The sequence below is a fragment of the Urocitellus parryii genome, chromosome 10, assembly GCF_045843805.1.
Source record: "Urocitellus parryii isolate mUroPar1 chromosome 10, mUroPar1.hap1, whole genome shotgun sequence".
NCBI lineage: Eukaryota > Metazoa > Chordata > Mammalia > Rodentia > Sciuridae > Urocitellus > Urocitellus parryii.
In genome coordinates, this window is record NC_135540.1 from 115264478 (window position 1) to 115408656 (window position 144179).

Consider the following 144179-nt stretch of genomic DNA (forward strand, 5'->3'; position numbering starts at 1 on the left):
GCAAATCTATTTTAAGCTGCTGTAATTGGTTCTGTTAGTCCTAAAAGGCTACTAGCTATCTTGGGCTTGCAGAGAAGTGCCAATATATGTATGTGATGAAAAGGTCAGAATGATGTAGAAAGATATTGAAGTTCTGCATTCCTATGGCAGTAAGAGGTCATTAAGACTGGAAGGTTTTTTTAAAAGCTAAATTAGAGAACTGTATAACAATCACCAACTGTCTGAAATGTTCCACAGCTGTCTTGACTAAAGTAATCAATGAGGATAAACCAGCATTTCTTTATTTTTGGAGAAGCACTTTTGAGGAAAGCAAGTGCTCTGTGGATAGCAGATGAGATGTTAATTGCCACTGCCTCTTGGAAGAATCAGAATGGCTAAGTCTCCCAAACTACACAGGGAGGAGGGAAGAACTGAGAGCCTCATTTCCAGGGTCTGCTACCCAGAGCTCTCACCTGCTGAGCCCCTGAGTGGATCCTAGTGGATTCTGAGCAGAACCATGGGGAGGGCTTAAACAAATGTGGGGAATAACATTGCTTGGCACTGGTAGTGCTTTGTGGATTTTCAAAGTGCAATCAAATGTATCACCTCATTTTATCCTCACCTTCATTTTCTTTTAGCCTCAAAGTAGCCACCCTAGCTTTTCCAAAGTCACAGGGAAGTGATCTCCACAGGGCAGGTGTCAACACCACTGCCAAATGGAAGGTGTGGGGCAAGGCCAGGGCCACTCCAGCACTGACCTCTGCCACCTGTAAGGCCACACAGGTGCCTCGTACTTGGAGTATACTTGGTCCAGTGCTTTTCTTCTGGGTTTAGTCTTCTGAGATAACAGTGCATTAATAAGGATCCATTGAAATAATCCAGCTCATACCAATAGGATAACAAAACCTGAAGGCCAGTGTATTCATTCACAAAGAGTGGTACAATTGAGAGACTCTGTGACAGCAAACTTGTGTGCTGTCTCTCTGGCAGAACCATGTGGGAAATCAAATCATAGCCACGGGTTGTTTGCTAGGTCTTAAAATGTATCCCCAGGCCAGGTAGCTCTAGACCTTCTTCCCTACTTTAAGGTAGCCTGATTGCTTCATTTAACAAAGCACTTTGGATACTGAGCAGGTTTTGGCTTGGGAATAGTATTTTGAAGATGACTTTGTAAGCTTGAGATCTGATCATAGATTGATTTTTATAGACAACTCTTGGAAGACAATCTTATTTTTCTTACTCCCAAATTCCTGGGTGCTAACTCAGGGTCGACTCCTTGCTCTGCTTGAACCTATGCTCTTTGATTGAGAAAAACAAGGCACAGAGAAGTTAAAGGACATTCTTTCAGTCATTTGACACGACACCTCTTATTGAGTATGTATTGCGTGTCATGATCTAAGGTAGGTTCTGAGAACTCAAATAATGAAGTACACATAATTTTTGTCCTCAGAGAGGGAGACAAATGAGCAATTACAACAAAATCTGCTAAGTCCTCTATTGGAGAAGTCCACTACTAGGGAAGTGGGCACAGGGGACATAGCGTGTATGGTCACCTAACACTGTTTACACCTCCTTGTTTTGTTTTGAGCTGTTTGGGGCTTTCCAACTTAATAATCAAGTAAGACATAGCTGAGCAAGTAGTTTTGGAGATAAGAATGTTAAAAAATGATGGGCAAATTTCTCCAGCAGCCAAGAGAGACTGGCTAGGCTGAGAGAGAGGTTTAGACGTGCCCCCAGGGTGGGAGATGTGCCTCGTCTTTGAGGCGAAGATCATTAGGAACAAAATGACGAAAGCATGTAGTAAGTTTCCGTTAAGCAGTGGGAATCAGTAGCTTTGGAAAGTTGAATTGAAGTTAGATGGTAGATGTCATAGGTATAGAGTACCTTTGAAAAATGACAGGAATACTGAAAAAAATAAAAAGAAGAAGAAAAGAAGCCTCGCAGGGCAACCTGGACATTGCCATAGACAGCGAGAAGGTTTTATTCAAGAACATAAGACATAGAGTTTTATCTTTTATCAAAGTTTCTACTGATGGAAATCCATTTTGTTTGCTGAATTCAGCCAGGTCAAAATTCACACTGAGGTTCTTTTTAATCTCTTAGAGTTTTCTGAGGTTCTTTAAAAAAACATTTAAAAAATGTTTGGTTCAGAGATTCAGAGATTTGACAAATTCATGAAAAGACATCTGTGAATTTAAAAATATTTTTGATGACTTCTGTTGCCTTAACTCGTGTTGGTAAATTAATGATATTTGAAAGAAATTCTATTTCCCCAATGTAGTACAAGAAAAAGATCTCATCCATTTTAGCTATTCTGAAGAAAGTTTTAAAATGACATGTATCCTACTTTTTGATCAATTTTTTAGAAGTTTGCTATTAGCATGTAAGTTACATGACTTTGGATACCAGGAGAAACTGAAGACAATGCACCACTGGAGAATTACTCCAGACTAACCATCATTTTGACAGGTAATAGCTTTCTACAATAAATTATGGTTATATGGTGCTATAAAACATAGCCAACTGAATGAATAAGCAAACGATGAGCACTTTCCAACTGAAAGAGCTCTATTAATTTTCCTTGATAATTATTTAGTTTTATGAGTAGACTCTTTTGCTATTATAAACTTTTAAAAGAACAATCGCCAAATCTCGAATTCTGGAAGTTATAAAATGCTTGGTTAAAGAATGTCTGAGCAATTATTTGCACAGTAAGTTCATTCTGACACTGCCACATGCATCAGAATCAACCTGGAGGTCTATAAAATTCAGGATCCCAGGCTTTTACAAAGGGAGATTCTAATTCAAAAGATCTGGGATAGAACCCAAGACCCTGTATCTTCTATTGTGTAACCAATTAACCGTACATTTATGAGTTTAAAACAATACTCATTTATTATATGAATCTCTATTGGTTGGAAGTCTGGGCGTGGCTTACCTGGGCGTGGCTTAGTTCAAGGTCTCTAAGTGCTGAAGTTAATATGTATCTGCAGAGCTGCGTTCTCATTTGGAGGAACTGCTTCCAAGGTCATTCAGGTGACTGGCAGTATTCATTTCCTTGCTCATGTATGCTGGGTGCCTTGGGTTTCTACTGGGCATCCTCTGGAGACTGCCCTCAGGTCATGGGGTCACCTAGAAGTTCTCCTGCCCAGGAGGCAGCTCAGAACAGGGCAGTTTACATCCTTAAGCCAGCAGGAGAGTCCTTGATCTCAGGGAGAGCTAAGTCTTTCTTTTAAAGACTTTTGCTTTATTAAATCAGGCCCACTCAAAATGGTCTCCCATTTTATTAACTCAAAATCAATTGATTTGAGAAGTTAACTGTAAAAATCCCTTCATCTTTGCCATATAATATAACCTAATCACAGGAGCAGAAACCCCATTCTTTTTCACAGTGCTGTCCACACTCAAGGAGAGAAGATTACAGGAAGCATGAAAGGCAGGTGGTAGGAATTTGGGGGCCCTTAGAATTCTGCCTACCAGGATCACTCTTCCTGAAGCTCAGGTATAGAAAGAGAAATCACACTTGAAGGAACCTTCAGGGTGAGACTGGGCTCATAGAGCTAGACTCATAGATCTTATTGGTACTTACAGTAAAATAAAAATGAAGCATGCTAAGGGACTTATGTGCAAAGGGTCTGTGAGGAAACAAGAACAGGAAATGGGAGATCTGGGTCCATGTGAAGACTGAGCCTTTTCCACCTTTTTGCTAATTAGGGAACTTTTGTCATTTTTCCTTTGAAAATTAAATGCTCTGTAAGAAAAAATTCTAACTTTAGTTGTGACTTTATCATTTTCATGGACTATCTGCTGGAAATGGCCTCAGAAATGTTCTATTAATTCCTGCCCCTTCTAAAAAGTAGTTACTATCTTGATTTTTATTCATTTTTCATTAAAAACCATAACTTTCTAGGGAAATTTATAAAATCTGACACCAGAAGAAATAGAAAATCTGATCAAATCAATTGTCATAGAATAGAAAGAGTGAGCTGAGGGTGGTAGCACATGCCTGTAGTCCTAGCTACTTGGAAGGCAGATGCAGGAGGATCACAAATTTGAAGCCAACCTGAGGAACTTAATGATCCCTGTTTCCAAATAAAATCAAAAGGGCTGGGGATGTAGCCCAATGGTAGAGCACTTGCCTAGCATGTGTGATGCTCTGGGTTTAATCCCCCAGTATTGAGAAAAAGAAAGAAAGGAAATAGAAAATGTGTGAATTACTCCTTAAAAAGTAATAGGAAGATCATTTTGCAGGAGCATTTATCAACTCAAAGAAATAGATGTTTCCAGCAGTGTTTATATCAGCCTGTTTTCTGTTACTATAACAAATATCTGAGGCCAGGTACATTATAAAGAAAAGACATTTATTGAACTCACAGTTCTTGAAGTTCAAGTGCATGGTTCCAGCTTCTGCATGGCTCTGGTGAAGACCTCATGACTAATGGTACCACAGTGGCAAGAGCACGTATGAGATGAATAGATCACATCATCACACAGGAAGTCAAAGAGAACAGGGAGGGGTCAAGCTCCCTCTTTCATAACAACCCTCTTGAGAGAAATAACCAGGGTCCCCTGAGAACTATTTAATCCCTTCTGAGGGTCCCAATGACCTCCCACTAGACCCCACCTCTTAAAAGTTCTACCACCTCTTAACATCACCACACTGGGGACAAGCTTTTGACATATGAATCCTTGGGGACAAACCTTATCCAAAGCACAGATCAAAGGAAAAAAGGATGCTTCCTAATATTAATAGTATTGTTCAAAGCCAAAAAAGACTGACTCTAAAATGAAATGTTGAACAATCTAATTTATGCAAAAATCCTAAACAAAATAGAAACAAAACATCCACAGAATAATATATATAATATTATATATATATATATATATATATATATATATATATATATATATGCCATCCTCCTGCCTCAGCCTCCAGAGTCTCTGGGATTACAGGTGTGCACCATCACATCTGGCTCTTTCAAGATATATTATTAAGTGTTTGTATGTATACCTACATATATATATATGTATGTATATATATATACATACATACACATACACACACACACACACACACATATATATATATATATATATAGTAGGTATATTCTATATACTATATATATACTACTATACAAGTACATGCACACACATACTAGCAAACTTGCTTGCCTGTGGCAGATGAAGGGAAGACAAGAAGAACTATGTGGTGGGATAGAAATGATTGTCTAGGAGACTAGAGATGAGGGAGACAGTTTACTGAATATCTCTTCATAGTTTTTAGATTTTGAATCATGGGAATGTGTTCCTTATTTAGAAAATTAATGCCCCCAATAAAGTTTTTATTATTAAAAGAAATTTTCTAGTTAAAAGAAAAATTTCTGGGAGAAGATTCTGCAGTATTTCTGTTTGGGTGACCAGTGCCAGTGTTTAATCATCTCCGTGGACAAGAGGCATCATGCTCTTGAATGCTCAAAAATTCTCTTTTGATTTCTCCTCAGAAATCAAAGAAGCAACTACACTAACTTTTCTTGAACCATTGTTACCTCATTTCCACCCAAGTTCAGGGTTTTGCATCAAAAGTAGAGATGTCAGCTGGGTGTGGTAGACCTGCCTGTAATCCCAGGTAACAACGATGCTGAAGCAGGAGGATCTCAAGTTTGAGGCCAGACTGGGCAATTTAGGGAGACCGTGTATCAAAGTAAAATAAAAATTAAAGAGGGCCCCTTATTTTGATTCCTAGTCTCTCTCTCTCACACATAAAAGGTAGATATGTCGATCAAGCAAAACCCACATGTATTCTATAGAACTCAAGTTTGAATATAGAAACTAGAATCAGGACCCCAGATCCTAGGAAAATGAAAGAGATGCCGCAATGTAGGACATGGATGTTCATTTCCTAACTTGAAGTCAACTGAAGATAATATTAGAAGAATAAAGAATTTTATAGAGTCACGTAGTCATAAAGCATGAAGACAGATTAGAATTCATTTAATTTGTAACTGTGCTTCTTAAAATTGTCCCTAAAATTGAAGACATTATTCATATTCTCCATAGGAGCATATTTCAACAATGTGATAGGACAAACTAATATGGTTTTTCTTGCTACTTAACATTGTGTTCTGAAAGCTTTTTCTGCACTACTTATCCTTAACTAGGCTTTACATCTTGTGCCAAAGAAGTGAGAAGGTGAGGGAAAGAATGAAGGACCGAAACAGAGTTGAGACAAACGGTTGAAGGTGTTAGAGTTATAGGCAGGAAATTTAGTGGGTGGTGGAAATTACCAAATCCTCTTTAGATATTGGGTAGGATTCTCTTCCTGCATTTCCTACATTAGAGCATATCTAATATAGGTATCTTCTCTGCATTAGTCACATGTGTCTCTTTTTGCATTGCTGTTGACTAAATATAGACTAATAAGCTCTCCTTAAATAATAGAGTCCACACCGGGGCTGCCCTTGGCTCAGATAAAGGAAGTGCTCCCCCCAATACCAGAACTGGAAGCAACTTCTGCAGTTCATCATCGAGATCAATACACATGGTGAGTGATGATTCGGCTTCATTGACTGTTTAGCTTGTTCATTATAAACACGAACAGATTTAAGGAGGTGCAGTTTAACCTAAAGTATGTTTCGATCTGGTTGTAGGACGTAGAAAGTGATGATCTTGCAAAGTCAGTCTGTATGAATTAGATGATATGCACTCAAATCACTATTTTCTCCAAGATCTAGGAAGGATCAGTAAACTAATCTTGCAGTCTATTAAACTAATCTCTTAGTCTGCCCCTGAGATGTCAGCTCATCCCTTGGCACTGTTTTTCCTGGAGTTAAGCCAGTCTCAGCATGAGAAAAAAAGAAAAGGAGATTTGCAAAGCAGAATCCCCACCCTCCGATTACTGAGATAAGAAACTTCTTTAAATGTAACATTGGATAATATAGATGACTGCGCATAGATTTCCATGTTTATAATCTAAAACTGTGATCAGAAGTGCCTTAGAAACTTTTTTCATTCATTCAACAAATATATACAATATATATATATATATATAATTCATAATATATACAATACATAATATATAATATATACATAATATATGTACACATTTTAGATACATATGTATTATTTTGGGTACTGGGGATTTAACCTAGGAGCACTTTACAACTGAGCTACATTCCCAGCCCTTTTATTTGTTTTAAATTTTGAGAAAAGGTCTCATTAAGTTGTTAGGGCCTCCCTGAGTTGCTGAAGCTGAGCTTGAACTTGCAATCCTCCTGTCTCAGCCTCAGGATCCACTAGGATTACAGACATATGTCACCATACCTGGCCTCATTCAACAAATATTTATAAAGTAAAAATATTTATTAAGTAGTTACTATGTTAAAGGCATTCTATAACCAATGTAGTAGAAAAAAAATATAACAAGGAACAGGGAGTGTATTAGTCAGCTTTTCATTGCTGTGATGAAATACTGGAGAAAATAACTTAAAAAAGGAAAGCTTTATTTTGGCTCATGGTTTTGGAGGTTTCAGTTGGTCATTTGGCTTCATTGCTTTGGGTCTGTGGTGAGGCAGAACTTAATATCGTGGTGGGGAGCATGTGGCAGAGCAAAGCTCTTCATCTCATGGTGGCCAGGAAGCAGAGAGAGAGGGAGAAAGGGAGAGGAGGGAGGGAAAGAGAGAGAGAAGGAGGGAGGGAAGGAGAGGGGGAGAGAGAGAGAGAGAGAGAGAGAAGAAGAAGAAGAAGAGGAGGAGGAGGAGGAGGAGGAGGAGGAGGAACAAGTGGGGTCCTAATATCTTCTTCAAAGGCCCACCCCCAATGACCTAACTTCCTTCCACTAGGCCCCACCTCCTAAAGCCCCCCTCCCACCCAACCCAGTAGCATCACAGGCTGGTAACCAAGCCTTCAACACACAGTCTTTGGGAGACATTTAAGATCCAAACCGTAACAGGAGGGAAACTAGAATTTATGAGTTCCTTCTTACTGTGTTATATACTCTTCATAATACTTGAGTTGTTGTCAGTAAAGGTCCTAAAAGGAAACTGGTATTATATCCAAATTGAGTTTGATCCTGTTAATCAGAATATGAGAAGGCCAAGTTGGGGGTCAGCACCTTGGCTCTAGTGACAGTGAGGTGCTACTACTGTCCTTAAGGCCAAAGGGGCAAGGAGCTCAGAGAGACAGAGACACACAATCACACACAGAACGTGGGGAGAGCAGTCTGAATGAGTGTGATCTGGCAGAGGATGCTATAGCCTGTGGTTGCCCAGGAGAGAGAATTAAATACTCCTGCTCTGCTGGACTGGGTTCCTACTCTCCACTGGCCACACTCAACTGCGGCCATTTGGCACTGGACCTGGTTCAGACAGTTCATGGAGGTTGGCCTCAGGGGCACCAGGCAGAGTGGATGTAAGTAGAGAGCAGATTTGTAGAGACAACCAAAGGACCCTGCACAGTCAGCTCCACAGTCTAACCAGCCACCAAGTACCCAGGATGCACTCCTGTTCAGGACAAAAGAGAGGCAGGGCTTAGTGCTTGGGTCTTGATGCAGTCAGGGTCTGCTGTTGGCTCAGAAATTCCCAGATAGAATCTAGAATAGCCATAAGACCTGTCAAGGAAGTATTGTGGGACATGATGCTTGATGCCTCTTGCTCTGGGCTGCTCAGTCTTGCAGATGAGAGCTCCTTTTTGGCCGTTCACCAAGTGCCTCTTTATTACCTGCTGTGTCAAAAATTCTTCTACTCATTGGCAAAAGTAACAAGGCTGTGAGTGGAGAAATCAGAGTAGGGAACCTCTAATTCCAACAAACAGTGTCAAGCTATATGATAGGCTGTTCTCAGGGGCAGAGGAGAGCATAATAGAGACCCCACACTCAGGGGACACGATGCCTCACATTTATTAAACTTTCCATAAAAATCTGTTGGGTGAAAGAATTAATCTCAACTTCTGTCTCTACTAGAATCATGGAATGTTGTTATTTAAAGAAACTTGCACCAACATTTATATTTTCATTTAATAGATTCAGAGGGAAAGACCAAGGTACTATGGTAGCAGAAGCTCGGGAGACCCTAGGTTTCTTCTGTCCCAGGGGCAGAAGTTTTAGTTCTACCCACACAGTCTTCTTGGGGATAGAACGGGGGCTCCATTGCATAAGGGGAGTGGAAATTGTCTTGAGGAAGTTTTCTGGTGTTCTTATAAATGATTTAAAATAGTTTCCTACCGATTCTAATTTAGGGAATACTTAACAAACTTTTTGTGTGAATAACATTTTTTTTCCTTTTTTTTTTAATCTTCAGATAATCCCTGAGCAAATTGGACTGAACCCTGTTGAAGAATGCTTATAATTTTATTTTGGGAATGAGTAGGTTGGTAAATGTTTGGGTCCAGCTGAGGCTCACACTAGGAAAGCCGTGGGAATCAGACTGCTTGATGGGAAGTAGCTCAGAGCTTTCATCTGACCCAAGAGATCAAGGGAATGAGCCTGTTTTCAAGGAAGCAGCGTGAGTCAAGGAAAACCCATTTCTGGTGAAACCCACGGAAAGAACAGGAGAACACTCAACTCTTATTTTCATCCATCACTACAATGGATCCAAGGTTTTAATTTTGACCAAGAATGGTCAAGGATGAAAGTCCTTTCTCTCATTGCAGATTCTGACTGGGTGACTTTTTTCCTATACCAAAGATTGTTTAGTATTTGGCAAATTGCTTAGGAGGGCCTGGGCTGTTTGCTTATACATTTGTTTGCATTTATTAATCTTGCCTCCTTTTGGCACTAGAATGTTCTAAAAACATTTCACGGATACCAAAATAAAATGACTTAAATGAAATGCTTGGGTATTTAAGTTTAACAGCAAAGTGTTTTTCGTGTCATTCTGTGGCTTTCGTATTTGTGACGGCCTTCCTGGATGTCAAGAATAATGGTAGTTATTAATTATAATAGAAAGCACATATAGGCAAGGGGACAGCTCTTCATGTTGAAAAACAACCAAAATATTTTCCTAGAGTTTACATGTCATCTTCCGAAAATCATCATATGATTAAGATTGCTTATCTGAGTAGACGGGCAGAGTTTAATTGCAGGGTCAGACTTAATATTAAGTGATGGGTAATAATAATTACCATTATGTAATTATTGATATTATGTCCTTAGTATTGATATTAAGGACATGCTGCCTTAAAATATGGCACTGGAATATTTTAAATAGAATGACTTTGAACAAACAGCAGAAGGAGGAAGGTCACTCTGCTCTTCCCCTACCACCTTTCTTCCCCGAAGCAGACGATAAAATATTTTCTGACCTTCCTCTGAAACAGATCACAAGATCCCTGTGTGAGAGGCGCCCTCCCTCTGTGGAAGCAAGGAGCATTCTTGTTTCCAAAGACTCGGGCCACAGAAGAGTGTGAACAGACAGGCCTGGCAGAGTTCCCCAGTGTATCGTCATTCGAGCATTCGACTTCTGCTCTATCATATTTTACTCTCCATTCTTCATCAAAACTAGAAAAAAAAACACCCTTGGGTTTAACTTATTCCGTAGGTCCTCATTTCCTTTTGATGTCTCTCATACTATATAAATAAAACAAATTAGTATTTTTTTCTCTTATTAATCTTTTGTTTTAGGGGCCTCATCTATGATCTTACCAGGGTAGATGAAAAGATATTTTTTCTTCCCTTAGACAAGCAGCCTCAATAGGAATGAATGTGCCAGCACAGAGGGGTTTTTCTGTTTTTTTTTTTTTTTTTTCTGTCTCTCTCCCTCCCTCCCTGCCTCTCTCTCTCTTTTTTTCTTTTATTTATTGCTAGGTCCCAAGCTGAAATTTTAATTGTAAAATTTCGAAATTGAAAATTTGGCCAATGGAATGCTGCTAGTCTTACTTTTTCTTGTCTTCACATCCCTAATTAATAGGTGAGTCAGCTCGGGTCTGGGATTTTTTCGGCAGGAGCTAGGAGTGTCGCACTCTATGAGGTATGGATATTATACCATTTCTGAAAAGCCAAATTATTGTTTCCCGGGCACATCACCTATTATGTTCTGACAAATGACTTGGAAATCAGTGGGAACTTGGCTTACAAAAGGCATAAATTAAGTTCAAATTCTGTTAAGTTGTGGCAGCTTTCAGGAAGCTAATTTCACTTATTTATTAAAATGGAAGACTTTAATAGACGCTGGGAACCTCACAAAGGCCTAGATGGCCAGCTCTCTGTCCACCAAGGGCTTAGGAGCTGGCAGAGGGGACAGGACAGGCACACCACCTGCTAAAATACAAGACACACAGAGTGAGGTAAGTGTCATTTACAAGGTGCTGGCCTCCTGCTGAGGATTTCATCCCAATCGCTCTTCTCATACCTGTTTTTTCAATCATGCTGTGGTCACTAATCCATGCCGTCTCCCTCTGTGGACTTGAAGTTGCACGAGTGGTCCTCCCCCCTGTGGCATCCTTGGCAGCTGGGATGCTGTTTGGCTCACAGTCGGTTCTTTTCCAACACTGGCTAGATGAAGAGCCCATCGAGGGAGCCCCCACTACATACCAGGTGTGCACCAGGTATGCTCTTGTTTCTTCCTCACAGTGACAACTCGAGACAGGTGTCACTCTCCCTGAGAAAGCTGAGGCCGAAGGAAGTTCACCAATTTGCTTACTGTCTCAAGGCTACTGCATGATGGCATCCCAGGTCTGTCTGGCTGCCCTGCTCCCTCTTGGGGCTCTGTGGCGTGGAGGCGGGCATTGGAATAGGAGGTGGTGAGGTGCCCGAGGAAGGGCTGCAGTCAGAGCAATGTCAGGGCTTTCTCCTGGGAGTGCAGGGAGGCTGGGCTGAAGGCACCTTGAAGACTTCTCCCTGGGATTGGTGCTTGGACACTGGTCCTGGGTGTCCTTTTGTCTGGTAGTTCTGATCCCATCTCCCCCGGATTGGTCCCAGTTAAAAAAGAACCTATGGTCCTTGGTGCCTGGCATGATTCATGATTTCCTATCTACACTGCTGACCCTGACTTTTAAAATGTCTTGCTGTTCAACTGGTTCAAGTCGGACTTTACCCACCCCAGGTCCCCTCCCTATGACTTATTGACCCATGTCAGCTATGACCTATACTCGTCTCCTTGGGCGCTGGCTCTGCTAGCAGCCAGGACCTCAGCCCTCTATTGAAAGAATTCAGGCGCAGGTTGGAGAGTGGAGAGAAGAAACAAGACACCGTGCCAGGAGGCTGTCACAGTCACTGAATTGTTGAGCGGTCACAGTGGAATCAGAGTAGCGGAAAAAGGGATGGATGGAGGAGAGGCTGTGGAGGCAGGGTTGGCGGTGTGTGGCAAATGGTGCATGCAGGGGCGACAGTCAGGTGGGCGGGGAAAGGAGGGGGAAGAGACCTACATGGCAAACTTCCAGACTTCTGCCTGCAGAAAATAACATCATCCAAACGTTAAGCTGCAAGTTTTGGTTTCTAGAAGGATTTTCACTTTCCTGAGGATTTCCTCCAACCTCTGTCCTCCTAGCTTTAAGTTCAACTTTCTCCTCTTCTGTACTTAGAAACCCTTGAATGGAGCCTGCAAACCACCTTCTCTTCCTTGCCTTTCCTCTGCTTGTTACCTGTGCCCTTTCCTTCCAGCTTTCAAAATCCTCTGTACTGTTCCACCTAGTGTCTTTTAAATAATGTCTCTTGTTGTGCGTGTGTTTCCCTAGAGTGTAGTCCTCCTATAGTGTTTCTTATGTCCTGCTTGTACCACAGCTAATTGTCTTCATGTCTGTCTCCTCCCAACCCCAGACTGTGAGTGACAGAGGGACAGCGTCTCCAATCTGTGAGTCCCCAGTGACAGGCATTCACCTCTTCCCAACCTGCTCCTCCCTTGCGATATTCTTCTTGGTTAATGACAGATGTTGCTTGTAAATTCAGCAGGTGGTTACTTACAAGGGGATGGAATTGGCAACCCATACACTAGGGCCTTCTAGCACAATGATAATTTTTGTTTTTTATAAAATTGGTGGTGGGTACTGTACATGTTAGTTCATTGTATAACGATTCTGTATAGTTTGCATATATTTTAAACTATTCTTTTGTACCTACTTGTATCAGTCCATTATAACAAAATACCTAGACTCAGTACTTTATTAGAAAAGAGGTTTTATGTAGCTCACATTCGAGGTCTGAGGGTATGGCACCAACTTGGCTCAGCTCTGGTGAAGTCTTTGGGTGCTGCACAGCATCGTGGTGGGAATGTGAGAGGGAAAGATCACAAGGTGAGATGGGAAGGCAGAGCAGACAAGGGCCCAGTCTTGCTCTTTTTTTAAAATTTACTTTTTAGCTGTAGTTGGACACAGTACCTTTATTTTATTTATTTATTTTTATGTGGTGCTGAAGATGGAACCCAGAGCCTTGCACGTGATAGGCGAGCGCTCTACCACTGAGCCACGACTCCAGCCCCCCAGTCTTACTCTTTTAATAATTACTTTCTTTCAACAACTAACTCAGGGACCCATGGGAACTACTTTATTTCCTTTTGAGGGCACTGGCTCTGTGACCTAATGATCTCCTCTTGGCCCCACCTCTTAAAGGACCTTAGCATTGCTACACTGGGGACCACGTCTTCAACATGTGAACGCTTGGGAGAAGACCACATAAAAACCACCACACTACTCAGTATTTAATAAAACTGAGATGGACTTATTTATTTTTGAGTACCAGGGACTGAACACGCTTTACAACTAAGCCACAGTCCCAGCCCTTAATTTTTTTTTTTTTTTTAATTTTGAGAAAGGGATATGTTAAGTTGCTTAGGGCCTCTCTAAGTTGCTGAGGCTGGCTTTGAACAGTGTCTTGGGGGTAATTTGCAACCTGCAAATCCAGACCCACCAGCTGAGGGATGGTATGCGACCTGAGCTAAATCAATTTGACCCTCTCTATTGGGACTGGGTGCGACGATATGAAGGTGGAATAAAGACCAGAGCTTATTGGCTCTGGCAGCAGAGTTGAGCTGTCCCTGTTCTCTAACCCACACACCTGGCACCCTGCCATGCTGCCTGGGTTCTGAGCCTGAGTCCCTAGCCTTCCCCTTGACTCTGAGATGCCAGTCATGTCCTCACAAAAAAAAAAAAAAAACATCCTTTTCCTGCTGGAGTTCCCAGAGTTGTTTTCTATTGCCTGTTGGATCCAACATCTATTTTATTTTATAAAGTCTTAGGATGTCTGAGCTGTAAGAAATCTGAGAGTTCATCTAGTTCAACTCCTCACTTTATAGCTGAGGACATGGGAGCCCCAGAGGTTGAGGGTTTCACCCAAGGTCCCCTCACAGAGCTCATCCTTGAAAGAGCTTGAGATAAAGATAAGGTCTCCTTCCCTCAGGGAAGTGCAGGCTGCTTTTTCTTTTCTTTTTTTCAAGTCCCTTTTTAGTGCCGAGCGCCATCTCGCTCTATTGAATCTCGCAGTATTTAATAGAGGACAGTGACTTCAAAATTCGGATCCCTCTCCCCGAAACAATTTTCTTTGTGTCATTTAAAGACTAGTTTTCAGAGCTAGTCCTTCCAGGGATTTGGCCTCTGGTAAAGACGGGCACCCGTTTCTCTCCTTATATGGAGCCTTGCTTCTTCCCAGCTACCTAACTGCATTCTAGGGCATGAAGTGGGTATTTGGAGAGGAAGTGGTTTGCTCTAGGAAAACATATGGGCTGGGGATCCGAGAGGGATTATTTTTCATTTCTAAGTCTGCTGTGTGCACTGGGGAGCACTTTTTTCTACTCATACCAAATGGTGCCTCTCTGCTCTGTATTTTCAGTGGCTTTAGGGCAGTCATAGCTCTTGTAACCACTGCCACCATAGCCTAAGGTCAGGCTGGGGCCAGGAAAGGAATTGACAGTACTGATAATGTGGCAGGCCCTGTTGGAAGCATTTAGTATATATTAGTTCATTCATTTTGTCCCCACAAGGCTATCATTTAAGTAGATAAGCGTTGTTATCATTACCCCCTTTTGTAGGTGTCCAGAGTGCCTTCCTTATTGGAATGATAATTTGAAGGCGGATTTTCTTTCCATTAAATGCATATATTAAGATCACACTAATATTACACAGCAATAATTCCAATACAATCACACAGATGCTGCATACGGTGAACACTTCAACCAATAATTAGAGTAACCCTAGGGATAACCACAAGTCCTAGAGTACCTCCGAAAGGCTCACCTCATCCGGCGGTTTCTTCTAGCTGATTCGAATGAGAGAATGGTGTGTCAGTGTCCTATAGGGTAATTGGTCTCCTCAGGGTGTCCTCAAATGCTGCTGTGGCTGGTCTCGTGCTTTCAGTTTAAATTGGTGCTCAACATTCCTTGGTTATACCCATAGGTGTGTTGGATTACTCCCATGGGTGTTTCCGGTTACCCCCAGGTGGTATATTCCAATGGTTAGCATGGTCCCTAATGATAGCTGTGGGAACACATTGGAATAGCCGTTCAGATATGTTCCTTATAGTGGGTGAAAAAATTAACAAGAGAGGTTAAGTAACTTGCTCAAGGTCACGTTGCTTTTAAGTGGAAGAGTTGAGATTAGAACACAAGCCAGAGTTTCTTTTCTTTCTTTTTTTTTCTTTTTACCAGTATTAGGGATCAAAACTGGGGCCTCACTCCTGCTAGACAAGCACTCTGAGATACACCCCAACCCTCAAAATCCATGCTCTTAACCCTCTGTTCTCTTGCATCTTAACCACAACAATTCTGCATGTGGAGGTTAAATGAATCTGTTTTCTTAAGAACAAAAGATTGTTCAATTAGGCATATGGCTTTCCATAAATGCGTCCAGTAGGGAGTTCTGTATTGTGAAACTCTTATTCCAACAATGCTTGGAAGATCTACTTACCAACCATCCCACAAATCTTTTATACAGGAAAGGCTCTGGCCTCTACCCATGAAAGAGAGAACCTCAAAAAACTCATCTATGTGTAGTTAGGAGAAGAATTAAAGGGAATATAGATTTTTTCTTTTTTTGCTCTGGATGTTTCATAAAATAGGGTCAATAATTAATGTGTCAATTGACTTTTTAAAAAACATTCCTTTAATCCATCTCAAATTCCTGTATGGTGAAAATATTAATTACAATGCAAAACCACCCAAGCAATGACGAGAAAAGATGGTGAATGGGGGTGCCTGAAAAATCCCTTTTCTCTTTAGTGGTTTCAAAACACACTTTTCTACTTGAAATTTGCTACCGTACATTACAGAGAAATAGAAAATTATTTCTATTCCATTCTTATTTTGGCAAACAGACAATGTAGGATTCTTTCTTTCCTTTTTTTTTTTTTTTTTTTTGTGATGTTGGGGATTAACCCCAGGGCTTTGCACATGCTAGGCACAGGTTCCACTAAGCCATACCCCTACCTGTAGGCTTTTTGTTTTTGTTTTTAAGCAATTTTTTGACACAAAATTCCATTATGTCAAAACAAACAACAACCAAGTGCGATAATGAATACCTGTAATCCCAGCTACTCAGGAGGCCAAGGCAGGAGGATCACAAGTGGGAGGCCAGTCTGAGCAACTTAATAAGATCCTGTCTCAAATAAAAATTAAACAAGGACTGGAGATATAGCCCCGTGATAGAACGTTCCTGGGGTCAATCCTCAGTACTGCAACAAAACAAAACAAGTCCAAAACAACAGGGCTTTAATAATTACACCACACTGAGAGTTTTTTTCTTGTATTAATCTTTTTTCCAAAGTGAAAATTTGAGTAGGAATAAAAAAACCTGTGTGCTTCTTTTCAGCTATCTAAATAACAAACTAACACTGGAATAAAAATTCTCCAGGGTTCAATATATGCTTTTTTATAGAATAATTAAATCAATGTGAGCAAAAGGACTTTTTTGAATTTAATATTTTAGTGCCAGAAATTTCAGCCAAGAAGGCAGCCCCACAGGCTGTGTTCTGGAGACTGTGCTGGTTGGGAGGGGATGGAGGTAGGGGGAGGAGCAGAAGGGCAGTGAGAGAAGAAGAGGGGTGCCCAGTTACCCTGGGGAACCAGTTATATGAGCTTTGGGGACACTTTCCAGGTGGCTGTTCTCCGGGGACCAGGTTGGCCCAGATGAGCCCCAAGGGGCCTGTGTGAGTCTCCACCTTTCCTTCCTGCTCACCTGGTGCAACCACAGTAGGCGAGATGTGTAGACCCTCCGCCCCCAGCTCAGCGGCAGGCCCAGGGTCTTCCAGTTTCTCCAGTGAAATGTAAGTGAAACTCGTGGCATAGGAAAGCCCCGATGGGCTCCCTTGGGATTACCAACCCAGGGGAGGTCTTTTATTTCTCCATCCATTTGTTAATACAAGACTTACCTATGCCAGGCACAGTCTGACCAGGCACGGTAGCCCTAACTGCTACAATGTCCCCTGGAAAGGGGTAGGCTGGGTCTTAACTCCTGGAGGCACTAGTGTGATCTGTCTCTGACTTCCCAGTACCAGGCCAGGTACCAGACGTGGAAATTACCCAATCAGTATTTACTAAATGAATGGAGCACGTTGGGAGCCCAGGCAAGGGCATAAGTCAAGGGTAAAAGATAGAAGTGACAGAAGAATTCCTGAAGAAGGGACTCTCTCCGCCAAGTTAAAGGGTCCTTAAAGGATAAGGCTAGGATGAAAGGAACACAGAGAAAGGCACTAGTGCAGTGGTAGGCAGGAAAGGGCCATTCTTCAAGGTCTATGTGTCCCCAACACACGCGCATACACACACACAGACACACACACACACAGACACACACACACACACACACACACTGTGTGCACAGGCAAATGTGGGCACCTTACATTCAGGAGACGGAAGTTGCCAATAATAATCACTATGCTATTCTCTCTTCCAAGGACATTGCAGTAATTAATGTGTGAGAGAGGTGGGCTTGTCACGCTTGAGAATGTCAGAGTTCTGCTGGGAAATTTGACAGTATTGTGATTTATTGCAATATTTTTTATGTGGCATAATTTGGGCTTGTAACTGCTTAACCAATTAAAGATTAAGCAGGCAAGCCTTGAATGCTACTGCACAGCTGAGAGAATGATTTATTACACCAAAGGTTACTGGAATAACAGGAAGCCAGTTGCATCGAGAGGAACACCATCACTGCTAGCTGTTCAGCCTGCTCCAAAACCAGGATGTCCTGTTCAGCCCAGAGAAAAGCTGTCCCCTAAACCCCCCTCTTAGAGAGTGCCATGCACAATAACAAATGAAAGGGCTTGAGCAGTCCCTGTAGTTAAAGCAAAATAAGTTTATGGCGAAGCAAACACATATCCCAGAAAATCCTTTTTGTTTTCTTTCCTGTATTCCCTGAATACCAGGTCTTTGCTCATCATAGTAGGAATGTCAAGATGCTGAAGGACTTATGGAATTTCATCTTCTCTGCTGGGCTTATTTTATAGCCAGATTAAAAAAAATAATCTCAGATAAATTCCACTTAAGCCCGATTACATTTGTGCCCATGATATTGTCCTGATTTGGGGAACGCATTGGTCTCTGGCATCGATATGACTGAATATTTCAATTCATGATGGATCCTCCACAGGCTCCAGTCACTGCCTGGTGGCAGCTGCGTGCGTTTAATTGCCACATGTAGAGGTGAGAGGGAACCTGGGGCAAGAGATGATCTGCAAGGATTTCTGTGGGTTTCACACCTGAGTCTTGCCTGGAAAGAAAGCCAGGCTCAGATTATAAAGGGCCTTGTGTGGACATTTTCCCGACTGCTGGGGTGAGCCAGGGAAGGGTTAATTAGGGGAGTAACCAGATTGCAGACAGTTTGCACACACACTACTGTCGTGGGCAGATTAGAAGAGACCTGGGGTCTGTGCTGAGACCAGGCAGGTGTCTGTCACACCAGTTCACAGGGAGGATGGGAAGAAGGAGGGAAGCAACTGAGGCAGTAATCAAAGAGGTCTGGTGGGAAGGTAACTCCTAGGTGACATCCGGGCTCCAGGTAGGAATACCATCTATCAGCACATAGATGGTGTTGCAGAAACCTTGGATAAGTCCAGTGCATTTCTTTGTTCAAAATGGTAGATAATTTTGGATGAAATAAGTGCAAAGAGAATTTCTTTTCTTTTGTGGTGCTGGGGATGGAACCCCCAGTCTTGTGCATGAGGCAAGTGCTCTGCCACCGAGCCATACCCCAAGCTGCCAATCGCAAATTGAACCCTGCTTTACTTGGGAGAGTGTACAACAGTTGCAATAAATGTGGTGTCCTGATGAGCTGGATATGTAAATGGAGAGATGATTAAATACATGAAAAATCTAGGTTCTTGAAAGTTAATAGATGTTCTCTCTTATCTTGCAATTTGCTTCAGTTTCAGATCTGGCGTGAAAAAAATGTGATGACCTTAAATAAGCAAAAAGACAAAATTTGAATGCAATAGTGGGAGATTTTATTCCTGCTTTTAAAAATCAACGAGGCTTTCATTCTTTAAGCCCACACATTTCAGCCCATCTGATGTATATTCCCATTTGGTATTGATGCTCTAGCAGTGACTGACCCACGCCTGCAAACCCAGCTGGAGATGCCCAGCCGCAGACTGGGTACTGTTCAGCAAACAAACATGTTATTTTGCGCATGGCTTCCCTTGAGTAAATGTGAGTCTTCAGTCTATATTCTTGGCCAGAGATCAAGTGGCTTTAAAAGAAAGAGATAGTGTGGGATTCAGGCATGGATTCATAACACCAATGTCTCATCTAAATGGTCCCACTACTTTCTCAGGGGATGCAGAATAGACCAAGACTCCTTGGTTATCAATCACACTACTGAGCCAAGAAATAGGGCAGGTTGGAAGCATGTCTTCCATCGTCATAGATGCTAATCTTACCTTGAGAATGAAATGGAAAGGTAGTTCTGATCCTTTGGGACTCATCGAGAAAATACTAAGATGCACGCAATGGTCAAAATATTTTAACACCTCACTACATTCACCAAGAGGTTTGGACATTGTCAGGGGAATTGCTAACCCATGTTGTGGTTTAGGAAGGTCAACAGGACTCAGATTGGTTATCTGCTGAGGCTTTCCTCTGCTCTCCATTTATTTCTCTCCTTTGAGTGAAATGGAGCTTGGAGAGTGGAGCAGAGGCCTCGATGCACTCAACCCTGACACTGTTTGTGTGTACAATTTCACCATAAATCTGGAGAGAGGGAGGCAGAAATTGCAGATGCAGGAATTTAAATCCCCTTATGCTACATTTGTTGAGATGAGCAGATTGTAAACTGCCTTTTGCAAATATGATATGCATGTGGGCATCAGGCTAATAACTCCAAACCACAGACTCTTTCATTTGTGTGGTGTTCCCTCCAGAAGTTTCTGAGATTGCTTCTGTAGCAGTTATGGATCCCAGAGCTATTCAGGTTGAGTAGGAAGATTAGAGAGACTATTTGGCTGAGGAAGTTGAAGGCCTTTACCAATGAGATGGAAATGACAAATTTTTCTATTTACATCATCACACACGCTCTTTACAAATTGTGCATTTGGAATGTTCAGTTGGAGCTTTCCTCCGGAAAGCCAGGAGCCATTTGTACAGTCACCAACATTGTCTTAGAAACTTAGAACTCAAATCATTCAGATGCTCTCACTTACACTCTGGCTTTTCTTTTGAAAAATGATCTGTGTATTTTACATTTTTCATCTCTGGCAAGGCCCTATCTTCTGACCTCCCTGATCAGAGGCAATTTATTTTGCTACTTGTTTTTTTTTTTAATTTAGTTACATAAGTAATAGCACTGAAGCCTTTTGATTACTGTGTCAAAGTATGACATTCTTCCTCACCTATCAGACTTCCTTCTACCTCTGTTAATAATTTTTGCTATATATAGTGGTAGAATGTTTTGGTGTACATGCACATATTATCTTAGATAAATGTCACCCTTTTTTTCACTAAGCAATACATCTTAGATAACTGTCAGTTCAGAGAGGTATTCCACTTTTTCATTCTTTTTTTTTACTGTTGCATATTATTCCATTAGTTTATTTTGGTGGTTCTGATTTTTCACTAGCATATCTTACCTTGAAGAGTTTTGACAGATCCCTCATAAAGTGAATTCTTTAAAGTAAAAATTGTCAATTCCATTCATGTAATTAATGGAAAAGAATTTATGCATTTCTAAGCCCCTAACTCATGCCCATTTGTGCCACACCAAATATCATTAAAACGATCCCAACTACTTCCATAGTTTCTTCATAGTATAACTCAACCAGATGTTTTTCCACCATTAATTACTCTATAATATGGTGGATCTTTCAATCAGCATTTACAGAGTGTGCATTTAAGGTTTGACATATTTGTTCATTTGACAAATAGTTGTGGAGAGCCTACTATGTGTCAAGCTCTTCCTTGGGTGCTGGGGAAATGGTAATGAACAAAATCGATAGGAATCCCAGTGACAGCAACTTAGTGAGACCATCTCAAAATAAAAAATCAAAAGGGCTGGAGATGTGGCTCAGTGGTTGAGTGCCCCTGGGTTTAATTCCAGTACAAAACAAACAAATCAATAAAGTCCTAGCTCTCATGGAAATTACATCCTAGTGTAAGACAGAAAGTAGACAAAAAAGTAAGATATAAAGGATGTCAGTGACATGTCCTAAAGAGAAAAAAATGAAGCAGATCTTTGAAGATAGACCTGAAAGGACTGGGGATACAACTCAGTTGGTAGAGTGCTTGCCTTGCACGCACAAGGCCTTGGATTTAATCTCTAGCACCACAAAAAAACAAAACAACCCCCCCCCCCAAACAAACAAACAAAAAAACCTGAAAAATGTAAGAAGGGAGCTGTCAGCGGGGGTGGGGGGTGGAAGGAAAGCTTCCCTATCTATGATGAGCTCTAGGACAAATAACTTTTTCTGCTGGAGAAATGGCCAGTCTTTCTGCCCTGAAGTTCATCATTTGATCCTCCCTCCCTCCCTCCCTCTCTTCCTCCCTCTTTTGGTACTAGAGATTGAACCAGAGGCACTTTACAACTTTATAACTGAGATACATCCCAACCCTTTTAAAGGTTTTTTTTTTTTTTTTTTTAATACAGGGCCTCACTAAGTTGACGAGGCTAGCCTTGTTTGAACTTTTGAACTTGTGATCCTCCTGCCTCAGCCTCCCAAGTAGCTAGGATGGATTACAGGTGTGCGCCACTGCACCTGATGGCTCGTTTGGTCTCTTGTCCTTTGCCACTTCTTGGCAATGCCATTCTCCCTCACAGATGTTAAGAGTTTGCTGTAGTAGTTACCCCATAGAAGAAGCAAAAGGCAGAGTTTTCAGTGAGTAATGAACCACTGAACATATAAGGTTTATAAACACGAGGAGAATAGAGCTTGTAAGCTACCAGCTATATCCTGGGATCAAAGGCACTGTCAGGAAAAAGTGTTAGCCCTCTGACAGGGAGATTTGTGGAGCAATTTGTCTGTGCTTGAGGCCACAGGGTAGAGAGTGGGAAGCCCAGGGATTAGCTGGGAGAGAAGCCTGATCAAGGGAAAATGAGCACATTTTCTCTTTTATGACCAAGCATCTGCTTGTTCATGGACTCTGTCTAGCATTTTAGATGCTGCCTGAAAATAGATCCCAGCTCTTCTCTTTGTTAGGTGGATAATTTTAGGCAGATTACTTTAGCTCTCTGAGCTGCCCTTTTCATCTATAAAATGGGCATAATAGGGTCAGTGCCATGGCACATGCTTGTAATCCCAGCTATTTAGGAGGCTGGGTCAGAAGATCACAAAACCAAGGCCAGCCTCTGTAAATTAGGAGACTATCTCAAAATTAGACATAAATATATAAAAAGGGCTGAGGATGTAGCTCATTGGTACTGGGCTCAATCCCTAGTGCCACATGCACATGCACGTGTATGATAATAATAGTAGATATTTTGTAAGGTTGACATGGGGGATCAAAGAAGGTCAGGTGTGACCAGAGGAGGTCCGAGGAGTTCCCAGAGAAGGGGACCTCAACTCAGGAAAAGTGGAGTTCTTGCAAATGTCACAGAGATGAATTTAAGGACATCAGTTTAAGACTTAGGCAGAGATTTATTTAGGAAAGTCAGAGACAGTCAAAGAAGAATGTGGGCTTTATCGAGAGTAAGATGTGCTTTGGGGATCCCTGGCTCTCCTTTTAAAGAAAACTTGATAGGGGAGGGTGTGGGAAGGTAGGTGAGGATGACCTCAGTCTGTGATCACAAGGAAGTTCCCAGTGGCCTGTCAAGTCTCAGGATCCTTAGGTGGACGTTTTCTCTGTTATCTGATCAATAGACAACACTGGAAAGTAACTTAGATTATAGGCTTCTTAAAATATTACATATATTTGATTAATTATTTTTATTATGTGGCCTAGTTAACTGTGCACAAAGTAATCTTCATAAGCTAGTGAATTTATGGTAATTCTAAGATTTACAGATTTCCCAGAATTTTGGAGTGACAGACCTGGGAAGAACTGTGGAACTGTAGATTAACATTATATTTTATTATTCTTTTTTTGGTCTTCAATATTTTTATTTCTTCTACTTCACAGAGAGGTAAAGTGCTTATACTAGGTGTCTGAAACACAGTAAGTACTCAATAAATAGGGAACAACCACCACCATCACCACCATCAGCATCATCACCACCATCACCACCATCATGACATCACCACCACCATCACCACCACCATCACCATCATCACCACCATCATGACATCACCACCACCATCACCATCACCACCATCACCAGCATCATCACCATCATGACATCACCATCACCATTATCACCACCATCACCATCACCACCACCATCACCATCACCATCACCATCACCACCATCACCACCATCATGACATCACCACCACCATCACCATCACCACCATCACCACCATCACCACCATCATGACATCACCATCACCATTATCACCACCATCACCATCACCACCACCATCACCATCACCACCACCATCATGACATCACCACCACCATCACCATCACCACCATCACCACCATCACCACCATCATGACATCACCATCACCATTATCACCACCATCACCATCACTACCACCATCACCATCACCACCACCATCACCATCATCACCCCTGATACCACCACCAGGCCACTACCACCACCACAATTGATAGTAGATAGTTTAGTCATGAGCATGTGAGTGGAGGAAGACAACGAAGGGCAGAAACTTATAGGGAGGACAGAGAGAATCCATAAGTCACAAAGAGAATCCATAAGTCACAGGGTGGGAATAACAGAAAACTTTATGAAAGAAGACCGGCATCAGTTTGACATCAATATTGATTGTCTGCTGGGGATGTGGCTCAAGTGGTAGCGCGCTCGCCTGGCATGCGTGCGGCCTGGGTTCGATCCTCAGCATCACATACAAACAAAGATGTTGAGTCTGCCGAAAACTAAAAAATAAATATTAAAAAATTCTCTCTCTCTCAATCTCTCTTTTAAAAAAAAATATTGATTGTCAAACCTCCCACAGCCATAGTTAATTATAACCCCTTGAGGAACTATTGTTTCAGGGCCTTAGCTGTCAGCCTGGGGATGTGGCTGAGTAGAGTGCTTCCCTAGAATGTGTTCCATCCTCAGTGCTGCAAAAATGAAACTAAGGAAAATGCGCGTGTACACACACACACACACACACACACACACACACACACCCCTTATCTCTTATTACCAGGTCATTATGATCCTCCCATTGTGACCAGGTCATTACTGAGACCATGTCACTCCCTCCTGTGATAAATAAACTTGCTGAGGGGGCTCTAGAAAGGGTAGTAATAAGCCACTTAAGGGTGTGAGAAACTGAGGCTCTAAGAACAAAGAGACCCAAATCTCAGACTCTTAGTTACACCATTCTCTCCGGAGATGGTCCCCCCCAGTGCCTAGACTATGCGTCCTTATCTCACTTTCTCTAATAAACTCCTGCCTGTTGCTCTGAGCCACTCCGTTGAAATCCTTCCTGCAGGACTGCAAGAACTGGTTGCTTTGGATCCTGTGGTTGCTTCAGTTCTGTGGGTCTCTTCTATAACCATCGTCACCATCACCACTGTCATTTCTGGGGCTCAATAGGAAGCAACACCAAGATCAGGGATGAGAAGGCATTATTAAGTACTTCTTTAAAACATTTATCAGCATTTTGCAGAACTTGGCATTGGAGATTCAACTTAAAGGCTGTCTAGACAGATCTGTAATCTTCAAGGCAGGAAAAGCATCTTAAAAACCCCATGCTCCAGGAAGCAGGTAGAGGGGTCAGGATTTTCAGGAATGGTCTTGATTTGCAAATGGGCTTCCCTGGCACCAGAGAAGGGAAAGGGGGAGGAGGAAATGGGGTCCTTATAGTGCGATCAAAGGCACCTGCGAGACAGGATGCTGCGCTGCCCTGACCAAGAAGCTGCTTGATGTAAATGTCTGTGAAATGATCAAGAAGCCCGTGGCGTGAACCACCCAGGGGACAAATCACCTCACGTGGCTTCCTTCTGTGTCTCTTTAGTCCTAGTTGTTCTCAGTTGCATGGAAACAACCAAAGCTGACAACCAAAGCTTTCAGCTGCAAATCTAACTCACAGCTTCCAGAGAGTGAAACGGATAAATCTAGTGTTCAGATGTCTCTAAAAATAACATGTAACATCTCTCTTCTGTTGAGATACTCTGTACAGCAGTTAAAAGTGCTAGCTAGGTCAGGTCAAACTGATCTGCGTTTGATGGTGGCTCTGTTGCACTAGTTATAACTCCAGACCAGTTACATAGCTTCTAAGGGTCTCAGTGTTCTCACTGGTGTGGTAGAGATTATAATGTCTCAACAGGGTGACTTTGAAGATTAAATGGAATAATGCATATAAAACACAGGACACAGTCTTCAGTACAAAGTATAGCTTAATTATATGATATATATAACCATTTAGTATGGGAGAACACACACACACACACATATATATGTGAGTGTATGTATGTATGTGTGTATATACACACACACACACACATACACGCACAGGCACACACACACGAGGTAGGGAGAGTATAAATGATGTAGCCAAAGAGAAGGGGAACAAGAGATAGGAAAGAGAGGGGCAGGTTACAAAATCTGATTCTGGAAGCCAGGTACTGACTAGTAAGAGAGAGAGAGAGAGAGAGAGAGAGAGAGAGAGAGAGAGAGGGAGGGAGAGAGAAAAGGATAAAAATGGCAAGGACTCAAAGCCAAAAGCTTAGTTTTACTTTTTGCCAAGGGTTCACCCATCTGGCCTTGGCTTCTACACTGACTTTTTCTTCCAAATAGCATCTGAGAAGCCTGGTGGTGAAACCCAGGCCAGGGAGATAGATCATTTCAATTTCCCCAAATTTCTGCCCTGAGTGAAGGCATTTAAGAAATACGCATATTTTTTCTTTTGCAGCACAGAATTCTTCTGAGACTAATAGAGGAAGCAGGCTGTCAGGTGAGTTGCAGTGACCACAGGCAGACATAATCCTATTGCTTTTTGGCTGTCAGCTCATGCGGAGAAAAATCTTCTCTGATCCAGATGAAGGTAAATTTAGTTTAAATCCCAACACAAAATTCTAGCCTTCCAAAATCAGCTTCTATTTCCAGTTGATGATAATCCTAGATATCTGAAATAGCAGAAATATCACTATTACTGTTTGGGTTGTAATAATTCAATCACTGCTAAAGGTAGAATGCTTAAAGGGTAGACTAGTTCATTTTGTGGGTCTAAGGAAAAAAAACGAAGAGATTGGTGTCTTTTCTTAAATCTGTTTAATAGCTGATATTCTAGTGAACAATTTCGTATGAGCGAGCATACCCAGGGTGGCCATAACCCTGCCTAAGGGGTGAGCGCTCTAGAAATATAGAACACAGGACTAACCACATCATTTGTTTTCTTTTATGTGAAGAATGGCTTGCTGGTCTGAATCCACTCCTATAGCATTATGAATTCTAATCAACTACAAAAGCAGAGCAAAATAGCAGTTCTAAGATGGATTTTCAGTATGATCTCTTCTGATGTGCCTTTACAAACATGGTAATTTAAGAAACCGAGTCCAAGCCTGGATCTGTACATTAGTGTGTTGAACATGCTTAAGGGGAAGATCAAAGGCCATTTTTTTACATTATATAAAAAACTAGCTTGACCCTGTAGAATAATTGCTTTTATAAAATTAAACATCATTTGAAGTTATGTATTATGATCAACCCCATCTGTTCAGTGCCTGCACACACACACACACACACACACACACACACACACACACACTATACATTTTTTTTTTTTTTTTTAAGAAAAGAAGAGATACAGTGCTTATTTCGCTTTGTAAATTGCTTCCCTGAGATGTTATAATCAGACCTCTGGGATGACTATGCCTGGGATCTGCCTGCCTTCATTTCTCTCGTAAGTGTAGCATGGCCAGCCGTGGAGAATGTGACTTTCCACATATACCAGCCCCTCAGGGTGCTGATTTCTACAAAGCACAAGGAAACACTCCCACTCCTGTATTTGGGCTTCTGCCCTGGATTCTGCATGTTTCTTCAGCCCCTCCACCCTTGGTTGGTCCTTCTCCATTCATGTGAGCTCTGCTGCTGTGGTGTCCCCAGGTACCCTGTCCCTGGTTCCCTGGTGGGTGTCGCTGAGGCCGTGGACACAACCCTGCTCACTCCCGCCACGGCCTGCACAGTCACACTACTCATTTAACTATGAGCTTCCTGTGCACGCAGAGGAGATCCACAGGGAATAGGAACTTCTGTTCTCAGAGGTGTGAGAAACAGAAAGTCCAGCGCTCCATTTTCAGAATACAGTATTCAGCTTTTATTGGATCCAATTGTAGCCATTATAATTATAGCCCCTCCCTTTGCCCGCCCCAATTTTAAAATTAGCCAATCACATAGATTGTAACCCCAAACTCCTCCAATCAGAGTGAAGGGCAACGCTGGGACAGGTTAAGTATATAAGCAGGTGGACCCCACCTCCTACCTGCCCCCAACCTAGGCACCCTGGCTAGCCAGGTTTCGGAGTACCCCACGCTGCAGAAGTAGTTTTGCCTTGCCCACCCACTTCTGAGCATCTCCATATTTGACTTTTTTTGTGGCACCTCGATATTTCTAACAGAGAGATAGAATATTTAAGTTTAGGCCCATGCCTTAAGATTTGAGACTCAATTTTGTCCTTTAGATCTGTACATATCAATATCCCAAAGCAAATTTTTCTGAAATGCATTTTACTTTGAATTTGAAATATGCTTTGGATGCTTTTTTATTTAATAAGGCACAAGCCCAGGACTACATTCATTATTTAGACCTTATTTTGCACTTGATGTAAGAGAAGAATCTGGCATGCTGTTGATAGTAATTGCGTAGAGTGCAATGAACCCAATTTATGTGAAGGATTATTGAAGGAATACAAAACTTCCAAGGTAAGCTGCTAAATCATTCATTCAGTGACTGACATTTGCCCAGATCTGGATCCTGTTCTTTGGCAGCTTTTAAAGCAAAGCAAAGAAGCAATTATTTAAAAGTGATGTTGAAAACTAGCACTGAAAGAGAGAAATCCTGGAGGACAGATATATGTTAAGCGATTATTTTCTCTTAATGTAATTCATAGACCATGGATCACAGAACCCTCTCTCCACCTGGCAACCTCTGACACGATACCATTAAAACATAAATGCAGTGTCAGTAACGCCAACCACTTCTTTTAAATAATTATCCTGCTTTTTCTTTTTAAAGTTTCTACTCTATTTTTATTTTTTTTTTTGTTTACTAAATGGGTGCAATTAAGCTTGAAGTCTAATTCTGGGAATCTAGTTCCTTTGGAAATATTTGTTTCTCTTTTATATTTCCAGTTATTGTCTAAATCTATCTGATGCTAAAAATAATCTGTTGTAAAAAATCATAAATCAAAATTATTTCCTCTGTTGTATACATGAAAATTCTGAATTTATGAAGATGTGCATGTAACATTTTCATCCATTAATCACCTTCAGACTTAAAAATCACAGAAACATTTCAGGCAATCAGAAAAGGTCAAAAAATTTCTTTAATTGATTCCTCAGAGAATTTTATTTTTCCAGGTTGCAAATTATGTTTTCTATTTGGCTGTTTCAGGAGATATACAAACGAAATACAGGACAGAGACAAATGAAATGCTAATGAGAAGTAGGATGACATTAAAAAATCTCTGTTTGATCTGTTGGGAACAAAGGCAGTTGACTATCTGGGGAATAAAAATAAACATGAATAAGGAATTTTTAACCCTTGCAAAGCCACAAGCTTCATTTGCCTTGGAGAGAGCCACTGGGCAGGACCTTCTTTTGCCACTGCTGGTAGGAGTGTCATTGGGGTTCTGAAATAGGTGCATCACACAGAATCCCCAGTGCGAAGTGCTCAGGAGAAGTGCCCATTGTTGATGCTCCTCCTAGTTGCAAGGTCTTCAGTCAAGTCCCCCAGGGATCAACAGAGCAATCAACCCACATATGGGCTTTCTCTGTCCTTTGCCACTGGTGAGTGTGATAAGTATGGTAGATTTTTAAAATGCAGTGATGGGATTCTACTGTGTTAAAATCCCTTTCATTTTTCTATTTGAACACTTGTAAGCTTTGCAATTATGCCACCAGGGGCTTATGATCATATGAAGTCAATTTTGAAGCACTCTTGCCAGGTGTGGTAGTGCTCACCTGTAATCCCCGATACTTGGGAAGCTGAGGAAGGAGGATCACAAGTTTGAGGCTAGCCTGGGCAACTTTAACTTGGTCTTAAATTAAAAAATAAAAAGGGCTGGGGCAGTAGCTCAGTGGTAGAGTACCCCTGGGTTCAATCCCTAGGGTCTCCCTTCTCTCTCTCTCTCTCTCTCTCTCTCACACACACACACACACACTTAAACTATTCTTTAATACTCCTTTTCATACATATTTCACCCCATATATAAAGTTGGGATAAAAATAAGTTTAAGGAAAGTAGGAAGATAAACTGACAGACTACTGAAAACACTATAAATTTACCTTGTTCTTCAAATGTTTTGAGGATTAGAAAAAGTTTTAGTGTTTTCAAATATTTTAAGAATTATTGTAAACCCTCTATCTGAATATTTGTCTCTATGGGGGTGAGTTCATGTTCTTTTATTCTGAACACAGTATGTGCTCAATAAATGATTGTTGCAAGAATGAATGGTGATAAAGAGATATTTAGGTTTCTTTTTTGTCATACTGGGTAAAATCTGTAAGTAGTGTTATTTTTGCCCATGACATTTATGGAATAAGGCAAAGTTCAGTACAAGAATTGATTTAAAGTAATGCTTATAAGAATGTGACATTTAAAGGTAGAAATTTGAACGATTAAAAGAAAGCCAGGGTCTGCTTCTGAATTTCTAACTAAATACACATGCTTGACTAGGAGGATGGACATGAATGAATACTAGTGAATGAATTTCATAAGGGAAAACTTCATTATGAGCTGGTGAAACTTTAAATTAACATAAAGAAAACACAATTATTTGTAAAAACGACCCTCTACATTAAGAGAAATGACAACTCTCTTTAAACTTGCATTCTCAATACTGTCTGTGCAAAATTGCTTTGTAGTGTCCTCAAAAATGGGTGTGTGTGGCCGGTTGTGTTGAAAACATCCCCTTGCATGGTGCTCAATGAAGCCGTGGGACCTGCCCTTTCCTTTAACTGGCTGGAGTCTGGCAATTGGTCTGGATGTGTGACACCTGCAGGACAGGCAGCAGCAGCTGGAAGGCGTCCTGAATGTAGGTTGTGCTGTTGCAGCCCTGAGAGGGAAAGAACACAGCCCAAGGTTACTCTTGCTGTCAGCCTTGACTTCGACAATCCTCCCAATTGGATGATGTTCCTTTCCGTTTGAGAAGAACATTATGAAATGTTTATAACATCGGTGCTTACAGCAAATGTAAACACATTCTTCTAGACGGAGTATTTTTGCTCTTGTTTATACTTACAGAGAAGAATTCACTCAAAATGAGGTGAATTGCTTAAAAGCCACAGGGGCTTTTAAAGCACATCGGTGTACATATATCAGTGAAATCCACCGCTTCCCCAGGTCAGCTTACTGCTCTGAAATCTCAGGAAGGCACAGTATGAAGGAGGTCCTGTGTTAACCCATCGCTGGATAAACCAAATGGTGTGCATTAAGCTAACTGGAAAATATCATGGTAGAATTATTCATGGCAAATCCTTGAACAGTGTCATCCACCCATGAGTGTTGGTGTTTTCTGCTTGGTTTGGATAGCTGATATGGCCTTTAAACTTTATGGTATAAACTTTAAATGGCTTCTCAGTTTAATACTCTAGTAGCATGCCGTTTATGCACTGTGGTAGGCTACCAAACAGTATTAAACAGAGAGGCCATTTCAAGTTTAGGGTGGGGCTGGAGAATATAGTCCAGTGCTAGTGTTGGTCTAATATGTGTGAGGCCCTGGGTTTGATCCCAGCCCCACTACAAAAATAGATAAATAAAATAAATAGATAAATTTAGTGTAACTAATGTATATGAAGACTTCTATACGGGGGGATGAGTAAACATGGGACCTCAATCTTGTGAACAATTAATCTAATGCTCTCTGGCAACCAGGGAGGGAGTTTCCTGTCCCATATTCTGCTTCTCGCTGCCAGTGCTTACTCTTAGCTGCGTCTGCCTGCTGGACGTCCCTTCCAGTTGACTTTATTCCACTGTGTGGCTGTGTCCTAAACATAGCACTCAGCGCCCCCACTTGTTATTTTTGTGCCTGGGCTGTTTTTTGAGGACACAAGTCTTCACAATGCTACTATAAATATTTAGGTAGTCCCTTCCCAAGTTTTGTAATTTCCAAAGTCTGCCATTGATGTCAACTTCAGAAAGGAAGACACCACGGTATATGCCTGGCTGGTGTTCAGCCTCTGGCTGCGAACATCTTGTGGCTTCAGGTGGGTGCACTGTGGCCAGAGATGGGCCCGTTTCTTACAGTATGGCCCCTGATGGAAGATTTCCTCCACCCTCCACAGGTAGAGCACAGAGCCCATACTCCACCACTGAGGTGGCTTCCTGAGCCTTTTTCCTTCTCCACACATCACTGTTTTTGGCAAAGCCAGAGCAGTGTTGGGACAGCTCTGTGTCAGTACAGCCCCTGGTGAGCAGGCAGATAGGGGATGGTGGCCTGGTCACTGCACAGAGGGGAAATAGCCTGGTTGTCATTTTTTTTTTTTTTTTAACCAGCCTGGAGCTCAGGCCCAGTTAAGCCAAAGGTCACTGTGAATGGAGGGAAGGGCCCATTTTAACAAAAATCACCACCGAGCAAGGAGCCCTCATCGCAGCCAATAATCATATTGTTGAATCTAGTGTCAACTTGAAACAGCAGAAATCCGCCTCTGCCAGAGGAAACAGTGATGGAAATAACATGCAAGCTTAGCATTTCTTTTTATAATCAGGGATTCTCGAAAATTGGGTATTGTTGCTTCACCAGAGGATTTACAGCTGGTTGAGCTACACCACCGTTCTCAAAAGAGACTGTTGGTGATAAGATTTTGAAATTGCAATACAACGTGGTGCCTGGGAGAAAGACAAAGAAGGAAAAAAACTGTAGCTTCCACCTTGGCTTTGATCAGAAGCGCCCCCTCTCCTGTGGCTACTTACCTCTAACAACACGCTATTGATCATGGGGTTAAGAACCTCAGCCTTCTTCTTGCTCTGTGGGATCAAAAGTATGAAATTGACAGATTAGGGGCTTGGGCTGCAAGGCTTGCCATGTAAAATAAAATGTAAGACACTGGCTCTGTTGGAGGATCTCTTAGAAGGGGAGGTGCGGAATGCTGGCTGTGTAGGCCAGGCTTCGTATTTGGTGCTTCCCCTACACCATCTCATTTAATTCTGACATTTGATTTCTCACTTAAACTCCTAGGAGGTAGGTAGGTACTGTAATAATCCCAATTTCAGCATGAGAAATAGGAGTCAGGAAGGTTGAGTAATTAGTGTAAGGCCACATAGCTAGAAATGTAAACTCAGACCTTTTTAAATATTGAAACTACTTATAGTAGGTCTGGGAGTTCGGTAAGGTGAACTGTACAAGTACATAGTTGGATACTAAAATTTTGATAATTTGTTCATCATTTTTGTACTTTTTATTGTAAAAATACTGCATTAAAATATCTATATAGCTTACTTTTTTCCCCCTAATTTTTCTCCTGGGCACTCTCAAATTTTGCAGGAGGGTTAAGTCCTTCATTTACCTCTCTTGGTCTCAGCCCTATTCTAGTCTCTCCCCCCGACCCTTTGCTTCTTTTAGATGCAAACAGAAGTACTTGGCTATAGTGCATCTTCCAGAAGAGCAGCAAAATTATAGCATCCTTAAATATATTTTGCAAACAGGTCTGCAGATCTGAGTTTGAAAAACATGAATATATGTAAAGTTCGGGCTGCAAAGCCTAGTTAAAAGCAGGTGTTCAAAAAGTGAGAGTGAGTGTTAAGTAGCCTTACCCTTAGTTATGTGATTGTTCTATCAAACAAGTCTCCGCTATCTAAAATGCTGGGGCTGGGGCTGTAGCTCAGTAGCAGAGCACTTATCTAACATGCGTGAGGCATTGGGTTCGATCCTCAGCACCACATAAATAAATTTTAAAAAAAAGGCATTCTGTCCATCTACAACCACAAAAAGAATTTTAAAAAATAAAATATTCAACCTACTTTTAGATGATAAATTATTAAAGGAACTGGAGAGACAGAATACGTTTAATATGTCGGTTTCCCTTACTGTAATGCAAGAGTTTATGGCAAACAAAAGCATATAAATTAAATATCTCTTCCCAGAGCAGACCACTTTCATTGACATATTGAAGGTAAAGTAATGCCCTACAGAGGAAACTGTAATGGAGTCTTGGGAAAAAACTCTTTAAAAACCCAGTCATTTTAGTAAGTAACCAGAGAATCTATTATGGTATTTGCTTTCATGTTTATTTGATTATCAATAAACCTCTAAAATATAATCAAAATGAGGGCAATAAAATGACATTGGTTTTCAGAATCAATGAGATGTGCAGGCAATTTAAATAGAGTCTGGAGAGCGATATATACTCATTATCTTCAAGTTATGAATAATGGCTGTTTTAGAGAACAGAAACAATGACTTGATGCAAATGATTCATCATAGCACAAGATTAGGGGCATTATTGTGGTGAGATGAAATTTCAGGATATTCTATTTTAGATTCAGGTTTTTCTTTCTCCTAAATGATACTGTGTGTGGTCCTGGTTTTGTGCATGCAAACGTTTGTACACAACCATACATATGCACACTTATACAAGTTCAAGTACACACCATCTGCTAGAGCCTTGCTACATAAAATGTGGACTGGGGGTCAGGAACATTCTAATCATCTGAGAGCTTATTAGCAATGAAGCCGCTCAGTGTTCATCCCAGGTGTATTGAATCAGAATGTGCATTTTAACAAGGTCTCCAGGTGATTTGTGTGCCCATTAAGGTTTGAGAAACACAGTGCTGGAATATAATATGTGAAAAGGAAGGGAAAACAATACTATGAAAATTTTTCACTAATGTAGATAAATTAACATAAGGCATATAAACATATATAAACATATACACACATACACACTCCCCTAGATGATCACAGAACACCAAACAATTGGCTCTCTGTCTGGTGCATCTGATGGGCAGCTGATTGAGAAATCAACTGAGAGGCCTGGGTGACCTGTGGATCACCCCTCTGGGCCTTGGTTTCCTCATCTAGTGAACTGTGTGAAGGAGCAAGGGTAGAGAACAAGAGAGCCCTGGGAACCTGAATTGCCAAGTCTATCCAGTTCCTGATTAAGCCCTCACACCTCTTTGTAAACCTAGCATTTCCACTGATGTCCGTGGGCACTGAGTAACTTGGACGACACTGAGCCCACTAATGCATCCTCTTCGTGAACTTCCATCTCCCCCCTCACTGCTTGCATACAGTGAAGGTCTATGGCTGAAGGTCTAAAATTAGACAAATGTAAAAGCTGCTATTTTGCAAAAGAGAAGGGTCAAACCAGGTTCCTTGAAAGCACAATGAATAGGCAGTGTGTAGCTCACCCCTTTGTTAACCGAGTCATCTATAGAAGCATGGGGTACACAATTATTTTTGGCTTCTTCAAAGAACTGTTCTTGGGTACTTCCCGTAAGGGGAAAGGGGTGCACTCCATAGCCAGGTGGGTCTTCATGATATGACCCTGTCCCTAGTCACTGCTGAGTGATATCAAGGTGAACCTTTGACCCATGCTGATCAGCCTCAGAAACCTTCTCACTCAGGAAATAGGAATCTGAATGGAGAGACACAGGGACTGGGAACTGCTGTTGTTGAGTCACATTCATAGCAACACTTTTAGAGCATGTGTATGAGCTCTGGAGGTTTTCCACTACCTTTCATAAAGCCCCATTTTAATCTAAAACATTTAGAATTTGCTTCTGTTGCTTCTTGCTTTGGGTTGAAATGTGCCCTCCTGAAAAGGAAATACACATTGAAGTTCTAAACCCAAGGACCTCAGACTATGATCTTATTTGGAGAAAGGGTTGTTGCAGCCATATCGATCACACTCTAATCCAACATGAATGATGTCCTTACAAGAAGAGGAAAATCTGGACACAGACATTCATGGAGCAAAACAATGTGAAGACCCACAAGGAGAAAATGATCATAGGAAGACAGAGATACTGGAGGTTTTTAGTCACAAACCCACGAAAGCTTTGGGCTCCCAGAAGCTGGAAGAAGCTGAGAAGGATCCTCCCCTAGAGTCTTCAGAGAGAGCATTGCCCTGCTGATACCCAGGTTTCAGACTTCTAGTGTCCAGATCTGTGAGAGTAAATTTCAGTTTTTATGCTACCCAGTTTGTGGCACGTTGTTATAGTAGTCCTGGAAAACTAACATACTTAGAACCAAAAAAACACCATTACTAAAACAGGATTTAAACCCTGTTGTTAATGTTTTTTTGGTTAAAGCTGAAGTGTGGCAATACTTCCAAAATAAACTGTGTAGATTATAAGATAGACTGAGGGTACAGTGAATAATAAAACCCAAGATTAATTATTTTAATATATCACAGATATTAAGTAATGAAAGGGATTTTCATTTGACACTTTATTTCACAGTGCTGGGGACTGAACCCAGGGAAAGTGCTCTAACACTGAGCTATACCTCTTGCCCCTGACACTATTTATTTATTAACAAACTATGAAAACCAGGCCCACAGAGATCTGAAAACTCACTCAATAGTCTCAGATGTCTGAGACATGGGACTAGAACCTGGTGGGAGGAGAGCGCTAGGCTGCCTAATGTTAGACAAGGTGCTCTTGGCCTAATTTTAGCAAACATCCTGGCATGGCTTCTGTCTGTGGAGGTCCCCAAAAAAGTACTGCACACAATGGAATATTACTCAGCAATAAAGAAGAATGAAATTATGGCATTTTCTGGTAAATGGATGGAACTGGAGATTATCATGCTAAGCGAGACAAGCCAGTCCCCAAAAAACAAAGGCTAAATGTTCTTTCTGATATGTGGACGCTAATCCACAATAAGGGAGGGGAAGAACAGAAGTTCATTGGAACAGACAAAGGGGAATGAAGGGAAGAAAGAGGGATGGGAAGAGGAACGCCAGTAGAATGAATTGGACACAACTTTCCTATGTTCATATATGAATACACAGCCAGTGTAACTCCACATCATGTACAACCACAAGAACGGGATCCTAGCTGGAACAAGTTATACTTATTTTATATATATATTTATAAAAATGTGTCAAAATATGCTCTACTGTCATTTATATCTAGGAAGAACAACAACAATAATGAAAAGGTGCTGCATATTCCACTCTTTCTTTCAGACCTACTTCCCTTAAAAAGGTAAAGTTTTTGAAAAAAAAAAAAAGATCAATATTATAATCTCACCCCAACAGTTGTTAAAAACTTGGTAAACTTCTTGGATAAGGAAGCCACTTCATTGCACATTGCTGTAGTTAACCTGAAATAAGAAAAAAGAGGTTTGAGGATTTTTAATAAAGTAAAATAGTTTAATTGCCATGACAATGATTGATATGAATGCGTGTTATATCAAGTTTGAAGCTGCTCAACAGAAATGGCAGCTGAGTTTTCCTCAACAATCTTCCCTGATTTATAATCACAGTTTAATCAAATTCTGGTTTTTCTCTCCATGCTTAATTAAAGAATCATCATCTAGTTCCTTTGACCTCTTTTTAGAATCAAAACTGTGTGCAGGAAAATATCAAGTGTGAGCTCCACATCTATAGGGGCATAAACTCTGGCCAGCTGGCTTTTCTCCCACTTTTTGGTCATTTAAAAAAAATAATGAACATTCACTGAGGCACTCTGTTAAGTACTTACATTCCTAATCATATTTAACCCTCATAGTGCCCTCTTAGATTATAGCATTATTCCCATTTTATATAGATGAAGAAACTGACTGTTAGGAAGAGTGAATGACCTATCTAGGCATATGGTAGTACTTGGTAGAGGGGGGAGATTCAAACTCAGGTGTCTCTATGTTTTGATTATGTTTTTTACCAGATGCCTCAAAATAAAGATCCTATAGAATGTTTTTAAGACTTATATTCCAAATTCCTTTGGCCATTCTGCTTCCACACCAGAAAATGAAGTAAGGTAGAAATATTTAATGAAAACCACATTTATCCTGACATTACAGATGATGACAAAACTGGAAACAATCTAATTGCCTAATCTATGAATTCTGTCTAATTTTCTCCTAACAATCAGTGTATGACTTTTGTGAATAGTGATTAAAATGCTATTGGGAAAAACAACCCCAAGTTAAGAACCTTATATGTTACAAGATCTAGTGAAGTCATTAGGTGTTTCTGACAAACAGAAGTCCCATCTAACCTACACATTCAGGCTTGATGAGCTATATCCCTCCATCCATCCATCCGCTCAAAACTTATCTGCAAAAAATATCAAGAATAAGGCCAGCAGGCAGCCCCAATTCTATGTTCCTGGGCAGGGGGGTGTAGAAACAGTCATCGTATGGAAAAGTCAGAGGCTTAGAAGGGTTGGGACAATCAGGGATGGGAATCAGAGAGGAGCTAAGAGCAAGGTCCTGCTGTCCACACGCAGGGGCTTGTGAACTTCAGCTCTTCTCTTTCAAATCAGCACTACAAAAATAAAATAGTACCTATATATTGTCCTTGATAGTTGAAGCCTTTCCTGTTTTGTCCTTTCCTATTTCCTCTATATTGTCGAAGTCAATACATAATCTTTCTAGGAATATTACATGGGTGGATTATGTGGTTCTTCTAACATCCTTGATTTTATATGCTTAGATATGAAAGTCTAGACTAGATGACAAATCTTACAAGTGAGAAAAAATGGCATCAGGACAATGACACTAATAGTGACTTTTTGGAAAGTCCTTCAATTAAAACTGACTTCCTAACTTACTCTGTCAAATGCTCTAAGCCATAAGCAAAGATCAGTTAGCTGGCGAAGGGAATGAGAGTACTGGGACATGTATGTATGTGTGCATCCCCCCATATATTTTCAGGAGGCTCCTATTCTGTTCCTGTTCTTAATAATAATGAGAAAATATTTGGATAGATGCTAATTTTCTGTATCATAATAAATAGTCAAGTGCATAACACTTAATGATTTATTTTTCATCTCCATACCATCTATTTTCATGAACACTCCATACCCAAGTATTTTCATGTGTATGTGAATATACATATCTATGTCTCTTTCTCTCTATATATGTATATGTAGCTATATATATATTTAATTTTACCAAATAAACTAACAATAGTTACTATTTATTGAAGAAAAAAACTAGGAACACACACACACACACACACACGAGTGCACAATCCACAGTGAACTGGCTTGTTATATTAGTGCCCATCATCACCAGAGCTCAGGACATGTGGAGCTGGTCTGAGTCCCTGGGAAAGGTGAAGTGTGTCTCTTTATTTTTGTGAAACTAGCTGAGAAGTCACATAAGAGTGTCCTTCCTCTATTTGTATGGTATGTTGAAAATATAATTTTCCCAAGGTCTGTACTTCTAAGACTTCAATCTATCAAAATAAACACTTTCATAGCTCTGAATGATTTAGTGTGTCTTTCCTTAAAACTCTTCATCAATAATTCCTAGAGTGTTCATCATCTTCTTGCTAACACAATGCATTTCTTAAAATGACCCCAGAACAAGGAAATTAGTTGAGTTGAAACCCAAACCTTTAGTTGTTCAGAGTGTGTGTATACGAGTGGCACAGGTATGTATGTACACTTGAAAAAATGAGAATTAAAAGTTGCACTTACTTTATCAGCACTTTTGCTTGATCCTGAGCTGGTTTCTCCTCTTCTTGTCCGTGAAGAATTAATTCTGCCACTTTATGAAGCTGCTCGATACAGCGCGCAGTGACTTCTGCCAGACTTTCAATGGACAACATGTACACTTCCTGGTAGGAAAAAAGGCAAGAAAATTATCTGCTGAGCAGATGCTTTTTAAAAAGGCCTGTGACATTAAAACTTAATGGTTCTTTGCTTTTGGTCCTGGGGATTGAACCCAGGGCCTTGTACATGCCGAGCACATGTTCTGCCACTGAACTACACTTCTAGTCCCTAAACAGAATTCTTCATTAGCAAAACACCAAATAAAACATGAAAAAGTTGTACATCTAAAACTTTTCTAAGTGAAATGCTACCATAAAATGGAAATGCTCCCAGGTCCCCAGGGAATGTGGCGAGCCTATTCTCAATTGTGTCCCCAGCAGTATGAGCAATATTGGGACCCAGCAGACAGGTGCTAAAAAGGTGTGTGGAAGGGAGGCTAGATGGACAGACCTTGGCTGCCATTTTTCCTTAGAGAGATCTAGTTTGAAAAAGCTACTTTCTTTCAAATTAAAATTCAACATAAGGTGCAGTTATTGCAAACTGCTTTTCGAACAGGAGCAGGACAAGTATGCACACATAAATTTATTAAACGATGGAACAAAGGCTACGGCAATGAAAGTTTCTGAAAAACAGCTTCAGTTACCTCATTAGTTATGGAGCATAAAGACGTTTTATAGTAACAACTTTGCATAAGATGGAAATTTACTCTAAAGATAAATCAATTATGTTCTTAAAGGTCTTTTCCCCTTTAAATTATAATTGCAAAGCAATGGAGAAAAGCTACAAGTTCCACGCTGAGCTACAAACTGTCTTGGCAGAGAGGATTTTTTTTGTGTTTATTACATCCCTATACATATTTCTATAATGTCAGACAAGGTACAAATCATAAGGCAACGGCCCCTCCTCACTTAAAATTAGGCTGCTAAACCAGGCACAGTGGCAAACGCCTGTAATCCCAGCTGTGTGGGAGGTGGAGAGAGAAGAATCTCGCAAGTTTGAGGCCAGCCTCAGCCACTTAGTGAGACCCTGTCTCAAAATAAAAAAAAATTTAAAAGGCAAGGGGGGGCGGTGCAGCTTAATGGCAGAGAGTCCCTGGGTTCAATCCCCAGGAACCCCCCCCCCCGAAAAAAACTACCCCAAAGCACAGAAAACAAAAAGGCTCCTAATAAAAGTAACACACCCTGCAGGTGAACAATGGAGAATAAATTTACCTCTACAGTCTTAGTTCCTTTTTCTTCCTTTTTGCTTTCTTGAGGCTCTTCGGCTTTCTCTTCTTTTTCTTCCTGTTTAGTTTCCTCCTCTGACTCTTTGGCCACATCCACTGACACCGTGGTTTGGTCCTCTTCCACCCAGTCGTGAGCTTTCTTCATGGCCTGCAATGCGCCCAACCAAAGAATACGTATAGTGTGCGACAGTGAAAACTAAGCCATCCCAACCCCAATTTGCTCTAAACCTCAAGTGGGGAAACTTCAGATGTTTTAAAAGTGGTGGGTCCATTCCTTAGCCTCTTTAAAAGACACTACTGATATTGGTAAAAATATGAATTTTTTTTTGGAAAGGGGAACAGAATAGAAAATATGGAGAGAATATTGAAAGACCTTTAGATATTGTAATTATTAGCATTTTTTGGGGGTGAGGGAGCTGAATCCAGGGGCACTTAACTACTGAGCCATATTCCCAGCTATTTATTTATTTATTTACTTAGAGACAAGTTCACCCTAAGTTGCTTAGGGCCTTGCTAAGTTGCTGAGGCTAGCCTCGAACTTGCCATCCTCTTGTGTCAGCCTCCTGAGCTGGGATTAAAGGCATGTGCCACTGAGCCTGGCTATTAGCACATATTAATAGTACAAAATAAACAGGTTTCCTTGTGACATTTTCATACAAGCATCTAATGCACTTTGGTTGTATCTATCCAGCGTTTTAAAAGGAAGTTCAGATAAGAATAAAAGTGACAGTGACACTGACAAATCTATAGACTTTTTTCACTTTTCATGACCAACTATAAAAGATTATCAGTACTTTTTCATCTATAGGTTAGAAATTTAGCCAGAGTCAGGGCTAAAGTAAATGTCCTGATCTGATCTGTTTCATGAAATTCTTAATGTTTCATGAACCTAATAATGTGTCACGCAGGGCAGATGAAAGATGGCTCTGCTCCTCCTGATTCATAGCAGGCCTTCCCACCTCCAAGGGGGAAGCGGCACTGCTGGAAAGACCTGGTGCTTGTCTGTGACCAGCTTAATTTCCGTCACTATCTGTGGCTGTAAAAATCATGGCTAAATTGAAGGTGCAGACATCATCTCCCCTGTTATTCCTGAACTTAGGGCAGACTTGCCCAGATTTTATCATTGTGGAAGCTGTTTGCTTAAGCGAAGGTTGTTTCTCAGTTTATGCTAAAAAGACTGATTTTCAAGCTTGTATGTCAAAACTTAACAAAGTATTGAATGGCAAGTTAGCCATAACTGTCTTTGCTGTGTCCTCTTAGGGATCAACGCTGACTCTGTTATGTAAATAAACCAGAGCAACCTTGCAGCCACCACTGGTTCCCTCCAAGCAGCAGCAGGTGCTGTAGGGAGATGGATGAGGCAATTTCCCACTGTGTTCAAGTCACTGACCTGCCAGAAGCAGTGACCCCCATCGGAGATAAAGAAATAACTCATCTCACCACCACCTCACTACCTCATTCTGCCCTTTCCTCGCCTACCTTGATAAATGAGTGCCTATGCAAAGCAGTGCTCGCTAAGGAAAAAGAAGGAGAGAGAGAACATCACATAGCTTTTAGTAATTTCTTAAGAAATTCTACAGCAAAACCTTGTACTAACCTGCAAAGTAGTATTAGAGACACCCAGACTGTTGGAGCTGGACTATTCTTAGATGTGAGGTGGCAGTGTAAGAGGCCCCTTTAAAATTAGGAACTGTCAAGCCTCAGATTGTTTTTTTCTAGTCCCAGCCATTGTCCTGCTCACCTGTTCTTTAAGCTACTTTCTCCATCCCAGCTACCTACAGGTAACCATCTCAGGCTGAGAGTGGAAGGTGAGTTGCCTCCCCACAGCATCAGGAGAACCAGATTGCAACTGATTCCTCGGCTGCATCTAGTAGCCACGTTTCTTGGATTTTGCTCCCCATTTAGGAGGATCCTGCCCATGAACTGTAACGTTTGTGTAAGATGGGGGAAGCAGTCTTCCCAGTTCTGGCCAAAATGCAACTAAATTCATTTTCCCTTTGTATATCATTTTTCTCTTATTCTGGATGCAGGCAAGCGGGCCTGGGTCCCAGTACCAGTAGCAACATCCCAATAGGAGGAGACCTATTTACCTAGCTGAGGGCATCTCTCTGCCTAATTCTGGAAAGTCTCTTTAAGAGGCTGGGTGTGGGGGGGAGTGGAATTTGAAAAAGTCTCTGTGTGATTCTGTTTCCCTCTTCCTTTCTACATCCTAAAGATAAACACCGCTCTGATAGAACATTCTATTTCACCAGGAGAGGGTCAATGACTTGTTCAAGGTTGCAAGGTGATTACTAATAAAGCTGCAACTACAACACTGTCTCCTGATAGTCTGGAATGTTCTCTATCATTGCACTTCATTAGGTTGCTTCCCCAGTTCTTAATTATAGACCTTAAACTCCCTGCCCCCGACTGTGCCCTGTGGGGTTTGGGGTTTTTCCATTTCATGGAAAAATTCTCTGGAATTTTACAACTGAGAGCCACCCCCACACCCCTTTCGAAACCCCCCAAACTCAGAATCAGAAGGTTCTGACCTTATTGAGTTTGTCAGGAGTGGCAGCGACATGTAATTCAAAGAGAAGCTCTGTAAGCATGCTAGCAAATTCTTCTCCCTTTTCTTCTAAGCCTAGAAATAGAACGTGACAGAAGTTAAGAAGCGTGATTTATGTTTTTTCTTTCAGAATGTGGCAGCTCCCTCGACTTTCCAGGCTGCAGTCGGGGTAGGCCGAGTGGGGGCCGTGGCAGTGTGCCCTCCGGCTGCTGCAGACTCGGAAGGGGTCCCTTGGCAGCAGCAGCGAGTCAGCTGCAGAGGCCTTGCTGCTGGCGGTGCACTGGGACCCCGCCCCCCATGGCCTGAAGACAAGAGGGCAGGGAGGGGCCGTGTCTGTCTTGTTCACAGCTGTAAGTGATCAATAGCTATTTGTTGAACGAAAGACTGAATGAACAAATGATTGACCTCCGCCAGGCCTGGCAGACCTGGGGCAGCACTGTTGACGTGCAGACTGGTTATCCTTCGAATGGCAACCCTAGCGATCCCTAGAGTGCCCTTCCACGTCCACAGAGCCACCATGCTAGGAGGCTGAATTGAGTCTCCATGGGGCGCGTACTACCTGATGTAGCAACACCATCTCTCTGGAGAAAAATTCCCCAGGTTTCCTAGGACACCTGCCTGTCTTCCAATATTTCTTGAAGATCCGTTTTTCTCTTCAGACTGGAAACTATCAAAGGACAGAGCCAGGATTTATTTGGCTCACTCCTAAACCCACAGCATCTAACACTGTGCCTGGAACATAGTAGGTGCTAATATGAATATTTATTGACTCAATGATTTATTAATGAATTACATAATAGACAATATATTATCATATATCATAAAATAAAAATAAATGAGTGGGAAATAGAAAGCTTTAAAAGCTACAATCTCATTTCTCTCATTTGTATGTATAAGGCCATGCCATTTTTAACGTTTCTGGTAGGTGTGAATGAATTGATTACATAATGGATTTAGTCCCTATTGGGGGGGAAAAATAGCCTCATGAATGTGGTCTGACTACACAATCTGAAAACCCACTGAGAAGCCTCTCCACTGTTGCCAGTGGGTGAAGGCACTGCCTCCAGGGAGAACTCAGCCGTGTGACAGATACTGTACCCAGCACCTGTCTGGATGTGCTATTTTTAGTTTTATAGACAAATGGTTAGTCTGCAGCTCATGAAGATAGCCAGGATAGCTCGTGGGTCTTTGTCCAGAACATTTGGCTTAGCTCAGTTTTTACTACTTATAATTCATAGAGTCTCATGAGGGAGACAGGTTAATAAACAAAACATAAGTGAAACATATATATATATATGTCAAGTGAGACGTTTTATGGAGAAGTATAAACCAAAGGCAAGGAATAGGGGTAGCCGGGGATTGGAATTTTAAATAGGAGGTGCTGTGGTCTGAATGCTGTGTCCCTACAAATCCATAATGTTGATACCAAAGTGATGGTACTAAGGTGGGTCTTTGGGAAGGTAATCAGATCAGCAGCATGAAACACATGAATGAGATTAGTGCCCTTGGGAAAGAACCCCCAAGGTCAGGCCGGCCTCTTCCACCATGTGAAGAGGCCACTAGAGGGCGCTGTCTATGGCCCAGAGACTGGGTCCTCATAGACCTCCCCCCCCCCCCCCCATTTTGGACTTCCTAGTCTTCTGAACTTTGAGAAATGATTCCATGAGATTTGATTCCATCAAAAGCTGAGATTCTCTCCACCGGACAGAGGTCTTGGACTCATCCTCTGCAGGTAGACAAGAGGGTGGGTGGGGCAGGCACACCTGGGCAGCAAGGACATGGTGCCATCTCCAAGCTGCCTGGTCCTTTTGGTTCTGTGTAAGGCCGTGCTGCAGTGCAGAAAGAGCCCTGGACGGGGACTCACCAAGTGTGGGTTCCACCCAGCTCCTATACTTAGTGGCTATGTGGCCTGGGACTACACAACACTTCCTCTCCTTCCATTTCCCTCTGTGTAACCCAAAGATAGTAAAAACCACCTGTCTCCTTTTCAGACCCAATAGTACAATGACTGTGGAAGTGATTTGCAGACATGGAAACTCTGTGTAAATAAACCGTTAGGTGATACCTAGATATACACATGGGGAGATTGAGCATATTTGGGAAGAATTGGTACTAAATTAGAACACAAGTACTTTGGGTAGTTCCAGCTTTTGAAAGTGCATTAATTTTATAAAATACACACCAATATCTTAGCAAGCATTTTAGGGGAAAAAATCACAGAAAAAATGGAAGTAGATAAAAAGATATGATAATATATATTGCAAGAAAGACTATTATTGCAAACTCTTGGTCGCTACAAATGGCCCAGAGGATCTTCCCTAACACAATAAACATAGAAAACCGTCGTTTAAAATCTCCTCACAGCCAGGGTAAACTAAATTAGAGACCCATGGCAGTGTGATAAAATTACATCTGCTGGAAAGACAAACACGCAAATCATTAGCTAACGTTATTAAATGTGCAGGAGCCTGATATTAATCTAAAAACGATACTTTATTACACTTTCTGAGACTCCCAGATAAATGATTTAGTTGTTAAGAGGTTTTTAGGAATACGTATGTTTATAAGAAAAAAAATGAGGAAAATGTTTTGGTTGCTTCCAGAATTTTGCTCCCTGATTTTCTGCTCACCCCACTGATACAATTCCTCTCTGAGGCTTTTGGGGAACCCCACAGTCTTTCTTGGAGTTGTGACACTGTCATAATTGGGCTGATTTAATGACAAAGCCTCTGTTCTTTTCTCCCAGTGCTTCATTAAGTGTTTGAATGGCGTTTATTTATTAAATTAAGTTAATTAAAATTAATAGTGTTTTGATAATCTGGAGATGCCCTTTGGGAAAAATGAATATATTACAGGAGATAATAGGGTTTTATCCCTTTAGGAGAGATGAATCTACCATGTTTGAAAGCATGCTGTCTAGCACTTCTGTGTGTGTGTGTGTGTGTGTGTGTGTGTGTGTGTGTGTGACTAAAAAAATCTCAATTTACTGAAGCTATACATTAAAAAGGGAACACATCACCCATAGTAACATTTTCTTTTTCTTTGGTACTAGGGATTGAGCCCAGAGGCACTTAACCACTGAGCCACATCCCTTCTTTTTTCTTTTTAAAATTTTATTTTCTTTAAAGACAGGGTCTCACTGAGTTGCTTAGGGCCGTGCTAAGTTTCTGAGGCCGGCTTTGAACTTGTGATCCTCCTGCCTCAGCCTCCGAAGCCACTGGGATTTATAGGTATGTGCCACCGCACCCAACAACATTTTCTATTAAATACTATGCAATCATGTATCCTCTCCAAGGAGTGGCACCAGTTAGGGAGCAATATTGCCTTCATTTGTGTTGGCAACAATATCTCTTTGGTGTTGGGGGAACTTGGGTCCTTTTGGATCCTTTCTGAATGATACCTGAAGTAGGACCAAGGTTGTGAACTTGAAGAGGAACAGATTGATGGTTGTGGTGACTGATAATCTGGGAAGGGGCACCTATTAACTTATTTAGGGCCCACAGTTAGAGCTAGTGTTTTGGTTTCATCATCAGAAGAACAAAGACAAGCCTGCCATATTTGAAGACTTTTTTTTGTGTGTGTATGTACTGAGGATTGAAACTAGGGGCACTTTACAACTGAGCCACATCCCTTTTTATTTTTCATTTTTGAGACAGGGCCTCACTAAGTTGCTCAGGGCCTCACTAAGTTGCTGAGGCTGGCCTTAAATGGTGATCCTCCTGCCTTAGCCTCTTGAGTTGCTGGGATGACAGGTATGCACCACTGTGCCTAGCTTATTTGATGACTTTTGTAGAAATATACAGATGCTGAAAAACATTATTCCCAAACCATCTCATTTGAATATACAGTATCTAATTTGATCCTTATGTTCTGGGAAGAGACTGAGCTTCAGAAAGGTTCTATCTCTTGTCTAAGGCCACATGGCAAGAAAATTTTAAAGATGTTTCCAGTCGGGCCTTTCAGATATGTGGGGAGCCACTCAGTTCAGGAAGTTGAGAGTGTGTCTTCAGATGTAGGCGTGTCACCCATGGAGTTGAGCTACACTCACCTATTCCTTTGTAATCCTACCCCTTTGCCCTGTTTGGGATAGAATGTTCCATAGAAACTCCCTTTGGGTGTCCCCTTCTCTTGCTCTGCCTTTGGGCGTGGCCTTCCTAGATGTCAGTCAAACTGCTGACAGCAGACATCACGAGGCTAGACTGGACCCCCCGAAACTTGACCCTTGCCTCATTTAAATGGCTTCTCTTCAATAAAAGGGGTCAGCACTTGCTCTCTCTTTCTTTCTGTGGACCCTTAAGGTCAGAGGAGCCGTCACAGGACCCAAAGAAGAAGATATCTCTGTCTGTTAGGTGATTATTTTGTGCAGCCCAGTTCACCTGGAGCGACCCTGAGTGTTTCAGTCGGGAGGAACACGACACAGAGAGTCCCAGGAGAAGCCACCTGTGTCTGTGGCTGCTCTGCTTCCCAGCATAGGTGATGCCATGGAAAGGAGTCACTCTCAAGGTACAAAGCAAATGTTTTACTCTATTCTCCTCCCAAATGGACAATCCAAAGTATTCATTAGGCATGTCCAACTTTAAAAAAAAAAATGTTTTTTAAGCTACTGAGGATTGAACCCATTCTAGGCAAGCACTCAACCACTTAGCTACATCCCCAGCCCAAGCATGTCCAATGCAGAGAATATCTTTTCTCCTCTTAAGTAAGCCTTGCTTCTCATAATATAGGTTCTGGTCTCCTTAGGGGTAAAGTTACGATTTGGGCGGAAGATGATCAGGAAGTGCACACCTGGGTCACTCTAGTGATTGTCCGCCTGACGCGTCATGCCCTAGCACACTGTGGGGAAATAGTACAGCCTTGGACGGAAATCCTTCCCCCCCCCACCCCGCCCAGTGCTGGGATTGAACCCAGGGCCTCACACACACTAGGCAAGTGCTCTACCACTGAGCCACAACCCCAATCCAGAACTATAATTTTTAGGTGGAGTGTAGAAACTAAAAATGCGCCCTAACTCCTAAACATAGAAATTAAAAGGAATAAGAAAAAATGCAAAGAAATCCACAGCAAGACTTCCCACCACCAGCATTAATCACGTTCGACAACTTCCATGTGCACGTGGAATTAGAAGGGGGTACATGAACTCTGATCATCGGGGCCCAGCACACTGCACTCTGGTTCATTCAACCACATCCCTCACTGTGTGCCTGTGATGTGCCAGGATTGTGCAGGACACCTGGGAAAGAATAGGAGTTCCTATGACAAATCAGTGTGACCAGCTCCCATAGCCAGAGCAGATGCACAGTGAATTCCAGAAGCAGAGGAGGAGCACTTGGATGAAATCATTCACCCTGTTCAAAGGGCTGTGTGTATAAAGAGCAGTCTCCTAAGGATTATACCGTTAGTTTGTTTTGCTATTAACTTGTTTTCCTTTACCTTGTTCTTCTTGATTCTCTTCACTCTCTAATTCTTTGGCTGCAAAGATGTCTTTAATGGAAATTAGGTCATTTTTTAAGAGTTCCAGCTTCTCTCCATCCAGTGATACTAAAAATGACTGAACCTGAAAAAAAAGAAATAGGTCAATATAACTGTCATCTTTCCTTCTCATTAATAACATTTCCATACAGCTGTTCCCAGTTTCCCCAAGATGATCTGTGGTATGGGCGGTAACCCTGGGTAAATGTTGGCCTTACTGCCCATTACCTGCAACTTTGGGCATGTTACAAAAGCCCCCTGGATCCCATATTCCGTAAAACAAGATCTATGCTTCAATGTGATCTTTTTTTAAAAAAATATATTTTTAGTTGTAGATGGACACAATATCTTTATTTTTTTTTAATGTGGTGTTGAGAATCGATCCCAGTGCCTCATATATGCTAGGCAAGCGCTCTACCACTGAGCCACAACCCCAGCCCTCATTGTGATCCTTTGTGTGGAAAATAAGGTCATGAATATAAAGCATTTTGCACAAGTGCACATAGTAGGTGCTGAGTAAACGGTGGCACCAGCTCTTCTCTCATAATGGTTAAATACACACTTTGGCCTCAAGACGGAGTTCAGATATCAGCTGCTCACTTATAAATTATGTGACGTTGGGTCATTTATTTAGCCTTTCTAGGCTTTGGTTTCCTTATCTGTGAAATGAGGGCTAATTCTATCTACTTGAAGAGGTTGTTTGGAGGTTAAATGAAGAAATGTACTTAAAATACTTATAGTGGTGTTCAACAAATTATGTATACCTGCACATATGTACACATATGTAGACAAATAAGTGTCATACATATGCACACATACACCTCTAGACAGGAGCTATTATACTGAGTTTACCAAAAAAAAAAAATGCACCAAACCCAGTTTTCTCCCCTGGCAGTCTAGAGGACGGAGGCCCAGGTCCACCAGCAGTGGCCACGGCAGATGTGAGTGAAGGGCACAGTGGGGGCCAAGGAGGGAAGAGGTGGCACAGGGAGGACTGCACAGCCCACGTGATGCTGGAACTGTGGCCGTCCCTGCTCGCTGTCTTCAGAATCCCCTTCTGAAGTCATCCTCTGTATGTGCTTAAAAATCCTATGTGCAGAGAGTCAGCAGTCCACCAGTTGATTTCAATTTCCAAAAGGGTCAAAGGGCACAGACACTACATTAAAATTGAAGCCTGACTGTAAAGGAGTGAGGTTTTAATTTTTTCATTCTGCAGGTCAAATTCTTGTTCTGGAGGAAGCGCCGGCAGAGGAGCTATGGCCCTCTTTGGAAATGTTTCAATATTCATCCCGGAATTAGGTTAGCACATCAGGATAAGAGAGAGAATTAGGGCATCCAGGATGCAGGACTCCATTTTCCTAAAAGGTAATGTCCATCATTTGTTTGGTTGTTTGGTTTTGTTTTTGGTATTGGGGAATGAATACAAAGGCACTTAACCACTGAGCCACACACCCCCAGCCCTTTTTATGTTTTATTTTGAAACAGGGTCTCACTAAGTTGCTTAGGGCCTTGCTAAATTGCTGAGGCTGGTTTTGAACTGCTGGGATTTCAGGCGTGCACCACTGAACCTGGCTATTGCATATCTTTATGATCGATGCAACCTGCCCGAGGCTCTCACAGGAAGCGCCCACGAGAGTTCAGCAGGGAGAAGCAAATGCACCCTGCTTGACAATCCCTGGCCACTCTTTCTTGTCCTGACTTCCTCAGAGCCTTCATTTCTGTTCCTATATTCCTGCGTTTCCCTCCTGGGGCATTCCGTCATGCCATGGTGATATGCATTGAATCTCTGGGTCAGACCAACAATCAATCATAAAAACCCTGTGCTCCTTAATAGATACCCATGGACTGCTGACTGTGTGCTTGGCCCTGTGTTAAGTTCTGTCTGGGACCTGAGAGTAGAATGTGTGTCTCAGCTTTTTCTTGAGAACAAATGTGTAGCGCTATTTTGAAGATATATTTTTTTTACTATTTTTACAGTGAGCATAAAGGCACCAAAAATTATTTATTTTTAACATTCATCACACATCACATTGTCATGCCTGTGGCTGTCCAAGCTAGATGCTTGCTGTCCAGGTATCCCTATCCTGACTGACACTGGAGTGAAAAGTAACTTCTACTGCTTTTCACTCATATATTTTTCGGACCATTTACTATAGCATCCAATAACTATTATTACTAAGCAAGAGAATTAATAAGTAAAACCCAAAACTTCTGTATTCCTTACTATTAATACCACCCCCCCCCAAAAAAAAACAGACCAAAAAAACTCCAAGCTGGGGAAAGAGAGGCAGAGCTTGTGAAAGAAGTGTGCAAACAGAAGAAGTGTACACCTTTGCTACAGTTTGGATCTGAAATGCCCCCCAAAGCTCATGTGTTAAAGGACTGGTCCCCATCTTGGGCTGTTGGGAGGTGGTGAACCTTTAAGAGGCGGGGCCTCGTGGGAGCTCTTTAGGTCATTAGAAACTGCCCTTGAAGGGGACTGGGATTCTTTGTCTCTTTTGCCATGACGTGCTGCCTCACCACAGGTCTAAAAGCAACATGGCCAACCTCCAATTGTGAGCTGGAGCCTCCGAAACAATGAGCCAAAATAAGCCTTTCCCTGTAAGTTGGTTATCTCAGGAATTTGTTCTAGCGATGGAAAGCTGGCTCATGCCCTACATAGCCTGAGCCTCCTTTCCAGCAATGTAGGTCCTTTAGGGCTCTTTTTCCAGGGGACAGTGCTGTTCACAGCTGAGACCTGAGATGGAAGCAGCCAGAATGCAATCTCTCTATCAGTACAATAGCTTGTTTTTATAGTAGGGCTGTGCTCCCCCTGTAATATTTATTAATAATAATAACAATTATGTACAACGTAAGAATGCATATAAAATAACATATCATTAACATTATAAACCTATACATACACAGCTAGCATTTTTTCAAGTGTTTATTATGTACTAAGTGTGCTGCTACTAGCTTCATAGGATTATCTCATGAAATTCTTTTAATAATCCAATGAGGTAGGTTTTATTATTATTCCTATTTCATGGATAGGGAGATTGAGGCGAAGGGGATTCAAAATCATTCAGCTACAGAGTGATTTATAATAATATAAAGTCTGGCTCTAGACATTGCTTTTTCAGGGAAAATTTTTGCGCTTCCATGAAAAATTGCATTTTTTAGATCACACTTTACTAGACTATGAGATTCTGAATCTACAGGAGCAATTTTACAACTGTGTAAATCGTGGATAGCTGATGGCAATGCAAATCAACTCTTCTCTACAAACTCAGTTAATGAATTCTGTCAGTGGAGGGACAATGTCCCCTGCTGTGGAGAAACCAGGTTTGTGTCTATCTGCACATTCATTTCAACATTCCTTTACTCCATGTAAATTTGGGCTTCTCTGGCTTTCCCTTGAAGGGGTGATAATATCTGCCCGGTTTCCTCATTCAATTAATGAACTAAAAAATTTTTAATGTGTGTTTATTTTGTGTCAGCATGAGAGTCATGGTTTTGCCTTTTTTGGGAAAAATTATCCTTAAATAGATTTATCCTTGAACTTCCACTGAAGCTCATGGATAACAAAAAAAAAAAAAAAAAAAGGAAAAAAACACAGATAGTAACATGCAGCCCTATAATCTAGGGCAGGGAGGGTGTCCCATCCTGTTTGGTTCTTGGTTGTTCATCATGTGGCAGAAGTGGTCTTTCCCTGATGAGCCAGGCATCGAGAATGGCTCAAGGGCTGGGGATATAGCTCAGTGGCGGAGTGCTTGCCCAGCATGCATGAGGCCCTGGCTTCCATCCCCAGCACAGGGGTGGGTGGGGTGGGGGAACGGGCAAGAAAGTTCATTAAAAAATGTTTCAGACTTGTAAAATCTAAAGACAAGAGGACAAGGTCTAGAGAGTCAAAATTATTTTCCATTCTGAACCTCACTTCCAAGTTTAGCTTCTTATCTAAAGACCTGCTTCTCCCTGGTGAATGTCAGATGGTCCACAGCCCCTCCATCACAGGAGGGCCAGAGGGTACTGCCTTGTGGCCTCCACTGTTTTTATAGTAGGGCTGCAGTCAGGCTGATGTCTCCACAAAAGAGTCACGTGGACAAGTAAATGAACGGCTTTCTAGTATTTAGAATGGTGACTTTGTAAGTGCTATGTAAAAGCTTACTAAACACACACACACACACACACACACACACACACACACTACTTTAAGAAGAGCTACAAACCCCATTGATGACTGCTATTTGTGTTTTGTTTTCCTGGGCCATAATGGGGAAGTGAGCATGTGCAGGACCCTCAGGGAGGCTGTGTTTCCCAGGGTTTTGCATGTTTCCCAAATAGACCTTTAATTCTTGGTAGGATAACTCTGTCCTTTATGACCCAGATAGTCTAACAAAGTGGCTGAATCAATAAAAGGTAATGCATAAAACAAAATATACTAAAACCCTGAAATCTACAACAAACCTCAGCTGCTTTGTTGACACTGGGGAGGAATGGAAGTAGCAGGCTGAAGGGATCCTGGATCCGGGTATGACGTCACCAAAGGGAGGCACAGGCCAGGAGGCTGACAGCCAAGTTCTAGGACAGCCCTTCACACCACAAGGAGGGGTAGTGCTGACTTATTGTGTTCTGGCTCTCTTGGGGCTGGTGTGGGGCAATAGCTTGGCACAGGACAGAGAGGAAATTATATGGCATCTGTGGGGCTCATCAGGCTGGGTGGCATTTGTAACCTTAGTACTGTGATACTAAGGCTCTAATGAGATACTGGCATTTCCCAGTTTCTTCATGTTTAAGAAACACACTACAAAACATGTTATTTCAAATGACCGGTGGGGATGTACCTTGCTTTCACTTTCATTGGACAGAATTTCCAGGGCTTCCAGGTGTGACAGACCTTGATACTCATCAAAGAGCATCCCATAGTGTGCGGTTCTCTCCACCGTGAGCTGCTGCGCCAGTCTCTGCTTCTCCTTCTCCTTGGCTTCCCTTAACATCTGCAGAAACACACAACGCTTACACCCAGATGTATGCTTAAAAGCCCCACTTCCTGTAAAAGACACGTCGGGCGTGGGGTGGGGGAGGGCTGAATTTTGGTTCTGGGAAGGGTTGATTTTGATCACTTTGGAATTTTAAAAAAATTATTTTTTGATGGATGCTATTGATAATTTTTACATGATATTCTATTTTGGACTTTATATGTTCATTATGTGCAAAGCAAAGCAAAAATTCTATGCCTGGGAATGAGATGGGAAAGAAGCTCACCAAAGACTTCACAGTGGTGTCCCGAGGTGTTTCCCACATGTGTGGTTAACTTTTCTATTTTCTAAAATGCCCAAATTGTCTATATTGAGCAAGTTTTAAGCACACTGGGAAAGTCTAATCTCTTGTGACAAGATTAACTGTGAATTCCGCACCTAGGCAGACTTCAAAGCAGAAATAAGCTGATCTGATTTTCTCGCTTACATTACTTTGAATCTTTTGTGTATGAAGTTATTTGACATCTTCAATAAAAAGAATTGATAACTATAAACTCGTAATGTGTTCATCACCAGATACTAAATATAAATAGGCTTATAGATGCTTCGGCTAGCCTTTAGAAATAAGACTGTGAACTTGCATTTCTGTGCACGTCAATAACTTTTCTCCAGTTGTTTTTTTTTTTTTTTAAATAAGAAGACAGCAAAATGAACACAAGTCTATCAGTCACTTCCAATTTTCTGCACCTGCCTTCTTTGATTTTAAGCATCTTTGGATTTCTCATTAAGTTTACTGGGGCATTAAGTTTATGGGGCCCTTTAATATCTGTGGAGAGCACCATCAATATACTGGTCAACACCAGAAGGGCACAGGGGGCAGATCATCTAAGAACAGAGCCTGGTGTTTACTGTGTGTCAATAAAACAGTCGGCCTCATTCTCCTTTTGGGTTCCCTAGGCTGTTAGCCATGAAAGAATTCTCTCTCCTGTCTATCTTTAAGACTAAATTAGTACAGGTTCTGAATTTTAAAGTTTTAAAAACAACCCAATGAAACCATCACTGGAGAGTTTTAATATCTGCAATAAAACTCAACGACCCCCACTGATCTCAGGGCTTGATGGTGGTACCATAAAATAGCAGAGTGCGTCTGAGATTGCTTCCTTTCTTTACCAACTACCATCTCTAAATGGGTGCTTTGGGATAGAGGGAGGGAGGAAGAGACGAAATGGAAGGTAAAGGGAAAACATCACTGTGGAGTGGATCAGAATTCACTCACAAGTGGGGACTGTAATTAAAGCTGCCTAAAGGATAATTCCCTTAATGAGGGATGCTGGTTCTGCTTTTCCATTCTGGGGAAAAAAAATGGAGATGGGTCTAAAAGGGTAAAAGTGTTACCAGTGACCCAACTGAAGCAGTCATACAAATTGCAGGTGCAATGCTCAGGTGCGCTCCAGAATGTTCTGAACCAGACCTGCCACAATGGTGCAGCCGTATGTAAATACAACAAGCCCTGCAGATGGCTAATGTGGTTCTTGGGTGACACAGTTCTCTGAGCAGTGCTACTCTGTAATGGTAGGTTGCATGCAGATATGATCAGAATTGTGACAATGGTATGGAGAATTATGGTGACCTGGGAAACTAACCTCGTCTAGTTCTCATTTCACAACCAAAGAAGTCAGAGTTAGCCAGTTTCTGGACTCAGTCTCATTTCATCCTACATCATCATTATCTTAAGGAGAAAAAAAATTTATACATATAGCTGTATATACGCACATATACATACACGAAGGTTGATATCGGTTCTACTGTCACTCATTCAACCCTCACAAAAATGTCGTCAGTAAGTATGATGTTAACCCCAGAGTACAAATGAGTAAAATGAGCCACAGAGAGACTAAGGAATCCATTCAAGGTCATGCAACCAAGTGTATGTAGATCTGGGATACATACAGTGGCATATATGGGATAGGCTTCAAGAAATCATTGAGTGAATAAAATACAAAAGAGTGTGATTAGTATTTACCATTTGGTTGAGAAAGTATGTGTGTATGTATGTGCCTATGCCTATCTGTCCACATATGTATTTATATATCTATATGATTATGCACAGACTCATCTATATGTATCTGTACCTGTATAATTGGCAGCATGCCTAAAAACTGTCAACAGTGGTCATCCCCTGGAGAAATTTAGCAACAGGGAAATGGATATATCAGAGACTCCATTTTCATTCAACTCTTTTTGTGCCATTTGAATTTAAACATGTGTTTTCCATGATCTATTAAAAAAATTTAAAAGTGTATTTACTCTATTGACTGGAAGAAAAAAATGGTCAAAGAATACAGTCCAACCTGGGACAAGGAAACAGTTCTCTCCATGAGTGTCTTGGTCCGCTTGAATCCTGGGTCACTTTCTGCAAGGACATTCATGGTTTTCTTGCCAATGAATTCCAAAGCATCGAGACCTCCAGTTAAGACACTTTTGCCCTGCAGATGAGATAATTGCATGAGATTAGATTTTTTACATTTTGCTGTTCTGCAGCAGTCAGCAGCTCCTAGGTAACTGACACTATCTTCAAATATTAAAATCAATATAAAGCCACATTTTTTTCTCACCAGGAGATTTATCATCCATTTAATCCGATTTTCTTTTCCTCCAAAAACTATATGTTATATAATTCATAGGGCATGCAGTGTTATTAAAAAATGATGCTTAGGAAAAAACCAAAGCACACTGGGGATTAATTATATTTGCTCTGTGTATATGAATAGATACATATCTAAGATCTAAAATTAACAGGTGACCTAATTGCTGTTTTTGTTTGAAAAAAAATTAACCCAAGTAATAGAGGTTTTTTTTTTTTTCCCCCTTTTGGAGCAGTTTATTAAAATGTCAAATACTCCTGACTTTTTAGGGAATTCTTTAATTTAGGGCCCTGGAGTATAGGACCCTCGGGCTGTGTCAGATGGCTCTTGCATACTTTCAGGAACTAGCATGACCCACCTATAATTAATAGATTCATGAAATAAGACAGGTTGATTTGCGTGTGCTTCTGGTTTTAGAAACTGTTCCATCATACAGTTGTCACCCTGAAAATCCCTTCGTCAGCTATTGTTTTCTATTAAAACAATCAAGACTTACACAAACTGTTGCACATAACTGTATACATTTTTGACACATCTTCTGTACGTATGTTCCCACTGCATAACTGTAATTATAATGTGCACATCTGTATTTTTCCCAATTTACATGAAAATGATCTATTGTAATGTTATTATCAATGTACATTTTCCAACCTTCATAATTATTTAAATAGCATTGTTCAACTTCACTGAATTAATATACCTTATTAATCATTTCCATCTTGGATTGTCAGACTTTGTTTTCAGATGTGGGGGCTAATCAGTAACCATGCTGGAAAACAGATTTAAAAACGCACACACTTTGGAGGATGGTAGGATGTTGGCAATTCATAGGGACATTGAGTAAATGCAAGCTGGGGGTGTCTGGAGCTTGGGGAAAGGGGTCAAGAAAGTTAGAGAATGGGAGCTGGGGATGCTGGAGGCACACTCAGAGCGCCCTGTAGGGTGGCTCAGAGAGGCCATGAATTCCTTTCTGATACTAGATGCTGAAAGAGCTCCACCATCCCCAGTCCCATAACGTCTCCCATGACTACTTGACTTGCATTGCTATGTGACTCCCAAAACATACTTGCTGTTCCTCTCTCACCATGCCCAGTCTAGAGGTCAAGGAGCAAGGAGAGGGGGAGTGATTTTCTGTATTTCTGGGGTGCCCTGACCCCAAAGTCTGGGTAAGATACCCTCCTATGTTCGTCTCTAGCCCCCTCTTCTTCCCACAGTCCACTGTATTTGACTGTTGAGCTGCATTCTGAAAGAGATGGCACCTTCTTGTTTGTCAGCTCATTCCCAGTGTCCAGTGGAGGGGGCTCTGGGTGCACAGTGAAGGGCATACATCCCTTTTTCAAAATGAATGAGCGAATGAATGAACGAATGGGACATGATCCATATTTCTAGAAAAACTAGCTAGTTGGTTCTAGATTGTTGAAAATATCTTTCTCCCTCACCCTCAGGACAGCTAGCAGCCTCTAGTCAGGTGGGGGGTCCCCCCTTTTCACCATGCATTAGTGCTTTGGTACCAATGATAAGCTTCCTTTAGTAGGAGGGACACAGATTTGTCTGGAAAAAAATATTCAGAAATATATCTGGGCTATTACTGTTAAAACACAAGGCAGCGTAATGTTAATAAGTGGTCCTTTTTTAAAAAAAAATTGAATGGCTTTATGATTTTTAAAAATTGAGGGTCAAGAGCAAGAGACCACCCAGGAAAAACATCTGTCCCAGCTCTCAAAGCATCTTTCTCCTCCAACCAGAGGCTGTCCTTGCAGCAGTAGGAAAGGACACTATTCATTCAGATTGAAAAAGGGACCTTCTAAACAGCTCCTTTCTTTCAAACATAAAACTGTATTTCATTTTGCCCTTATTATTGGGATCCAAGGTTACACCTACTCTGCAGCAGGAAGCATAACAAAATCATAATCCAAAGTCACGAGCGTGGCCATCTTTCCTCTGATGTATCTAGGTCACTGGAGAATGGAAATATCAAAAGAAGGGAGACACGGGGAGAAGAGGAAACTGCTGAGGACTCACAGTGCTTTGAACCGCGTTGGTGAGGGCTGACAGCATGCCCCGAGAACCCGACGCCGGGGAAGCTGGGGGGCTACCTGCAGGGTCCTGATCTGAGGCCACGTCTGCAACTAAAGAGAAAAAATAAAATCCTGCTAGAGTTCATCTTGCTGATCTGAATTTAGGGAGCTTCTAGTCATGCACACGATATAACAAAGTCCAAAGCCCCCCACCCCATGCCCGGAGTCACACGTCACGCACCTGCAGGGACTCCATTTTCGGTCTCAGGTTGGGCCCCTTCGGAAGATCCAGAATTGACACTGTGAATCCGAAGGGTGGCCCCTGCTTTTTCTTTGACTGCGGTCAAGCCGTGACCTGTCAGGAAATATAAATATGGTTTGTGCACACATTAGATGCCTGTGGTCTGAAAATTCTTTGGCTGATCTTACAGAGCCGTTTGAAGTTTTGTAGGTATCCATCGTGATTGCAACAAAGTGGCCCGCAGCAGAGACTTTGGAATCCCTCCAAAGTGGGTTCCAAGAGGAGCTCAGCTTCCCCACTGCCTGCGTGAGTGACCTTGGAGAAGCTCTCTGTGACTCAGGTTTACTCAGTGGGTTGCTGTGAGAAGCAAATGAGATAGTGTATGTGAAGTGCTCTCAGATGCCACATTACTGACTTTGCTTCTCACCCTGGGGTTCCAAACTCAAGACAATGCCAATGAATAGTGCGCTACTCTTATCCTCATGGTAGACACATGTCATTCATTTTTTGATTCCTTGCAGACCCAACACATTGAGGGTGTTAAATATTGGTTGAACTGAAATCAGCTGAGCCTGAATATGCTCCTTCCAAGTGTCACTGCAAAGGGTCTTGAGCTGACATCTCCAAATAGAAAAGCCACATAGGCCACCCAGTGGCTCTGAGAATTTGTCTTTGGTAGCAATGGTCCGAACCCAGGCTAAAAGGTATGGATTTTACTCTACCTGGGCAGGGACAATACTTATATTTCTGAGATCCCAGTGCAGCAAGGATTCAATAACTCACTGGTGAATACAGAGATACAGGATGGCTGTCCCATCCACACTGAACAAATTCCAACCCTTGACTTGATAGATGGTCTTATCCCCATTTTGCTCTGGAGTGATTTCCCCCCTTGAGGCCCCATGATGAGCTGTGGTGAGTTCCCAAGCCTGAGGAATGAATAACCCACTGATGGTCCTACTGGTTGCTTAAGTCCTTAAAAGACAAACAGCATGGCTGTCCCCATCCAGTGCTCACCATCCCCCTTGGCATGCAGGGAGAAAATAAAGGATTTCTCCAGAAACCTCAGCTTGTTAAAACACAAGGCAGCAGCAATGTTAATAAGTGGGAAAGGAGTCCCGAGTCACAGTAGGATTCGAGAGCAAAACAGAATGACTCAGAACTAGAAAGCACTTAAAATGACGATTTGTCCATTTCCTGGATAAGAGGATGACACAGATGAGTCCCAAACCCAACGAGTAGTTTTCATCAACTGTAATCTTAACACAAAGAAGGCACTGATATTTACCAAGCATATCCAGTGGAAATCACCTGTCATTATATACTATATAGGACCTCCCCCCCCCAAATTGAAGAAACTTTGTAACTTTAATTACAAAGAGAAAAAAAATGTGTCTATATTCACAGGCAGATCATTAGACAGAGTTCAAACTCATTATTGAGTTACTTGAAAAAATAAACTGCTAAACCTGACTTGAGTTAATTCTAAGCTTCCTATCTATGAATTCCAAGCATTTCAGTGGAAACTTTTTGAAGTTTCGGTAACATTCAAGTTATAGGATATTACTTAATCTAATTCATTTACATACCGAGTCCACGTTCCTTAACATTAAAAAAAAAAAAACACATATATTTTCCAAAAGGAGAATGTACATCCAAATCTCAACCCACGATTCTCATCTAGATTTCTGAGAATCACAATCAAGGAATAATCGAGTTGGAGGAGGTTGGCCATCTGCTCCCAATCTTCTCTGCTTAAGTCAAGCAAGAAAGGTAATGGCACATCCGTCCCTGAGACCATTTCAGGTTTAATTAACCTCATATCCCTCATCTTCTCTTTGCCCTTCCCTCCCCTTTGCAGGTTAGGGTCATATCTGGTTCTTTCTCCAGGGAAGGGTACCTTCTTCATCTCTGGACACACATGATCACAGATACGTGTGTATAGCTGCCTCTTGAAACAATCACTTTGTCTCTGGAAGGAAATACCGCTTACATGTGCATATAAGTGGAATGTGCCTAAAAACAGACATGGACATGGGCTGCTACTCTATTTTCTGATTCGACATTATTTTTTTAAAATTTTGTTAGTACAAGTACATCTTTACCGCATTCTACTAGAAATACAAAGTTGAGCTTTATTTTTATGGAAAAGCTGTAATTTTTTTCATAGCTAGGTTTAGACGTTTTGCCACACCCTACTTTGAAGAGTGACTTCTAAAACTTTACTTAGTGTGACATCTAGTGCCCAGAGCAAGGAAATAATCACATGGAGTTACTGTCACCTTTCGATGAGGAGTAATTAATTTCCAGAGATGTTCACTGGGTTCCCCCAGTAAAAACAATAACAACAGATCTCTGTGTTAATTTCTTCATGTCATCATGAACCCTCAATATTCTACAAGAAAAAAAGAAAAAGAAGTCCCTCTAAATTCCATGGCCTAAAGGGGGAATATCCTGAACCCCTTTTCTTATTGCAGTAAAAGGTGAGTACTGCAAAGAATGTTGTAGAAATCATTTCAAAATAAACGTTGCATGATGGGCTGATGTTTAGTTCACCACCTCTGACATGGTGGAAAATAACACAAGGAGTCAAAAGTCTGGTGGGGGAATTCCAGTTCTGAGGTTCACTAGCTATTTGATGCGGGTGAGCCAGTTAACCAGAGTGTTCTGCATCTTCTCTGATAGGAGACTTGTCCCACCTACTTCCCAGGGGACGAGATCATAGGGGAGAGGCGGGTGAAACCTCTGCAATGGACGTTTATTAAGCACACGCTACGTTCCAGGCACTGTGCTCAATATTTTCAGTACAGTAATTATCTCAACAACTTTATGAGGAGAGGGATATTATGAAGCCCATTCTACACCCAAGAAAACCGAGACCTGGTCAAGGTGGAATCATTTGCAAAAGGTCCCAGAGCCACTCAGTGACAGGTGCAGGGTTCCAACGTGGTCCTTCAGAGTCTAGACCCACATATGTACTCACTATGTCATACGGAGAAGATTTTAGATGTCATTTATGTTGATTAAATGTCATTTTCGCCTCATTTCCGTACCTCCTTGGAAATCAGATCCTTGGTCAGGAGCTTTCTCCTTTTAAAAAGGGTGTTTTATGCTAAAACGAGCTAGACTTACCATAGTTTGACCACAGAGCCAGGTGAAGGTCACCTCCATGGGTGTTAACCTGACTCTAACCCATCCCAACCACACGGTGGGGCGCACAGCTTGATGCTTGAGGGTCATTCCTGTGCTGTGCAGACTGAGTTCTTAGACACTGTGTGCCATCTTACATGTCAGTACAAAAATTTTCTTCTCCAAAAGCATTGTGATCTCTCCAGCCTTCTTCCTGTAAGTTCTACCAAGACCAAAACCCCTTGAAGGGAAAGATGAAAAGTTGATGTAATTGGCTTGTGGGGGAGGTCCTCTCTGACCACGTGGGTAACGTGGGGGAGCAAGAGCAGTTCTTCACAGCAGCCTCATGACTGGTGTCCAGTGGGTACTTCCATCGTCTCACCCGCCGGAGGACCTCAAGAAGGAATGGCTAACTCATTAGGAGGATTCTTCTCTTTCAGGTGTTTCTTAATACAAATTCTTTTTCTTTCCTTTTTTTTTTTTTTTTTTAAAAATGGACATTTTAAAAAGAAACCAAAAAAAAAAATCCCACGTAATTTCCTTGATATAACTGGTTGAATTTTGTCCCTAAATGTTTTTTGTGGTAAAGTATACATAACATAAAATGTATCTCTGTAACTGCTTCTAAGTGTATAGTATGGTGGTAACAAATATATTGGCAATGTTATACAACTCTCACTACCGTCCATCTCCAGAACTCGCCTTATCTTGTGAAACTGAAACTCTATACCTATCAGTGATGCCCATTTCCTCTCTACCATCCCTGGAAACCGGCATTCTATTTTGTGTTTCTGATTTTGACTCCTTTAAGTACCTCACACAAGTAGAATCACACAAGATTTGTCTTTTTGTGGCTGGCTTATTTTACCTAGCATACTCTCTGCAAGGTTTATCCATGTTGTAGCATTTGCCAGAATTTTCTTACTTTTTAAGGCTAAATAATATTCCAATTGTATGGATAGACCACGTTTTGCTTATATATTCACCTGTCAATGGACACTCGGGTTGCTTCCATTTTTTACCTACTGTGAATAATGTTGCTATGAACATAAGTGTACAAATGTCTCTTTGAGATACTGCTTTTGATTTTCTTGAGTATATAATTGGAAGTGGAACTGCTAGACTATATAGTAATTCTGCTTTTAATTTGTTGAGGAATGGCCATACTGTTTCCCACAGCAGCTATGCCATTTTACATTCTTATTAACAGAACATATGGGTTCCAATTATTCCACGTTCTCACCAATACTTATTTCCTTTTTTTTTTTTTGGTATGGAAATTCATAGTTGCTTTATCTTTTTGTTTGTTTTTTTTTATAGTAGTCACTGTAACAGGCATGAGGGTGTTTTTGATTTCCATTTCCCTGATAATTAGTGAAAATGGAGTATCTTTTCATGTGCTTATTTTTAAAATAAAAAATTCATAAATTTGCAAATGCAAAAATTATAGATACATGGACACGGAGGGCGGGCCCAATCTCTTTCTGTGTAGACAGCTTCCAGTGACATAAGAGGCGACAGGGTCTATGAGTTTATAGGAGACTATGGAAATAAATTAAGACCTGAAAAAAAATTGTTACTTTAAAACCATGAAAGAAAGTTGCAAGTTAGAAATGGATCAATATTTACTGAATGTCTTCAAAACACAACATTAGGTCAACTTATCTCAATTACTATTCAAATACATTTGACTCACAAAGTTATGTGCAGGTATAACATTGGTGAGGGGTGTGGGTGCACACTATTATATTTGCTATGATATAGGAGGGACTTCCAAAATGAGGAGTGACTGAAGCTTCTAAAAGACTTGAAGTCAAACTCTTCCTTCCAAAGATATCAATTCTCACTTATTTCTTGTGGCCTCTTTCAAGGAAAAAAAAAAAAATGGCTGTCCCGCCACAGGTGTTGGGACCTGGCAATAAGTCGTGGGAGTCGGCCTGTGCACAGAGCTGTGGCTGCTGTGTGCTGCCCGGGACCCCTGCTCCTCCTCCCCATGCGGGAGCCTGTCTACTGACAGCCCTCCATGGAACGCCTCCCAGGGGAATTGCCCTGGCCAGGGAGTTGGTTCTCCTAAAACTGTACTACAATGACCGGTCAGTGGGGCAGTTGGTGATACAAAGACCCAGCCCTGTGCTTCAACAGGGGATGTCTCTGAAGAGTCCTCCCAAACTCAAAGCTCCCCATGGGACAGGTTGCGGCTTCTGCTTCAAAACTGTGCTGCACTTCTGCTTCTCTCTCCATCCAGTTCTGCTTCCTAATCCTTTTGCTTCTGGAGCCTTGGCTCTGTCACAGTGAGTGGAGTGCATGAAATCTCTGCCTCAATCCCTCTCTTGGGTGTCCAAATTAGAATTATGATCTACCCTATTCTTTTTAATGGCTGCATAGTATTCCAATGAATGACTATATCACTTTTTAACTGTTCTTTATGGATGAACAAAGAAACAAAAAAAATCCCATGGTTCTTTCAAGTTTTTCATGGATGGTGAACTCCCTCACCCCTTACAAGTCTTTGTTGAAATACCACCAAACCAACATCTATCCTCGCCATTTGCACTCCTAACCTCTCTGATCCGATCCACTTATTATATATTTCTATAGACTTACCACCTTCTGGCATTCTGTGTAAACTTCCTATTCATTATGTGCATTGTTTATTGTTTATCTCCTTCCACTAGCATGGAAGCCCTACTAGGGGAAGGGGCCTTTGTCTCATTCGCTCACTACTTTATCTCAAGTGTCTCTGACAGTGTCTGGCACAGTTAATATTCACTGAGTAGATTCCATTTTGAACACCTTTGTATGTATATGTTAATGATCTTTGCAAAGGATCAACCGTGGGAACCGCTGAGCATTCAAAACTCTATAGGTAATGCTAAGAGTCCCTCTGAAAGTTGTACTCATTTACACTCCCTTTGGGTGAATTGTACAAATCAAGCAATTTTAAAACACTCACTGCATTTCAGACTCCTTTGGCAATGAATTCAAAGTATTTCAAAAAGCTGCGAAGAGCAGTTGTTTAGGAAAACAGAGTCAATGCTGCCGTGCTCAATTAAAGCTGTCAAAAGTGCAGCAAGAAGCCAATCCACCTTCTTTTGGAAAAGTCTTCGCTCTCCGTTATGATGGTGGGGGTTCACTCTGTGTAATCAGATGCTCAAATTTCTTTAGGCTCAAGGTTGACAAGAAGTGTAACTGGACTGATAATGCTTGCCTAGCACCCAACAGAAACTCATCCACCCCTTGCGTTTTATTTATAGATTGCAAACTCCAAGCATCAATCTGATTACCTTTTCTAGCAACGATCCTTGAGAATTTCCACATCCTCAGCAATGTCACCTTCAAAAATGAATCCATGTGCTATTGATAGTGATTTACACAGGGAAGTGTTCTCACTGCGGTACCATTCTGACAAGTTTGCCATTCTCTGTAATAAACACTGTCATTATTTTTGACAGGGCTGGTAGAAGGGTTTCATTAAAATGTGCAGCAGGAAAAAAATTGTGCATCTTGGGAGAGGATGGGAAAAGGGAATCATGGTGATTTTGAAAAAAGTAAATATACAGATCAGATATATTCCATATATACCGTCCTGCCAACCCCAGGTACTCTTGCATAAGGTGTTTAGACTCATAAAACCGTCAAAACTAGAATTTCAAATAAACATTTAGGCCTTTGGTTGCATCTGGATCTACATGGCTCTGCTGTGCGCGGAGGCTTTGCCTTAGCAGCCTGTCGACTTTCATTTTCATTATTGGTCTATTACTCTTAGCTTAGCGATAAATTTTAAGAATGAGTTGAGTCTATAAGGTGCTTATGGGAAATCATAGCTGGTGGTTGTCACATCATCATTTTAGAATTACCATCAAAATATATTCTTTTTACATTTTTCTATACTTTTGACCTTTCCTACTCTGGTTTCTGACTGGAATAATAAATATTTTTGTTGCATTTTACAAACTTGTCCAAAGGCACAGGAGACACATGATCAAGCCTTCTTAGAATGGGACGATAGCGTGGCTTCAGAGAAACCATATGCAAGAGTTAAGGCCTCTCTGAAAAGATCTGTTGGCTGAGAAATGTTTGATTTCATATACACATGGGAAGGTCACTTTTTATCATTTCCCCGTAATCTAGGGTCAAAGGGTGAAGTAAAAGATAAGATGAACAAATACAGAGTAGAAAGCTGGATGCTGTGGTACACTCCTGTGATCCCAATGACCGGAGAGGCTGAGGCAGGAGGATAAAAGTTTATGAGGCCAGCCTCAGCAACTTAGCAAGACTCTGTCTCACAAATAAAACATAAAAAGAGCTGGGGACATAGCTTAGTGGAGAGTGCTTCACTAGCATGTGAGAGTCTCTGGGTTCAATCCCCAGTTCCACAAAACAAAACAAAACAAAAACAAACAAACAAAAAACTAGAGAAGTAGGTGGCCAATTTTCTGTATTTTTCCACTTGATGAAGAAGTTACAGATGTCAGCTTCTTTCTATACACCCCTGCAGAATATGGAATCAGAATAACTTTCTACAAGTTGGAAAGGGCCTTAGAATTTCTCAAGTTCTCAGACCCACACTTTTCCAAATAAAGAACTTGAATCTCACAGAGGTTAAGTGCATGGTATAGCTAGGCAGTGGCAATGTCTTGTGATGACAGGTGTGTGACACTCAGGACCAGGTCTTTGGTACCGTGCTCCTTGCAAGAAAGTGCCACCTTCCAAATCACTCTCCTGCCAACTCTAAACAGTTCCAACTACTGTGACCCCAGTTTTTCAACAATTGTAAGAAGTTTTGTCTTCTGTTTCTAGTGTTCAATGGACAGCTCTGTGTTTTGTTAAGGACTATGTGTTTTGCACTCCCGTCTGCAACTGGAGTACCCTTGGGGTAACATGAGGTTTCTGAGTGGAAATCAATTGCAATTGAATATGTGGTTATTTTCTTTCTTTGCTTTCCACAGGCAATTTACAAACCTTCAAGAGCTTGTCTACTGCTGTGAGTGCTCTGTTTTCCAATAAGTTTCTTTGCCTTATGATAATAAACTGTTAATGCTGCAAAGCCCTGGGATTGATATGATGTCTGTACGTAATGGAAGCTGTTTCTTTCTCAGTCCCAAGGTAGGAGCTCAGTACAGGCCATAGAGTCCAGGAAGGCACACAGATCTTTGTTTTTTTTTTTTTTTTTAGTGGTACTGGGGATTGAACCCAGAGCTTCGTGCATGATAGGCAAGTGCTCTGCCATTGAGCTACATTCCCAGTCCTTTTAAAATGTTACTTTGAGATAGGATCTGTCTAAATTGGTGGCCTTGAATGGTGATCCTCCTGCCTCAGCCCTTCTGAGTACCTGGGATTACAGGCACGCACCACTGTGCCCAGCTCACCATAATTTTTGCTTATTTGTTTTGGTGGCACTAGGGATTGAACCCAGAGGTGCTCTCTACCCCTGAGCTACATGCTCAGCCTGCTTTTTTAAGCAGTAGAGTCAGCATCATCTACTGGTTGCATTTGGAACCAGGTAAAAAAACCCCAGAGGCCTTGGAGCACAGCCTACTAAAACCCAGGTTGATGTTCCAAAGTCAGTTTACAATAACACATCTAAGAAGATGCTGGATAATAAATCCAACCAGAAGGTTATCCATTGGCAGGTGAAAAACCTTTTTTATTTATTTTTTTCAGCGTCAGGGACTGAATCCAGAGCCTATGCACACTGGCAAGTACTCTACTGCTCAGCTACATTCCCAGCCTCGATGGAAAGCCCTATAAAGTCCAGAAAAGCCCATTGTCAAATGGTTGGATAATGAGAAGAAATGGCAGGCAGCTGGCCAGGCCAACCACTGGTGGAGCAGTTATAGGCAGGTGCACCTTTTTGGGGGTCTCGGTGTAGGGCAGGTACCAGGGATTGAACTCAGGGGCACTTGACCACTGAGCCACACCCCCAGCCCTATTTTATATTTTATTAAGAGACAGGGTCTCACTGAGTTGCTTAGCACCCTGATTTTGCTGAGGCTGGCTTTGAACTCACGATCCTCCTGCCTCAGATGGGATGGACCCACACTTTTCCAAATAAAGAACTTGAGGTTAAGTGCATGGGGTAGCTAGGCAGTGGCAATCTGTTGTAATGACAAGTTAGTAGCACTCAGGACCAGGTCTTTGGTACTGTGCTCGTTGCAAGAAAGTGCCACTTTCCAAATCATTCTCCTGCCAACTCTAAACAGTTCCAACTATTGTGAACCCAAGATTATAGGTGTGCACCACCATGCCCAGGTAGGTGCAACTTTAACGATGCACAAAAAGCACCTGCAACTGTGACCCACAGGACAGATGATTACTTGGTGTGGAATAAACTTGTACTTAAATTAAAAAAAATTTCTTTTAGTTGTAGACGGACACAATACCTTTTATTTTATTTATTTCTGTGTGGTGCTGAGGATCAAATCCAGGGCCTCCACACATGCTAGGCAAGTGCTCTACTGCTGAGCTACCACCCCAACCCTGGTTTTAAAATTTTAATGAGAAAGTAAATCCTTCACCTCTAATAGAACCTCGTGAAGCACCAAATTCATTGTCAGTGGTTTGGAACTTTAATATAATTGGGAGCAGCCAGGACATTTTATTTTATGATATAAACCATGAAGACAGCTCTATTATGTTGGAGACCACATTATTTTTTCCCCATAACTTATTCCAATTTTAAAGAAACTTTCAGATTCTCCATTTTTACTTCTTGGCTCAGACAGCAAGCCTCTCACGAGACCATCGGAAGGCCACTAGAAGCTCACACATTTTTCCAAGAAAGAAAGAGGCCTGCAGGTGCTCACCCTCACCCTGTGAGTACCCAGAAAGCCAAACAGGCTCCTTCACTTCAGTTTGGTTCACTTTGTCATCAGCCTAGGTGGCTTCCAAGCCATCCCTGATCCCTTCTTCCATTAGCAATAGAGAAAGTCTGCTCCCCAGGATCCCACCAGAGACTGACATTATTGGCCACTAGCTCTTTCTTGCTGGATCCCTTCTGAGAAAACCGACACTCAAAGGAGATGGAATTAGGGGAAAGCAATCTCTCTGGCCTTCCAGGCAGTCGAAGGCCCATGAAGTGAGAGGTCAGGCCCCTAAGCTCTTTGTGGCCGTGGTCCACTGAGGTGAGGACCATGAAGTCCTTGAGGGGCACCTCAAGGTCTTCCCACCCCTTCTGGATTTTGAAGCAACAATGACTGGTCCAATCCATGGTGCACAAGCTCCTCACCGCCAGGAGCTGAAGCCAGGTGACCCATGGCTTCCCCGCCCTTCTCCTTACCCTCCACCTTCAAAAATGGCTGCCTTTGCTGAGTCACCTCCAATATGGTGAAGTTCTACCCTCAGTTTCCATGAAGAGTGGAACAGGAAGGATCTCTTAACCAACCTGCTCTGGTAAAGACGCTTTCTTTTGTATAAGAACAAACATGGGAAGTATCTTTTAAAACTTAAAACCAATAAAATAGATTTATTTAGATAAACTAAATTTTATCATTCAATGATAAATAAATAAATAAATTATACACACACACACACACACACACACACACACACACACTAATAGCCAGGAAGCCAGAGTTAATAGCAGTGCTCTATTATCGTAACTCTATTAGTCTTTATCACATATATTCTTCCTATCTTCATATTTTGTTCTATTTATATTGTAATGTCCAGCTGATGAAATACTTTCTATCAAGATACCTCAAATTTGTTGAAGGAGTAGGTGAAATTGTACACTTAAAAAAAGTCAAGGGATGAAAAAAAAAAAGATTGGAGAATGTATTATAAAAGTTCAAATCTTAACATTTTTAGAGACATTTAAGAGTGGTTAAAAAGCCATACTACATGGTTTTCAAATCCCAACCCACACATTCTTGTCTTTGGTGTTAATTTGCTTTGTGACTCAGTTTCTTATTTGTAAAATGGAGAAAATAAGGGCATCTCGTGGGTTAATATTAAACTCCATCAATATATGTTACAATCAAAATATCACACCCTATTAGGCTTCTGAACTTTATTCCAAAGCAACATGATTGCTCACCTACTGTGGCAGACGCTGATGAGAGTAGAGACTTGCCCCAGGAGCCCCAGCCTGCCCATCCTCTTCCCTGAGGAGGGGAATCCACAGCCTGCAGAGAAACAGATCAGCAGCAGGTCAGCAATTCCGTTTATCCCTAAATGGAAAAATGGTTGGTATAAAACAAAGGGAAGGTTTAAGAAAAACCACCACCTGCCGTATCGCACTAGCTTATGGTTCATATGGGTCATAAAAAAATATCCCGACCCACGCTGCAGTGTGTACTTTGAAACCAAATTGATTAGTGAAGGTGTGGGTTTCTGAAGTCTTGGCCTGAAGTGAAGTAAGCCTCAGTTCTCCCATAATTTGGAAGTCAGGGACAAGAGCTGGGTCCAGAAAAAAAGATACAACACATTAGAGCCCCAGAGTGATTTGAAAACATTCAAAAGAAACTTGACCCAGGCAGATAAACAAATGTGGTCTTCAAGGTAGGGTGAACCTTCAAACCTCTGGGATGGCAGATGGGATTCTTGGCATGGACCATGGGCAAAGTGTCTAAAAGGTACCAATAAGCCTGGAGGTGGGTGGCAGCAACGGCAAGCTTTGTGAGGGAGACACCTTTCTATTTGACCCCTGTAAGTGCATCTCTCACGCACAGGGGAAGATGGTCTCTGGCCTCAGTGGATTCAAATTCTTTTGCCTCAGATTTTAGAGTTGGGACTGGAGACTATGGTTCAGCATGAGCTGTTTGCATGAATAGATAATGAAAACTCATGCTATGCAGGTTGACCCTCTTCTACTCTCTGTGCACACTAAGAACTAAGCAAAAACAGAGTGAGCAGAATGATGGAGATATGCTCAGAGATCTGCTTGGAATTCTAGTAGCTTCTCAGCTTCTGGTTTCCAACCCTCTTGAGACCTGCTCCATTTCCGTCTTTGGGTTCTACGAGATGCCCTTTTTAAAATTTTTTGCTTTTTTAAAAAAAATGTTTTGTTCACTGATATCCCCAGGGCCTAGGAGAGTCTCTACAATATAATACGTGCTTAATTAATAAATATTGGATAAGTTACTGAGGTTTATGCTACTTGCAACCAATGAGTCCTGACTCAGTAGAGCTACAGCTTTCTCTTACCTCCTGGGAACATACTCTAAGAAACAAGGCAAGAATAAATACATTAGGCGTTAGCCAGATGAGAATCACAGCCTTTTCACTTGGAAAAAAAAAAATGAAGCTGAACATTTGAAAAATACCTGCACAGCTTGTAGATTCTGCAGCTCTGACCCAAGGCTGGTTATCAGTCATCCCAACGCCCTTTCCTGGGCTGTCTCCACCCTTGCAGTTAGGGGTGGTCCCAGGAAACAGTTTTCAAGCAATGAAATGTACACATGAGAATGTTTCTGCTTTCATGATGACTCATACAGCTATGGCTAGTGCCAATTCTTCCCCCCCCCCCCCGTCTTTCTTGCCCTAGATGGGGATATGATGATTGAAACTGAGTGGTCATTAGGGAAAGGCCAAGGAACCACAGAGTCACTGGTCCTGGCCCTGCTAAAGTACTCAACTGACACGAGCAGCTAGCTATCTAGCTCCATTCTTCCTATTAAATGAGAAAAAATAAATTGCTATTTAGTACACCAATATATTTTGGATTTTAGTTACTTGCACCCAAAGGTGTTAGAAAATATCAAACACCATCCATCAGTGTAGAGCACTGGTCAAGAGAAAAGGTCATGAAATTAAATTGCCTGGGTTTGGGTCCAAACACTGCCATTTGGGGCAACAAGTTACTCAAGTTCCTGTTAGACCTTCTTCCTTATTACAAAATGAGAGAGATGGCAGTATTAGAACTATAAGAACCAATAACCTCATCAGCCTTGTGACGATTAAAAGAAATAATTCAGGAGTTGGGATTGTGGCTCAGAGGGAGAGCGCTGGCCTTGCACGTGTGAGGCAGTAGGTTCGATCCTCACCACCACATAAAAATAAAACAAAGATATTATATCCTCCTATAAATAAAAAATAAATATTTTAACAAACAAGAAATAATTCATATGAAGTTGTGGGCACAGCGTCTGGCATATAATAAATATTCCATAAATTGTTAGCTGGTAATAATAATAATAGGAAATTGCATTTTTAAAACTATGAAGCAAAAAAAGCTTTAAAAGTTGGCTTTTATTTTTTGTTCAGTCTACAAAGAGCAGCCTGTTAACATGAATGGAAATACTCCTGACTATCTGCTTTCATTTTTGGTGTCTACATTGATTTACTTCACTTTGGCAATGGAACCCAGTGACAATTTTATACCATCATGAAGACAGATGTAAGTTGATGATTAATATCACTCTTTCATAGGACAAATCACTACCGATGAGCAGGAAGAGTTAATACACTTAGGGGTGACAGCTTCTGACTCAAATTTACAATATTTAATAAGTTCTGACAGCTGGTAATTGACTAGCAAATGGAAATAAATGTTAAATGAGTCTAGAATTTTTTTTGCTGTATAATAAGTGACTACTTCAATTGCCTTATTAATAAAGTCCTCTGACATTGAGTTGGGACTTTTTTTTTTTTTTAAGACAGGGTTTTGCCAAGTTACCCAGGCTGGCCTGAAACTCATGATCTTCCTGCCTCAGCCACCCAAATGGCTGGGATTAGAGACATATGCCACTGCACTGGCTTGAGCTGGGACTTCTTATCAGCTACAAAGAATATTTGTTATCAACGGCAAATGCTCAAATGACTTAATGTGCACATTTAATATAAAAAATATATATACCAAATGTTAAACATTCATTATAAATTATCTCATCGTGAATATTGTCTCCACTTCAAATGGCCTTGATGTCACATACAGGAAACTATGAAATAGGCAGCACAGATTAACTCAGATTTTCATTATCAAATCTAGTTATTTTAAAGCTTTTTTTCTCACCCTTCTCCCCACCCCCACCACCCTCCCCCCCCCCCCGCCCCGTGCAATTTTCACCTCCTTTAACAGGCAACTTCATGTCTTAACTCACAGGGAAAATAAACGAGAAGTCTCTGCCCCCTCCCCATGAACTTTCAGAATGTCCTCATACTGTAACAGCAAATTGACATGGATTGATGAAGGATGTCCAATACTCAACTAAAGATCATTTAAACGTCTATAACCACTGTGTGCTCCTAAAAATATAAAAAAAAAAAAGTGTAGAATTTCATCAAGTTCAAAGTTCTTTAAATAGAAAAAAAATACTTACCAATCTAGTATCCCATTTAAAGGTCTCTATCATACATTCATTGGGGCTAGGGGTCTAGCTCAGTGGTAGAATGCTTAGTTAGCAATGCATGAGGTCCTGGATTTGATGCCCAACAAAAATAATAAAATTTATTTTTGGCCATCAAGTTCAAAGGTATCATTAGAAAAATTTATAAATCTCCAGATTCCATCCAATTCAAAGGTCTTTAACACATATATGGGAAGTATATGTGTTAAAGATCAAAGATCAATATAATTATCCTGTTTCCTTGAGAAGATGAGAAATTAGATCCTGAGGCTATCTTATGTACAGTGATGTGGGCCATAGGATCTATGCAACCAAATCTTTTTTAAGTTTTGTAATTCATGACATAGCCACTCTAAAGGGGGACTCAGTAGGACAGTAGGAGGGTGTCAATTGCTCAGGACATCTGTAGCTTTGTCAAAATATCTGCTGACAACGAACTCAGTTATTTCCGAGTCGTTTTCTTCCTTGGTGAGTGCACCTCATTCAACTCTGGCAAGATTTAAAAATTATATGTAGAAAGGTTTAAAGCATTACAGACAGGCTATTAATATTTGTGTGTACACTTGGTCTTTTCTGTCCTACTAATATTTATGAAATTTGACCCATTTGCCACTTTTTGAAATCCAATTTAAAAGGAATAAATTATTAGACTTCTAATGTTCAGCTGAAATCTTCCTCAGTGTATGCACACCATTATAACATTTGAGAGGTCTTTACAATCCACTCTATAAATTGAATAGCTTTATAACAATTATTAAGTACTCAGTAAGGCTTTGTATCAGTAGATAAATGAGGTACTTAAAGAGGAGATAAAATACATCCATCACACTTTTAAATGCCGTTTAAAATACTGAAACTTGTTTAAGTTGGTAAAAAGGACCAAACATTTCAGAAACCCCTTGAAAGTGACTGTTCAATTCCGCTAGACTTCTAAACAGAAAAGGATCTGTGAGACAAACATAGAGCCTAAGGAAGAATAAGGCTTAATGGATTTGCAATCTTAATAGTCAAACACTAATTGTTTAAACCAAATTAAACAGCTAAGTAGTTCCTTTTATGCACAAAGCATACACACTGGCCTATACCCCTCAAACCCTGTCTAAATGTACCCTTCTGTTAATTGGGGATGAGGCTTTCCTCTTAGGTACCACTTGAACCCCTTAACTCCCCTGGGCGTGTGCGGATTGGCTATCCCTTCTTCTGGCTTCTCAACCTTTCCTTCTACTGGATACTTCCAACATTTAATCATGCACATGATTTATCTGTCTCAACACCAACCAATGAAAATCACAACAAGGAGAAAGTGATTCTTTCAAACTTATCTGGTTTCTGTTCTATAGATTTCTTCTTAACCTCTTTAAAAAAAAAAAAGTGTCTGCTTTCTGTATCCACTCCCCTCTTCACTCTTCATCTTACCCAGCATGACTCTCACTGCCACTATTTTATGAGGCCATTCTCATCAAGCTCACAGTGACTTCCTTGTTGTCAAAGCCATGGACTCATTGTAGTCTTTTTATTACTTGATCTCTCAATAGCATTTGAAGTTTAACCACTTTTATACCCTTACAGTATTCTATTGACATGGCATCTATATTAGTTCATTTTCCATGACTATAACAAAATACAAGAGGCAAGCTATTTTATCAGGAAAACATTAGCTCACAGTCCGAGAGATTCAAGGCCAAAGTGAGGCGCTGGCATGGCTTGGGTGTGGACTTCATGGCAAATGGTGTCCCAGTGGTGGGAGTGCATGTGGAAGAGAGCACATCTCAAAACAGGAATCAGAGAGCAATTCAGGGATCAGCATTGTGCCTTAACAGCTCACTCTCATGAGAGCTCTGGCTTCCGGAGCTATTTTCCTAAGGCAGCTCTCCAAATGACCTAAGGACTTCTCACTAGTCCCCACCTTCCAAATGGCCTACCCCTAAACAATCTCCACCCTGAGAACCAATGGATTCTGTTATTTACTTTAGAATTTTTCTACATGCATCCTGTGATATTATGGGTGCTTCTTAGATTACACTACAGTCCACGGGCTGACAACACTCCAATAAAACATGCACAGTCCAGGAAAGTCAGCGGCATTCTAATCAGGAATGCCACACTCCAGAGGCAGCTATAATGAGCAATTCTATTATCTGTGCCTCTGTGAACACCTGATGCTATGCTAATTGGCATACTGATTTGCAGAAATGGATTTTAATTGGTAAACATGTGAATATTTTAACTAACCATCTGAACACCTGAAAGGGATCTGGATGGGGAAAAAAATCAAAGGTATTCAAGATTTGTAGATGGTCATATATATTTAAGGGGTTCTTCCTCTCTTTACATGAATAAGGTATAAGAAGGGATTGTGCCCTGTATAAACGGTCCTCCACCTAATTTTGAACTTCAGGGAATTTTCTTCACTTAATGCCACATTTCTTCTCAGGGCAGAAACCCCACCTCTGAAATCCAGACTGAGCCTTTCCCTCAAGGTAAGAGCACCAAAAGGGGCAGCCCAATGGGGTGTTCTCAAACCTACACAGAAAACAGGGCTCATGAACTATTTTTAACCCTCTTGTTAGTGTTTTATTTAAAAAGAACAGAGTGGTATAATGTGATTTGAGACTTGATTTCACTTATAGAGCGTAGGGGTGAGACTGTAGAGGGAACAGGTAACTCTCACCATTTCAACTTCTTCTCTGGCTACCTCAAAATCATCATTGCCACCATCACTACCTCTATCCCCGTATTCCATCTATGAGCTGTGCATGACCATCAGCTTAGAGACAGGAGCTTTCCAGGGTTGAGTCCTTGACCTTTGTTCTACACACACACACACACACACACACAAAAAAAAAAAAAAAAAAACACACATGGGCAATCTCACCCATTTTCATTACTTAAATTGCCATTCAGGTGCTGAGAGCCTACAAGGCACCTGTTTCTCCACAGACCATTATAATCAACTGCCTACAAAGAGCTTCCCTGGTGTGTTCAATACGGAACTCAACATCTTCTCAATTCCTCCATGTCCCCCAGTGAGTTCTTTCTGTGTCCTAGAATTAGTGATTCCCAAACACTGGTCCACAGACTGACTGCAAGAGTATCATCTGGGACAACTCATTAAAAATAGACCCTTACCTTCCACTGGGACCTTCTGAATAAGATGCCTTAGGCTAAAGCCCAGGAATCTGAATTTTTGTCAAGCATCTCAGGTGATGCTAATATGCTCCCAGATTTGGCAAGCACTGCTCTTTATGGCCAAATGGCACCACCAGGTTGTGGAAGCCCAAAACTGGGTGTCATCATGTACAGCAGGTCTAAAAGGGGAAATACTCAAAGAGAAGTGGAGCATCCAGTTTAGAATGCAAAAAACTGCCATCAGCATGTCTAGGCTATGTTCCCTCCCCTTTGTCTCCTTTGATAGCAATTTTATGGCTCTTAGATGTTCGGCTTTTTCTTTTCTATGGGGTACTCCACAGTCTCAAATTTTCCTTTGAGAGGACTTGTAGTGGTAACACTGGGATTTTTTTTTAATCTTCTCCATAATTGGTCTTTTCCATTAGTGTGAGACTTCTAAAGATTCATAATAAAGCCCCACAAGACCCCTGGGAACAAATATCACTACCAACCAGTCCCCAGAACAAACCTCTCTGTTGAGTTTGAAGACCTGCCTGACCTCTGAAGACTCATTTATGTGCTCCATCAAGGGTACCCCTCATGCCATAGGACATGATATAATTGCTTTTGTATGATGTTTCTCTCCAGCTAGATTTTAGGCCTCCTGAACTTGGCTGTACCACCCAGATTCCTGGATAGAAAGCATGGTGTCACGGATCTGGTAGATCATAGAGAATCTGCTTCGACCTCTGATGTTCCAGCCAGGATGGGGACTCTTTCTCATGAATGTTTTCAAGTGGATTCTTGCAGAAAGGCTCAATTCCATCAGAAAGGAGTAGGAAGAAAAGGCGTCCCAAAGACAGGGATGGTGTGATTCCCTCGTGTGATCCTTCAGAGCAGGAATCCAGCCTCAGCTGGTAGGCTCCTGGCCTTGCCCTATTCTTAGGCCTCACTCTGATGGCATTACCATATGGGCCAAGAGATAGCCTCCACCCTGGGCCAGTCAAAGGTAAGCCTGATGGCATGGACATTAAGGGCACCCAGAGCCAAAGTCTATGCAGACACAAATCAGTTATAGAAATACACACATTTATGCAAACATTATCAAAAAATCTAATGTATTCTAGAAGATACTGGTGCATACTACCTCAAAGGCTTTTTTAAAATTTCTTTTTAACAAAAACCACCCTGATAGCATTTCAAGGACTTTGGACAGATTTTTTTCCCCCCTGGAACTGGGGATTGAACACAGGCTCTCATGCATGCTAGGCAAGTGCTCCACCACTGAGCTTCACCCCAGCCCTTCAAGGACTTTGAGAAGATGAGCATTTCCTCATTATGAAGCATCACAAAGTATCTGGATGGAAGTACAAACACTGGCCACAGAGTTTCACTAAGGTTTTTTAAACCCAAAGTAGGCATTTCCCTATTGAAACCTTTAAAAAGGGGTAATGAGATTTTTATCAGGTTGAGTTATACCTGGGATCAAATAAGCTTTTGAGCTTGACTGTTTTCCTATAGAGTCTGCCATTTCTTGGTAACCCATGTTCAAGATCCAAGTAACCAGTTTATAAGCAAACTTCTGAGTCAAGGACTTTCTTTTTTTAAGTTGTAAAATGCTTTCTCCTCTGGATATTTTCACCATTACAAAAAGATTTCTTATAAGTATCCAACAAAGAGCAAACAGAATAAATGAACAATACTTGAAGACTGGGCACAAAATTGACTTCTAATAATTTCAGATGAGTAACTCAGGATAAGAATATACTTTTCTGGTAATTCTTTAAAAGAGACTAAATTTGCATCTACATAGAAGGGTTTAAGTAGGACCTGGGTAAAAAGGATACCCTCTACCCTCAAGGTTCTCAAGTTCAGCCAGATCAGCTTTCTGCCCTTCTTAGAAGGGACAAGCTCCTGGGCATTTATTGCCGCAGGTGTCTCTCCCAGGCCTTCAGGCTGTTTGAGCTCCTGATGTAATATCCCACACACACATGCAGACCCCCAGCAACTTAGTGAAACCTCTGTGGCCAGTGTCTGTACTTCCATCCAGATACTTTGTGATGCTTCATAATGAGGAAATGCTCACCTTTCCAAAGTCCTTGAAGGACTGGGGTGAAGCTCAGTAGTGGAGCACTTGCCTAGCATGCATGAGAGCCTGTGTTCAATCTCCAGTCCCAGGGGAGGGAAAAAAAAAAAAAAAACCTGTCCAAAGTCCTTGAAATGCTATCAGGGTGGTGCAGGGTGGGGGAGCTATCTGTTGCCAAGAGGCTCTATTCCTGTAGCATCAAAGAGGTTTATAAGGTATTTTCAAAGTAGCATTCATTTGTGCAAACAATTTAAGAAGGCAGATGTGGCAGGAGTATATTGAATTGTCATTGTGCTCTCTTAATTTACAATCCTATTATAATTATTAGAAATGTGAAATTGGAATGTATAATTTATCCATCAGCAGCATATGGGTTTTGAATTAGCGGAGCTTATGTGGTTCCTTTAAGTCATCAGAATAGTGCGGCTCAGTTATATTTTATTACTGAAGCAATATATTTATTAGCAATAATACTTACAATAAAAATCAGGAACTATAGTTCCCTGTAATAGAAAGACAGCTCAGAGACAAAACTGTTCCTAGAATTGAGAAGACCCAACTCAAATCCCCACTCTTCCTACCTCTCCTCTATTCTGGGCAGATGGGCATAATCCCCTGGTCTAACTCTCAAAACTACCAAGCCTGAAGCTTAGGAATGTCCCACTCTTATTTCCCTTAGGTTTTGTGGCTGTTGTTCCTGTTTTTTTTTTCAATATTAATATATGAAAGTTGGGCATGGTGGTACATAGTTGTAATCCTAGTGAACTAAGAGGCTGAGACAGGAGGATTGCAAATTTGAGGTCAGCCTCAGCAACTTAGTGAGACCTCCAGCAAGTTAGTGTCTCAAAAATTAAAAAGGGTTGGTGATGGAGCTCACTGGGAGAGTATCCCTGGGTTCAATCCCCAGGATTGCAAAAAAAAAAAAAAAAAAAAACGAGAGAGAAAAAAAAATAACCTAGTAGCCAAAAGAATAAATGCAGTGCTGGGGCTTGAACTAAAGTCTTGTCTAAACAAGACAAACATTGATCTTACACACCCAGCCCTCTCCAAATTTTTTTTTGGGGGAAGGGAGGGCGGTACCAGGATCCCTATAACATGTCCCCTATGACATGCCATGTAGTTACTTTGGGGTGACCTAAGGTGCACACTTCAGGGTGAGCAGGGCTGGTGGAGAACAGATCCTGATCTTCTCCTGCACCATCATGTAGAAGGCCATTTATCCTGCACAGGATGGAGGACACTGGCCACAGAGGTTTCACTAAATTTTTTTAAACCTAAAGTAGGCATTTCCCTACTGAAATGTTTAAAAAGGGGTAATGAGATTTTTATCAGATTGAGTTACACCTAGAATCACATAAGCTCATCTCCTCCTCCTGGCTGAGCACCTGCTGCCCCATCCCTCCCTTTGTTCCTGGAGGGGAGGAACCAGGAAAACCCAGCTTGTGTGGTCCTGTGGTATGGCACAGGGTGCCAACAAGGAAATGCTGGCCGATCTTATCCTCCAGAGGGACAGATGCAGGCACTTAAGGGAATGGGTGAGAGGTGACTCTACGGCTGGTCCCCCGAAAGTGGTATGTGATGACAGTGATCTGAATGTGATGACTTCCATGGTGGATGTATATAACTAAGCAGAATGTAAGTGGCCTTATGGAAACACTTGACTTGTTTAGGGTAGAATCTGGCTCCTTAGTCACCTGGAGTCATTGAGTCTGACATTATGATATTCTCTGTTTACTCCAGAGTGGCCCAGGACAAGCTGCTTAATGTCTGTGAGCCTGGGTACCTCATCTGCAAATTGGAGTTCATAAGCTCTGAATTATTGTATGGAGCGAATTACATGACACATAGGTGGCCGGTGAAGTGCCTGGCACAGGCTCTCTCCAACAATTGGTGGCTACTATTTACAACAGAATTGCCAAAATGCAAATATGAGAGCAACAAATTTTTCTTACATGTCTTATCTTGCTACACAACACATTTTTGATGATAGAGGTGATGTCAAAGCATATTCTGAGTCCTCAATTCCCACCTGCAGAGCTTGACCCAAAGTTCTGCACATGGTATGTGCCATGAATTGAATATGGCTTGTTCCCTCTGAAACCCTTATTGAAATTGAATCTTCATTAAAACATATTAAGAGTTGGGACCAGGAGGGACCTTTAAAGGTGACTGGGTCTTTGCCTTCGTGAAAGGATTAACCCATTCCTGTGATTAATGGATTCATGGGTTAATGGGTCATCTTGAGAGTAGATCTGCTATCACAGTCAGTTTGGCTAGGTCTCCTGTGCACTCCCTTTCTCTGGCCATGTGATCCCTTAGCTACCTTGGGACCCTGCCAGCAAGAAGACCATCAGCAGATGCAGCCCCTTGACCTTGGACTAGAACTCTGAGTCAAAATAAACCTTCTTTCTATATAACCTCCCAAGTCTGTGGGATGGTTTTGGTAGCAACAGGAAATGGACTAAGATAATAGGTGTTGGGAAGAACTTAAGTTGAAATGGCCTGAATGAGCACTCTTACCGGATCATTCGGTTCTTTCAGGGGTATTTCAGACCCAGGTTCTCCCTCGAGGCTCACAGAATCGACGCACTCTGCTGGTGTGTCCTCGGTCACTTCTCCATTGAGGGAGGTCTCCGTGGTTCCTGCATCTTTGGGCTGTTGTGGGTGCCCAGCAGCAGCAGTCTTTGCGCCCTGATCAGCTGCATCCTCACGCACGTCTCCTCTGGGCTCCCCTGGTGCCAGCTTGTTTGAGACTGTAGCTGAGTCACTGTGCACTTCCGCATCCTCAGGTAAAGAATCACTACTGGAAATCTTCGTAATTTCTTCTCTGTCTGTAGTGGCTACGGTGTCACTGGCATCATCAGACATTTTAATATCTGTCGACACAATTACCAACAAACATTTTATGCTTTGATCTGAATTGTTAAGCTTTCATCCAAAGCCCGGAATAACCCAATTAAATCTGGGGTATACTTTTTTTCTACTGATAAATGGCTTTATGTAATCTTGTAGCAAGCTGACGACACCCGGCTCCTAATCCCTGAACCTGTGCATGTTGCCTTACATGGTAAAAGGAATCTGCAGATGTGATTAGTTAAGGATCATGAGATGGGGAGATCATCTTGGTTTACCAGAATGGGCCCTAAGTGTTGCCACAAATGTCCTCATCATAGGGAGGCTGGACTACAAAGAGAAGGGGCAATGACAGGAGCGGAGATTCAGGTGATGCATTTTGAAAATGAAGGAAGGAGCCACACACCAAGCAACAAGGGAAGCCACTAGAAGCTGAAGAAGACAAGGAAGCCATTCTTCCCTCCATGACTCCATGGAACCAGCCCTGCAGGCACCATGACTTGAGCCAGAAGAAACTAATTTCAGACTTCTGACCTCTAGAACAGCAAGAGAACAAACCTGTGTTGGTACAAGCCACTAAACTTGTTGCAATTTGATACAGCAGCAACAGAAAACTAATATAGAGCCCTATCTTTAAACCTTGAAGGATTTCTTACTTGGCATGAAGAGATCAGCACATGGAAACTAAGCATATTATGCATAAAATTATTTGTTTAATCTGACTTTGGTAGAAAACAAAGAGAGCAGCATAGAAAATATTTGGAAACTTATAAGAATATATTTGTCATATAGCTTTGCAATGTCATCAGAGATTAACAAGAAAGAGACATACATACACATAAATGTACACTGTTGGGGCCATTGTTGGGGAAGGTTTAGACTCTCATTGGATAGTAGTTCAGTCAGGGAAACACAAGGATGAAAGGGAAAGGGATTTGAGATATGAAGTCAAATAAGGAATGCAGGCTATCATGTGGAGAGCTCTTTTGGAAAGTTTTGAATTCGTGTAAGATGGTAGGACTCTCCTCTTATCCCTACTAAGAAAGTTCATGTAGAACTTTTCATGACAACATGATTACTTTGAGCATGCACTGTCCAATGTGGCAATTAACAAGAGGCTACTGAGCACTTGAAATGTGGCTAGTGCAGCAGAGGAGCTAAAATTTTCATTTTATTTAATTTTTCAATCATTGAACTTTAATTTACATAGGCACACACAGCTACTTTCTAGGGTAGAGTAGCTTGAGAAGGTTGGTGCAGGACCATAATTTGTTTAGGCAAGAATAAAGACATGGTGTTTTTATTGCATTAGAAGCCAATCTCAGGCAAATCATTGGGCATTTTTATTGACTTCAGTGTTTACCAACTGGTCAGATCTCAAGTGGTTACTAAGCTAACACATGTGAGAAGCCATATAATGCACTGGCCACATTGTGTGCAGGTCTACTCCTAGGGGTCTGCTTCCCTTTTGTTCCTCAAATAGTCACCCCACGAGTCTGTCTCATCCTTTCTATTGCGCCTTCTTCCTGGGTGGGTCACATCTCTGACAGTTTTCATGCACCATTTCTCTGTGGTGGCTCTCAATTATATATTCTTCCTCCATTCCATAGAGATGGAAAGATTTGTGTAGGGGATGAATGGAGGGGGATGAGGCGTGACTGCCAACAGGTATGAAGTCTCTCTTGGGGTTGATGAAATGTTCTAAAATTAGATGGTGGTAATGGCTGTACAATTATGTACATATAATAAAAACCACTGAGCTGAATATTTTTATATGGGTGAACTTTGGAGTATATAAATTATATTTCAACAATGCTTCTATTTAAATAAAAACTCTACCTCCAGACAAGTATTTCTAATGGCCAGCTGGACATCTCTTTCTGCCCAGGGAAACCTACTGTCTTACTCTTAATTTTAGATCTTCTTGTCTTTTGTATTTCCCTTAACAACACCTAGATTCTCCCCAACAATCCAGGCTTAAAATCTCAACACTGTCACTGATTAAACCTTCACCTTCTCAAGAATATATAATATCAATAACTATCATTTACCAAGTATCTACTGTATCTAGGACATTTAAATGTATTTTCTCCTGCGAGTAAGATATGATGAGCTCCATTTTACAGATGAAGAAAATGAGGCTAGATGCCATACTTGTACAAGATGAATTCCAAGTTTGAATCCACATCTGATTTTAAGATTGAATCCATCAGAGTCCTATCCTCAATACTGCCTGATCCTTCCCTGACTTTCAACCAATGGCATACACATACAAACACACACACACACACACACACACACACACACACACGTACATGTCTGTATGTATAGTGTGTGTGTATATGTTACCCAGTTAAGGCCCAGAAAAAACAACTACCTCCTCCATTCTTGGTTCCTCCCAGTTGGATCGAATTTTTCTTTTTTGGAACCCCCAGCATGCTTTGTGTCTACCCCACCTTTAATCAAGTCCTCTTTGATTAAAAGTTGCTTGTGGTGTTCTTTTTTCCTATTATATTGTAACTTCTATGAAGTCAGGGTCTTCCTTGTTTTGTTTTTATATTTTACATAGTACTTAAACACTTTTTTTTCATATAGTGGGAATCTCAATAAATACGACTGTCGAGTTATATTAATATTTGTGTTGAGATACTAGGAAGCTGTCTTACATCTGGTGGTTCCAAATGATTCCACAATTCCACACTGTCTTACTTTTTTGTTCCTTTACCTCACAGTTAACTGAGAGTGTTCTCAGCTTGCTGTCATTTTAACAAATTCCTGAGATAACAGACTTATAAAGAGGAAAGGTTGATTCTGGTTCATAGTTTTAGAGTTCTCACTCCATGATTTGTTGGCTCTGTTGCTCTTGGGCTTGTGGTGAGGTCCTGCGTGATGATAGGAGCACATGGTACAGCAAAACCAGAAATACCTGCCAGATCCTGAATTAAAAGACAAGACTCCTGCATACAAACCTCCAGGTAGGAAAGGCAAGGGATGCTTACTCCCTCCAGCTGAAATAACAGGTCTACAGTATGCAAGGATGGCCATGGGCTGTCAAGGAATCTGCTCAGAAACAGTGGAGTGATACATACCCACTGGGCAGATAAGGGGTGCAACTGAGGTTTCTGGAGCAAATGGAACTAAAGGGAGGCTGGCAGTGGGGTGGGGATTTGAAAAGTTGTCATTTGGAAGCTGAGAGCATCTTTGTAAAAACCTCTTTCTGAGTGAGGAATGGCCTAGGACAGGGGATCGGACATCCAGAACCTAACAGCCAAATCTTGCCTTCTACCTGCTTTAGAAATGAAATTTCATTGAACAGAGATGTGCCCTTTTGTTCAATAGTTAAGGCTTCTCCAGCACTACAGTAGTAGGTGGTGGTGGGGGTTCCATCATAGACCCTAAGGCCTGTGAAGCCACAAGCCTAAATATTTTCTCTGGCCTGTTATAGAATATATTTGCTGGCCCCTGGCCCAGGGGATTACCTGCCTGATACAGAGTAAAGATTTCTCTTCTTAATCTGTCCTATCCTCACCTAGGTTCTAGGGCCATGACCTTAAGAACCCCATGAATAAATGGCACTTTGACATCCATCACTTTTATTTCCTTTTTCTTCTGTAGTTGGCCATAGACATCATCTGATACTGTTTTCTTTGTAAAGTGATATTTTTTATTTATTTACTTATCCTATTGGGGATTGAACCCAGAACCATTCTACCACTTTGAGACAGGGACTTGTTAAATTGCCCAGGCTGGCCTTTAACTTGCAATCCTCCTGCCTCAGCCTCCTGAGCTGCTGGGATTACAGGAGTGGGCCATCGTGCATACCATCATAATATGAACTATTAAGAAACTCCAATCTATTTCACTTTTCTAAGAGAATAAGCCTGGCTGATAAACATTCATGGGCAAATAAACACCATAATGACAACTTTGATGTACATGTTTTGTCCTAATGCATGGTCATACTGTTCCTAATGTATTCTAAAATACTTCAGCTATACCATGTGACATAGTGCAAGTTAATTAGTTCTAATTTACACCCTAAGGGTGTCTGGTTAACATGGAAAGTGCTCTATTCAGGAATATACTCTCGAGGGGCCTTCAGTGAGCATTTCAAAATCTATAACTGGGTGTCCACCTCTGGAGAGGGTTCAATACTGTCCTTTCTGATTGGTGCTCCAGGGTATGCTAATTAGCACAACAGTCTTAGAAATCTCTCTCTCTTTCACTTTTTTTTTCCACTTGCCAAATGGAAAGTGCTTAAGATATGTGGATCAGTGAGAGACAATGTACTGGTCCCTCTGCCCTTCTGTGACCAGAGCATACAATTATACTAAGTCCAGTAGCCTGCAGCCCTTTGGAATAGGGTTTTTCCGGTGCTTCTAGCTGACCACAGAACTCCAGAGCCTGAAACTGACTAAAATGTTGTCTAAGTCCGTCCTCTAGACAGGACACTGAGCTATGACTTCAAGCTTACAAGAACAGGCTATATAACTAAGTCTGGTTGCTAATATACACATGAATACAGAGCCTCCTGGTTAGGGAGATGGAAGCCATGTTCCTGGTCTTGATGCTAAGAGGACTCAACCCACGGAACTGATAGCCCTCGCCTACCTCTGATGATCAATGTGTACATCTCAGAAAGATCAGATTTTTACACGTGTTTAATAGGGATAGTCACCATGAGATCAGCCCTCTTTGGACTTCTAATTGTGTGTATTTCTAATTGGTATTTGCTTCTACCTGTATGGTTGTAATTTTCCCTAAACCAAAACCAGAAAAAAAAAAAAAAGAAGTGAGAAAGAAGCAAATGCTCTTTTAAAATGTATTTGTTCTGAGAGAACTTTATTGACTCTGGATGCTATTGTGATGGGGAAAATGTAAGCATTTTTAAGACTGTGCCCTTCTAAGACACCACTAGAAATTGTGTGCTGTAAATGCACAGCTGTATTCTGAGCATGGACTGGGAGACTCCACCAGGACTTCAGTGGTGACCCTGGACATTTTCGGGGATGACCCTCATCTCTGTCTCGATGCCCTATAAGTACAGTCAGAAATCTTTCCTGATTTCTGGTTTGGAACATTCGCTCAGCAGCCATGTCCGTGGCTTTGATGCTAGGGAGACTCAACCCACAGGAACAAGGAGGCTGCTTCAGGAAACTCCAAGGAGATGAAGCGTGGGGTATAAAGAAGCCTTTGTATGCTGGGAATAAGTTAGTTTTTCATGAGCAAATTCATTCATCACCTAAAATGCTCCTAGGACTATCCAAGGTATTGGAGCTGCAACCACGGCTCCCCCCAAGTAAATGTAAAACAAGTGACATGGTCACTGTCTTTCAGAAATGAATAATCTGTTTGAGGAGCTAAAACAAAACAGCTAAAAAGTGATGCAAAACAGCATATCAATGGAAGGAAAAAAGATACCTGAACTAGACTGACCTCATGCAAAGGAGAATCTTGAAAGTGGCTTTGATAAGGTTATTTGAGAGTGGGAGGGTAAGAGCATGTGCAAATGCCCAGCATTCAGGAATGAGCTCTGGACATTCAGGAGAGATATCTGTGGAGTCGGGACAAGAGGCTGCACAGAGGAATAGTGAGGGGTGGGAGGGATGGGATTCAGACGTGGAAAGAGCAGGGCCCTGTCAGAGTCACAAGTTGTGGCCTCTGGTTGCAAAGTTCCTTTGTAGGCAAACAACTCACTCATCCTTACTGGGCTTCCTCCCTTCCTCCTCTGCAAAGTAAGATGGACAAGATGATATGAATATTTTGTTCCCAACCCTGACTGCAGAACTGGCCCCTGATGACAGAGAGAAATGAGGACAAGATTTTGAGTTTTTAATAAATCTAAATTTATTAAACATAAAGCCCTGGCTTCGTCCTGCAAGTTTAGCTTTTGTGCTTTTATCGGTACTACGATGTCTCTCCTTTTATGAAAAAGTGGTGATAGTGGATAGATTTTTTTTAAAGTCCTCGCTTGGCAAAATAAAAATGTGGTAACATGATATTCTGTATGAGGTCACCTCTCCCAGTTAAAAAAAAAAAAAAGTACTAGTTAGTGAAGGACCAGGAATAAAACTTCTGGATGAGAGTATTTGAGTCCCTGTGCAGCTTGACAAATACATTATCATGTGCCCAGACCCCAGACCAGACTCCATGTGTCTGCCAGACATTTTTTTGGAACATAGGCAAGACCTACTTGCCCCTTTGTTTAAAAACTATTAGGTGTGAGCACCTTGGGACAGCACCAGTGGCCTTTGTAACCAAGCTCTGTTCACTCAGTCTCCTGCAGTTCTCAACACAACCTCCATCCCTGCTGCACCTGACCTCTTTGCCCATCATTGGTCATGAACCCTGCCTTTGCTCATGCCATTCCTCTGCCTGGGCTGCCCTGCCTCCACCTTCCTTGGCAAACTCCTGTGCCCATAGATACCCAACGTCCCACATCACATTTTACTTTGGAATTTTCCTTAATCTGTCCCCACTCCTTCCAGAAAGTTAATTTCTTCTATTTCTATGTTTTCATGATACTTTGCACAGACTTCTACTCCTAAAGTATTTGTTTCTACATCATTCTCACCTCTAGGACTGGGACCAATAGCAATTCATTGTTTCTTACTCACAAATATTTACCAAACTGAAATATACTGTGCTCGATACCATTTTAAAAGAAGTAATGTTTCATATAAACCTGGCATTATAAATGACTACGCATCTGGCCTGAATCCTGAATATTCAGGAAATCCTCCTCCCACCTACAAATTCCTTCTCCACTGGTTCACTTGTGCCTCAAATTCTCTAAAGTTTAATTCCTTTGCTTAAGGCTTACAACGTAAGAAGTTAATAAAAAGGAGAAAGGAGCCTTTAGGTATATGGGTGGGGTTCTGAGAGGGCCACTGGGAGGAAGCAAGAGCAGACAGAGCCTCTGGGGATAAAAAGCCTGGTTCACTCTCAGTTACCACAGGTTGGCTGAGGTCTTATGGAGTTCAAGACACTGATTTAAAAAGCCACTTGCTGGAACCCTTCAAGATGTTCAGGGTGGCAACTGATGGGGTCAACAGGGCTTAGATACTGTTCTCACCGCCCAGAGAGAGATGTCTTCCTATTCCAGGAAAAGGCAGTGAAATTCAGGAGCCTGATGGAACGCGCTGGAAATACTCACCGGATTCCAGACAGAAGGTGAGACGAGCGGGTGGAGGGAGTTGGATTGAGGGGCTGGGGCTGTGTGCTCAGAGGTTTGACAGGGCGACAGAGCTAGTAGGGCGCGGGTCTGCTGGGGAGGGGGGACAGGCTTGGGTGGGAGGTCAAGGCCTGGGCTTGGCTTTCGGAGGCCAAGGGTACGCGCACCCCAGGGAGGCCCTTGCCCTACAGGGACCTGCTCCTTCTGTCCCTGGGCTTCAAGGACCCTGCACCCTGCCTCTGACTTGGACCTGGGATACGGGGGAAACTTTTCAGACTTGCCTGGTGGCCAACTGGATACTTTGGGAGGACTAGGCAGGCTCCACGGGTGTTCACGCTGGCCGAGGGGGCAGACCCGGCGTGCGGGCGTGTGGGTGTGTGCATGAGCGTGGACCCGGAGCGACACACACACTCACACACACACACTCACACGCCCGCACCCACGCAGGGCCCTCGGCCGCGCAGTCCCAGACTCCCTGGACCTTCACCCCCAAGCCGGCTCCTCCCCGGCCGCGCGCCGGGTGCCAAGTCCCCGCCGAAGGCTTCTCACTAACGCAGAGGGCAGGATTCAGGGGGCTTGGGACCAGGAGCCACGGCAGGGGCTCCCCACCACCCCGCTGCAGCTGCCGGCGATCCCCCGCCCGCCGGGGGAAGGGGATGGGAAGAGAGTGCCCGGGGCTCTTACCGCTCAGGCGGCCGGGTGCGCGCGGGAGCGCCCAGCGGTCCCGCCCCGCCACGTCGGCAGGGCCAGCGGGGACGCGGCCGGAGGGCGGGCGGGGCGGGGCGCGGGGTGGGGCAGGCGAGCTGCCCCGCCCGCGGCCGGGGGAGAGGGTCCCGCCCTCTGCGCCCCCGGCCCCGCCCCTCCGGACCCCCGGCACCCGGGTCCCCTGGTCCCCGAGGGGCTGCGCGTGGCCATCCTTCGGGGCATCTTTTCTAGTCGGTGCGCTCCGGTCCGCGACGGGCTTCGGGTTCTCGGGATCCCCCGCTGTCCCTTTAACACACACCCGGAAAGCCTCGGAGTTTACCCGTAAGGAGTTACCCTGGTTGTGATTTTCTGGTTCTGCGTTGAACTGATTTCCCTGACCTTGTCGGTGGGAGTGTGCTGTGCTTTTAAAAAAGCAAACAACAACAACAACAAAAATCCCCACCTAATAGCAGGCCAGTTTGGAAATGTGAATCAAAACCCAAATGCATTAACTTTGGCCTAGAAAGTCCACATTTGTCCTAAGTAAACAAAGGGGGGAACGGGGTGTGCAAGGATCTTTATGGTAGCTACTTAGGCCAGAGAAATCGGGAAGCCCTGTGGTTGCCCCACTATGAGGGATTGGTGAAATACACTACAGTAACTTCAAACAGTCAGATATGTTGTAGCAGTTAAAACTTATAACAGCATCAAGGAAGTAAGGCCATACAGTAAGGCCTTCTTCAATGTATGGCTAAATATTAAGTTGGGGAGCAGGGGCAGCAAACAAAGTGTATGTCCCATATGAACTATGTTTGTAAATATACATGTAGATATAAAATGTGCGTGTATACATGCTGTGTGTGAAAGCCAGAGGAAACAATTTAGAAACAGTGGCTTTCTGAGAGGTTTATTTCAAGCCAATTTTCTCCTCTTCAACCCTAAACTCTCTTCTCTTAAAAATTATAAATTCAGAATTAAAGAAAAATGCTGAGAGCCTTTCTCTCACCCCTTCAATATCACTACCATTTTTAATAGTGCATGGATCCTACTGTAGTTTTTGTAAGCTTGTATACACACATATATACAAAGACAGTTTTCAAATGGCAAGATATTGACATATTTTGTAACTTTTTCCTGCTTATCTATTATTGTCCTCTTTATATGTATCCTAAGACGCCTGTTATATTTTGTAATATGTTTGTATCACAGTTTATTTAGTTATTTCCCTACTGATGAACAAAGCAGGTCATTTCTAGCTCCTTCCTTATATTTTCCATATAAAATTTTTAAAAAAATTAAGCTAATGAATATTTGTTCTCTTTATATTCATAGAAAAACCAAAAAATTACCTTAATGTGACCATGGGTTTGTGGAAACTGCTTCCAATTACTGGCAACCTTTTTGAATTAAGCCACTACTTAGAATCCTAATTGTTAACTGACTCCTGTTCTTTGGTTTTTCTGCTTCTAAATAGAATAGAGAACATGCTCTAAACCTCCCATTTCAGTTCCGAACCCTTGAGTAATATGGAACTGGGTTGCAAGTGTGACAGGCATGTTTCTGTTTACTTAGACTGACACATCCATGTCATGATTTCTGCACCTGCCTAGAGATAGCAGACACTTCTGCTATACCTGCCTTACAGTCTGGACACTGGCCAGAGCCCAATCATGTGTTCCGTTTTTTAAAAAATATTTAGTTGTAGATGAACATACAGTGTCTTTATTTATTTTTATGTGGTGCTGAGGATCGAACCCAGTGCCTCACACATTTGAGGCAAGCACTTTACCACCGAGCTATAGCCTCAGCCCCACATGTTCCATTTTTAAAGGGCTGGTTTCCTTTTTCTCCTTGACTCAAACCACACCTGTTCAGTAAAGAATATCAGCCAAACAACCCTAGCAACAAGGACTTTTGTTTGTTTGTTTTCTGGTTATTTTGCCAACTGCAAATTATGCCTTTTCACTTAAATTTAGCTGCTTCCAGGCCTACCAGGTTTTATTTCAGATATTTTAATTTTTGCAATTTAAATTTTTGGCTGGGGTTATGGCTCAGTGGTAGAGTGCTTGCCTAGCACATGTGAGGTGCTGGGTTCAATCCTCAGCATCACATAAAAAATAGATTAAATAAAGGTATTGTGTTCAACTACAACTAAATATATATATATATATATATATATATATATATATATATATATATAAACTTTGGAGTGTTTCAAACAATTGGAAAAGTGAAGGATTATATGACAAATACTTATTTGTGTAAAAAAAAGTAGAGAATACTGTGATGGTGCTTGAATTTAACAAATTTTTGCCTCTTTATTTTAGAACCTTCTTTTAAAAGAAAAATAGGTTGCAGGTATATTTGAAAACCTTCCCCTTCCATTGTCCACTGTCCTTGAAGGTAACCACTGTCCTGAAGTGGTTGTCTATCACTTCCCCCCATATTTATATGCATTTACTGCATAAATCCTTACCCATAATTGTATGTAGAATTGTTTTTCAATGATTTAAAGTTTTATAAATAACATTCTATATCATTAGACTTAACATTATGTTTTTTTTTTTTTTGAGAGAGAGAGAGAGAGAGAGAAAATTTTTTAATATTAACTTTTTAGTTATCGGCAGACACAACATCTTTGTTTGTATGTGGTGCTGAGGATTGAACCCGGGCCGCACGCATGCCAGGCGAGCGTGCTACCGCTTGAGCCACATCCCCAGTCCAACATTATGCTTAAGAATCACTCATGTTCATACATGTAGCTAGCTCTAGGACATTCATTTCAACATCTTTGTAAGATTCCGTTCCATGCCCCAATTTGTCCATTTCCAAACCGATGGACATTTAGTGTGTTTCATATTCCACTCAATTACAGATAATGCTGCAGGTACATCTTTGTGCATATTTTCTTATATCCCAAGCTAAAAATGCAATGGCTGGATTCCTTTACTAGAAATTGCCCAGTTGCCCTTCAGTGTGGTTCAACCATTTATTCAATACAGAAACATGTTGATATTACCGAGCCATAAAGAAAAATGAAATTATGGCATTTGCCAGTATATGAATGGAACTGGATACTATCATGCTAAGTGAAATAAGCCAATTCCCCCCAAACAAAGGCTGAGTAAGTGTTCTCCCTGATATGTGGATGCTAACACAACAAGGCACTTCAGTAGGGAATTGGGTTTATACTTTGAGAAGGGTCTCCTTACAGCTTTTGAGTAGGAACATGCTGTGATTCTTTTGTCTGAGTCTGGTTGGGTTAGGATGAAATGGAGTTGAATGGGTAGAGGTAAGTGCAGAGACAGGGAGGTCAGTTGGGAGGCCAATGCAGTTGTTCATGCGGGAAACAGATGGCTTTAACTACCATAGAAGTAGCATGAGAGGTGTTTTCCTTATGTATATATTTCAAAGAAACTCCAAAACAATTTGATCATAGGTTAGATGTAGACTTTGAGCAAAAGAGAAAGGCGCTACTACACCAAGGATTTTGGCCTAAGCTACTGGGATAACAGAAATATTATTTGTGAGATGAAGAAGGAGTTTGAAGTTGTGAGAATTCAATATTCAGGTTAGTGAGAGTTTAGGAAGCAGTTGGATGTAAGAGGAGTTTAGGGAAGAAGTCTGGGCTGGAGACATAATCAGGGAAACATCAACAAATAGGTGTTTCGATGCTATGGACCAGGATGAGAGTGCATGGAGTTCGAGAAAAGATGTCCACAACTGAGCCTTGGATGTTTCATGTCAGTGGAATAAGGAAGACTCAGGAGACAGGGAAGAATGCCAGTGAATGTGTAGAGAAATCAGGGATGGGGGGATAGTGGGAGGGAGAAGATGGGGTCCAAGAAGCCAAGAAAGAAAACTTCTCAAGACCTTTTCCATGGTGTATAAATGCCTCTGAAGCTCAAATGCGATGAAAATTGAGAATTGAGCATTGAATTTGGCAATGTGGCAGTCATTGGTGACATTGAAAAGAGCTATTTCTCTTGGTGGCAGGGAAGGAACCCAGATTGGAGTAGATTTGGAGAGATTTAAGAGAATGGGGTGGGGCGGGTAATTAGAGATGGGGTTAAACAATTCTTTCAAGGAGTTCTGGTGTAAAGAGGAGCAAGGAAGGAGGTTGTGGGTTAAAAGGAAGATTTTTTCTTTTAAATGAGAGAAATTGTAGCATTACATGCTGATTGGAAATACTTCATTAGAGACAAAAAAAAAAAAAGGTGTTGAAGAAGAGAGAGGACAATACGAGAGTGAGTGCCTTGAATAGATAAGCTAGAGAGCAATCTAGGGCTCAGGGGAAGGATGTGCTCTTGACAGAGAGTTCATTCAGATGAAAGAACAGTTAGAACAAGTGCAGGTGGAGAACCGAGTTTGGGGGAGGGATGTGGACATGTCTTCTGGTGACATTGGTTTTCTTGAGAAAAAGAAAGCATCATGATCTGAGAATAAGCAAGAGAAGGAGCTATGGAGAGTTGACAAGAGAGGGGGAGGTATGAGTGGGAGAGGAGAGAGAGGGGATTGGGGGGTGGCAGAAAGGCTGGAAGGTTGCGGCTCCCTCCTGAGGTTGGCACCCAGTCATGCATTGCAGGTGAGACAAGCAGCATGGGTGAGTGTATGTTTCCTCCAACTCTGTTCAGCCACTGGAGCTCAGTGTAGTCCAGAGGAGTATTGGACTTAACCTGGGTTGAGAAGAGAGAAAGAAGGTAGCTGAGATCAAATGCAGAGAAATGACTAAAGGGATCGATCGAGCATGATGTTTCAGACCAGTGCAGTGAGTTTGGGGAGCTGCTGGCAAGAGAGAGAGAAAAACTCTGAGTGGGACAGTGGCAACTGATTATGGACTGGGTGTAGTCATTGGTCATAACAGTAGTTAGGATATAATCAGGGAAAGCCTGGCTGGGCAAGGTCAGGACAAGATAATTGGAAGTGAGATTATCTAAGAACTTAGAGGGGGCAGGGAAGGAAAAATCATGACATAGCTACCAAAATACATAGAATTATGAAAGGGGTGATATTGTACTTGGACAGAAAGTGTCACTAAAGTACTCGAGAAGCAATGGGGCTCAGTAGTGATTGCAACTAGAAGGGGTAGATTTTAAGGACTGTAGAGAGAAATAGTGATTTGGAATCAAGGACACCGTCTCCTGGCCCTGAGCTATTAAGTGTGCATTTGAGAAAACGGGAACCACTAGATGGCGCTGTGCTCAGGATAAAGTGCTGGTCTCCGTGCTGGATGGTCTGGGGGTTGGAATGGAATCCCCAGAAGAGCTTTAAAAATAATCCTGTATCCACTGAGACCATTTAAATCAGCATCTCTGGACACGTATGAGAACATGAGAACTCCTGTTTTCTCATATTCCGACCAACATTTGGCCTACTGCATGTTTTAATTTTTGTCCATCTCAGGGGTAGGTGTATAACTGAGTCTCCTGGTTGTCTTCGTTTGCAGTTTCCCATGTTCTAGAGAAGATGCACACCTCTTCAGTGTTTGAGCTGTATCTACTTCCTTCCCTGTTATCAATCTGTTTATATCATTGGCTCATTCCCCACCCTCTTGAGTTTAGTCACTTTCATATTAATTTGTTGGAAAACTTTATATATTTGTATTACTCCTTTATGTTGATACGTATGTTGCAAATACATTCTTCCAGTCTGTGGCTTCCCCCCATCAACCCAGCAGTAAATTTTAATTTTAATATCAATATTTACAATATATTATCAATTATATTCCTTATGGTTTGTGTTTTTTATATGAATAATTGACACATAACTCATTTCAAAACTGTGGGTAGACAAATATTTACTATTAACTTTTTGGGGAAAGATAAAGGTTTTTTGGGATTGGCTTGCTTCACTTAGCATTATATTCTCCAATTCTATCCACTTTCCTGCAAATGCCATGATTTTATTCTCTTTTAATGCCTAGCAATGTTTCATTGTATACATAGACCAAAGTTTCCCTATACATTCATCTACTGAAGGGCATCTAGGTTGGTTCCACAGTTAAGCTATTGTGAATTGTGATGCTATAAACATTGATGTGGCTGTGTCCCCATAGTTTGCTGTTTTTTTAAAATCTGAATTAATTTTTTATTTATATATGATAGCAGAAGGCATTACAATTCTTATTATACATTACACATCACAATTTTTCATATCTCTGTATATAAAGTATGTCCACACCAATTCATGCCTTCATATATGTACTTTGGATAATAATGTCCATCACATTCCACCATCATTTCTAACCCCAAGTCCCCTCCCTTCCCTTCCCACTCCTTTGCCCTATCTAGAGTTCCTCTACTCCTCCCATGCTCCCTCTCCCTACCCCACTATGAATCAGCCTCCTTATATCAGAGAAAACATTTGGTTTGGGGGGATTGGTTTACTTCACTTAGCATTATCTTCTCTAGCTCCATCCATTTACCTGCAAATGCCATGATTTTATTCTCTTTTATTGCTAAGCAATATTCCAGTGTGTATATATGTCACATTTTTTTTTTTTTATCCATTCGTTGAAGGGCATCTAGGTTGGTTCCACAGTTTAGCTATTGTGAATTGTGCTGCAATAAACATTGATGTGGCTGTGTCCCTGTAGTATGTTGTTTAAGTCCTTTGGGAATAGACAGAGGAGAGTGATAGCTGTGTCAAATGGTGGTTCCATTCCAAGTGTTCCAAGGAATCTCCATACTGCTTTCCAGAGTGGTTGTACCAATTTGCAGTTCCACCAGCTCTTTTCCCCACATCCTTGCCAACACTTATTGTTGTTTGTATTCTTGATAGCTGCCATTCTGACTGGAGTGAGATGAAATCTTAGAGTAGTTTTGATTTGCATTTCTCTAATTGCTAGAGATGTTGAACATTTTTTCATGTTTGTTAATTGATTGTATATCACCTTCGGAGAAGTGTCTGTTCAGTTCCTTGGCCCATTTATTGATTGGGTTATTTGTTTTTTTGGTGTTAAAATTTTTGAGATCTTTATGTATTCTTTTTTTTAAAATTTATTTTTGCATTACAATTCTTAATATACCATTATACCATAATTTATCATATCTCTGATTATATATAAGGTATATCCTTATATATTCTAGAGATTAGTGCTCTATCTGATGTGCTTGTGGTAAAGATTTGCTCTAATTTTTTAAGCTCTCTATTCACCTCACTGATTGTTTCTTTTACTGAAAAGAAACTTTTTAGTTTGAATCCATCCCATTTATTGATTCTTGCACTATAGGAGTCTTATTAAGAAAGTTGGGGCCTAAATCTACATGATGGATATTAGGGCCTACTTTTTTTTCCATTAGGCATAAGGTCTCTGACTTAATTCCTAGGTCCTTGATCCACTTTGAGTTGAGTTTTGGGACATGGTGAGAGATAGAGGTTTAATTTCATTTTATTGCATATGGATTTCCAGTTTTCCCAGCACCATTTGTTGAAGAGGCTATCTTTTCTCCAGTGTATATTTTTGGCACCTTTGTATAATATAAGATAACTGTAGTTACGTGGGTTAGTCTCTGTGTCCTCTATTCTGTACCATTGGTCTGCAGGTCTATTTGGGTTCCAACACCATGCTCTATTGGTCTGGAATAGTAATGCCAGCAGCCTCACTCTTCTTGCTAAGGATTGCTTTAGTTCTTCTGGGTCTCTTATTTTTCCAGATGAATTTCATGACTGCTTTTTCTATTTCTATGAGGAATGTCATTGGGATTTTGATTGGGATTGCATTGAATCTGTATAGTGCTTTTGGTAGTATGATCATTTTGACAATATTAATTCTGCCTATCCAAGAACAAGGTAGATTTTTCCATCTTCTAAAGACTTCTTTAATTTCTTTCTTTAGCATATTGTAGTTTTCATTGTGAGGTCTTTTACCTCTTTCATTAAGTTTATTTCCAAGTATTTTTTTTTGAGGCTATTGTAAATAGAGTGGGTTTCCTAGTTTCTCTTTCAGAGGATTTGCCACTGATGTACAGAAATGCCTTTGATTTATGGGTGTTGATTTTATATCGAGCTACTTTGCTGATTTTCTTTATTAGTTCTAGGAGATTTCTGGTGGAATGTTTTGGGTCTTCTAGGTATAGAATCATATCATCTGCAAATAGTGATAATTTGACTTCTTAACCTATTCATATCCCTTTAATTTCTTTCGGTTGCTTGTATTTTTGATAATTGCTCATGGCACTTTTTGTGAGGATTACATGAGTTAATCCTTGTAAAGTACTCAGAACAATGCCTGGCAAGAAGATAACTGTTATATTTGTGCAAATGATGTTATATTCCCCACACTGTTCCATTCTTGTTTGTTTGTTAGTTTTGGTGGTGCTGGGGTTTGAACCCAGTATACTAGGCAAGCACTCTACCAACTGAGCTCCCAGCCCCTCCACCCTATTCTGCACCTTGCTTTTCTTCCCTTTATAGTCAATCCTGCCAATTCCACTTCAGTGTTTAAAAACACATGACTTGCATAGAATTAAACTCCTTTCTGTTACAAGTTCTCTTCTGTGTCAGTCACTGTTCTAGACACTTTATATTCATTATCTTCCCTAAAAATCACAACACCTACTCCCATTTTGTGGATGAATAAATGGAGTCCAAGTGAGTCCAAACAACTTGCCTAGTTAGTGGGCCAAGTAAGGAATACGCTCAGTTCTGGCTGTTTCTTTCTTAGTTCCACTGCTCTGATTGCTTCCTGATTTGTGCCCTCCCCTTAAAGACAATTCTCAGGGTTACAATAGCCACAATAAGAATGACAGCAGTGTTGTGCAACAGGCTAACAAGAAATGTGCCATGTGACCAAATCCTCAGTGATGTATAAATGTGTGAATATGCATGTCTTTTTAAAAGACTTTAGTCCAGCGTTGCTGAAATTCCTTCAAAGACACAGCCGGCCCTGCTTGTTTCTCAAATCTGTTTTCCCAGTGTCCTGCACATCTGTGCGTTTCCTGCTGCCTCACATTGCACCCATCATTCCTGGCTGAGTACCTCCAGGCCTAAGAAGACTTCCTGTTGGGTTTGATGAGTAAGGATGAGTAGTCAGACACTGGCCTCTCCCTTCCCCTTGAAAGCAGAAGTGATTCTGAACTAGATGTTCAACTTTTTCATTGGCCACATTGCACAGTCTTAACGTTTTTGTAAAGATAAAATAATGCCTGCCAGTGAGATTCAGTCTAGAACCATTATTTAGCTTATGTATTCTGTTCTTTACAAAAACTAAATAAGTGAGAAGTCTGAGAACTTGGATCCAGATACCTGAAGTAGCTGCTTAACCATTCACCCTCTTTTTATTTCAACTCTTATTGATATTATGCTAACATTATTCTAACTGGTCTTTAGAAAATTAAATTTTAAATTAGTCCTTCAGGAGCTCAGCAACATTTACTATTCCAGAATTAAAAATGGGAACATGTAATAGAACCAAATGTTGATTAGAGTGTGGGAAATCAAGATACAATTCCTGTTAGGTATGGCTAAACATGTATCAACTATTAAGCTTTCTTTGAAAGCTGATTTTTTTTTTTAAATTGTGGTTCTAGGCTTATTTTCAGTATCTCATCTAGCTAAAATAATGCTCAGGCATTGATTGATAATAGCAGATGTAATTATTCAGGAAATGTTAAATATGGTGGTAGTGGAGAACAGGCAAAGTTTTCCACTCTGGTGACAACTTAATATTCAGGGTGCACATTCTCAGGATAAAATTTACGTTAGAAAAATACTTTCCTTCACAGTGGAATTTTCATAAGCTGCTTTCTCATATGAATGTAAGTATATATTGATTTAGTCTGCCATCCAGAAAAGCCTGCTATGCCCATGACTTTTAAAAAAGGAAGTTTCTGAGCACTTGCCTCGCATGTGTGAGGCCCTGGGTTCAATCCTTGACACCACATAAAAATAAACAAATAAAATAAAGGCATTCTGTCCATCTACAACTACCAAAAATTAAAAAAAAAAAAATTAATTAAAAAATAAATAAATAAAAGGAAGTTTCTATGTGGGAGTAATTCCAGGAAGCGCCAACAGATGGCACCAAACCTGTACCTGGTATTGTATTGCTTTACTTTGAGGACTTGGCATTGGTGAAGTACTTATTTTCGTGCTCTTAGAAGTTATTTTCTCTTCTTCTGAGAAAGAAATATTGGTAAGTAAGAATGCTTTTGTGGATTTTTCAAGTTATGGTGCAAATGCGTCAAATAAGGAAGAGAATTCTTATGATTATGTAGGAAATAACCTTTGAAATTTTTGCAAAATGATTTTGTTGTTGTTTTAATGTTATAAGTATCCTCTGAATTGTACACAAACAAGTAGTGTGTCTTTATGCAAGATATAAAACAACTAATACTTTAGTGGTGGAAAAAAACTAACTTTTGTTATTTATTTCTTCTGCTTTCGTCTGTGGTGTTTTCTCTCTTCATCTTTCTCTAGTTCCTTGTTTTCGGCAACATTTACAGCAGTTTGATAGAGCACCTATCACAAGTTACATAATTTTATAGTGTACATGTGTGTTTGAGCTCCCCCGTGGATGAACTGTGAAAGTTTATGGGTCTGGATCTGTCACTAACTCAGTAGCCTTTTGAAGGAGGGTTCTGGCATTCCTTTTCATATTAATATCCCGAGCACCTAGCACCATTAATTAAATGGAGGAAGTGACAGGGACCAAGCTCTTTGTAACCTGTGAATTCAGCGGTGCCAGCCCTCAGCTCCCTCCAGGCTCCCTACCTTAAGTTTGACAAAAGAAACAGTGTTTCTTTGGCATATTTGTTGACTTGATTATAAATTCTTTTCCTACACTTACCTAACTTAATGTTCTTTGTTTCTGGTCTCTCCTTTCTTGTAGCTGTAATTTTTGTAGGTCCCTCCAATACCATTTTGTCTGAAAAAGTTTTTACTTGTTCGTTTTTCTCTCCTTTTTCATTTGATGCATTCAATAAATGACTTTTACCTATCTCTTTTTTCTTCCTTCAGAAAACAGTGACCTCATGAATTTCCTGTCTTCAGGCACCACCCCCTTTACATATATCAAAGTTCCTGGCTGGTTTGTCAAGTGTGTAGAGTAGGAGTTGCTCAAGGCTACGAACACCTGGAGGGGAATATTTGTACTTTGTGGTGGATGTTATAAGCTTTCCACTTCCTCACGTGATGGCTGAATTTCAGTCCTCTGACCTAGAGTTTGGTCTGTGGGGGAGACCGTTGAGTGGGTCCTCATCCATGACTGTCAGTTATCTACCTAACTGAGGAAATTCTTTCTTTATATATATATTAATATTCCAAATAATACAAGCATGCACCTTTACATATGAAATATTTTACATAAGTTATAATTAAAGACAACTCTTCAGTTGTCTTAATATTTTGAAATTATAAAAAATATTCAAAATAAGAAATTTTAGAAATATTTGAAAGTACTTTAAAATTTTTTTTTTTTTAGTTGTAGATGAACACAATTTCTTCCTTCCTTTCTTCCTCCCTTCCTTCCTTGTTAGAGTCTGTAAACAAGTCTGGATGGAGCCTGGCATTTTGCCAGAGGGAGTGGTTTGTGAAGTAACGCCAGCAAGCCATTAAGTGTGGAGATTCCTTATTGGTTGACTGCTGTATCGAGTTTATGTTAATTAAGATAAGCTGTGTGGAATGTATATATACCACTCCTGTCCTACAATAAACGGCTCCCACTCCTGCTGTATCAATCTACACAGGTTGCTTGTCACCGCCCCCCTTACTTTGCTGCAGCTGGACTGTGGCACTTCTTCCTTCCTTCCTTTCTTTCTTTCATGCTGAGGATTGAACCCAGTGCCTCACACTTGTGAGGCAAGTGCTCTACCACTGAGTTACAGCCCCAGCCCTATTTGAAAGTATTTTAAGAAAGAAAATTAAATTCATCTGAGACTCAGAGATGACAACTCTTAATACTTGGTATGTTTCTTTATATTCTTTTTCCTCTAGGCTTTGTGTTCATCAGGTTTGACCATATTTTACAAACTTGGAGTCACACTCATGATGCAATTTGGTGCTTAGCAGTTACTGCAGATTTTTTTCAGAGTGCTGTCAGGATTGGAGACTGCATGCTATTCCATGGTATGGATATACCATATTTGATTTAACCAGTTTCTACACTAGACATTCTGATTTTTTTGATTTTTCATCATCTCTCATGGATCCCATGGTCATATTTTTTTAATTATTTCTTTAACAAATTCCAAGAAGTGGAATTACTAACATAAGAGTAGGCATATTTTAAAGGAATTTATATAAACTACCAAATAACCCTTTATAAATGTTGTACTAATTTCTCATTCCTGCTCAAGTAGTGAGAGTTTTTATTTTTGTTCCCACTTACTAACAGTGGGTATTCTATTTCTGAGTTTTCCCAATATGATTGATGAAAAAGGTCATTCTTTTTTTTTAATCTTCTGAGAAACAAAAATTCTCATTTGAATCACTTTATCTTCTATTCTTAAGTATCTTAAATTAAATTAAGAAATTCTCATATTTTATTCCTAAATGCTTCCTTCTGTATCTCTAATAACAAATTAAAAGTAATATTTCTTTCTTTCCTTTTTCTTTTTTCTTTCTTTTCTTTCTTTCTTTCTTTCTTTCTTTCTTTCTTTCTTTCTTTCTTTCTTTTTCTTTCTTTCTTTTTTTTTTTTTGGTACCACCATTTGAACTCTGGGGCACTGGGCCACATCCCCAGCCCTAGTTTGTATTTTATATAGAGACCCATTCATCTATTGAAGGGCATCTAGGTTGGTTTCACAATTTAGCTATTGTGAATTGTGCTGCTATTAACATTGATGTGGCTGCATTACTATAGTATGCTGTTTTTAAGTCCTTTGGGTATAAACCAAGGAGTGGAATAGCTATGTCAAACATTCCAAGTTTTCCAAGGAATCTCCATTCTGCTTTCCAGAGTGTTTGTACCAATTTGCAGTCCTACCAGCAATGTATGAACGTGCCTTTTCCCCCACAACTTCGCCAACACTTATTATTGTTTGTATTCTTTATAGCTGCCATTCTGACTGGAATGAGATGAAATCTTAGAATAGTTTTGATTTGCATTTCTCTAATTGCTAGAAATGTTGAACATTTTTTCATATATTTGTTGATTGATTGTATACCTTCTTCTGGAAATTGTTCAGTTTCTTGACCCATTTATTGATTGGGTTATTTTTTGAGTTCTTTATATTTCCTAAAGATGAGTGCTCTATCTGAATGCATGTGGTAAAAATTTGCTCCCAAAATTAAATTAAATTAAGAAATTCTGATATTTTATTCCTAAATGCTTCATTTTGTATCTTTAATAACAAATTAAAACTGGGCCCTCTATTCACCTCACTGATTGTTTCTTTTGCTGAGAAGAAGCTTTTTAGTTTGAATTCATTCCATTTATTGATTCTTGATTTTATTTCTTGCAATATAGGAGTCTTATTAAGGAAGTTGGGGCCTAATCTGACTTGATGAAGATTTGAGCCTACTTTTTCTTCTATTAGGTGCAGGGTCTCTGGTTTAATTCCTAGGTTCTTGATCTACTTTGAGTTTTGTGCATGGTGAGAGACAGGGGCTTAATTTCATTTTGTTGCATATAGATTTCCAGTTTTTCCAACACCATTTGTTGAAGAGGCTATCTTTTCTCTAATGCATGTTTTTGACACCTTTGTCAAATATGAGATCACTATAGTTATGTGGGTTTGTCTCTCTGTTCTCTATTCTGTACCATTGATCTACAGGTCTGTTTTGGTGCCAATACCATGCCATTTTTGTTACTATTGTTCTGTAGTATAGTTTAAGGTCTGGTATAGTGATGCTACCTGCTTCACTCTTCTCACTAAGGATTGCTTTAGCTATTCTGAATATCCTGTTTTTCCAGATGAATTTCATGACTGCTTTTAATATTTCTATGAGGAATGTCATTGGGATTTTGATTGGAATTGCATTGAATCTGTATAGTGCTTTTGGTAGTATTGTGATTTTTGACAACATTAATTCTACCTATCCAAGAACAAGGGAGATATTTCCATCTTCTAAGGTCTTTCTTAATTTCTTTCTTTAGCGTTCGGTAATTTTCATTGTAGAGGTCTCTCACCTCTTTCATTGACTCCCAAGTATTTAGTTTATTTTTTTTTGAGGCTATTGTAAAAATAGTTTACAATAGTAAAAATAGTAGTTTTCCTAGTTTCTTTTTCAGAGGATCTGTCACTGATGTACAGAAATGCCTTTGATTTATGGGTGTTGGTTTTATATCCTGATACCTTAATGAATTCATTTATTAGTTCTAGAAGTATTCTGGTGGAATTTTTTTTTTTTGAATCTTCTAGGTATAGAATCATGTTGTCAGCAAATAGTGATAATATGAGTTTTTCTTTTCCTATTTGTATCCCTTTGATTTCTTTTATCTGTCTAATTGGTCTGGCTAGAGTCTTAAGAACTATGTTAAGTAGTAGTGGTGAAAGAGGGCATCCCTGTCTTGTTCCAGCTTTTAGAAGGAATGCTTTCAATTTTTCTGCATTTGGAATGATGTTGACCTGTGGCTTACCACAGGTAGCTTTTCCAATGTTGAGATACCCTGTTATCCCTAGTTTTTCAAGTATTTTGAACATGAGGGAGTATTTTGTCATATGCTTTTTCTGCATCTATTGAGATGGTCATATGATTCTTACCGTCTATTGATGTGATGAATTACATTATTGACTTCCATATGTTGAACCATCCCTGGGATGAAACCCACTTGATTGTGGTGCACTATCTTTTTGATATGTTTTTGTATTTTATTTGCCAGAATTTTATTGAGAATTTTTCCATCTATGTTCATTAGAGATATTGGTCTGAAGTTTTCTTTCTTTGATGTGTCTTTATCTGGTTTTGGAATCAGGGTGATATTGGCCTCATGAGTTTGGAAGTGTTTCCTATTTTTCTATTTCATGAAATAATTTGAGAAGTATTGGTATTAGTTGCCAGAAGCCAAGTGCCAATGTCTCGGCTTGGCACAGAATCACGAGCCACCACACAAGCTTTGTAGGTTCAAACAGCAATTCTTTATTCCGGATCTCACACCAGCCTCCACACACGTTCAGGGGCAGTCTAAATCTGCCCGCACACTTCACCTACTCCACGAGGCTTTTTCCAAATCCCATTTGAATCTCACGAGAACTCAACAGGAATAAGCAGCAGGAACACCCTAATCCCAGCAGCAATAATCTTCAACCTCAACTTCCCTAAAACCCATATTCTTAAACCGGGAACACCCTAAACCCAAGGACCGGGATACTTCCTCAAACCTGCAGGATACTTCCTCAAACCTGGATCCACCCTCGATCACCTTGAGCAGGGTCATCTTTCTCAAACACACAAGCAAGGTCGCAGCAAATTTCCAAGGCAAGTCCATTTAACATGGGGTACACTGGCAAGGATTACGATGCGTCAATACCTACTTGGTAATGGCCCTCAGCAATTAGTTATTCTTTGAAGGTCTTGTAGAACTCAGCTGTGTATTCATCTGGTCCTGGGCTTTTCTTGGTTCATAGGCTTCTGATGGTGTCCTCTATTTCATTGCTTGAAATTGATGTATTTAACTTGTGTATATCATCCTGATTCAGTTTGGGCAAACCACATGACTCTATAAATTTGTCAATGCCTTCAATGTTTTCTATTTTATTGGAGTATAAATTTTCAAAATAATTTCTATTTTTATTCATTGCTCATGACAATACAATGATCTTGATATATCATACATTTGATTCAAATGGGGTATGAATTCTAATGATCTTCTGTATTTCTGTAGTGTCTGTAATAATGTTTCCTTTTTCATCATGGATGTTAGTAATTTGAGTTTTCTTTCTCCTTCTCTTTGTTAGTATGGCTAAGGGTTTATCAATTTTATTTATTTTTCAAAAAAACAACTTTTTGTTTTGTCAATTTTTTCAATTGTTTCTTTTGTTTCAATTTCCTTGATTTCAGCTCTGATTTTAATTATTTCCTGTATTCTACAGCTTTTGGTGTTGATTTGTTCTTATTTTTCTAGGGTTTTGAGATGTAATGTTAGTCATTTATTTGTTGACTTTTTCTTCTTTTAAGGAATGAACTCCATGCAATGAACTTTCCTCTTTATACTGCCTTCAGAGTGTCCCAGAGATTTTTATATGTTGTATCAGTGTTCACATTTTCTCTAAGAATTTTTTAATCTCCTCTTTGATGTCTTTTGCAACCCATTGTTCATTCAATAACATATTATTTAGTCTCCAGGTGTTATTTTATCATTGATTTCTAATTTAATTCCATTATGATCTGATATAATTCAGGGTAGTATCTATTTTTTTTGTATTTGCTAAGAGTTGCTTTGTGACATAATATATGTTCTGTTTTAGAGAAGGTTCCATGTGCTGCTGAGAAGAAAGTGTATTCACTCGTTGAAGGATGAAATATTCTATATATGTCTGTTAAGTCTAGGTTATTGATTATATTATTGAGTTCTATAGTTTCTTTGTTCAGCTTTTGTTTGGAAGATCTATCCAGTGGTGAAAGAGATGTGTTAAAGTCACCCAGAATTATTGTGTTGTGGTCTATTTGACTCTTGAATTTGAGAAGAGTTTGTTTGATGAATGTAGATGCTCCATTGTTTGGGGCATATATATTTATAATTGTTATGTCTTGTTGATGAATGGTTCCCTTGAACAGTATGAAATATTCTTCTTTATCCCTCTTGATTAACTTTGGCTCATTATCTTCTTTATTTGAGATGAGGATGGAAACTCCTGCTTGTTTCCACAGTGAGTGATATATTATCTTACAACCTTTCACCTTCAGGCTGTGGATGTCTTTTCCTATGAGATGAGTCTTTTGAAGGCTTTTTAAAATCCAATCTGCCAGTCTATGACTTTTGTTTGGTGAGTTTAGGTCATTAACATTCAGGGTTATTATTGAGACATGATTTGTATTCCCAGTCATATTGTTTATTTTTGTTATTTAACTTGTTTTCTCCTTTGATAAGTATTTCCTTTAGTGTAATACCCCCCTTTGCTGATTTTCATTGTTGTTTTTTGTTTCCTCCTCATGGAATATTTTGCTGAGGATGTTCTGTGGTGCAGGTTTCTAGTTGTAAATTATTTTAACTTTTGTTTATCATAGAAGGTTTTTATTTCATCATCAAATTTAAGGCTTAATTTTGCTGCATATAGATTCTTGGTTGGCATCCATTTTCTTTCAGAGCTTGATATGTGTTGTTCCAGGATCTTTTAGCTTTCAGGGTCTGGATTGAAAAATCTGCAGATATCCTAATTGTTTTCCCCTATATATAACCCGATTCCTTTCTCTTGTGGCTTTTAAAATTCTCTGCTTATTCTGTATGCTAAGCATTTTCATTTATAATGTGCCTTGGTGTGGATCTGTTGTGATTTTGTACATTTGGTGTCCTATAAGCCTCTTGTATTTGATTTTCCAATTCATTCTTCATGTTTGGAAATTTTTCTGATATTATTTTATTGAATAGATTGTTCATTCCTTTGGTTCGGAACCCCATGCCTTCCTCTATCCCAATAACTTTAAAATTTGGTCTTTTTATGTTATTCTATAATTCTTGAATGTTCTGCTCATGGTTTCTTATCATCTTTACTGTCTGGTCAACATTCTTTTCAAGATTATATATTTTATCTTCATTTTCTGAGGTCCTGTCTTCTACATGATCTAATCTGTTGGTGATGCTTTCTATTGAACTTTTAATTTGGTTTATTGTTTCTTTCATTGCAAGGATTTCTGTTTTTTTTTTTCAGAACCCCTATCTCCTTACTGAAATAATCTTTTGTTTCCTGTATTTGCTTACATAGCTCTTTATCGAAATGATCTTTTGCTGCTTGTAATCGCTCTCTTATATCATCCTTGAATTCACAGAACATTTTAATTATGTACATCCTGAACTCTTTCTCTGTAATTTCTTCTGTTGTTCTGGCCATGGATTCTAATAACGTATTATCTTGGTTTTGGGGGGCACTTTTTTCCTTTATTTTTTCATGTTGTTCCTATGTCCTTCCTTCTAGCACTGCAGATCCATGGCTTTATGGCTTTTACACTGTAGGCTTATAGTGTCCCTGCAGGTTTTCAATACCTCTTCTTTAAGCGGGAGAACAATGTGAACAGATCCTAATACACACAATATACAACCTTAAACCAAATAGCCACGATTAAGATGTTTATGACTTTGTCACAATATACAGAAATGGTGAATTAAATTATTATCTACAATACAAACAGTAGGTTTGCAAAAGGGTCTATAGTTTCTGATGGTGACAAAGAACCGGGAGTGAGGTATAGGATGAGATGTTGAGGGGATAGGAGGTAAGGATTTGGAGTTATTAGATCTTAGAAAGCGTGAAAGAGGAATCTAAAGAAGTTGGTTAGTAGCAGGAGAAGAGAGAGAAAGTGTTTTTGGGGAGACAAGTAATTGTAATACAGTAGAGTACAAAAAAAACAAACAAACATAAATACTAGAAAAGTAAAAATTGTAAAAATTAGAGATAAAATAATATTTAACACCACTGTAATAACACTATTCAAACATTCCAGTTCTCAGTAGCCTAATTCATGAAAAATACTTGGTTTCACAAATGTTGGGGATTTGAGGGCAGGAAGAGAGAGAGAGAGAGAGAGAGAGAGAGAGAGAGAGAGAGAGAGAGAATCTCAGAGGAAAATACAAGGATTGTTTTTGTTGGAGATCAGTATCTTTCCAGCTCCCCTTCTCATCCAATAGGTAGGGTTTTCTGTTGTTTGCTGGTACCTCCATCCTCAGGATGGTGAAGGTCATTAGGGTGGGAGGGTTGGTCTGTGGCATGGCTCCTGGAGGTGCCGTATAGTCCTTGGCATTTCCCAATGGGAGACTGTACCCCAAGGATCTCATTTGGGGCCCACTTGTGTGATGTGGGCACCTGGTCTTATCTCCTTATATCACCTGTAGGCCTCGCCATTCTTGGTCTCTAATTCAGTCTATTGACTGTATCTCACTCACCCCTTCCCTTTCTACTTTCCAATCAGGAACCTTTCTCTCCAGAGGTCTTGTGGGCTGTGTTCTGGGGACTGCACACCTGTCACAGAGAGCTGTTTTATGTTGGGCAGATTGGGACCCGGTTTTGTGATCCGCTTTTGTGAGCTAGGCACAGGCCCCATAGCCTCAGGCATGGTGCCAGGTTAGGGGCTGCTGAGGCAGGGGAGAAGTTGGGGGCTTTCAGTACCTGGATATTGCTTCTAAGCCTCAGCCGGTTTTCCAAGCTGGGAGTTGCCCCAACTAAAGATGACCATGAAGGTGTCCTAAGATGGAGGAAGTTACTTTCAGCCATGGGCTGCTGGGTTGGATGGGACCATGTGGTGGCTTTGAGTGGCATGTTCAGAGCTGCAGCTCCGCAGCATGCAGTATTGTGGCTGGCAGGTGTCACCAGACCCAGTGCAGTGTTCCAACGTGCAGGCTACCTCACGTAGGGGACTGTGGCAGTGGTTGCAGTGCCCCAAGTTGGAGGTCACCGGAGGAGTCCCACATTGGTAGACGGGGATCCACAAGGGAGAAGTGGCCGGAGTTCCTGCATGTGGGCTGTGGCCAGGTGTCCTGTGTGGGAACAGCAGCTGGGATTCCTGCGTGGGTGGGCGGCCAGGAGTCCTGTGCAGGTGCTAATCAAGACTGATTTTAGAGGTCTTAGTCCACAGAAGTCTGGTTCCATTCCTGGGGACTCAAGGTGAGGCTGAACATCATGACGGAAGACTGTGGCAGAGGGAAGCAGGGGAGGGAGCGCCACACTGTCTTGATTACTGTAGTGTTAGAGTGAGACTTGATGTTGGGTGTGTCATTTCTTTGACTTTGACATTAGTCTTTTAATTACTTCCCCAACCCAGGAGTAAACAATACTTTTTTTTTTTTTCAAGTCAGACATTTTTTCTTCTAGAAGTTTTATAGTTTAAATATTCTAATGTGGTAACTAGAAATTAGATTCTCACCTCCCCAGGGCTTCTTGTTGCTGCCTGCTGTGGGTCAGAGTTGTTCACTTATTCAGTGACTTTTCTAAACAATATTTGGAATGACTGTCATCTGTGAACGCTGAATTTTCTGTTAGCTCAGTGGTCAACTAGTGATTTGAGATTTCCTCAAATACCTGGAGCAAAAAACCAAACCAAACACCAAAAAACCAAAAACAAATAAACAAGCAAAATACTCTGGATCTTTGCAGACTGGCTCCATGTTGGAGCCCTTCTGCCTTAGTCTTCACTTTCTGCTCAGGTGGAGCCTAGACATTCAGCAGAGGTGAAAGGTTAGACTTTTCTCAGCTCTTCTCTGAGCCTGTGTCCAGCTCTGGGCAGGGTGTGGATTTGCAGATTTGTTGGCATACATGGAGCTTTCCAAAGCCTCTGTTCTCTCGCGTAGCTCTGTTCCCAGCCTCTTCCCTTCCTGGCTTTGTGGTAGGTCTATGGCTTGCTTATCTGTTATTTCTTGCCCCATGTGGCTGCAGCTAGTATATTTACCTTTAAATCTTTCCCACAAACACCACCCAGGAGGTTTCTCCAACTCTTAAACTTCTGAGGTATGTGAAGCAAAGACAACCCCATAGTGAATCCTTAGGGAGCCACTGGACAAGTCAAAACATATGGCCATGATTCCTTGTGTTCCCCCTGGCACCAGCAAGCTGTGTAACAGGGAAAAAAAAATCATGTAAAAATCTGGGGACAGAAATGACTGTGATTGTGAATGAAGAAGTCATTGAGCTTTTAGTAAGTGGAAGTTTGAAAGCAATCATTCAAACTTTACTCATTTTACTATATGTTGAATTTCTAGAAACTGGATTCAATTCAAAATGGTCTGAAGAAGAGCAGCCCTCGAGGAGAACCATTGCATCATGACCCCAGACAAAGAGCCTGTTGTCACAAACCTTTGTTTTGTTTGTATCGTGATCTTAATAGTCGGAATCATAGTCCAGGTCTCTGGTGAAAATGAACTTAGAGTAGACATGTCAAAAATAGGCCTGACGCATGTTCCGAAAGACCTGTCACCAAGAACTGAAGTCTTAGACATATCTCAAAACTACATATCTGAGCTTCAGATCTCTGACTTCAGCTTCTTATTGGGGCTGAAAGTTTTGCGACTTTACCATAATAGAATCCAGAGACTTGATTTTAGTGTTTTCAAGTTCAACAGCTACCTGGAATATTTGGATTTATCTCACAATCAGTTGCAAAAGATATCCTGCTACCCTGTGGTGGGTGTCAAACATTTAGATCTCTCATTCAATGACTTTGATGCTCTGCCCATCTGTACAGAATTTGGCAACTTGACGCAACTGAATTTCTTGGGATTAAGTGCTGCAAAGTTCCAGCCATTAGATCTGCTACCAATTGCTCACTTGCATCTAAATTACATTCTTCTGGATTTAGGAGGTTATTACGTGAAAGAAAATGAGGCAGAAAGTCTTCAAATTCTGAACACAAAATCACTTCATTTTGTTTTCCACCCAGAGAGTTTATTTTCTGTCCAAGTGAACATATCAGTTAATACTTTAGGGTGCTTACAGCTGACAAATATTAAATTGAATGATGAGAACTGTCAAGTCTTAATTAACTTTTTATTGGAACTCACTAGAGGTCCAACCCTACTGAACTTGACTCTCAATCACATGGAAACAACTTGGAAATGCTTGGTTAGAGTTTTTCAGTTCCTTTGGCCCAAACCTGTGGAATATCTCAATATTTACAATTTAACAATAGTCGAAAGCATTAATGAAGAAGATTTTGCTTATTCTGAAACAACACTGAAAGCATTAAAAATAGAACATATTAAAAACCAAGTTTTTATCTTCTCACAGACAGCATTGTACACAGTGTTTTCTGAGATGAACATTATGATGTTAACCATATCAGACACACCTTTTATTCATATGCTTTGTCCTCAAGCACCAAGCACATTTAAATTTTTGAACTTTACCCAGAATGTGTTCACAGATAGTGTTTTTCAAAACTGTTCCACTTTAGTGCATTTGGAGACACTTATCTTGCAAAAAAATGGATTAAAAAACCTTTGTAAAGTATCTCTTATGACAAAGAATATGCTGTCCTTGGAATTCCTGGATGTTAGCTTGAATTCTCTGGAATCTCATACACTTGAGGAAAATTGCACTTGGATTGAAAGTATAGTGGTATTAAATTTATCTTCAAATATACTTACTGACTCAGTTTTCAGCTGTTTGCCTCCCAGGGTCAAGGTACTTGATCTTCACAATAATAGAATCATGAACATCCCTAAAGATGTCACCCATCTGGAAGCTTTGCAGGAACTCAACATAGCATTCAATTCTTTAGCTGACCTTCCTGGATGTGGTACCTTCAGCAGCCTCTCTGTACTGATCATTGACCATAATTCTATTTCCCACCCATCAGCTGATTTCTTCCAGAGCTGCCAGAAGATGAAGTCAATACAAGCAGGGAGCAACCCATTCCAATGCACATGTGAGCTCAGAGACTTCATCCAACATATAGGCCAACTACCAAGTGAAGTGGTAGAGGGCTGGCCTGATGCTTATAAGTGTGACTACCCAGAAAGCTATAAGGGAACCCCACTAAAGGACTTCCATGTGTCTCCATTATCCTGTAACACAGGTCTGCTGATTGCCACCATTGGGGTCGTGGTGCTGGTGTTAGCTGGTTCTGTGACCTTCCTCTGCCTCTACTTGGATCTGCCCTGGTATCTCAGGATGGTGTGTCAGTGGGCCCAGACTCGGCACAGGACTAGGAACATCCCCTTGGAAGAACTCCAAAGAAATCTTCAGTTCCATGCTTTTATTTCATACAGTGAACATGATTCTACCTGGGTAAAAAATGAACTAGTACCCTGCCTAGAAAAAGAAGATATCCGGATCTGTCTCCATGAAAGAAACTTTGTTCCTGGCAAGAGCATTGTGGAAAATATCATAAATTGCATTGAGAAGAGCTACAAGTCCATCTTTGTTTTGTCCCCCAACTTTGTCCAGAGTGAGTGGTGCCATTATGAGCTGTACTTTGCCCACCACAATCTCTTCCATGAAGGGTCTGATAACTTACTCCTGATCTTACTGGAACCCATCCCACCCAATAGCATTCCCAACAAGTATCACAAGCTGAGGGCTCTCATGACACAGCGCACTTACTTGGAATGGCCCGTGGAGAAGAGCAAACAGGGACTTTTTTGGGCTAACATCAGAGCTGCTTTTAATATGAACTTAACACTAGTCAATGAAAACAATGATGTGAAAACTTAAAGTCAGGAAATCCCAATTAACACCATTATCTTGAACTCTGATGAATATCATTGCTAGCTCCTATCTGGGGCTGCTTCCATATCCACCATGTCTTTGGGGAAGATACAATGAAAACCTTGTTTCAACTGAGTTGGGGAATTAGGTTTGGGGTGGGGATAAAGGTGATGCTCATTTTGCCAATTAGAGAAATCTTAGTATCTTCCTGTTTACTCTCCGTTTTCACATTGAAACAGTCTTTTTTGAGTAAATTCTCATTCAGGGATCTTTCTTCCCCACTCTCCTTTCCCAAATGAAAGAGGGAAAGGAGACTTTGTGGCTTCATGTCAGCAAGAAAAGAGATGGCCTCAGAACTGTGTGCACTGGTCCTTGGAGTCTCCTCTGAATCCTCATTGGACTCTGGGTGAGTTTTATCATCCTAAGCTTTGGGCCTAGGAAAAATATTAGGCCAGTTATGAAATATAAGACAGTATTTTTTCTACATGTGAGTAATAGTTTATTGACTTTTTGACTCTGACACACAAACATGTAATTAACCATTGGAAACTCATGGCATTATAATATGTGTGTAGAATAGGAAATATGGCCTTCAGTTATAGGCTGCTGAGGTGAAAGACTTGGGTATACTTGCTTGCCAAAGACACTGAGAGTCAAATTTATGTGTCACTTGATATCAAAATGGTTTTTTTTGTTGTTTTTGTTGTTGTCTTCGACTTTTGCCTAATGCCCAAAGCTGATGAAAGGCAATAAATGCTCCCATATTCACAGAGAGAGAGAGACACAGCCAGGCTGGACATCCTAAAAGAGCAGAAAAGGACTAGTAATTATCAGTCCATGTTGCCATCTCTAGAATCCTGGATTCAAAAGGGTCATTTAGAGAGTCATTAAGTGGAGGCTCCAAAATATGGCGAGATTGCTTTGAATACCTTCAAAAGGCAAGTGAGAGGGGCTCCCAGAATAGTAGGAAAGTAGTCTGTCATTCTCCTCCCAGACCGATGATTTGCAGAGGAACAGGAGTATGAGATCCATGCAGCAGGCGAGGTGTGATTCTTGGCTATTTATAGGTGCTGCATAAGTATTTGTTGAGTGAATAGATGAGTGCTTGTACTGGAGAAAAGGAGAGAGGTTGGCTTGGGCAGCACAGAATGGTAGGACAAGAGAAGGAGTACAGTGACTGCAACCTGTCCTTCCATCATCAGCATGGCAAAGGCATTTCCTGTGGGCCAGACTGACCATGGTAGCTGGGTTTGAGTTGTCACAATAGGACCTCAACCAACAAGGCAGCCTATTGTGCAGAGATATTGTGGCACCCAGAGGCCAAGGGGTTGGGGGGAAGAGGTGCATTGCAGGAGTTGTGGGAGAGATCAGCCAGATTGTGTACCATTTGCATTAAGGAACTGTGTGATATGGAGTCTACTCTATATTTGGGACTCCAAATAACCCACAGATGCATGCCATAAAAGGGCCACCTTTTGGTTTCTGACACAACAGGAAGTAGGAGTGTGATAGCCTATTTGCCTAAACCTGTAGTTAACGGCAGGGACATGCCTCTTTTTATAATACCCTCTTTCCTTGCAAAGCTCTAGGGACATCCAGAAAATAAGAAGGCGGAGAATACCAAGGAAAAGTAAAACAATTGGTTACATTCCTTCCTCCCTTCACTGAAGGGAAGGCCTGAGCTAGGGATAAGGCTGAATTTCGAATGAGCTTTTGAGTGTGAGATTCTGTTAACTGGAACTAGTCTGAGCCCTTTAATCCTGATTAGAAGTACAATTACAAAAATGAGACTTGAGAATTACTAGAATGTATGGGATCTTCCCAAGATCAGGTATTGTGGAGGGAGATCCAACAGAACCTGGTTGTAAAGAAGTGGCTAGACAGAAAAAAACAGGTTCTTTCCTTCTGTATTTCATTCATTCAATAAGCCAGTTTCATAATGAATGAATCACTGTGAAGAAATAAGCCATAATGAAATTTCAGTGCTCCTCTCTGTCTACATTAGCTCTTCCTTGCTCTTTTGGAGAACACTGTTTTCCTTCATAGGCCCTCTCTCAAATGGCAAATTCTTCCACAGCCTGTGTTGCACTGTTTCCTAGACTAAAAACAACGACTAACAAAAACCACCACAAAAATCCACGGCACAGATTTTAAATGATCAAATATTTTTAAGTTTAATAATATGTTTCCCACAAAATTTGTGGACATTAAACTATATTAATTGTAACCTTTTTAAAAAGAATTAAAATCTACATTTTTGTGATGTACGAACACACACACACACATTTCAGACATATGAAAGGTTTATCATAAGGGATCTATTTCTTTTTTAGATAAAGATTTTCTTTCTCCATGAATATTCTACTTTCTCTGTTGAATTCTGGTTGCCAACACCTGATACCAACTTGAGAAAAAGGGTATTTAATTTCAAGAATCTAGAGATGTCTCAGAACCCAAAGGCAGGGATAGAGCTGAGCTCTGAGGAAGTTTGAAAGCAGGAATGGCCAACTGCCCAAACTTTCTCTCCCTCTCTAGTGTTGGAGATATCTCTAATGTCTCCCACCTAAACTAAGTTACTGTGGGAGGTTAGGTATGAGGGTAGAGGAGTGGGAATGGGATTGCCTTTCCTGTAGCCATTACTGGGAAGGAGTGTGTATTGTTCTTCAGGGATGCCATAACAGAATACTGCAGACTGGGTGGTTTAAACAACAGAAATTTATTTCCTGACAGTTCTAGAGACTAGAAGTCTAAAATAAATTTCTGTGCCAGAAGGGTTGGTTTCTGGTGAGGCTTCTCTTCCTGGTTTACAGACAGTCACCTTCTTTCTGTGTCCTCACAGGGTCTCTTCTCTGTGTGCACATCCCTGGTGTCCCTTCCTCTTCTTACAAGGACACTATTCATATTGGATTAAGTTCCCATTGTATGATCTCATTTAACCTTGATCACCTCTTTATTATGTCTCCAAATACAGTCACATTTTAAGGTAGTGGGAGTTAGGGCTTTGACATAGGAATTTGGTGTGGGGCATAATACAGTCCATAACATGGTTATTCAGATAAATTTAAAAATATTGTGATGGAGATTATTAGTCACCACCAATAACCATTATCCTCTCATTTACTATTCAATGGCTCCAGTTTTATTAGGACCCTTGACAACCCAGCTGGAGACTGCATTTCCCAGCATTCCTTGTGGCTCCATGTGGACATGTGACTGAACTCTTAGCACTGGGATGGAACTGGAACCTGTGTGCCTCTCTATGCCATGTCTCTAAGAAAGATGAGCGTCGATTCCTCTGTCAGTTCCACTGACAAAGGAAAGATGAGTGTAGAATTGGAGAAGCCATCTAGAACCTAGAGGTGAAAGTCACATGTAGATGTGCTCTTCATTCTACCCCTTTGTGCTGCCCAAGACAGCCTCGCCGCAGGTCTGGACTGCTCAGCTCTGTTATGTGAGAGAGAAGTCAACCTCCATCTGTTGAAGCCACTTTGGATTCCTCTGATACAGCCTCTTAGAACATATACGGCCGTCTGCAGCACAGAGCAATGGTACAGCTTCCTCTGATTTCCTTCCTGTGTGGACCTATTATGAGACAACAGTGTGCAAGTTCCACTCTGCAACCTGGAGCAAAGCATCCATCAATGTGAGGCACCTGGATCAGCCTGTGCTACTGCAAAGCCTCTTCACTGGCCTCCTCGATTTTACTCTTGCCTCCCACATTAGAGTGGGTTTTTTAAGATGTAAATTATATTAGGCCATTCCCTGCTTAAAGCCTTCTAGTGACCTCCCTTTGCAGTTGGAACAAGAGTCCAACTCCTCCCAGTGACCTGGGTTGCTATCATGATCCGCCTGCTCACCTCTCTGCACTGTTCCCTTTACTTCTAATCCAGCCCAGTTGCCTTCTGGCTGGTCCCCCAGTGCATCACACTGGTTCCCCACTGTGTCACCATTACACTTGGCCACACCGCTTCCCCTGCTGAGATTAGTTTCCCTGAACAGATTGGTTTGTCCTCACCTTTCACATCCCAATGTCACCTCCAGTGTGGGGTGTGTGTGTGTGTGGGCTGCTCCCCCATTCTAAAACAACCCGCCCCTAGTCCTTGTGGGGCACTTTCTCCTGTTGGTTTTCATCACAGCACATCATTCTGCAGTTATCTTGTTTACTTGTTTACCTGTTCATTCGGTTTCTCCTCCACTGAAATGCAAGCCGCAGTTAAATGGGATCCTTCTCAATGTGTTCCCCGCTTCTCCCTGGTGTCGAGTGGACAGTTCATCGTCCATGGTAGATACACAGTCAAAACTTGGATGGAGGCGTCTCCCTGACTGGCCACAACATCTTTGAAGCCCTTGATGCAGAGGTGGCTGTGCTGGAGCACAGCAGGGGCGGCCCTGGTGGAGTCCACGCTGAGCTGCCCTGCTGGCGGGCTGATCTCTCAGGCTGCTGGGAGAGCTGCCCTTGGTCTTGGATACCTTTGTCTCTGTTTGGGTGTCCCCATGCTTGTCTCCACTGGCCACTTGTTAGGTGAGAGGACCCCGGGTGTCACCTGATGTTGGGAGAAAGGAACACTTCCTGCAGAGACCCAGCAAGCCTTTCCCCAGGGCAGCCCCCACACCCAGCAGCCCCTTCTGCCTGCGTGGAGCAAGCCCTTCTGTTGAGACAGTTGTGAAAGTTACTCGGATTTGATCAGTACATATGCTGTGCACCTGTGTAGAAATATCACACTGCACCTCTTAAATATACACCATCATTTCCTGTCAATCAAAATTTTAATAAATGTATATTTCAGCATGTCTAATATATTTTAAATGTTCTCACCACCAAGGAACAATAAGTATGTGAAGGGATGGTATGTTGATTAACTTGATTTACTCATTCAACAGGGTCTACGTGTGCCACATCCCATTGTACCCCATAAACATATGCAATTATTAATTAAAAATAAAATTTAAAAACCACAAAAAATTCTTCTCCCCAGCCTTTCTCAGTGAGATTAAAAAAATGGACTCAGAAAGATGAAGAAAAACAAACAAACAAACAATAAAAAAAAAATCCCACACAGGTAGAACGTCTCTTCTGTAGCACAAAAGGACCAGGCTGGTCGCAAACTTCATGGCTCAGCGCAGCTTTTATTGGGAACAGAGTGATGCCTCTGATGGACCCGCTTTCCTGGTGGAAAATGAGCCCCTGGACAAAGGGGGAGATTATACTTATATAGTTACACTGAGAGGTGACTTAATTAATGAGCATGTCAGGTTGGGCCTCAGGAATTTGGGATCGGTTTTACTGGGCGAGATGGTGGTGTCAAGGGTCAGCAGTCAGTATCTGGGGTTTGTCTTTTCTGGACCAGATAAAGGATCTGGGGAAGGATTTGTCTTGGGGAGGATCAATGCTCTGGCCTCTTCCCAGAGGCTGTCAATCCAGACCTGATGGATTTCTCCTCTCCCGGGGCCTGTCTTGTCACTAGGAAAGAACGTATTGGGAAAGGATCAATGTCATCATGTATTGCCTCTCCCTCATCCCCTGTCCCTAGGCCACACTACTTGGGGGTTTGTCATTCTCCGTATCCAAGACCCTCTATCCATGTTTGGGCTATACTTTCAGGTGCCCCCAACAGATGTGCCAGTTTGTGAAGTTTGCCTTAATATATTTACAATTATTAAACACTGTGATGAGAATAAAGATTAGATTCCTTAATCATGTAACAGGTTAGGAAGAGTGGGACATGGCCAGGATGAGCTTTGATGAGGGAATCATCTGCTTGGACGGCTGTAGTGAAGTGCCATAGACTGAATGTCTTATAAACAGAAGAAAGTCATTGCTCACGATTCTGGAGGCTGGCCTGAGATCAAGGTGCCAGCAGTCTTGGTGTCTAGCAAGGGCCATCTTTCTGGTTCATAGGCTTGCAGCTGGGTCTTCATATACCGGGGAGGAGGAAGGAGCTCTCTGGGCACCGTGAGCAGAGAGAGCATGGGTGGGCCTGGTGTGTTAGTCCCCCAGGCTATTATGAAAATGACCACTACACAGTGGCTTACGACAACGGAAATGGACTTCTCACCATTCAGAAGCCCGGAGTCAGAAATCAAGGTGTTGGCAGGATTTGTACTTCCTGGAGTTTCTGTGGGAGAAATCATCCCAGGCCTCTCCTGGCTTCTGTGGTTGCTGGCAGTCCTTGGTGGTGTGTGGCTTTGCCTCCATCTTCACCAGGTCTTCTCCGCAGTCCCTGTCCCTTCTCTTTTCCCATCTTTTACAAGGATACACTAGTTGGATTTAGGAGCCTCCTCAAGCCTTTGTGACCACATCCTGATCCTGAGGTTAGTCACATCTGCAAAGACTCTATCTTCAATAAGGTCATATTTTGATGTTCCAGGTGGACATGAGTCTTTCTGGGGGAGGGGACCACTATCCAACCCACTACTCTGGGTTGGTGTGGCCGTCTCTGATGGCCTGGGGACTCTGCTGAATGTGGTAGGAGGGGAAAACAGTTTTCTTAGGGAGAGGGAAGAATCTGAAAGGGGCTGCTTGGGGAGTCAGAGGTACAAAGAAGAGTGAGAGCAGCAAAGAGACTAGAAAGAGTGGAAGTGAGAGAAAGTGAAAGGGTGGATAGAGGGCACAGGTGTAAATGGGGAGAGTGTGTGAATTTTAAAGAGAAAGCGAACACACACACACACACACACGTATATTTTAAAAAAGAGGAAATATTTTGATCTAGATTCTAGAAACTGACTTCCTTAGAAAGGAATGAGACTAAACTATAGGCAGTGAATGAAGCCTGAGGGGAATTTCTAAATACAGGGACTTTCTGAGGGTTTTACATTATAGTTTATGCAGATTATCAACATAGTCAAATCTAAATATGAGGTAGTTTTTATTTTTCTTTAGTCATTTCATCAATTGGATTCTGAAACTCTTGTCACCCCTGGGTAATATCTTGAGCATTTTTCACACCTCTCAGTCATCTTGAGGTATCAGTTCTGCAATCTATTTGAACAGTTTTAATCCCAGCTCCATCTGAAGCTCATTCCCTTTTCCCATATCATAATCTAGTAGCCTAGACATAGCTCGACCTCGGCAAGGAGTAAGATAGCATGATTTTCCTGAGATACACACTTCCTGCCTCTCCTTCCCCCTGATTTAGGGCCTGCCCCCAGGTAGAGACCAGGGATAGAGGGTTAGAAAGCAGATTTATCCTCTTCTATAGTTGTGCTCATTAAGGTAAGTTTAAGAAGCAGAACAGGGCTGGGGTGTGGTGACTCACTTCTGTAATACCAGCAGTTCAGGAGGCTGAGCAAGGAGAATTTGCAAGTTCAAAGCCAGCCTTAGCAACTGAGCAAGGCTCTAAGCAACTCAGCAAGACCCTGTATCAAAATAAAAAGTAAAAAAAGGCTGGGGATATGGCTCAGTTGATAGTTACCCTTGGGTTCAATCCCTGGTACCAATAAAATAAAATAAAATAAAAGCAGCAACAGCAGCAGCAGATCAGGGAGATCCCAAATACTGGGGCTTAAATGAGACAGGACTTTGTTTCCTCTTAAATAATAGGGCAAGTATAGTCAAGAGGTCTCTGATAGTGTATTAGTCTACTTTTTTGTTATATAACAAAATATACAAGGTGTGTGTGTGTATGTATGTATACACACACACACACACACACACACACACACACACATTGTCTATCTATCTAACAGTTTGGGGGGTTGGAAGTCCAAAGAGCATGGTGCTGGCTCTTGTGAAGATCTGCCTGGCTACATCACATCATGGTGGATGGCATCATGGTGGGACCATGTGAGAGAAAGAGAAATCATAGGGTGAAACAGAAAGCCAGAGAGATAGTAGGAAGGAGCTAGGCTTTCTGTTTATAACAACCCTTTCAAAACAACTAACCAGGTTCCCACAAGAACTATTATCAGTTTCTTCCAAGGGCATGTTTTAAATTACCTAACCAACTTGCATTAGGCCCCACCTCTTAAAGCGCCCACCACTTCTCAACATTGTCACCCTTGGAGTCAAGCTTCCAACACATGAGACATTTGAGGGTCAAACTGCATCCAAATAATAGCAGATGGATAGCTATCCCTATTCCATAGTCATTCAAAGGTGGCCAGTTAGCTCTGATTCCCACAGTTCTTGTCTTCTCCAGAGTTCTCGCCATCCTGTTTTATGTGGAGTTACAGGAACTAATGAAGTACTGCTGTGTCTTCTTTGAGAGCTGTGGATCAAGGGAAGCTGAGGTAGAGGTATATGATATCATAGTCACTATTGCTTTTTGACAAGGATTATGTAACAAGAACTGTCCAGTAGACACCATCCGTCTACTAATTTACTCTCCTGAACTCCAGGGGCTAGAGTGTAATGTTGTCTAAAACTGCTTTAGAAAGTGACCAACCTCAGAGGATCCTTTATCAACGTAAGCATCATCCTGAAGAAAGAGATGCCTGGACTCCTAGATCAGCCTTGTGAGTGACTCTACCGGCACTCCCCCTCCACTTGGCTTTAAAAGAGAAGATGTCAGCTCCTCCGTGGACAGCGTAAAAGGGGGCAGGCTTACCTTATAAACACCAATATCCCAGTGCTACTGCCCCCTCCCCAAATCTGGCATTATGAGGTGGACTGGGGAATTTGAGGGCGGGATGATGGTGAGGATGGGGCCCGCTAGGTCAGCTGTTTCTTAGAATGCCCTGGGAGAAGTGCCTGATCCCAATTCTTGGCAGTTTTCATAGAATGTGGGTATGTAACACTTCCTTGTTTTCAGTTTTGAACCCAAGCCATAGGAAAAGTTCCAATTGACACTCTGTTTCATAATCAGGAGAAGGGAAACAAAAACTCTTCACTGAATTACATGTTAGATGAGCAATCTAGAAAAAAAATTGTAAATTTGAGTTAAAAAATCAATAAAGGACATATTGCCCATAGCAAGAGGAGAAAAAGTAGAGATTAATGCTATGGCTTATATTTTTGGTTCAGAAAGTCTACTTCATAGAATACATCCTAAGAAAATAATTGTTTATACATGTCCCAGAGAAACATTGCTGCTTATTGTAGTGTTGTTTCTAATATTGAAAAGAGTTTAAATATTCAGCAATAGAAGACTGGTTAGATACATTGTATAATAAAATGTTTAAAATATATTATGGGGCTGGGGTTGTGGCTCAGTGGTAGAGTATTTGCCTAGCCTGTGTGAGGTACTGGGTTCAATCCTCAGCATCACATTAAAAAAAATTAAATAAAGATATTGTGTCTATCTACAACTTAAAAAATTAAATAATATACATTATAAATAAAAAAATATCATCCAACCAATAATAACAAAGCGTGGATGAATACTTACTGACATTAAAAGGTATTTGATATATTATGAATTGAGAAAAACAGATAAAAAGTAACATACAATAAATCCAATCCAGTAAAATTATTCACTGAAAAAAAAAAATAACATACATAGGGTTTTTCAAGATCGTGGACTTGAGAAGGTCACTTTCCTGGCTACATGGTGGTGTTAAACCAAGAAAGCAGACAGGCAACTTCTCAGCAAGGTGGGTGGAAGGAAAAAAAAAGGGACATAACTAGAAATTAGTTCTGTCAATTCAAAGCAGTTCAGGGACTCAGCAGGTTGGAAATAATAAAATAAGGAAAAAATCCCCAGTACCACTGCCACCTATACTGCTGCTGCCTGCTGCAGTGGTCCCCCCTCACCCCTACAAACAAAATGAAAGGATAAAGGAATTAAAGGGATCTTCATTTTTAGGAGACCTGAGGCATGTCTGGGTATGGAGAGATCAGAGATCAAAGACACCACCCAACTAACCTGAAAGGTGCGCAGCACAGTAACCTCGTGTGGGAAAGAAGCTGCGGCTCTTCCAGCTGCCCACGGAGGAGAGGAAGGAACCATTCTGCAGCTGTGTCTAGGGGACCGGCAGCTGGGGGAACTGTTTCCTGGCAAACCTGAGCTTGGCCCGAAATATAGGCCTGGCAAACTCACACCGCATGACGTAGAGTGCCTAAGTGACCAGGAGAAAATCAAACATAGAGAGGGGTTTATACAGGGGAATACAGGTCGTGGAAACCCACCAGGGTTCCCCACCTTCTCCTCCAGCCCGGCAGCTTGCAGAACCGGCTGGGAGAGATGCCCCCAGCCAGGAATTTGAAAGGGCTGGGGCAGGAGTGATTGAATTTGGAGACTGAACCTGAGACCAGAAATCATGGGGTCTGTGGGTACTGGAGGGGACTAAGGATTGACTCCTCCACTGCATGAGAGGAACCAGGGACGATCCCTGGGGTGCAGTCTCCCGGTGTGGACCAGCAACTCCTGGGCCCTGAAAGTGCACTGATTTAAAGTCTTCAGACAAACTGGCATTAAACTGGCCTAAACTCTGCCCTCTAGACCTCTGCTTATGGGATTTCCTCTCACACTCCAGCAACCCCACCTAACACTTGCTGAGAAGGCCTGAAATAGACAACAGAAACAAAACCTTTCACTGAAATCTTTTTTTTTTTTAAATTGTTTTTCTTGTTTTCTTTGTTCAATTGTGACCTGAATAGCTCATTGACACTTATACATATTCATTTTTGTTTCTTTTTTCTCATTTATAGCATTTTTTGGAAGTTATTTATCATGGATCAGTATTGCAAGGACTAGGATGTTTGATATTTTGGTTGTTATTATATTCTTTTATTTTTAAAAATTTTATGTTACACATTTTTTTCTCTTATATGTTTCCCTTGATTCTCTTTATCTCTTCCACAGAGGTGTGGAAATACAAACCAAAGTAATGCACATTTTTTTTTCCAGATGTTTTGTAAGCATATTAGTTAGTAGCAAGAAATCAGCTGTGGTGGGAATAGTGACACCACAAATATCAGCAAATGCTACAAGTCAGACTGGTTTTTGAACAAGTTTACTAGCACACAGCTGAATGGCATTAGTAATAGCAAATAAAACGTGGACTTGCTTACATAAAAATGTATATATTTATTCCTTCAAAAGATCATGAAATGGAAAGGTGAACAAGGGAGTGTATGTTTGCAAAATGTTTGACCAAAGGTCAATGTCAATAACATAAGACAATGTAAAAACATAACTCCGATAGAAAAATAGGTAAAATGACATGTACAGGAATTAAAGACATATGAATCGCCAACAAATATAAAAAAAAGTCCAATAACACTTATAGTGGAACAAAAAATTAAACAATAATGAGATAATGCTGTACATCAATGAAATTGCCAGATGCCTAAAATGCTCCTTTCCGGGTGGGTGTGTATAATGCGTGCTCTGACGCTCCTGGAGAGCAGGTGCACTGGAACATACTTTATGGAAAGCACTTTGGTTGATATGCATCAAGAACATAAAAATGTCCATGTTTTTTAATCTGGTTATTTCTTTCTAGGAATTTTTCTTAATAGTAAAAAATCCAGACCAAGACTCTATAAAACTGCTTGTTGACATTTTGTGAAACTGAAAGAGCAAATCCCCACCCTCCTCCTGCTCTCAGGCACATGGTTGGAAATGGCCTGTCTTGACCTGAGATTTACTCAGGTATTGACATTCTAGTGTCAATTTCAAAAAATTTGGCTGGAAAGCGTTAGGTCGTTAAGGGAAAATTCATTAAAATGTAAAAGTCTGAACAATGCCATTCACATTCCCCCGAGATTTATGGGACACGATTTGAAGTTTTAGGCTCTGGTGGGTTATAGAAATTGTGGAATTATGTGGAGAAAGTAGGGAGGAAAGAAAAGTGCTATGTTTGAATAGGGGTAGTGTCCCCCAAAGGTCATGTGTGGAGGACTCATTCCTCAGGGTGTTACATTTGGGAGGTGTTGTGGGTCTTTATAAGGTGGGGCCTAGAGGGAGGTCCGTGGGTCATTGGGAGTGTGTGTTTGAAGTGGATTGTGGAAAATCGGCCTCTTCCTCTTTCTCTCTTTTCTGGCTCATGAGGTGGGCAATTTTGTTCCACTATACACTCACTGTCATTGCCATCTGGCACACCACCAGAGGTCCAAAGCAATGGGTCTGCTGGTCTTGGACTGGAATCTCCAGAACTGGGAGCCAAAGTAAACCTTTTGTCTTTATAAGTAAATTATCTCAGGCATTTCACTATAATGGTGGAAAACTAAATAACAGAAAGAAAGGAACATGCTATTGCTGCTCTGCACATGATGGGAACACTAACCTCACTGTGAGAAGAACCTCACAAATTATGATACGTGCTTATTGATTAAGAAACCATTCACACCTTCGTGGCAAAAGTGTAATAGGGACTTAGAGAAGCTGCTTTTGTTAAAAGCACTGACTCTACTTAGTTCTGCAGACGCCCAATGGATGACTGAAAGCAGAATAAAGCTTGGCATCTGTGCCTTCATTTTGTATCATTTTAGGTACATACATGGTGTTGCAAGTTTGTAGTCCCAGCTACTTGGGAGGCTAAGGCAGGAGAATTGCAAGTTCAAGTCTAGCCTAGGCAACTCAGTGAGACCCTGTCTCAAGGATCGGGATACAGTGTGGTGTTGTGATCCCTGGATTTGATCCCCAGTATCAAAGAAGATGCTCAACATCATATTGATCAGGGAAATGCAAGTCAGAATCACAATGAGATACCACTTCATATTTGATAGGATGGCTATAATACAAGAGAGAAGACAAGAAAATATCAGCAAGGTTGTGGAGAAATTGGAACCCTTACATACTGCTGATGGGAAGGTAAAACGGCACAGCTGTTTTCAAACGTTCTGGCAATTCTTCAAAAGGCTAACTGTAGAAGCCCCGATTTATGTATCAGTTCCCCTCCTAGTTATATGCCTGAGAAAATATGCCAATGAAAAAACTTATACATAAATGTTTATAGCAGTATTACTCACAAAAGCCATAGTGTCCATCAACTGAGGAATGGGTAAATAAAATATGGCATATCTACACAACTGAAAATTATTTGGTAATAAAGAAGGTGAAATGGCGGTGCATGTTATAACATGGATGAACCATGAAAACCCAATGCTACATGAAAGAAGTTGATCATGAAGTGCACATGTTGTATACAAATCTATAGAGATTAGTACCATCTATGGAGTAGAGGAGTGGTTTCCGAGGACTGGGGTATATGGGGGAGTGGAGAGTGAGGGCGAAGGGATGTAATGCTGTTTTCTAAGGTGATGAGAATGTTCTAAATTGATTGTGGGGGGTGGTTGCACAACTCTGTGATTACACCTAAAGCCATTCATTTTTACACCTATAAGTTTGTAAATTTTTATAGTATGTGAATATATTTCAATAAAGCTCAAAAAAACTAACTATAATTTACATCTAATTGACAGACTGTTTATACTACCCTGGATTCTATAAGAAATGTCTGGGTATGGGATAAAGGTGGTCAGAGAAATTGCTGTGGAAAGAAGTGTGGGGTTGCCTAGACTATAAGTAGGAAATCTTCATTTCAAAAGAGCTCTTCAGGCTGCTGTTAACTGGACTTGGACTTGGACTTTGTGCATCGCTGTGATACCTCCACTAGACCTGTGCTGTCCAAGATGGAAGCCTTTAGTCACAGGGGATCGTGGTGAACATGAAATTCGGGTATCTCAATTGAGATGTGTTGAATACCCACTGACTTTTGAAGACCTAGAATTAAAAAAAAAAAATCTCATTAGAGTAATGTTTTGTATTGATCACATGTTTAAATGATATGTTGGTTATATTGGGTTAAATGAAATATGAAAAAGTTTAGAAAAGAAGCCATATTCTGTGAGAATGAGAGCTTTCCTGGGGGTGTGGCTGTCTGATCACGGATATGCATGATCACAGTGTGCGTCTGCTCAAGGATAGGAGAGGACAAGGAGACGGGTGGGCAGCCCCGAGCGCTGGAGGACTTGAGGGGAGAGGCAAGACCTGGGAGCGCTGAGGAGTTTCACCTGACGTCCCCCTTGCTTCCTCTCTAGCCCTGGGTTCAGAGTCAGGGTGAGCCAGGTCCGGAATTCTTAGTCAAACACTGCCCTTGTCTCCAGTGACAGATTTAAGTGAAGAAATGGTGCATGAGCAGGAGGGAGATTCGTTCTTTTAGTTTCTGAAATAAATTTGTAAACCATTTTTTCCTGTTAAATTCTAAGATAAGGAGGGGTGCAGAGGGAGAGAGACTGTATTATAAATCAAAAAAAAGCCCACAGTCCTTACTTTAGGGACTCGAACCTGGTTCTCTGTGTGGCAGAAAGGCTGATTCCAGGGGAAAGCTGTGAAGGGAGATAAAGAAGGCGTCCTGTCCTCCCACATCAGACCTTGACCGGACGCCAGGTGCAGAGGCAGATGGTTGGCATCCCTCAGCTTTATTGCCCATGTGTGGTTTTGCCATTTTTGTTGTTGTTGGTTTAAAAGACAAGAATGGAACCATCAGAATGCCTCGCTTGAGATCGCTGACACAACAACCCCAAGGAAGTATCCTGGCCCTTATCTAAAAAAAAGAGAGTCTTAGTATGCTTTTGACACAGTGTTTAAAAATCATGTTTTTCAAAAAGCTGGGAAATATCAATGGAAAAAAATCAGCAGCAATTTGGATCTAAAAACCAATTGGTCAAAAAAAAAATATGATTGGGCTGGGGTTGTGGCTCAGTGGTAAATGCTTGCCTAGCCCGTGTGAGGCCCTGGGTTCAAACCTCAGCACCACATACAAAAAATAAACAAATATAATAAAGGCATGCTGTCCATCTACAACTACAAATTTTTTAAAAACATGATTATCATCCATTTTATAGCACATAAATTAGCTTCCCTCTTTATGGATGTATTGTAGTAATACTTTAATCTTAACCCTTGCTCTTTCTGCTGTCAGTCACTGAGGTAGTGTGCTGCGCCCCTCCCCTAACTCAGGCAATGACAAGGCCCTACTGAGGTGGATGGCGCAAGGCGTCCATCCTCTGGAGGAGCACAGTATATTTCTGGGAATGGGCTGGTTTGTCTTTGTATTCCTTTAATAAGTATAGCTGCGACTTCTCATATGACCATTAAGTATGAAGGAAAAAACATGACTTTCCCAATTAATGCAACTACTTCTAAAGAATAGATATGTTTGCTCTAAATGCAATGATTCAGCTGTGGAGCGTAAATTGTTAATGTCTAATGAAAAACTCCCTGTATTCCTGTCAAGGAAGGTTTTGAGAAATTAAATTAAAATCTAGAGAAGAAGAATTAATGTTAAGAAGACAGATTAGTGCTTAGTACTGGGCAACTTGTTCTTGTTCCTGTGCACAATGGTTTGTGCTCTTGCTCTTGTTTGATTAAAATTAGTAGCCTCTCGTTTCAAGTTAACCACTTGCTGTAATCATGGCACCGGTTCCAGTCAGTAAGTCAAGAAAGAATAGTCACGGTATAGGCCGGTAGTCTGGGACATTTCTAACTATTATTAAAAGCTAACTAAGCAGAAACAGCTCAAAGCCAAATGGGAACTGAAAGTAAAAATGCTTGCTTATGCATAAGCCAAGATACATTCTTCTATTCTAATTGTAGCTATGTAATACTTTGTTTCTTTGAATAACAATTTCTGTTTTGTAACCACAAAGTACTGTGAGCCTGCCAAAATGGAAAGTATATATGATTAACTTCACAAGCAAAGATTGGGATTCAGCACCTTCACTTTGGTGTCTGTGTTGTTTCTCCACCCCCACCTTTCGCCGACTCCTCACCATCCGTTCCTCTCCTGAGACCCCCTGTTGGAGCTGGACTCCGACAGTAGTGCATTGATCAAAAAGCCAGAGGAAGCTAGATGTGGTGGTGCATGCCTGTAATCCCAGCTGCTTGGGAGACTGAGGCAGGAAGATTGCAAGTTTGAAGGCAGCCTCAACAATTTAGCAAGACCCTGTTTCAAAGTTAATATAAAAAGGGCTGGAGATGTAGCTCAGTGGTAGAGAGCCCCTGGTTTCATCCCCCTTACCTCCAAAACCAACCAAAAAGCTAGAAGAAGAGCAAAGCAGCTGAAACACACCCAGACCCACACCCCTGCCTCTCCCAGCACACCACTGGAATAGGCTTTTTGAATTCAGTTGTAAAAAGCTATGGATTATTAACATCGCCTCCTTCACTTTGTTGGTGTCAACAGCAGTGAGCTGACTGTAGTGAAGGGACATGATTCTCTTTGAGCACAGTTCTATCAATTGGCCCACAGACCCTATTCTATATATGAAAAGGAGAAAAGTTCATTCTTACTGCGATGTGTAATCCCAGTGGACTTCAGTAGATGGCATAAAAGAGCTTTCTTGTCTTTTTTTTTTTTTTTTTTTTTTCCCAACACTGAATCTGGTTGCCAATGAAATAAAAGTTCACGGAAGTTACTTGAATTTCTTAAAGGCTGCCAGACAGAACAGATTGGCAGGTTGTCTTGGTAAGCAACATCTTATTTTATTTCACAAAAGAAAATAATGGTGTAGCTAGTTACTGGGTGTAGAAATTGCAGAAGCCTCTAAGCCCTGGGTTCTATTTCATATATATACTTATTGTGTGGTTTGAACTAGCATTTTTTTTATCAGCTCCTAATCCTAAATCAGAGAAAAAAAATTATTTTGCGGGATGATACTTCATGTGTGATTTGCTTTCAAGAGAGATTTTTCAAGTAGGAAGATAAACATTTGGGTCACGGAGGTTTTCTGGCTTTCTTTCAGAACTGCTCGTTTTTAAATTTTAGATGACATTACCCTTCCCCTCGTCCCCCTCCATCCACAGTCTTTGCATTGATAATGTTCAGGAAACTGGGACATGCGATGGTTTGCATAGGGTTAGAGTGTGTTCCTCCAAGGGTTCACGTCTTGGAATTTAATCCAAGGTGTTAAGTGGGTGGAAACTCAAACTGATTCTGGGATTTAGAGGTGGGGCCTTTGGAAGGGGGTGAGGATTAGGTAAATTCATTAGGGTGAGTTCCATGATTGAGTCTTTATAAGAAGAGAGAGAAAGACCAGAAGACACACAAACACACACGTGCCACGAGATGCCTGCACTGCGTTGGGACTGCCAGCAAGAAGATCATCACCAGATGTAGCCCCTTTATTTGGACCAGTACTGTGAGTCCAAATCAACCTCTTTTCTTGAGTAGCCTGCCTTTGCTGTTTCGTTATACTAATTAAAAGGAAAAACAAAAAACAAAAAAACCAGGCTATCGTAGGATATGCACGTCTCTCCTGGAGGCTTCTCCAGCTCCTCTGTTGGAATGGGTGGGTTTGTTTTAGTTTTTATTTGGGGTTGTCCCCATTCTTTTTCTGAGAACACTGAAACTGTTCTGGAGAGCTAGAGATCAGGGGGAATTGTAGGTTTTTGAAAATGTTTTTAAGGTCACCTTCAGTTTGCTCAAAAGAACTGAAAGTGATTCCATCTTCTCCACAAAAAGCAAAGGTTCGCAAAACCACATGGAAACCAAGCAGAAAAATCTCTCGAACTGGTTCCAATCCTTTTATCTGTGGTTCATAGCTAGTTGATTTGGTGCAGAGAAGTCTTGTGTTATGTATTTGCAGGACTGAACTTCAGGGCCAGATTGTTTGAGAAGTATACATGAGGATCAGTGAAATACCAACTTAATGCCCCGAAAGTCTCCAAACCAAGTTCAAATGTATTGCTTCCCTGAATCATCCAGCGTGGGGCTACACCTACCATAATCACCAAAAAAGACAAACAAACCTGAAGGTTCTTATGCTTTTAAATTAATTGGCCCACAGCTTCCTTTAACTGTTCAATTCAGTAAGTAATCATTTATTTGGTAGTAAAATAATTTTGAGCTTCTAATGTAGATGAATGTTAATGACTGTCATTCAGACTTTGAACAAAATATATTTTGTTTACTCTAGAGAATTGAAACATGGATTTTCATTGAGTTTAGCAAGTTTGGTATATAAAATTTATAGATCCTGTAAATGTCTAAAATCAGTTCTTTATGTGTGCAATACTTAGATTCCTTAATTATAGAAATTAAAAATGGTTGTGTCAACTGAGTACTTCAAAGTAATGATTCTCTCTCTATATATACCATATAAAATCATCATACACACACACACACACACGCTCTCTCTCTCTCTCACACACACACACACACACACACACACACAAAACGGAGTTTTATTCAGCCACAGAGAATGAAATTATGTTATTTATAGGAAAATGGATGGAACTTGAAGACATCACGTTAAGCAAAATAAGCCAAGAAAGCATGAAATAAAAATGTCATGTTTTCTCTCATGTAGAAGCTAGAGAGAAAGAAGGAAAAAAAAGGGATCTCATGAAAATAGAAGGTCTATCTAAGGGTAGAGGAAGGAAATCACTGGGAAGGAAGAGGAAAGGGAAAGAGGGAGTATGGTGGGGGGTAAAACTGATCAAATTAGGTTATGTGTAGGTAAGAATATGCCATAATGAAACCCACTCGTCAATGTAATTAACGTACAACAATTTAAAAAAACCCAAAAACAATAGATGATTTTAAATGACAGAGCAAAATGAGGACTGGGGGTTGAGTCAATTAATTCATCTAATGATATTTGAGTCAATTAATTTAGCTAGATAGGAAACTATACTTTTATTAAATACTTGGGGACAGGCAATTTCATCCATTTAAATCTTTTAGGAAGTTGTGAGGAATATTTTGGGAAATTTCTGGGCCTTTCCACCAAATATAATCAATGCCATAAAAAGACCACCCTTCACTTTTAACACGAACTTAAATGTTTGTCTCATCTTTCTTGCTCAGTCTTTGTGAATGCAATTAAGAGGGGCCTTCCTCTGTGTTCGAAGGAATGAGGATAACTAAGGTACCTTTGGACATTCCTACCAAAGGGTAAGTCCAAGGCCAGCTCTGCAAATCAGTTCAGTTTGTATGTCTAACTTGGGGAGCTTTTGCAACCAGGTTGTTTCTGGGAGTTGGATTATTTAAGTCCTTCTGCACCAGCTGAGATAAGGGCAGGGACATGGGAGGAGGAATCTTTGCTGGTGCTTATGGCCTGCTCATCAGTGCTGTTCCCAGGGATTTTGAATATGTTCTTTGAGAGCTGTGTGGCTGTGCAGCCCCAGCTGGAAGGGTGTCTGGGGCAAGAGGCGTATCACTCTCCAGGGTTCATCCCAAGGCAGCTCCCTTGATACCATGTGTCACTGGAATGATGATGATAAATGGCATCTGAGCCACCTGGGTGGATAACTAGTGCAACAGGCACAACCTAAGACAATGTCTAGCACTTCACTAAGAAAAAATACATACTCTATGAAGGAAAAACAGAGAAGGAAACAACTCCATTCCTCAGAACCTCCCAGGGCTCCCTGCCCTTGGCTCTCTCCAGTTAGAACCCTGACTGCTTGCAATGATCTCCAAGGCCCGGTGTGATCTTGGCTTCCTCTTACCTTTGCTCCTGTTGACCGTGCTAATGTGATCTCCTTGCTCTTCTTGAGACAAGCCAACTTCAATTCTATCTCAGGACCTTTGCCAGAAATGCCCCACCCCCAGGTTTTTCCACAGTGAATCATTCATTTGATTCTGATTTTTACCCCAGAGTCATCTCAAAAAGGCCTTCTCCAAAGAGCCAATCAAAAATATCCCAGCAAGCACCATCTCATACTTACAATTCACACTGATTCAGTTTTCTACGTTGCACTTATCACCACATGAAATCAAGGTTAGTCATTTCTTTCTTTATTTTCTGTCTCCCCATCAGATAGATAATTAGCTCCTTGAGAAATAGGACTTTGTCTTGTTCACTGCTCTGTCTCTAGTTCCTAAAGCATGGCCAATAGGTAAAAATAATAGACTAATGAATAGATCTTCTTTTTTCTGTCTTTTAAAAAAATTGTTCTTTTTAGATATACATGACAGTAGGGTGTATTTCTTTCTTTTTTTTTTTTTTTAAAGAGAGAGTGAGAGAGGAGAGAGAGAGAGAGAGAGAGAGAGAGAGAGAGAGAGAGAGAATTTTTAATATTTATTTTTTAGTTCTCGGCAGACACAACATCTTTGTTGGTATGTGGTGCTGAGGATCGAACCCAGGTCGCACGCATGCCAGGCGAGCACGCTACCACTTGAGCCACATCCCCAGCCCAGTAGGGTGTATTTCAACATATTATACACATATGGAGTACACCTTACTCAAATTAGGATCCCATTCTTGTGGTTGTACATGATGTGGAGCTCTATGAACGTAGGAAAGTTATGTCCAATTCCTTCTACTGTCTTTCCTATTTCCATCCCCCCTCCCTTCCCTTCATTCCCTTTTGTTAATCCAGTGAATTTTTACTCTTCCTATCCCTGCCTTTATTATGTGTTAGCATCCGAATATTAGAACATTCGGACTTTGGAGTTTTGGAATTGGCTTATTTCACTTAGCATGACATTCTCTAGCTCCATCCATATGCAAAATGCTATAATTGTATTCTTTATTATTGCTGAGTAATATTCCATCATATATATGTCACATTTTTCTTTATCCATTCATCTGTTGAAAGGCATCTAGGTTGGTTCCATAGCTTAGCTATTGTAAATTGAACTGCTATAAACACTGATGTGGCTATGTCACTGTATTATGCTATAGTCCTTTGGGCATATACCAAGGAGTGGGATAACTGATTCAAATGGTGGTTCCATTCCAGGTGTCCTGAGGAATCTCCAGACTGCTTTCCAGAGTGGTTGCACCAATTTGCAGTCCCACCAGTAATGTATGAGTGTACCTTTCCCCCCACAACCTTGCCAATATTTATTGTTACTTGTATTCTTGATAATTGCTATTCTGACTGGAGTGAGATAAAATCTCTGTGTAGTTTTAATTTGCATTTATCTAAGTGCTAGAGTTGTTGAGCATTTTTTCATATCTTTGTTGACTGAATGTTTTTCTTCTTTGTGAAGTGCCTGTTCTGTTCCTTTGCCCATTTATTGGTTGGGTTATTTGTGTTTTGGGGGGGTGTTAAGTTTTTTGAGTTCTTTATATATCCTGGAGATTAATGCTGTCACTGAGATGCAGGTGGCAAAGATTTTCTCCCATTCTATACGTTCTCTCTTCACATTCTTGATTATTTCCTTTCCTGTGAAGAAGCTTTTTAGTTTGATACCATTCCATTTATTGATTCTTGATTTTACCTCTCGTGCTTTAGGAGTCTTGTTGAGGAAGTTTGTTCCTAAGCCCATAATGGAGATTTGAGCCTACTTTTTCTGTTAGTAGGTGCTGGGTCTCTGGTCTAATGCCTAGACCACTTGACTACTCTGAGCTGAGTTTTATGCAGGGTGAGAGACAGAGGTTAAATTTCATTCTGCTACATGTGGATTTCCAGTTTTCCCAGCACTATTTGTTGAAGAGGCTATCTTCTCCATTGCATGTTTCTGATGCCTTTGTCTAGTATGAGTTAACTGTATTTATGAGGGTTTGTCTCTGTATCTTCTATTCTTCTATTCAAGCCTGTTTTGGTGCCAATACCATGCTGTTTTTGTTACTATAAGTCTATAGTATAATTTAAAATCTGGTGTTGTGATGCCTCCTGCTTTTCTCACTAAGAATGTTTTGGCTATTCTGGGCTCTTATTTTTCCAAATAAATTTCATGACTGCTTTTTCTATTTCTAAGAAGAACATCATTGGAATTTTTAAAGAAATTGCATTAAATCTGTGCAGTGCTTTTGATAGTATGTCCATTTTGATAAAGTTAATTCTGCCTATCCAGGAACATGGGAGATCTTTTTGTCTTCTAAGGTCTTCTTCAATTTCTTTCTTGAGTGTTCTGTAGTTTTCAGTGAATGCACCTTCTAAAAGACCTTTTGTTATGATTTAATTAGCTTTTGAACAAGACAAATGTTAGCCCAAACCATATGTCAATAATAGAAGATAATGCAAGAACAGTCCTAATCCAGTCATATGGGGGGACTCGCAAGAAAGTCCTGGGTAGACACACCCTTTCACGTCTAAGGTACCAGATGAATCTTAGCCTCAGTTCTAAATGAGCTTGGAAGGGTCAGGGCCAGAACCATCTTTTAGATGAACCATCTTTTAGATTCCTACAACTGCTGTAACAAATTATGATAAGCATATAGAAACTTATCCTCTCATAGTCCTGGAGGCTGAAAGTACGTTATCTAGGTGTTGGCAGGGCTGAAGCATCTCTAGAATCTCCTCCAACACCTAGGCTACAGGTATTCCTAGCCTGTGGCTACATTACTCCAGCCACCGCCTGCCTTCATGTGGTCCTCTGCTTGGTGTCTCTGTCAAATTCCTCTCTGCCTCTTTCTTATAGGGACACTTATCATTGGATTTACTAAGCATCTGGATAATCCAGAACAATCCCCCATTTCAAGGTCTTTAACTTTATTTCTGCAAAAACTATTTTTCTAAATAAGGCAACATTCATGGTTTCTGGGGATTAGGAGGTAGAATATACCTTTTGAGAGAAACCACCCTTCAACCATTACACCATCCATTCTTAGTTATTTGGTTAGAATTCACATAATCATTTATCTTCCTGATTTTAGGTTTTATAACCCTAACAAGTATAGCTTTCATTTTATAAGTCTCTAATAAGCATGTTTAATGTCAGCTATGCTTAATTTGAGATAATCATTTAATATGGGTTTTTCCCCCTTAGGAGCTGTACCCGTGTCAAGATGCTCTGAAGAATAGTAACTATAGCAGGAATGTCTAGTGTTACAAAATGACTGAAAAGAATTCTAGTCTCTTCCAATTTGTTATCATCTTGGTATTAGTGGTGAAGATCAAAATCCAACTATCTGACGAAAGTGAATTTTTAGTTGACAGGTCAAACACAGGCCTCACCCACATTCCCAAGGAACTCTCTTTTGAAACAACAACCTTAGATGTCTCACAAAACTATATATCTGAGCTTCAGACTTCTGACATCCTATCACTGTCAAAGCTCAGGATTTTGATAATTTCTCACAACAGAATCCAGTATCTTGATATCAGTGTTTTCAGATTCAACCAGGAATTGGAGTACTTGGATTTGTCCCACAACAAGTTGAGGACCATATCTTGCCACCCTGCAGTGAACTTCAAGCACTTAGACCTTTCATTTAATATGTTCGAAGCACTGCCCATATGCAAAGAGTTTGGCAATATGTCTCAGCTAAAATTTCTGGGATTGAGTGCTACGCAGTTAGAAAAATCTCATGTGCAGCCAATTGCTCATTTGAATATCAGTAAGATTTTGCTAGTTTTAGGAGAGACTTATGGGGAAAAAGAAGATCCTGAGAGTCTTCAGGACTTTAACACAGACAGTCTGCATATTGTTTTCCCTATGAAAAAGGCATTCCATTTTATTTTGGATATGTCAGTAAGCACTGCAATAAGTTTGGAACTGTCTAATATCAAATGTGTGCTGGAAAATGAGTGTTCTTATTTCCTAAGTGCTTTGGTAAAACTTCAAAACAATCCAAGGCTATTGAATCTTACCTTGAACAACATTGAAACAACTTGGAATTCATTCTTTAATATCCTCCAATCGGTTTGGCCAACAACCATAGAATATTTTTCCATATCAAATGTGAAACTACAAGATCAACTTGACTCGAGGGATTTTGATTATTCTCACACTTCTCTGAAGGCCTTGTCGATACACCAAGTTGTCAGTGATGTCTTCAGTTTCCCACAAAGTAACATCTATAAGATCTTTTCAAATATGAATATCCAGAACGTTACAGTGTCTGGTACCCACATGATCCATATGCTTTGCCCATCCCAAATTAGCCCATTTCTGCATTTGGATTTTTCCAATAATCTCTTAACCGACATGGTTTTTAAAGATTGTGGAAACTTAATTGAGTTGAAAACACTTAGTTTACAAATGAATCAATTAAAAAAACTTGCAAACATAATTCATATGACTGCGGAGATGAAGTCTCTGCAACAATTGGATGTTAGCCAGAATTCTTTAAGGTATGAAGAAGATGAGAAGATGTGCTCTTGGACTAAAAGTTTATTAAGTTTAAATCTATCTTCAAATATACTTACTGACTCAGTTTTCAGCTGTTTGCCTCCCAAGGTCAAGGTACTTGATCTTCACAATAATAGAATCATGAACATCCCTAAAGATGTCACCCATCTGGAAGCTTTGCAAGAACTCAACGTAGCATTCAATTCTTTAGCTGACCTTCCTGGATGTGGTACCTTCAGCAGCCTCTCTGTACTGATCATTGACCATAATTCTATTTCCCACCCATCAGCTGATTTCTTCCAGAGCTGCCAGAAGATGAAGTCAATACAAGCAGCGAGCAACCCATTCCAATGCACATGTGAGCTCAGAGACTTCATCCAACATATAGGCCAACTACCAAGTGAAGTGGTAGAGGGCTGGCCTGATGCTTATAAGTGTGACTACCCAGAAAGCTATAAGGGAACCCCACTAAAGGACTTCCATGTGTCTCCATTATCCTGTAACACAGGTCTGCTGATTGCCACCATTGGGGTCGTGGTGCTGGTGTTAGCTGGTTCTGTGACCTTCCTCTGCCTCTACTTGGATCTGCCCTGGTATCTCAGGATGGTGTGTCAGTGGGCCCAGACTCGGCACAGGACTAGGAACATCCCCTTGGAAGAACTCCAAAGCACTCTCCAGTTCCATGCTTTTATTTCATACAGTGGGCATGATTCTGCCTGGGTAAAGGGTGAATTACTCCCAAACCTAGAAAAAGAAGATATCTGGATCTGTCTCCATGAAAGAAACTTTGTTCCTGGCAAGAGCATTGTGGAAAATATCATAAATTGCATTGAGAAGAGCTACAAGTCCATCTTTGTTTTGTCCCCCAACTTTGTCCAGAGTGAGTGGTGCCATTATGAGCTGTACTTTGCCCACCACAATCTCTTCCATAAAGCTTTTGATAACTTAATTCTGATCTTGCTAGAACCCATTCCACAGTACTCCATTCCTAGCAACTACCACAAGCTCAGAACTCTTATGGCACAAAGAACTTATTTGGAATGGCCCATGGAAAAGAGCAAACATGGACTTTTTTGGGCAAACTTAAGAGCAGCCATTCGCATTAAGTTGACGGCCCAAGGAAAAGAAATAAATCACACACAGAGCTGAAAATATTTCTCTTCTCAAAGTTGCTGTTTTTGGAAGTTCCAACAACGAATTTATTTTGTATCACCATAAATCTAAACAGGAATTTAACTTCACGATGTAGTTAATAATGTGTAATTTCAAGGCCTCTGTTCACCATTTTTATGTGGCAATAAAAATTAATGAAATGATATAATTTCAATTAAATCGATTTAATTTTAAATTTGATTCATCTTTTTTCTATAACTACATTCATTGAATTTATCATGAAATCAAGAGGAGCATTTGTTTCCCTTCAGTGATGTATTTCTGTGTGCTGAGATCAATATTAGAAAACTTCATGACCTACCTACCTATAACTGGGTTCCTACAGCAAATTTCTGCAGCTGTTGGTGCCCTCTGCGTTTCTACTCAGCATTTGCCTTTTCATCTTGAAGGCTGTTCATTGCTAATGCCAGAGACTCTATGCCTGAGGTTTTTTGGCTTTTTTTTTTTTTTTCCCCAGACCAAGAGGCTCACACAAAGGGCAATTCAGAAAAGCTGTAGAGTTCTTAGAAGCAGCCTTCAACTAATGTCAGAAAGAGAATTGATGGATATATACTCCAACTTTCCTCTTCCATTTTTGGAGATAAATCTGGGGTGTACTTTATACTCTTTCTGATTTCCCCAAGTGGGAAAAGATAATCTCTGATTGTCCACAGTAGAAACGGTTTAATAGTGTGCTCTTTTACTTTTTTTCTCATTTTCTCATTCTTGTATGGATGTTTCTTGGGAGCTGTTGCATCCTTCACTAAGGGTCTTCTTCTTCTCCTCTCTTGCTCCTTCTCCCTCTCCTTCCCCCTCTTTTCCTCCATGTCTCCCTCCCCTCCCCTTTCTTCCCCTCCCCTCCTTCTCCTTCTCCTTCTTCTTTTTGGTACCAGGGATATTACTACTGAGTAATATTCCCAGCCCATTTTATTTTTTATTTTGGGACAAGGTCTTACCAGGTTACTTAAGTCCTCACTAATTTGCCAAGGTTGGCCTCGATCTTGTGATCCTCCCATCTCAGCCTTCCAAGTTGCTGGGATTACAGGTGTGCACCACCACACCTAGCAAGAGCCTGCTTCTGTGGGAATGCAAACCAAGATAGTATTCCACCTTGGTTCAGATGGAAATTCCAAATCTGTTTTTCTGTATCTGGAGCTCTTGCTGAGATTCCAGTTACATAAACTAATATGCACAAAAACCTTTCTCCTTTGACCAGAAGGAAGAATGTAGTTGAGGTGCAGTGTACACAGCACTCCTATATGCTCTGGCTCCAGCTCTCAGCTGCACCCTTTAATTCTGGGAAACACCAGTGGAGGTGGTAGGGGATAAAGAAAAGACAGAGCCAGGCGGGGTGGCACACGCCTGTAATCCCAGTGGCTCGGGAGACTTAGGCAGGAGGATGGTGAGTTCAAAGCCAGCCTCAGCAACTTAGCGAAGCCCTAAGCAACTCAGTGAGACCCTGTCTCTAAATAAAATACAAAATAGGGCTGAGGATGTAGCTCAGTGGTTGAGTGCTCCTGGGTTCAATCCCCGATAACTCCCATATCTGCCCCCCCGCCAAAAAAAGACAGGCAGGCAGACATAGAGGAAGAAAAAGCTGGGGCCAGGTGGATAGCCAAACTGTGAAGGAGTTTGACTGACTCAGAGCTAGCTCAGCATATTGATTATATAGGTTTTATCAACAGGTTATTTGTGGGAAAGTTTCAGCAAAGTGGGCAATTTGAAGGATGCAGAACTGGTGAGACATTAGGGTTATCTTGTGGTGCTCAGAATTCTCTATCCCCAGGACCTGGTGCCTAAGCTCAAGGTCCCAACTGATATAACTCTGCACCTTTGCACAGTTTCCTCAGGCCGGCGTCACCATAGCAACTGGGCCACTTGACCTGCACCTTCACACAGGAAGTTCCCAGCACAACCACAGCCCTGAGGCCGTCAGACCACAAGTCAAATCCCCACTCTCCACACCTATCTTTGGAGAACTATTAAGCAGATAGGGCAGTGCACGGAATGGGCTATGCCATGTATTTTTGTAGTTGTAGATGGATACAATATCTTTATTTATTTCTTTATTTTTATGTGGTGCTGAGGATCGAACCCAGTGCCTCACACATTCAAGGCAAGTGCTCTACCACTGAGCTGTGGCCCCAGAACATGTATTTTTTTAAATATTTATCACATATCCTCTTATGTTTATCACATATCCTTTTATACTTATCACATGTCCTTTTCAATCCATCAGCCAGCTCGGGGCAAGTGTAACCTGACAGCATCTTGTCATAACTGCACCACATCCCTCACCTCATGCCCCATGGATTCACTAATTCAGCTACATGAGAAATGGTTGTGGAATCTTGTTCAACTATTCTGACACATTCCCAAACCTATAAGTGAAAGACATCATTGAAGGCAATCCTTGAACACCACAGGGTGGGAGCCACTAGAAAAATACTCCTCTATTCTTGGGTTAAAGACTGGGACATAGTCTATACTGTTTCTTGAGCAGTCACCAATAGCACTGAGTCATACTCACCCATAGGGAAGACCAGTGTGTGATTCCCTCTGGGCTGAATTTCTTTTCTTTGTTTTACCCTTCTCAGTCCTCTCGCTCTTGAGCTCTGACATTACTTCTCCAAACAATCTGTACACAAAGTTCTTGTCTCAGTTTCCCCTTTTACAAGAGGAGATTGGGGGGTACCCAAATAATTGGAACTTACAGTGAATCAGAGTAATATATATATATATATATATATATATATATATATATATATATATCTGAGTAACTAAAATAAAAAATAACAAGAATACAGAATGGAAGTTTAGAAATCTTCTAGCTTAACTGAAATGAGTTTTCTTAAAAAATGGTGGTTTTTCTGTCAGGTCTTGGAGGAAGAATTTAACTTTGGAATGTTCAATGTGTGATGATGAGCGATGGAAACGCCATTCTAAATAGAGAGGTTCAGGGAGCAAAGGCAGGGACTGGTGTCCCAGTTTAACTGGGTCATGAAATTCATGAAAAATGACAGTAGAATATAAATGTGGAAAGTTACATTGAGAGTATTATGCTAAGTGATATAAGTCAGTCCCCCCGAAAAAAACAAAGATCAGATGTTCTCTCTCCTATGTAGATGCTAACATATAATAAGGGCAGGGATGGGAAGAATAGAAGTTCATTGGATTAGACAAAGGGGAGTGAAGGAAAGGGAGGGGGATGGAAATAGGAAAGGCAGTAGAATGAATCAGACATCACTTTCACATGTTCATATGTGAATACATGACCAGTGAAACCCCACATTGTGTATAACCACAAAATGAGATCCTAATTAAAATAAATTATACTCCACGTATGTATGATTTGCCAAAATACACTCTACTGTCATGTATACCTAAAAAGAACAAATTAAAAAAAATCCATTGGATAACTGTTTTCATATAATCCCAAATAAATTTTTACAAAAAAAGATCATATTGTCAAAATTGTCTTAAATCAAGCTGTGGAGTTAAAACTTAGAGATTTAGGGAACATCATCTAAATTTCTATGAAACATAACGGTGAGGAGCACATTCAAACCATGAAATGTATGCTAAAGATACAAAAACTCTAACGGAGTTGCAACTGCTGTTATAACTGGATTTTCCTGTTTTCTCTAGGGTGACCGCACTTCCTGTATTGAGCTTCAGGGTTTCACAATCAAGTTTCAACTGCTCAGCAAGCAGTTGTGCTTAGATTTCAGGGACTGCTGTAGCAAGACACCACAAAGGGTGACCTATGCAACATTTAGACATTTATTGATTCATTGTTCTAGGGGCTAGACATCCAAAATCAGGGAATGGCTGGGGCTGGCCCCTTTTGAGAAGGGGAAGGGAAAGACCTGCTCCCAGCCTCTCCTTGACTTGTATCTGGAGATTTTCTTCCTCTGTCCCTTCACACCATCCTCCCTCTATGCCTGTCTGTGTGTCCAAATTTCCTCATTTTATAAGGACATCAATGATGCTGGATCAGGACCCAAACCCATAACCTCACCTTACTTAATTGCATCTACAACAATCCTATTTCCAAAATGGCCATGTTCTGAGATACTGAGGTTTGGGACACATATTTCAACCCATACCCCTGTGTTAGACTAAATATATATCTGAAGGGGGGCCTAAAGTTGCTTGAGTTTATCTAGCAAATTCAAGATTTTGAGGATTGAGATCAGTCCTACGTGTAAATAGCTGATCTCTTCAGGGTCTAGGGAGGTTTCTATGGTTGAAATTTTATTGGTGGGGTCTCCTGCCAATGAATTCCAAGTTGGGAGATGAAGAATTCAAGTCAAAATAAGGATAAATACAAAATAATGAAAATGAGAAAGATTCCAAAGATAATGAGAAGTATCACAGAATGGGTAAATATGCAAGCTCTGAATTTGAAGATCTGGGTTTTAATTCTGGTTTCATTACATGTATGTGGATGACCTTGAACCAAAGACTTAAACTTCTTAAACCTTGATTTCATTATTTGCAAAATGTACCCTCAGAGTAGCTAGCCATGACCTTTAGATTTTCAGGTATGAATTAAAGATTGGTCCAATATGTCCCCAAACTACAGAATTCACACAATGAGCTTTCTAAATGGTTCAGGTGAAGCCCCTCTTCCTAGGATTCAGCTAAGAGGAAGCACAGTCCACATGCCCTTCTTAAAGGACTCATAACAACAAAGCTTGGCTCCAAAATTCTCTACTAGTTTTTAACTCATCTCAGCCTCTCTGACCTCTTTTATTGGCTAGAGGCAGGTGCTCGGTAAAAGGCCCCAAACCAGCCATTTACTCTCACACCTCACTCACAGGACCTCCACAAAAACTGGAGAATAACATATTTCCATTTTATCAGCTTGCTATACTAGTGAAAGTCAAGTATTTTATATGTGTGTTTTATGTGGCCATAACTGGAAAGCAAAGTACTTGGGCAATATATACGGAGAGTTTAAAAATATTAATGCTCTTTGATCTGGTAATTCCATTTTTAGGAATCTATCCTAAGGAAATAAATTGAAATGTGGAAAAGAAATTATTCATGAGTATGTTAACTGCAGGTTCACTGATGAATGAGAAATTTGAAAAACTTCAAACTTCCACCAAAGGAGGAATGTGTTGTGCTCATTTGAGGACATGATTTCATAAGCATCTAAAATATTGTATAGAGTTAAATTTTATGTTAGGTATTTTATCACAATTTTAAAAAGTTATAGGAAGTCTTTTATTAATGTACATTGGTGCTTATATTGTAATATGAATGAAGAGCACAGGTTATGAAACATTACGTATGCTGTGGTTTCAGCTGTGCTAAAACATACAGTAGATGGGGTAGAGAGAGAAGATGGGAGGGGAGGGGAATGGAGGGGGTAAAGGAAGGAGATAGGAAAGGCAGCAAATACAACAGACACTAGTATGGCAGTATGTATAAACGTGGATGTGTAAACAATGTGAATCTGCAATCTGTATACGTGGTAAAAATGGGAGTTCATAACCCACTTTAATAAAATGTATGAAATATGAAAAAAAATTAAAAGAAAAATTAAAATTAAAAAAAGAAAAAGGTCTAGATGAAAATGTACAAAAACATCAGCATGACATGCCCTGGTTGGTGTTTGTTTTGTTTTTACATTTTTCTTTACTTGGAAAATCTATAATCAACAAATCGAAGTCAAAATTCAGTCTCCACCAGAGGTGGGGGAGTGCCGAGAATAAAGTTATAAATGGGGCTGGAAACAGGCATTCTGGTATTAAATCTTGGCTACATTTCTTTGTAGCAGTGTGTCCTTGGATTAATACTCTAACCTCTCAGTTTCTTTTCCTTCATTTGAAAAATAGGTGTAATGACCTTATCTCTTTCAGATGGCGGTTGTAAGAAACCAGTGGTTTCTGACATTGCGAGGCATAGTGTGTCCAGAGGACTTATGCAGACTCTTCTCCTCACTCTAAACTGACACACTGGGTAGGAAATGCATCCCAGAGACAGACCCCCACGGCCTGAGTCCTGGCTGTTCCGCTTCCTTCTAGTAACCTTGGGTGCAGAAATAACTCTCTGCTTTATTATCCTGCACGTAGAATTAAAGTAATAATAACTGTACCTCTCTTATATTGTTGTTAAGAGGATTAAATAAGTTGAGACATGAAAAGTCCACAGAACAGCGCCAGACACAAAGCAAAAGCTCAATAAATTATAGTCACCATAACCATACTGGTTTTTATTACTAATTGATGTTATCATCATTACTCTTATCCTCATTATCTTAAACCACTCATTATAGAACTGGAGCTGAGCTGTCCATCATGTTCCATTTAGATTGTCCTGGGGTTTCTGAGATGAAATAAAATCAGAAAAGAAATAAAATTTAGCTGCTTAAAAACCGGAAATAGCTCTATGTTAAATCAAGCGAGGAAAAGAACAAATAGATAAATTATACATTGTAAATGGGGAAATAAGAAATTGGAAAGTAAACTGGTTGCAAATATCAGATAAATTTCTCTTTATATATATTTATCTCTTTAAATTTGTCTCTATGTATATATCTATATCTTTTATATAGATATAAACATTATATATATATTTTTTCTCTATATATATAAACATCCTATATGTTTGTATGTATATAAATGTATATGTCTTCAAACTGTATGGGGAAATTATTTGCAGCTTAGAACTTGATATGGAGCCAATTAACAAATGTGAGGCATGACATTCAAATTCCCCCTCCAAGTTATTTCTTTGCTGGGAAATACTGGAGGTTCTGTCCCACTGTAACAGACAGAAGCCAAGAAAGAAGGTGCGATGCATCCAGAGAGCAGAAGCTGTAACCCAGGAGAGGGGCGATGACGTTCACTCTGCAGCTGTCCTAGACAGAGCCAGTACCTACTTGAGCGAGATGACAAAAAGTCATTTGAGGGAGGTGATCATTTATTTAATAGATTTGGTTTTATTAAAACTTTGACTTGAGAGCAATTTGTGAATGTGCGGCAAATGGGAAAAATGAAATAGGAGGCACTTGTTAACAAAGGAAAACCAAGAAGTCTAATCACAGACTGTCATCCAAGAGTATAATGTGGCTTTTAGCCATGCCTCAATATCCCACACATCGTGATAATGTAAACACTGAAAAACAATTTAACAAAAAGTAAGAGATAATATAAATCCCTGCCAAAATATTGCTCTTAAAAAAGTGAGTCATTAAATTACAGAAATGCTTTGTTTTCTTTTTTCT

At 40.9% G+C, this 144179-nt stretch overlaps 4 protein-coding genes across 6 annotated transcripts in view; 3 read left to right on the plus strand and 1 right to left on the minus strand.

Moving 5' to 3' along the window:
- Tmem156 (transmembrane protein 156) overlaps positions 1-9341 on the plus strand; it is a 37694-nt gene extending 28353 nt beyond the window's left edge. The window contains exons 6-7 of one of the 2 annotated variants that reach the window (XM_026387410.1): positions 6418-6520; positions 9273-9341. In XM_026387410.1, the coding sequence (XP_026243195.1) occupies positions 6418-6520; position 9273 (104 nt within the window). In that variant the 3' untranslated portion in view covers positions 9274-9341. Of the gene's footprint in view, positions 1-6417; positions 6525-9272 lie in introns of those variants that run through there. The other variant, XM_077803578.1, reaches the window with a different exon arrangement.
- Positions 9342-28895: 19554 nt separating this feature from the next.
- Fam114a1 (family with sequence similarity 114 member A1) lies at positions 28896-88762 on the minus strand. The gene is made up of 14 exons (XM_026385791.2): positions 88698-88762; positions 80507-80862; positions 69543-69630; positions 58376-58489; positions 58139-58245; positions 55823-55957; positions 53337-53489; positions 48475-48598; positions 43028-43119; positions 40483-40644; positions 39197-39336; positions 36800-36872; positions 32516-32569; positions 28896-30659 (listed from the first exon to the last, which is right to left on the minus strand). Exons 2-14 carry the CDS (start codon positions 80852-80854, stop codon positions 30558-30560), a joined length of 1692 nt encoding a protein of 563 aa, XP_026241576.1. The 5' UTR covers positions 80855-80862; positions 88698-88762; the 3' UTR covers positions 28896-30557.
- Positions 88763-98788: 10026 nt separating this feature from the next.
- Tlr1 (toll like receptor 1) lies at positions 98789-137077 on the plus strand. 2 transcript variants are annotated; one of them, XM_077803101.1, is made up of 3 exons: positions 128254-128284; positions 132508-132573; positions 134483-137077. In XM_077803101.1, exon 3 carries the CDS (start codon positions 134549-134551, stop codon positions 136934-136936), a length of 2388 nt encoding a protein of 795 aa, XP_077659227.1. In that variant the 5' UTR covers positions 128254-128284; positions 132508-132573; positions 134483-134548; the 3' UTR covers positions 136937-137077. The 2 variants fall into 2 exon arrangements, with proteins under 2 accessions (XP_026243277.2, XP_077659227.1); XM_026387492.2 differs by lacking the exons at positions 128254-128284; positions 132508-132573 and adding an exon at positions 98789-98832.
- On the plus strand, positions 109524-116802 carry Tlr6 (toll like receptor 6). Its single transcript, XM_026385778.2, has 2 exons — positions 109524-112337; positions 115069-116802. The coding sequence occupies exon 1, from the start codon at positions 109547-109549 to the stop codon at positions 111935-111937; it is 2391 nt and encodes a 796-aa protein (XP_026241563.2). The 5' UTR covers positions 109524-109546; the 3' UTR covers positions 111938-112337; positions 115069-116802.
- Positions 137078-144179: the final 7102 nt, after the last annotated feature.

Bases quoted from the DNA above. Each gene is read 5' to 3' on its own strand.
- Fam114a1 (XM_026385791.2), bottom strand. From the start codon at position 80,854: ATGTCTGATGATGCCAGTGACACCGTAGCCACTACAGACAGAGAAGAA. The intron at 58,246-58,375 runs GTGCGTGACGTG...TTTTCTCTTTAG, and splicing joins CGAAAATGGAGTCCCTGCAG to TTGCAGACGTGGCCTCAGAT. The intron at 32,570-36,799 runs GTGAGATTATAA...TTGATCCCACAG, and splicing joins AGTTTTTAACAACTGTTGGG to AGCAAGAAGAAGGCTGAGGT.
- Tlr6 (XM_026385778.2), top strand. From the start codon at position 109,547: ATGACCCCAGACAAAGAGCCTGTTGTCACAAACCTTTGTTTTGTTTGT.
- Tlr1 (XM_026387492.2), top strand. From the start codon at position 134,549: ATGACTGAAAAGAATTCTAGTCTCTTCCAATTTGTTATCATCTTGGTA.